At 47.7% G+C, this 144,179-nt stretch overlaps 1 protein-coding gene across 2 annotated transcripts; it reads left to right on the top strand.

The window, feature by feature from the left end:
• Nucleotides 1–52,344: 52,344 nt before the first annotated feature.
• LOC119968041 (transmembrane protein 35B-like) lies at nt 52,345–142,331 on the top strand. Of its 2 annotated transcripts, none has more exons than XM_038801141.1 (3): nt 52,345–52,546; nt 83,729–83,909; nt 140,493–142,331. In XM_038801141.1, the coding sequence occupies exons 1-3, from the start codon at nt 52,439–52,441 to the stop codon at nt 140,621–140,623; spliced, it is 420 nt and encodes a 139-aa protein (XP_038657069.1). In that variant the 5' UTR covers nt 52,345–52,438; the 3' UTR covers nt 140,624–142,331. The 2 variants fall into 2 exon arrangements, with proteins under 2 accessions (XP_038657069.1, XP_038657077.1); XM_038801149.1 differs by lacking the exon at nt 140,493–142,331 and adding an exon at nt 135,179–135,482.
• Nucleotides 142,332–144,179: the final 1,848 nt, after the last annotated feature.

The raw sequence follows: 144,179 nt of genomic DNA, 5'->3' as shown, positions 1-144,179 counted from the left end.
ATTGTAACTACATATGTCCCAGCGTATGACCCCTCCACTCCTTCAGGGAGAGCCAGAATCTGAAGATTCTTCCTCCTCGACCTGTTTTCCAGGTCCTCAAACTTCTCCTGCCACTTGTTGTGTAGCGCCTTGTGCTTCACCGCCAGGCCCAAAATCTCATCCTCGTTCTGAGGCCTTCTGCCACCTCTCGAATCGCCGCCCCTTGGGCCTTCTGGGTCTCCACCAGCTTTTCTATCGACGCCTTCATTGGCGCCAGCATTTCTGCTCTCGGCTCTGCAAAGCAGTTTTTGAGGAACTCCTGCTGCTTCCGCGCCCACTGCCCCCACGCTGCTTGATCTCCACCCGCCGCCATCTTGCTTTTCCTCCCCCGCTCTCTTCGCTGCTCCAGAACCTTTTTTTGATCGCTCCACTCCTGGTCCACTCCATACAGTACTGGGGGAACCTTACTATCACCTTCCCACACTGGGAACCGTTGTACAAGTGCCGCTGGGGCTCCTCAAAAGGGCCCAAAAGTCCGTTCTTGGCGGGAGCTGCCGAACGTGCGACCTAGCTAAGCATGGTCGCAACCGGAAGTCCCTCATCTTGAAATTTACCTTCTCCAGGATCAAAAAAACCCTGCCACGCCGAGGCACGGTGGATAAGTTTACCTCCACCCCAACAAGACCCGCAGCACTGACACCCCAAATATGGCTTCTAGGAGACTCCACATCCACATGCAAGACCCCTGAGATTGTGCTGAACATCACCCTCCAAAACCTTTCCAACTATGATGTGGAGATGCCAGTGTTGGAGTGGGGTCGGCACAGTGAGAAGCCTTATGACGCCAGGTTAAAGTCCAATAGGTTTGTTTCGCATCGATTGCTTTCGGGACGCAGCTCCTTGAGGGTTCACCTGAGGAAGAAACTGCTCCGAAAGCTAGCGATTCAAAACAAACCTGTTGGACTTTAATCTGGTGTTGTAAGGTTTCCAACTATGGGCAATACAGTGGTGCAGGGGTGAGCACTGCTGTCTCACGGCACCAAGGTCCCTGACTCAATCCCGGCTCTGGGTCACTGTCCATGTGGAGTTTGCGCATTCTCCCTGTGTTTGCGTGTTTCGCCCCCACAACCCAAAAGATGTGCAGCGTAGGTGGATTGGCCATGATAAATTGCCCCTTAATTGAAAAAAATTAATTGGGTACTCTAAATTTAAAATAAATTTATAAAAAAAAAACCTTTCCAGCTTCGGGCAGGACCAAACAGATGAATGTGGTTTGTGGGACCCTTCCCACATTGCTCACCTTCCACCCCCTTGAACAGCTGGCTCAGCCTTGATTATGTGAGGTGTGCCATTTGTAGTACCTTCAGCTGTATCAGCCCCAACCTCTCACACAAGGGGGAGGCATTTGCCCTTGGCAGCAACTCACACCACAGTTCCTCTTCGAACACCCCCCCCCCAAGCTCCTCCCACTTTGCCCTAATTCCATCCATGTGCACCCTAATCGTCCAGGATCCTCCCGTCAATCGCTGAAACAAACCCCCTCCAGCTCTCCGGCTGACAGCATAGCGCCAGCCCTCCCCCTGAGCCCCTTAGTGCAATGGCCAGGGGCTCTAAACAACAAAACAGCTGGGAGACATGGGGCACCCCGGTCTCTGGCCCTGGGGCAGTGCAAAGTACCCTGAGTTCATGTTGTTAGTGTGAGCACTCGCCCTCGGTGTCTTATACAGCAGCTGTGCCCACGCCACGAATGTCAGTCCAATTCCAAATCTCTCCAATACTGCCAACAAGTAACCCCACTCTGCCCAATCAAACTCCTTCTGAGTCCATTGGCACTCCCACCTGTGCCTCCTTTCCCTCTGCTGGAGACAGGATCACATTCAGCAATCTCATGTTCAAGGTCACCTACCTTTTCTTCACAAACTGAATCTGACCCTCCCCAATCACCTTAGGGAGACATCCCTCCAATCTTGACACCAGTACCTTTGTCAATATCTTGGCATCTACATTCAGTAGAGATTTGGGCCTCTACGATCCACACTACACTGGATCCTTAACCTTTCGCAACATTGAAATAGATGTTTGCCCGATCATTTGCAGTAAGATACCCCGGTTTATTGTATCCTCTAACTTTCCCACCATCATCGGCACCAACATCCTTAAATTTCTTATAAAGTTCAACTGGGAACCCGTCAGGCCCCTCCACTCTCCCTGCCTCCTCCCAATTGCCTCCTTCACCTCCTGCTCCCCCACTGGCCCCTCCAACCCTGGCCTATCCTCAGATACTCCACCTTGTTCAGGAACTCCCTCATTTCCCCTCCGCTTCTCTCCCGGTGGTTCTGACCTATATAGATCCTGATAAAACTCCTTGAATACTTTATTGATCTGCTCCGGGGCCACCACTAGCTTCTCCATCATGTCGTGTACCCAAACTTTCTCCCTCGCTGTCACTTCCCTCTGGCGCTGGTCGGCCAGCATACGCCCTGCTTTCTCCCTGTGCTCGTCGACCCCCCCACCCCCCCCATCCTTCTCAATTGCAACTCCTCAGTAGCTTCATTGTCTCATCCATCATGGAGACTGGGTCTGTGATATAAAGAAGATCATCTGCGTACAGGGACACCCTGTGCTCTCTCCTTCCCCTCTATTCCCTTCCATTCTTTGGAAGACCTCAACGCAATAGCCAGTGGCTCGACTGCCAAGCCAAGCAGAAGTGGAGACTGTGGGCAATCCTGCCTTGAACCCCAGGCTGAAAGTAGCCTGAGCTCAACCATTTGTACAGACACTAGAGTGGGAGCCCTATACAACAAATGGCTCCAAGATTTGTTGAAAACTGAACCTCTCCAAAATTTCAAATAGGTACTCCCACTTCATCCTATCAAACACTTTCTCGGCTTCCAATGAGGCAATCACCTCCGGATTGGTCACTCGAGAGGGGGACAGGGTGATATTTAATAGACAACATTTGGCCGACAGTTGCCGACCCTTAACAAAACCTGTCTGCTGCTCCGAAATCACCCCGGAAGCCCGGCTCCGACCTCCCTGCCAACACTTTAGTCAACATAAAGTTAACAATGCATAAAGTTAACAAAGTATTGGAAACTTTTTATAAGAACCTTTTATAGATCAGATGGTTCTGTTATGGGTAGGGATGTCTGAAGATTCTGTAGCATAGGGCTCTCTCCTGCGACGCTGCTACAGGCATCTATTTCCTTTCTACTGATAAAAGACAAGGACCCTGTGGACTGCGAGTCGTACCATCCTACACCATTACTTAACGTGGACACCAAGATATTGGCTGGTGGCGAGGTTGGAACCCTGTCTTCCAAAGGTGATTGGGGACGATCAGATGGGATTTGTTAAGGGCGGCAATTGTCGTGAAATGTGCTGCAATTGCTAAATGTGGTTCGTTCACTGTCAGACAGGCCCAATCCAAAGGTAATCAGCTCGTTAAGATGCTGAAAAGGCACTTGGCAGGGTAGAATAGGGGTATTCTTTAGCGGTTTTGGAGAGGTTCGGCTTGGGGCCCAAGTTTATGTCATGGATATGCCTGTTGTATAAAACTCCCTCAGCTAGTGTTAGCACCAACACAACAAGCTTTGAGGGCTTCCGGTAAGTGGTGAGGAATAATTAGGGGAGGGGTGGAGCATAGGGCAGTGTTTGTCAAAGTGGGGGTCACGACCCATGGGTGGGTCGTGGGATGATGTAAAATTGGTCGTCAAAAAGTCTTCAAAAATGATCCCCGGAGATCGCCTGACCTTTTCCCATTTTCTCCCTGGGTGAATTCTGGCTACAATGCAGTATGTGGCCACATGAGGCTGATGCAGAGGTTGGTGCCGTGGACTTTCTGCCTCCTTGGGTCACTCTTATTATACCCTCCGTCAACCGACACAGCCTCCAGCAGCCACTCCCATTTCTGCAGCAGCTGATCAGCCAGGTTAGTCAGCACCTGCACCTGAAGAGTTTAAAAGAAAAAAAATAATTATCTTTACATTTATTTCCTGCAGATACTCCTTGGCCTTTGACAAGGTCCCTCATGGTAGACTGGTACAGAAGGTGAAGTCTCACGGGATCGGGGTGAGCTGACAAGGTGGATACGGAACTGGCTCTGTCATAGAAGGCAGAGAGTAGTAGTGGTAGGGTGCTTTTCTAATTGGAGAGCTGTGACTAGTGGTGTACCACAGTTTCCATGCTGGGACCTTTGCTGTTCGTAGTATATATAAATGATTTGGAGGAAAATGTAACTGGTCTGACTGGACGACACAAAGGTTGGTGGAATTACAGATGGCGATGAGGACTGTCAGAGGATACAGCAGGATTTAGATCATTTGGAGACTTGGGCGGAGAGATGGCAGATGGAGTTTAATCCGGACAAATGTGAGGTAATGCATTTTGGAAGGTCTAATGCAGGTCGGGAATATACAGTGAATGGTAGAACCCTCAAGAGTATTGAAAGTCAGAGAGATATAGGTGTACAGGCCCACAGGTCATTGAAAGGGGCAACACAGGTGGAGAAGGTAGTCAAGAAGGCATACGGCGACTTCTGGTAGCGGCCATGTCCGAATAGGTCGCGCACACGGCAGCTCCCGCCGGGATCGGAGTTTCGGGCCTTTAAACGGAGCGGCAACGGCACTTTGGCGGTGATTCCCAGCGTGGCAAAGGACCCTGGAGAGGTTCCCACCCAGTGCTGCATGGAGGGAACCAGGAGTGGGGCCGTTAAAAGAGCGATTGCGGAAAAGCGAGCGGAGTGGGTCCCGGAGGACAAAATGGCGGCCGGCGCGGACCAAGCAGCGTGGGCCCAGTGGTCAAGAGAGCAGCAAGAAAATTTTGAGCAGCTGCTTCGCAGAGCTGAAGACAGATGCTGGCCTCTATGAAGGCCTCCATGGAAAAGATGGTGGAGACTCAGAAGGTCCAGGAGAAGGTGATTAAAGAGGTGGAGAGGAAGGTATCTGATAATGAGGATGAGATCCTAGGCCTGGCAGTCAGAGTGGAGGTGCACGAGGCCCCACACAAGAGATGGCAGGAGAGACTGGAAGACCTCCAGTATAGGTCCAGGAGTCATAACCTGTGGATTTTGGGCCTCACTGAAGGTGCGGAGGGGGCGGACACGAGCACGTATGTGACTACAATGCTGGGGATGCTGATAGGCGCGGGGGCCTTCCCGCGGCCTTGGAACTGGATGGGGCGCAAAGAGTCCTCGTGAGGAAGCCTAGGGCGAACGAATCACCGAGGTTGATGGTGATAAGGTTCCACCGCTTCACAGACAGGGAGCGTGTCTTGCTTTGGGCAAAGAAGGAGCGGAGCAGTAAGTGGGAGAACGGCAAGATTCACATATACCAGGACTTGGGAGCTGAACTGGCTAAGAGGCGTGCAAGATTCAACTGGGCTAAGGTGGTCCTCTACAGCAAGGGGGTGAAGTTCGGTGAGGCTTTGGGTAACGTACCAGAACAGGCACCATTACTTTGATACGTCGGACGAGGCGTGGACATTTATTAAACATGAAAAGCTGGACTCGAACAAAGGGGCAGCTGCAAGTGGGAGAAACACTCTGGCGGGGATGTGTAACCGGTTGTTGGCCTGATGTAAGATTAGCAGTGAATTTAAGTTGTTCGCTTTTCTTCTTCTGGGGTTTTTCTCTTTTTTCTTCTGTGTTTCTCTGAGGGTGAGGGGTGATGCCCGGGTTGTGTTTTTCATTGCACGGGAAGAATCTGGATGGCTATTGCCCTCTTACCCTGTGGGGGAGGGGGGGTTGGTGGCCCGAAGGAGGAGACAATAGTAAGTTTGGAGATAGAGGCGGGAGCGGCCGGGGTCAGGATGGGTCAGCTGACTTACGGAAGCGTAATGGAGGGGAAATCAGTGCTAAGCGGGTGCTTGGCACGGGGAGTTGGCACTGGGGGCGTGGGGCGCTGCCTTGCTGACTGACAGGGAGCCAACTGTTGGGGACGGATGGAGAGTTGGGTTGAGGGGCCTCCGGCGGGAGGGCTGGAGCGAGCAGGGGGCGCGGGCACGTGGCTGGCCAAAAAAAAGGAGATGGCTAGTCGGCAGGGAGGGGCCGGTCAAAAGGGCCCGCGTGTTCTCTCATTTAAAGGGATTAAAGGTGGGCGTGGCCATGCCACAGGAGACGCACTTAACCTCGTTTGGTCAGCGAGTTTTAAGGAGGAGATGGGTGGGCCAGGTGTTCCATTCGGGGCTAGACTCTAAGACCAGAAGGATGGTAATTCTGGTTATTAAACAGGTGGCATTCGAAGCAGGGAGTATTGTGGCAAACAAGGGGGGGGGCAGGTACATAATGGTGAGTGGCAAGCTGCATGGTGGGGGGGGGAATTTCAACACTGTCCAGGATCCGGTCTAAGTCCAGGTCGGGAAAGAGACCGGAGGCTGCCAGAGCCCTGTGAGAATTCATAGATCGGATGGGGGGTGTGGACCCCTGGAGATTTGCGCGGCCAAAGGCGAAGGACTTCTCCTTTTTCTCCCACATCCACAAAGTCTACTCGTGGATTGACTTTTTTGTGTTGAGCAGGGCGTTAATCCCGAGGGTAGAGGGGGTCGAGTATTCGGCCATTGCGGTCTCGGACCATCTCCCGCACTGGGTGAACTTGTGACTGGGGGCGGAGCGAGAGCAGCGCCCTCTCTGGAGACTGGATGTGGGACTGCCAGTGGATGAAGAGGTGTGTGGGCGGATAAGGAGGAGCATCCAAAACTATGTGACAACAAATGACAGGGGACGTAACAGTAAGAATGGTTTGGGAGGCAATGAAGGCGGTTATTAGAGGGGAGTTCATTTCTATTAGGTCCCACAGAGAGAAGAGGGAGAGGTTTGGTGGGAGAGATACTTCGAGTAGACAGGAAGTATGCGGAGACCCCCGAGGAAGGGGTGCTAAAGGACCGCGGAGATTGCAGGCGGAGTTTGATTGGCTGACCACTGGGAATGCGGAGGCACAGCTGAGGAAGGTGAAGGGGGCAGTCCACGAGCATGGGGAGAAAGCAAGTAGGATGCTGGCGCACCAACTTCGCAGGAGAGAAGCGGCCAGGGAGATCGGGGGAGTGAGGGATAAGGAAGGCAATGCGGTCTTGGACCCAGAGAAGATCAATGAAGTATTCAAGAAGTTTTATTGTAAACTGTACGAGTCAGAACCCCTGAGGGGAGGGGAAGGGATGACGCAATTTATGGATCAGTTGAGGTTCCCAAGGGTGAATGAAGATCTGGTGGAGGGACTGGGGGCCCCGATTGTGTTGGAGGAGATAGTTAAGGGCCTAGCAAGTATGCAGTCGGGCAAGGCCCCGGGTCTGGACGGCTTCCCTGTAGAATTTTACAAGAAATTTTCAGAGCTACTAAGCCCACTCCTTTAACAAGGCAAAGGAGAGAGGAACCCTCCCACCGACAATGTCGCAGGCATTGATCTCGCTCATTTTGAAGAGGGAGGAGGAACCGCTTCACTGTGGGTCCTACAGACCGATATTGCTCCTGAATGTGGATGCCAAACTGCTGGCAAAAATTTTGGCTACCAGAATAGAGGACTACGTCCCAGGAGTGATTTGAGGAGGACCAGACGGGTTTCATCAAGGGCAGGCAATTGAACACAAATGTGAGGAGGCTCCTGAATATCACGATGATGCCCTCAGAAGGAGGGGACGCAGAGGTAGTGGCTGCAATGGATGCGGAGAAAGCCTTTGACAGGGTGGAATGGGAGTACCTGTGGGAAGTGTTAGGTAGGTTTGGATTTGGTGAGGGATTCATAGGGTGGGTCAAGCTACTGTATCAGGCCCCCATTGCAAGTGTATCCACGAACCAGCTGAGGTTGGAGCATCGAGGGACGAGGCAGGGGTGCCCCCTATCCCCGCTACTATTTGCCCTGGCAATTGAGCCGTTGGCCATAGCGCTGAGGACTTCAAGGAACTGGAGGGGGCTGGTCCGTGGGGGGTGGTGGTGCTAGGAGCACCGGGTTTCCCTCTACGCAGACAACCTGCTATTGTAGATTTCGGACCCAATAGAGGGGATGGGGGAGGTCATGCAGATGCTAAGGGACTTTGGGAGCTTCTCGGGATACAAGTTGAACATGGGGAAAAGTGAGCTGTTTGTAATCCACACTAGGGGTCAGGAAGAGAGACTGGGGGAGCTCCCGCTCAAGATGGTGGAGAGAAGTTTTCGTTACCTAGGTGGCTAGGAACTGGGATGCCCTACCCAGACTCAATCTATCTCGGCTTGTAGAGCAGATGGAGGGGGCCTTTAAAAGGTGGGACATGCTCCCGCTTTCCCTGTGGGAAGGGTGCAGACTGTGAAGATGACCGTTCTCCCCATATTCCTGCTTGTTTTTCAGTGCCTTCCCATCTTCATCCCTGATGCACTACTAATTGACCACAGAAGCGAAGTTGTAGTCCGAAACTGAAGGCTTTAATAGACAAGATGTTTCCCCAGCAGCTCAGGTACAGAAAGGAAGCTGTGGGGAACACATGGGCTCTTATACCCCGCCTTAGAGGGCGGAGCTACCTTACAGCTCTAACCAATGGGTGGCTAGTGTTACATACCATTGGGCCAATGAGCAGCAAGCCTTCTCCACCAATGGTGTCTCAGCATTGCTAGTTACCGTAATACCTCTAGTCATACTACCACAATCCAGAAGTCCTCCTTCAAGCGGGTGAACAGGATTATCACGGGATTTGTGTGGGCAAAAAAGACCCCGCGAGTTAAAAGGCTGTTTTTGGAGCGCAGTCGGTGTGGGTGGGGGGGGGGGGGGGGGGTTGGCATTGCCAATCTTCTGTAGTTACTATTGGGCGGATAATGTGGCCATGATAAGGAAATGGGTAATGGAGGAGGGGGGCGGCTAGAGGTGGCGTTATGCAAAGGCACGAGCCTAGGGGCACTAGTAATGGCACCGCTGCCGTTCTCACCGGCACGATACACCACAAGCCCGGTTGTGACGGCGGCACTGAGGATCTGGGGTCAGTGGAGAAGGCACAGGTAGGAGGAGGGGGCCTCAGTTTGGACCCCGATACGGAACAACCATAGATTTCCTCTGGGCAAAATAGACGGGGGATTTCATGGCAGGCATTAGAAGGATGGGTGACCTGTTTATAGATGGGACATTCCCTAGCTTGAAGGTGCTAGAGAATTTCAGCCTACCCACGGGAAATGCCTTCAGATACCCCCAAATCCGTGACTTTCTCAAAAAACAGGTCGGGACATTTCCGTTGCTTCCCCCTCAAAGGATACAGGACAGGGTGGTGTCTGGCATCTGGGTCGGAGAGGGGAAGGTGTCGGACATCTACCAAGAGCTGCAGGACGTGGAGGATGCCTCAGTGGAGGAACTGAAGGGCAAGTGGGAGGAGGAGCTGGGTGAGGAGCTAGATGAGGGCCTGATGCCCTGCGCAGGGTGAATTCTTCCTCATCATGTGCCAGGCTCAGCTTAATTCAGTTTAAGGTGGTACATTGGGCTCACATGACGACGGCGTGAATGAACAAGTTCTTTGGGGTGGAGGACAGGTGTGTGAGGTGTTCATGGAGTCCGCCGAACCATGTCCATACGTTCTGGGCATGCCCGGCTCTTAAAGAATTCTGGCAGGGCTTTGCAAGGGCTATGTCAAAGATTTTGGACACGCGGGTGAAGCCGAGTCTAACAATAACGATCTTTGGGGTGTCAGAGGATCCGGGGGTGCAGGAAGCGAAAGAGGCCGAGGTGTTGGCCTTTGCTTTCCTGGTAGCCCAGAGGCGGATCTTGTTAATGTGGAGAGACTTGAAACCTCCGAGTGTGGAGACCTGGGTTAGTGACATGGCTGGGTTCCTCAGCATGGAGCAAATAAAGTTTGCCTTGAGAGGGTCCGTGCTGGGGTTCTCCTGGCGGTGGCAACCTTTCCTTGACTTTCTAGGGGAGAGGTAAAATGGCGGCAGCAATCGGGCTCAGATGGGGGAACTGTTTATTTAATGTATATTTTCTTTTTGTATGACAACAGTCACCTAGTTTTGTTAAATATTTTTTGTTTATTTTTCTGTTATTAGTTGTGTAAAAATTCTGTTTGAAAAAGCTTTAATAAAAACAATTTTTTAAAAAGGCATACGGCATGCTTGCCTTCATTGGCCGGGGCATTGAGTATAAGAATTGACAAGTCATGTTGCAGCTGTATAGAACCTTAGTTAGGCCACACTTGGAGTATAGTGTTCAATTCTGGTTGCATACTACCAGAAGGATGTGGAGGCTTTAGAGAGGGTACAGAAGAGATTTACCAGGATGTTGCCTGGTATGGAGGGCATTAGCTACGAGGAGCGGTTGAATAAACTCGGTTTGTTCTCACTGGAACGACGGAGGTTGAGGGGCGACCTGATAGAGGTCTACAAAATTATTAGGGGCACAGACAGGGTGGATAGTCAGAGGCTTTTCCCCATGGTAGAGGGGTCAATTACTAGGGGGCATAGGTTTAAGGTGCGAGGGGCAAGGTTTAGAGGAGATGTACAAGGCAAGTGTTTTTACACAGAGGGCAGTGGGTGCCTGGAACTCATTGCCGGAGGAGGTGGTGGCAGCAGGGACGATAGTGACATTTAAGGGGCATCTTAACAAATACATGGATAGGATGGGAATAGAGGGATACGGACCCAGGAAGTGTAGAAAATTTAGTTTAGACGGGCAGCATAGTCGGTGTGGTAGTATGACTAGAGGTACTACGGTACCTGGGAGTGTGAGCTGCTATTGGTTTAGAAGGCTCGCTGCCCATTGGCCCAAGTGTTGTTCCACCAAGCTTGAGAGGGTTGTTAAGAAGGCGTACGGTGTGTTAGCTTTTATTGGTAGAGGAATTGAGTTTCGGAGCCATGAGGTCATGTTGCAGTTGTACAAAACTCTGGTGCGGCCGCATTTGGAGTATTGTGTGCAGTTCTGGTCACCACATTATAGGAAGGATGTGGAAGCATTGGAAAGGGTACAGAGGAGATTTACAAGAATGTTGCCTGGTATGGAGGGAAGATCCTATGAGGAAAGGTTGAAGGACTTGAGGCTGTTTTTGTTAGAGAGAAGAAGGTTAAGAGGGGACTTAATTGAGGCATACACGATGATCAGAGGATTAGACAGGGTGGACATCGAGAGCCTTTTTCCTCGGATGGTGATGTCCAGCACAAGGGGACATAGCTTTAAATTGAGGGGAGATAGATATAGAACAGATGTCAGAGGTAGGTTCTTTACTCAGAGAGTAGTAAGGGCGTGGAATGCCCTGCCTGCAACAGTAGTGGACTCGCCAATACTAAACGCATTCAAATGGTCATTGGATAGACATATGGACGATAAGGGAATAGTGTAGAGGGACTTTAGAAGGGTTTCACAGGACGGTGCAACATCGTGGGTCGAAGGGCCTGTACTGCACTGTTATGTTCTATGAGAGGAAGGTAGCTCCACCTATGAGGCGGAGTATAAGAACCCGTGTTACCCAGCAGCCATCGTTCTTTCTGTACTCAAGCTGCTGGGCACACTTGTAGATTAAAGTCTCTGATTCGGACTACTCCTTCGTTTCTGTGTTCATTGATCGCGCATCAGTCGGCACGGGCTTGGAGGGCTGAAGAGCCTGTTCCTGTGCTGTACTTTTCTTTGTTCTTTGTTCTTCTGCACAAAGTTAGTTTCCAGCAGTGCTTTGCAATAAAAAAAAAGTCTGCATCTCCCACCCAAAACCAAGAGACTGCTGACTGGAATATGTTTCCACAAGTACATCAGTCAATAACTCGTAGTCGGAATACTTCCTTATACAAGATCTAGCTGGAGCAGATAATTTCTGTGTATCCTATGGGATCTCCCACAATATTAGTCTATTATCACAAAGCTGATTCATGTTTGCCCCATCCTGAACTCGACTCTAAGGCGACTGGTGTGGGCTTGGGAACTCCAGCTGTCCCAGTCAGGGAGGAAATGCATCTGTTCAAGTACAGCTCATAGGAAGCATCGAGTCACTAGTCACACAAAGAGACTGAATTCAGGGTTAACGTTCTGAATCGGATGCATTATTAATGTCTGCCACTGTTACCATTGTCAATTAATCTTGAATTCTTGTTACCATTAACATTCAGTGTTGGTTCAATTTCAGGACAGGTAATCTTGTTGATGTCTGTTGAGTTTCAGTTACCTTGTCAATCAGATCTATGTTTAAAGTTGTGCTGTGTGTGCATAAGAGGTTTAATGTATATTTAAAATGGAGAGCCATTCTGCTCACTTTTTGAGATCAGTCGCTCTCTCTGTGAGACTGACTTTGCGATCAATGGTGAGTCTCCATCCTTCCCCATCAGCCCAAAATCCAGTCTTGTTTCCAAGAATTGTCTCATTCCGCCTTAAAACACCTCAGGAATCTGCGATTAAAAGTCTTGCTCACTGATCTGCGCAGATATTTTTATTACAAGTTATTAGATCTCCAAATAACAACAAAAATAGAAAATATATTTTAATTTACAATTTTTTTACATTTAATAGTACAGAAGTGCCAACAATGAATGTGATGTTTTAAAAAGTAATGTGGAGAATCTATTGTCTATTGAATCTATAACATGGCGTGGGTTGTGAGAGGCGGTCATTTTGCAAACATGGGTTGCCGGGAAAAAGTTTGAAAAACACTGGCCCAGGGTGCCCCTGTATCCTGATGACTTTTTACTTTACATGATGGCCCAGTCCCCACTGCGGATGATATTATGGAACTACTGAGGTGTTTTGGCTTCTTTTCCAGACATAAATTAAATCTGGAAAAGTGTTTTTCGGTTAAACCCCCCCCCCCCCCCCCCCCCCCCCCCCCCGAGGAGGGGAGCCAACCGGGGGTGCTTCCATTTTGCTTGACCGGATCCAGTTTTCTGTACCTGGGGGCCTGACTTCGTAAACTAAATTATACTAATCTGGTATAATCAGGGCCTAGTTTAAGGCTGATTAAATTGGATATCTTAAATTAAAGAATTGGGCATTTTAAAATCATACTGCAGTCAAACCTCAGGCAGGCTGTTGGAATTCAGACTTGACCAAAGTCAAATACACAACCTACAGATAAGCTCCCAGAACATGTCTGGGCCTGTCTCATTCAATCACCCATCAAAGATCATCGCACTCTACTGAGATTGAGCAGGAAATCATCGTACCCCATTGAAATGCACAGGTCTACTGTCTGTAGCCCAGATTGAGCCAGAGTTTCTACTGTTACCTTACATGGGAACAGATCATGTGCAGCCCACACCACCAGAGATGGGACACCTGGGGTGGGCTCAGGTGGCCTGTCAAATGATCCCATTGGCTGCTGGGATCCCCACCGGAAACCTCATTGGCTGGAAGCCAGAGAAGTTTCTGGAAAGGCAGGGAGAGAGAGGGATAAAAGTATGCCCCTCACGACACACCAGCAGCAAAGTGTGTGGCGACCTTGACCAGACCAGAAGGAAGGAAGAGACCGGAGGAATTCCAGCGATCAGACCCACAGCCTATCAAGCTATCTTTGCGGATGGTATACTTGAATTTGGGGTATCCTTTTGTTTTATGTGGGTAATATAAAAGGTTAATTGTGTTAATAAATATTGTTGAATTTTGAACTTGTGTTTGTGGTTTGTTTCCTTGTAAATAAAGACATCCTAGGTAAAACCTTTGAATAAGTAAACTGGTCGAAAGACCTAAGGTTTTACAGGTACAACATTTGGCACATACCTGATAAGTAGCTTGATAAGTAGAGTCAAGACCAACCTGCAACTTGGCGGGCAGGGTCCAGTTGATCAAGATGGGCATTCTGCCACGATTTTTGTTCTTTTCCTAATGTCTACTGGTTTTCGTTACTAAATCGTTTTTGGGAGGGTTGAGAAGTTGGTATCATCCTTTATGTGGGCAGGTAAAACTTCAAGGACTTGTAGGACAGTCCTTCAAAGGGAATAGACAGTGGCGAGGGGGGTTGGGGGAGGGGGTCTGGCATTCCCGAGCCTGATATTTTATTACTGGGCAGCTAATGCAGAGAAGGTGTTGGGTTGGTGTAGTGATCCAGGGGATACGTGGCTGCAGATAGAATTGAGGTCATGCAGGGGGTTTGGTCTGGGGACATCACTGACGGCCTCACTCAGATTCTCACCGACAAAGTAATCGTCAAATCCAGTGGTTGTTTCCACTTTGAAGATATGGAGCCATTTCCGACAACATTTTAAACTGGGGTCATTGTCAAAGCTGGCTCTCATCTGTGCGAAACATCTGTTCAAGCGTGTGAGATTAGATGGCATATTTCAGGGGCAGGAAGGGAAGGGTTGGAGAGAATGGATGATTTGTTCTCAGAGGGGTAGTTTGCCAGTCTAAAGGAATTGAGGAAAAGTTTGGGCTCTCGGGTTCAAATTCATAAAGATATCTCTGATTTTCCCGACATTCCTCGTGCGCAACCAACATCCCTAATGGAGAGGGTCCTTTCACTCATGGGATCGAGGAAGGGCGCACTTCCGATATTTAGGGACAGGTTTTGATGGAAGATTCAGTGTCAATGGAGAGGGGTTAATGCTAGATGGGAGAAGGATTTGATGCCAATATTAGATGAAGTGTGGGGTGAGGCCCTTCACAGAGTGAATCCCACATCCTCGTGTGCGAGACTTGGTTTGATCCAACTCAAGGTCGTTTTTAGGGTGCAACAGGCCAAATCCAGAATGAATCAGTTCTTTTTAGGGTCGAAGGACAGGTGAGCGCTGTTCAGGTCATGCTAACCACACGCACATGTTCTGGTCTTGCCACAAGCTTGTAGGTTTGTGGGTCTCATTCTTTCACACCATGTTAGCGATTATGAGGACTGAGTTGGAGCCCTGCCCTTTAGTGGCCATATTTGGGTTGTCAGACTCGCTGGAGCTGCAGACAGGCACAAGGGCTGATGTCCTGGCCTTCGCCTCGCTAATTGCCCGGAAGCAAGTACTGCTGGTCTCCATCTCCACCTAGTGCCCCGGTGTGGCAGGGGGATCTGATGGAGTTCTTATACCTCGAAAAAGTTTTTTTAAAAACAAACAATTTTATTGAGGTATTTCAGGCATATAGAAAAAGTGACAATGTACAGTACAAAAACAAAATGTCAAGACACAAATTACAAATTAAACATAGTGCAAACCACAGCTCTGTTCAAGCACGGAGCTGCCTCAATATCCCCCACTCTGCTCTACCAAAGGCCCCCCCCCCCCCGACACTTATTCCTCTGCGAAGAAGTCAATAAATGGCTGCCACCTTCGGGCGAACCCTAGTAGCGAACCTCTCAAGGCGAACTTGACTTTCTCTCGGTCAAGAAAGCTCACCATGTCCGATAGCCATACCTCAGCCCTCGGGGGCTTCGAGTCCCTCCATGCTAACAGTATTCGTCGCCGGGCTACCAGGGAAGCAAAGGCCAGAACGTCGGCCTCCCTCTCTTCCTGGACTCCCGGGTCCTCCGAAACCCCAAAGATTGCCACCTCCGGGCTCATTACCACCCCAGTTTTCAATACCAGGGATTTGCAGATGTCATGTCCCGGGTATTGAAAACTGGGGTGGTAATGAGCCAATACTCACTGAGTTTAGGGCCCACCGGCGCATCTAGCACACTTTTCCTCCAGCCCGAAGAATCTGCTCAACCGGGCCACCGTAATGTGGGCCCGGTGGACGATCTTAAACTGGATCAGGCTGAGCCTGGCGCATGTTGCGGTTGTGTTTACTCTGCTCAGGGCTTCTGCCCAAATACCGTCCTCCAGCTCCCCCCCCCCCCCCCCCCCCCCCGGCCACCCCGAGCTCCTCCTCCCACTTAAGCTTCAGGTCCTCGGTCTGCATATCCTCAGCTCCTTGTAGACATCTGAAACTCTACCCTCTCCCACCTCTCCCCGAGAAACTACCCTGTCCTGCCTCCCATGCGACGGGAGACGTGGGAAGGATGGCACAAGTCTGGGTGCAAAATCCCTCACCTGCAAGTATCTAAAGTCGTTCCCTCTCACCAGCCCAAACTTCTCCTCCAGTGCCCTCATGCTCGGAAAGCTCCCTTCCAGGAACAGATCCCCAATCCTCACAATCCCCGCCCTCCTCCACAGTCGATACCCCCCGTCCATGTTCCCCGGGGCAAACCGGCGGTTGCCGCAGATTGGGGTCCATACTGATGCTCTTACCTCCACTGGCCCCAGATCCGAAGAGCCGCCACCACTATCGGGCTGGTGGAGTACCGTGCCGGCGAAAGCGGCAGAGGCACCGTGACCAGGGCTGCCAAGTTAGTGCCCCTGCATGAAGCAGCCTCCATCCACTCCCAAACCGACCCCGCACCCACCATCTATTTCCTTATCATCGCTATGTTGGCCGCCCAGTAATAGTTGTTGAAAATCCGCAATGCCAGCCCCCCCCTTCTCCTCTGTTCCTTTCAAGCATCACCCTCTTCACCTGCGGGGACTTCCCTGCCCATACAAATCCCAGAATCATTTTATTCAGCCTCTTAAAGAAGGACCGCGGGATAAAGATGGGGAGACACTGAAAAACAAACAAGAACCGCGGGAGAATCGTCATCTTAACAGTCTGCTCCCTCCCCGCCAATGACAGTGGGAGCGCATCCCACCACCGGACCTCCTCCCTCACTCGTTCCACCAGTCGGGACAGGTTGAGCTTATGCAAACTGCCCCAGTCCCGTGCCACCTGAATCCCCAAATATCGGAAACTCTCCCCCACTAGCCTGAACGGCAACCCCTTCAGCCTACTCTCCTGCCCCCTCGCCTGAATAACAAACAACTCGCTCTTAGCCATGTTCAGTTTGTATCTGGAGAACCGGCCAAATTCCCTCAGGGTTGCCATAATACCGTCCATCCCCACCATTGGGTCCGATACATATAACAGCAGATCATCCGCGTATAATGAGCCTCTATGTTCCACTCCCCCCCGGACCAGCCCCTAGACGCTATCAGTGCAATTGCCAGCGGCTCTATGGCCAGCGCAAACAGCAGTGGGGAGAGAGGGCAGCCCTGTCTTGTCCTACGGTGCAGTCTAAAGTAGTCCAATGTCGTCCTGTTCATCCTTACACTCGCTTCCGGGGCTGGTACAATAGCCTAACCCAGTCGATGAACCCCGCCCCGAACCGTCCTAGTACCTCCCACAGATAATCCCACTTGACCCGGTGAAAAGCCTTTTCAGCATCCATGGCTACCACCATCTCCACCTGCCTACTCTCCGGGGGCATCATAATCACGTTCAGCAGCCTCATGTTGGCCACCAGCTGCCTCCCCTTTACAAACCCGGTTTGGTCCTCCACAATTATATCCGGTACACAGTCCTCAATTCTGGTCACCAAAATTTTGGCCAGTGACTTGGCATCTACGTTAATCAAAGAGATCGGCCTGTATGACCCACAGGCCTCCGGGTCCTTATCCCGTTTCAGAATGAGCGAGATGGTGGCCTGCGACATCGTCGGGGATAAACTTACTCTGTCTCTTGCCTCATTAAAGACTCTGACCAGCACCGGCCCCACTATCCTGGCAAATTTTTTGTAAAACTCCACCGGATACCCATCCGGCCCCGTGGCTTTACCCGACTGCATGACCTTCAGGCCCCCAATACCTCTTCGATCCTGACCAGGGCCCCAGTCCGTCCACCAACCCCCTCCCCATGCTTGGGAAGGTCAGTCCCTCCAAGAATCACCTCATCCCCCCCAGTCGGTTCCGAAGTGTACAGCTTTCTATAAAAGTCCCTAAGACCTTGTTCTGCCCTGCTGGATCACCCACTAGATTACCTTCCCCATCCCTATCCTCCCTATTTCCCTAGCCGCTTCCCTCATCTTCAGTTGCTGCGCAAGATTTCTACTGGCCTTCTCCCCATGCTCATAAATCAGACCTTTTACCTTTCTGAGCTGCTCTACAGCCTTGCCTGTAGTCAGCATCCCAAATTCAGCCTGCAGCCTCTGTCGTTTCCTGAGTAACCCTGGCCTCCGGGATTCCGCGTAACTCCTGTCTGTCCGTAGAATTTCCTTAATCAGTCGGTCCGTCTCTGACCTATCTGTCCTGTCCCTGTACGCCCGGATTGAAATCAGCTCCCCTCTCACCACTGCCTTCAGCGCCTCCCAGAGCACCGCTGCCGAGACTTCTCCAGTATCGTTCACCTGCAGGTAATTCTGCATGCATTTCCTCAGCCTCTCACACAACACCTCGTCCGTGAGTAGTCGAACCTCCAGCCTTCATGGTGGGTGCTGAAAGCTGTCTTTACAAAACTGCAGGTCTACCAAGTGCGGAGCATGGTCCGATATGGCAATTGCCAAATATTCTGCCCCCACCATTCCGGCCAACAGGTCCCTACTCACAACAAAGTAGTCAATTTGGGAATACACCTTGTGGACGTGGGAGTAGTACGAGAACTCCCTCGCCGTCGGCCGGCTAAATCTCCATGGATCTGCTCTCCCCATTTGCTTCATGAACCCTCTCAGTTCCTTTGCCATCGCTGGCAACCTGCCCTTTCTTGAACATGACCGGTCCAGGCTCGGGTTCAGGATTGTATTAAAGTCCCTGCCCATGATCAACTTCCGTGAGTCCAAGTCGGGGGTCTTCCCTAGCATCCTCCTAATAAAATCCACATAGTCCCAATTAGGGGCATACACACTGACCAGGACTACTCTCACCCCTTCGAGCTTACCCCTCACCATAACGAAGCTGCCACCCCCATCCACGACTGTGCCCTCCGCCTCAAATTGCACCCTTTTATTAATCAGAATCGCAATCCCCCTTGTTTAGAATCAAGCTCCAAATGAAAGACCTGACTGACCCAGCCCTTCCTTACCCTAACCTGGTCTGCCACTTTCAGGTGCGTCTCCTGCAACAAGACTATATCCGCCTTCATGAAATGAAAATCGCTTATTGTCACGAGTAGGCTTCAATGAAGTTACTGTGAAAAGCCCCTAGTCGCCACATTCCGGCGCCTGTCCGGGGAGGCTGGTACGGGAATCGAACCGTGCTGCTGGCCTGCTTGGTCTGCTTTATAAGCCAGCGATTTAGCCTTGTGAGCTAAACCAGCTAAATCAGAACCCACAGATGCGCAAACACACGCGCCCTCTTCACTGGCCCGTTTAACCGTCTAACGTTCCAGGTGATCAGCCTGGTTGGGGGGCATTTCGCCCTCCCCCTTTGCCGATCAGCCATCCCCTTTCCTTGGCCATCCCCCCAGCCATGTGTCGTGCTTCCTCTGGCCTGCCTCCACCCATGACCTCCTCACTGTTACCATGCCCAGTTTCCATCCCTGTCAGCAGAACTCTCCCCCCCTCCCCCCCCTCCATCACCCACCACCCCCTAGCAACACCATCCAATCACCTAACCCCTGCTTTAATCTAACTATATGGACACCCCCCACCTCGGCTCCCGTTGACTAGCTGCACTCACCAACCTCGGCACCAGCCCGTCTCCCACCCATTGTTATACCTCGAAAAAAGTTAAGTACAACATGAGGCGAGCAATCGGAGATGGCAGCCTTTTATTGTTTATTTCAAGGAATTGGTCATCTTTAGTGATTAAGGGGGATGGGGGGAATTTAGGTTTTGAGAGAGATTGTTCTACTTTTGGTTTTATAGTTTAAAATTTTTTTTAGAGTGCCCAATTCATTTTTTCAATTAAAGGGCAAAGAGATTGATGCCTGCATCAATGTAGCTGGCAAAGCCCCCAGGCCAAGGAATTGATATATAAGTCCAATATCAGTGGGGCCAACTGCCCCGTAAATTGATAAAATTCAATAGGAAGTCCATCCGGGCCTGGGGCTTTACCCGGCTGCATTGAACCAATACACCCGCAAATGGGTCTTCTGCAAACACACATCAGCATTCAAACTCTTTAGATGAGCGAATATCCTCGCCCTCTTCACTGGGCCATTCAAATCCCTCACGTTCCTTTTTTATAAATAATTTTTATTGACATTTTTTACAGAAAATATAACAACAAACAATGAAAAGCAACAATAAAACACCTGAATAACTGTAACACCCCCAAGACCGTATCAACGCATGTATCACACACCCCCCCCCCACCACCCCCCCCAAACCCAGTAAACAGCCAGAGAATTCAAAAATAAATTAAATTAAAATTAAATAAAATAAGTAAACATAGTCAACACCCCCCCCCCCCCCCCCCCCCCCCCCGGGTTGCTGCTGCTGCTGACCCAGTACCCTATCGCTGAGCCAGAAAGTCGAGGAAAGGTTGCCACCATCTAAAGAACCCTTGTACCGATCCTTTCAGGGCAAATTTGACCTTCTCCAGTTTGATAAATCCCGCCATGTCATTGATCCAGGTCTCCACGCTTGGGGGTCTCGCATCCTTCCATTGTAGCAAGATCCTCCGCCGGACTACTAGGGAAGCAAAGGCCAGCACACCGGCCTCTTTCGCCTCCTGCACTCCCGGCTCCACCCCAACCTCAAAAATCGCGATTCCCCAGCCTGGCTTGGCCCTGGATCCTACCACCCTCGACAGCGTCCTCGCCACCCCCTTCCAGAACTCCCCCAGTGCCGGGCATGCCCAGAACATATGGGCATGGTTCACTGGACTCCCCGAACACCTGACACACCTGTCTTCGCCCCCAAAGAACCTGCTCATCCTAGACCCGGACATGTGGGCCCGATGCAGCACCTTGAATTGGATGAGGCTAAGCTGTGCACATGAGGAGGAAGAGTTAACCCTTTCCAGGGCATCAGCCCATGTCCCATCTTCGATCTGTTCCCCCAGTTCCCCCTCCCACTTAGCCTTTAGCTCCTCTACTGACGCCTCCTCCACCTCCTGCATTACCATGTAGATATCAGATATCTTACCAGCCCCGGCCCAGACTCACGAAAGCACCCTGTCACTCACCCCCCCTCGCGGGAAGCAAAGGGAATCCCTCCACCTGCCGCCGAGCAAACGCCTTTACCTGCAGGTACCTGAACATGTTCCCCGAGGGGAGCTCAAATTTCTCCTCCAACTCCCCCAGGCTCGCAAACCTCCCATCAATTAACAGGTCCCTCAGCTTTCTGATGCCCGCTCTGTGCCAATCCTGGAACCCCCCATCAATGTTCCCCAGGACGAACCGATGGTTCCCCCTTATCGGAGCCTCCATCGAGCCCCCCACTTCCCCCCTATGTCGCCTCCACTGCCCCCAAATCTTGAGGGAAGCCGCCACCACCGGACACGTGGTATACCTCGTAGGAGGGAGTGGCCACGGCGCCGTTACCAGGGCCCCCAGGCTTGTGCCACCACAAGACGCCATCTCCAACCGTTTCCATGCTGCCCCCTCCCCCTCCATCACCCACTTGCGCACCATCGACACATTGGCTGCCCAATAATACCCCGAGAGATTGGGTAATGCCAGCCCCCCACCATCTCTACCCCGCTCCAAGAAGACCCTCTTCACCCTCGGGGTCCCATGCGCCCAAACAAAGCTCATGATACTGCTAGTCACCTTCCTAAAAAAGGCCCTAGGGATAAAGATGGGCAAACACTGAAAGGAACAAGAACCTCGGGAGAACCGTCATTTTGACGGACTGCACTCTACCCGCCAGCGATAGCGGCACCATGTCCCACCTTTTAAATTCCTCCTCCATCTGCTCCTCCAGCCTGGTAAAATTAAGCTTATGGAGAGTCCCCCAACTCCTGGCCACCTGCACCCCCAGGTATCTGAAACTCTTCACTGCCCTCTTAAATGGGAGCCTCCCAATTTCCTCCTCCTGATCACCCGGGTGTACTACAAATACCTCACTCTTGCCCAGATTTAACTTATAGCCCGAGAAGCTCCCAAACTCAGCCAACAGCTCCATCACCCCCGGCATACCCTCTGGGTCCGCCACATACAACGGCAGGTCGTCCACATACAGCGATACCCTATGTTCTTCCCCACCCTGCACCAGGCCCCTCCACCTCCCCGACACCCTCAGCGCCAAAGCTAAAGGTTCTATCGACAGTGCAAAAAGCAAAGGGGACAGGGGGCACCCCTGCCTGGTCCCACGGTAGAGCCTGAAGTACTCTGATCTCCTTCCATTGGTAACTACACTCGCCATCGGGGCCTCATAGAGCAACCTCACCCATTTGATGAACCCCTCCCCGAATCCGAACCGCTCCAGCACCTCCCACAGGTACCCCCACTCAACTCTATCAAACGCCTTCTCCGCATCCAGCGCCACCACTATCTCCGCCTCCCCCTCCACCGCCGGCATCATAATAACATTTAACAATCTCCGCACATTCGTGTTAAGCTATCTACCCTTGACAAATCCTGTCTGATCCTCGTGTATCACCCCTGGCACACAGTCCTCTATCCTGGTGGCCAGGATCTTCGCCAGCAACTTAGCATCAACATTGAGGAGCGAGATAGGCCTGAATGATCCACACTGCAAGGGGTCCTTATCCCGCTTTAGGATCAGAGAGATCAGTGCCCGCGACATCGTCGGGGGCAAAGCCCCCCCCCCCTCCCATGCCTCATTGAAGGCTCGCACCAACAGGAGCCCACCTGATCCGCATACTTTTTACCGAATTCCACCGGGAACCCATCTGGCCCCGGGGCCTTACCTGATTGCATTTGACCAATCCCCCTGATTAGCTCCTCCAACTCTATTGGCGCCCCTAGCCCCTCCACCAGCTCCTCTTGCACCTTTGGGAAACGTAGCCTGTTCATGAAGCTCTCCATCCCCCCCACCCCCCACCCCACCGGTGGCTCCGACCGGTACAGTTCCTCGTAAAAGTCCCTAAAGACCCCATTCACCTCTGCCCCCTTCTGCACCGCATTCCCACCTTTATCTGTCACTCCACCAATTTCACTAGCCGCATCTCGCCTGTGGAGCTGATGCGCCAACACCCTGCTCGCATTCTCCCCATACTCACATTCTGCGCCCTCCTCCACTGTGTCTCTGCCTTTCTGGTGGTCAAAAAGTCGAACGTGGCCTGCAAACTACGCCGTTCCCCCAGCAGCCCCTCCTCCGGGGCCTCCGCGTACCTCCTATCCATATCTAGGAGCTCCCCCACCAGTCTCTCCCTCTCCTTCCTCTCCCTCCTTTCCCTATGGGCCCGGATGGAAATCAGCTCCCCCTGGATCACTGCTTTCAGAGCCTCCCAGACCATCCCCACCCGGACCTCCCCCGTGTCGTTGGTCTCAAGATATCCCTCAATACTTCCCCGGACCCTCCTACACACCTCCTCATCAGCCAGCATCCCCACATCCAGGCGCCACAGCAGGCGCTGGTCCCGCGCCTCTCCCATCTCCAGATCGACCCAGTGCGGAGCATGGTCTGAAATCGCTATGGCCGAGTACTCGGCATCCTGCACCTTCGGGATCAATCCCCTGCTCAGGATGAAAAAATCTATTCGGGAATAAACCCTATGGGCATGAGAGAAAAAGGAATACTCCCGCGCCCTCGGCCTCCCAAACCTCCAGGGATCCACCCCTTCCATCTGGTCCATAAACCCCCTCAGCACCTTGGCCGCTGCCGGCCTCCTACCCGTCCTTGAACTGGACCGGTCCAGTGGGGGATCCAGCACTGTGTTAAAGTGTCCCCCCATGATCAGGCCCCCTGCCTCCAGGTCCGGAATGCGGCCCAACATGCGTCTTCTAAAGCCAGCATCATCCCAATTCGGGGCATACACATTAACCAGCACCACCTTCTCTCCCTGCAGCCTACCCTTCACCATAATATATCTGCCCTCCTTGTCCGCCACCACCTCAGACGCCTCGAACGCCACCCTCTTCCCCACCAGAATCGCCACCCCCCGGTTCTTTGCGTCTAATCCTGAGTGGAAAACCTGCCCCACCCATCCCTTCCTCAGACGAACCTGGTCCGCCACCTTCAAGTGGGTCTCCTGAAGCATAGCCATGTCCGCCTTCAGCCCCTTCAAAGGAGAGAATACCCTAGTTCTCTTAACCGGCCCATTCAGTCCCCTCACGTTCCAGGTGATCAGCCGGAGCAGAGGGCACCCCGCCCCCCTCCCCCTCCGACTAGCCATAGCTCATCGACTGCTCGCCCCAGGCCAGCACAGCCTGCCCGACACGTCCCCCATTACGAAACCGCCTCCCCTCTACCCCCCCCCCCGGCCCACACCAGCTCTCTCCCGGCCCTTCCACCAGCCACCCCACCCTTCTGACGCAGCTCCCTGAATTGCAGCTTCACCCCATCCCCGTACAGAAGAGAAAATAAAAACCAAACCCCCAACATTCCCCACATAACTCAATACCATACCCAACAGACCCCCCCGAAAACAGAGCAAAAACCAGCATAGAAAACACATGTCAAAATTACCAAAACAGCAACAGCAAAAACAGCAACATCCGTAGTGCACCGGACCCCGCAGCCCCCAGACCCTAGTTCGAGTCCAGCTTTTCCGCCTGTACAAAGGCCCACGCCTCCTCCGGGGACTCGAAGTAGTGGTGCCGGTCCTTGTATGTCACCCACAGACGCGCAGGCTGCAGCATTCCAAATTTGACGTGCTTGGCATGCAGCACCGCCTTCGTCCGGTTAAACCCGCCCCGCCGCTTAGCCACCTCCGCACTCCAGTCCTGGTTGATTCGCACTACCGAATTCTCCCACTTGCTGCTCCTCTCTTTCTTGGTCCAATGCAGCACACAATCCCGTTCACTGAATCGATGGAACCCCACCAGCACCGCCCGCGGGGGTTCATTCGTCTTGGGCCTCCCGGCCAGCACTCTGTGGGCTCCCTCAAGCTCCAGGGGCAAGTGGAAGGACCCCGCCCCCATCAACGAGCTCAGCATCGTGGTCACATAAGACGGAAGGTCCGACCCCTCCAGCCCCTCCGCCAGGCCCAGGATCCTCAAATGCTTTCGCCTCGTGCGAAAGTCCAGCTCCTCCAAGCGGTCTTGCCACTTTTTGTGAAGTGCCTCGTGCAACTCCACCTTCTCCACGGCCTCCTCCTCCCACTCAGCGGCCTGCCACTGCAACTCCTGAACGGCCACCCCCTGGGCTGTCTGGGTCTCAAGCAGTTTATTGGTACAGTTTGTAGTCGCATTCAGGGAGTCCAGCAACTCAGCCTTCAGCTCCGCAAAACAGCGCAGAAGAGCAGCTTGCTGTTCCTGCGCCCACTTCCACCAGTCCTCAGGTGCTCCGCCAGCCGCCATTTTGTCCTCCTTCCCCCGCTTTTCCTGGGGAGCTGCTGCCGCCTTTTCCTTTGCCCCACTCCGGCTAAGCACCATAAACTTCAGGGGAATGCTCCTCCAGACACCTTCCCCCACCGGGAATCGTCGAAACAGTGCCATTTGGGGCCCTAAGATAGGCCCGAAAGTCCTTTAATAGCGGGAGCTGCCGAAAGTGCGGCTTAGCTCCGCATCACCGCAACCGGAAGTCTCCAAATCCCTCACATTCCTAGTGGTCAGACGAATTGGGGGCCGTGCATCCCTCCCCCCATTTACCCGAGTCAGCCATTTCCACAAAAGAGCTAGTCCCACAACTACTTAAAAGGTACAGACATTGAGTCCACCCAAGATGGCCATCAAACCCTCCATCAAGATAGAACAAAGAACAAGGTGTCGTCACCGTCAATAAAACTCCAAATCCCCACTTCCACCACATTCAAAGGACCAAACTGTCAGAAGACGAATAACAACTCCTACCTCAACAATCTCAAAATCCAAACAAAACCAAACTCCTAAGCTCATTATCTAAAACCTATATTAAGATAATGAGCTGTGGTTACCCAATCTCTTCACCCCCAATAGCCAACTTCTTCAGCGAGCAGGGCAACACCCGCTCAGGACATATAAAAATAAGTAACCATATCAACCAGCCCCCAGTCCACATCCAACTTTACTGAACAAGAAGAATCAACCATTTTATACAAGTATAAAACCAGGGGCTGGTTTAGCTCACTAGGGGCTGGTTTAGCTCACTCGGCTAAATCGCTGGCTTTTAAAGAAGATCAAGCAGGCCAGCAGCACGGTTCGATTCCCGTACCAGCCTCCCCGGACAGGCGCCGGAATGTGGCGACTAGGGGCTTTTCACAGTAACTTCATTGAAGCCTACTCGTGACAATAAGCGATTTTCATTTCATGAAGGCGGACATAGTCTTGTTGCAGGAGACGCACCTGAAAGTGGCAGACCAGGTTAGGGTAAGGAAGGGCTGGGTCAGTCAGGTCTTTCATTTGGAGCTTGATTCTAAGACAAGGGGGATTGCGATTCTGAATAATAAAAGGGTGCAATTTGAGGCGGAGGGCACAGTCGTGGATGGGGGTGGCAGCTTCGTTATGGTGAGGGGTAAGCTCGAAGGGGTGAGAGTAGTCCTGGTCAGTGTGTATGCCCCTAATTGGGACTATGTGGATTTTATTAGGAGGATGCTAGGGAAGACCCCCGACTTGGACTCACGGAAGTTGATCATGGGCAGGGACTTTAATACAATCCTGAACCCGAGCCTGGACCGGTCATGTTCAAGAAAGGGCAGGTTGCCAGCGATGGCAAAGGAACTGAGAGGGTTCATGAAGCAAATGGAGGGAGCAGATCCATGGAGATTTAGCCGGCCGACGGCGAGGGAGTTCTCGTACTACTCCCACGTCCACAAGGTGTATTCCCAAATTGACTACTTTGTTGTGAGTAGGGACCTGCTGGCCGGAATGGTGGGGGCAGAATATTTGGCAATTGCCATATCGGACCATGCTCCGCACTGGGTAGACCTGCAGTTTTGTAAAGACAGCTTTCAGCGCCTACCATGAAGGCTGGAGGTTCGACTACTCGCGGACGAGGTGTTGTGTGAGAGGCTGAGGAAATGCATGCAGAATTACCTGCAGGTGAACGATACTGGAGAAGTCTCGGCAGCGGTGCTCTGTGAGGCACTGAAGGCAGTGGTGAGAGGGGAGCTGATTTCAATCCGGGCGTACAGGGACAGGACAGATAGGTCAGAGACGGACTGACTGATTAAGGAAATTCTACGGACGGACAGGAATTACGCGGAATCCCAGAGGCCAGAGTTACTCAGGAAACGACAGAGGCTGCAGGCTGAATTTGGGATGCTGACTACAGGCAAGGCTGTAGAGCAGCTCAGAAAGGTAAAAGGTCTGATTTATGAGCATGGGGAGAAGGCCAGTAGAAATCTTGCGCAGCAACTGAAGATGAGGGAAGCGGCTAGGGAAATAGGGAGGATAGGGATGGGGAAGGTAATCTAGTGGGTGATCCAGCAGGGCAGACAATAAGCGATTTTCATTTCATTTCATTTTCAAATACAAACTTATATAAAAGACCCCAACAAGACCCCAGAACTACAAGCCTTCTCCAATAAAAACATAATACAGAACACAATTAAATTGCCCCCAGCCCATGCTTCCTCAAAAAAAGCATCGGCCTCCTCCGGCACCTCAAAATAATAGTCTTTTGAGTTATAAGTCACTCGGAGGCGTGCAGGGTAAACCACCCAAAACCGAACACCACTTTTGGATATCGCTGCCGTGGCCTTGTTGAATGCCTTTCTCCTTTTAGCAAGCTCTGCTCCCACATGCTGATAGAGCCTTATGATGATTGCCCGTGGTGACTCTCCCAGGTGAGACTTCCGCCGGGCCTTGAGAAGTTTCTTAATCGGACAATGATTCTTTGCTTGCTGGCTTCTTCAACCTTGATCTCCCTGGCATTTCCACATTAAGGTGGCCTTATCCCATCAAATGATTTAAATGATCACCCTGACACCCTTCAAAAACTGGGTGGCGGGAGCTGCCTTACGTGCAGTCGCTCTCTACATTCCACCATCGGAAGTAAGTAACCATTCTTTATATGTTGGCCTGGGCTATTGGTTCATTTAAATAGGGGGGAGCTCAGTTAAGGCCAATCCTGATATGCCGGTGAGATGCGCTGTCCAAAAGGAATCGCTGTCTGATGCAACAACCAAATTGTTTTCTTCCCCCTTTTTAATCAAGGGGTATCGATAGTGGCGGACTGGGTCTAAAAATATTGGTTGCCAGGAGACAAAGGGGGCCCACCCACAACTACAATGCTATCATTTAATTTTCATAACGAATAAATAAAATTTTCAAAAAATACATATGGAAAAAAGGGTACAATTAAAAGTTTTGTGGAAAAAATGTGTATTTCTTAGTAATTACAGTGTACATGTACTGTACATATTACTGGCAGTAGATACCAAATGTAAATACAGAATGTTATAATTGAATTATTTATTTATTTTTTAAAATTTTAAGTAATTGGTTGATATTTTTAAATAGTTTACTGCACAATTTACACATTAACAGATAGTTCAAAAGCACAATAGAGCATTGCATGCAGTCCACTATATTAAGAGCAATCGTTTGTGTTCGCTAGATGATTGTGCGAATCAGCCAATAATTGCTTCTGCATCCAATTCATCTAACAATTCCTTTTCAATGGATAGCAACATGTATGATTCCAAATTCTCCTCAGACAGCGAATTTCTTAACCTTGTCTTTCTGATCTTTAGCTTTGAAAATGTCCTCTCACATTGGACTTGAGTAACTGATAGTGTGCAGATGACTTTATAAAGTTCATAAAGGTTATCATATACCTTGTCATGACGTCTGTTGGATGCCAGAATTTTTAGTACACACGATGGGCAAGTGCTGCAAATTTTACAATTGTTGCAACTGGAATCCATATTCTCACCATCATTAAGCAATAGCTTTAATACATCAAAGTTTGAAGCAAAAGAAAACAATTCCAATATTACTTGATCTTTGCTGATTTGTGGAAACAGCTTAATAATACCTTCCAATGCTTCATCTTCAAGGCCCTGCTCTGCAATAGTTTTAAACTTTGCTGGGTCCAAGCAGGACAAATCTTTATACAACTGTTTGTGTTGTACAAAGCGTTATTCTAGTGACTGGACAATGCGATCCATTATTAGGTTAAACACATTTACTCGAAAATCGGCTAGAGAATCTGAGGAATTTCTTTCATCATCAATAAGCTCATCTGCCATTCTTTTCTTCTTCCTCTGCCTCTTAACTGGCAATGCTGTTTCCAACGCAACAATTTCCAATGTTTGAGTTTCATCCATATTCATCTGTGAAATCCTGTCATTACATTTATTTACAAATTCCAAAGCCTTGCTGTGAACCTTATCAAATGTTCTTGTCTGTTCCTTCAACTTTGTTGTAGCTGAATCTACCAAACTCCATGCAGCAAACATATCTAAACCACTTGTCTGTAGATAACTTGATAACGGGTTTGTAGTTTCAAATATATGCAAGTAAGTAAATGCTGTCAATATGGTTTCAAACTTTAGAAGACTTTGAAGTAAAACATTTGCTTCATGTTTTGTTTTTGCATCAAACTTTTCTGAATCTTGTATCATTGATAAGCATGTCAATAGATTTACGAAAGTACTGGCAGGGGCATCATCAAAACGTCCAAATATAGTTGTTGCTGCATTGGATTTTCTTGACCATCTGGTCTCACCAATTAGCTTTAATCGTTTCATTTTTTCTTGTCCTAGATGTTTTCCAACAACTTCTGTCCATACAGCCATTCTCTTGTATGATTCTTTCACAAAAGTTGCTATATTCTGGAGCAAATTGAAAAAAGAAACTGCAGGCACACAACATTTTGTTGTTTCAGTTATCACCAAATTCAAGACATGGGCATAGCACCATATATGAACATGTTGATCAGCCACATCAGCAATTTTACTTTGTAAACCATTATACTGGCCATGGTAGCTTGCAGCGCCATCTGTGCTACCAGATAAACATTTTTTGGGGTCAATTTTAAGATGCTGTAATGTTTCAATCAATAGATCAAAAAGTCCCTGTCCTGTACCATCATTACTTGGCACAACTGAAAGTAGTCGCTCACAGATAATACCTTTAAGCACATACCGAATAATAATGCTAAACTGATCGATGGATGAATGATCTTATGTTGAATCAACCTGAATAGAATAATATTTTGCTTGAGAAACTTCATGACTAATTCTTTCTTGTATCATAGTCTTCATAATTTTGATTAACATGTTTATAGTTGTTTTACTCAGGTATGTAACAAGTCCACCACGGCCTTTACTTTGAGCCTTTCCTTGTTGCTCTAATCGTTTGATTCTTTGTTTAGACTTGTTTTGCACTGCAGAAACGTGAGCTGCCATAATGGGGTCATATTTTGCCATCAACTGCACTGTAGCTAAAACATTGCCATGATTCAGAACCTCATTATCTAGAGTGTAGGCCGATTCATTTCTGTGACCTTGAAAAGGAAGTGCTTGCTTGCCTAACATCTTTATGATGTCTATAATCCTCATGACAATACTTCTCTGCTTCAATACTTCTTCTTTCCTTTTAATTAGTGATGCTGCAAAAAATTTATCTAAGGTGCCATCATTAACCACACTGATATATTGCTGAGCATTTCTGACATGTGTTGTTGTCGATTCATGTAAAGTCAAGCTCTGGCTAATACGCCTGTACTCACTAAAGCCACGTTCAAAGGGTTATGGATTACAAGTGTTGGGAAACTCAAAGGCAAAGCAGTATGAACAATGTAAGCATCTATTTTCTTTGTTATATGTTAGCCATTTTCTTGGGACTGAGTTATTCATAATTTTCCTCTCATACAAACGAGCATCAAATGGCAGATCATCAAGTGGCTGAAGTGGATGTTCACCAAAAAGCTGTTTTAGCTTTGCTCGTGATAGATATTGGAAGATTCCAGTAATTGATCTTTCATTTTCTTGCGTAGGTTCATTTACTGGATGTGCTTCAGAAACCAAGTCATTTATGCTTGAAGGAATATCTGATTCCCTGTCACTAGTTGAAGCTATGTGTTCAGATGTTGCAACTACAGGCAGTACAGATACCGGAACAAGGAAGCCAGAAGAAATATTGGGCCTGGGTTGATTAGTAATGGATGCACTTGTATTTGTCTCTACATTCAAAGTAGATCCTCTCTGTTCTTGTAACTCGCATGTCATTGCATCATCACCATGAGCATTGTTTCTTGCTTCTTGATTATTTGTTGCAGAACTGGATATTGATGTGGATTGTGCTTGTGGTATTATAAACTCTGTAATAGGCCTGCATCGCTTGGCTGATTCCTTCCTTTCTGCTTCTTTTTGTCTTTGCGTTTTAGTGACCCAGATTTATGCTTTTTCTTTTCCATGCTGGTAGGGGTAATATTCCTGAAATAAAAACTTAATTAAAAATAGCCCACATTGGGAAAAATGAATATTGATGATTGCAAGAATAACTTGAAGGAACGCCAGATAAACCCCTTCTTACTTTTTTTTAAAATTTAGATTAGCCAATTATTTTTTCCAATTAAGGGGCAATTTAGCGTGGCCAACCCACCTACTCTGCACATTTATGGGTTGTGGGGGCGAAACCCACGCAGACACGGGGAGAACGTACAAACTCCACACGGACAGTGACCCAGAACTGGGATTGAACCTGGGACCTCAGCGCCGTGAGGCGGGTGTGCTAACCACTAGGCCACCGTGCTGCCCTGATAAACCCCTACTTGATAAAAAATATAAAATAACTTACTTACACTTCAATAGGCTATGTTGATTAGTCAATATTACTGTGGCCTATGCAGCTTCAGAAGAGGAGACAATCCACTGTCCAGTGTTCACACCAGCAAGCAACTGAGACAACTGTTGAAACTTAGAAGTTTGGTCCGACTATAGTAAGACATTAAGAATGGTCCCACGACCAAAGTTAACATGTCCAGTTTGATACCAGTGTAGTGTTACAAGTCGCAACCCTTTGAGTTTACCGATCATGGCTTATCACTTCAATATCTTTGACCTCATGATTCACGGTCAAAGGTACCGCTTCTCCTTTTCGGTGACCTCACGACCCTATGTACTGCTTGATATCCTTTCAAGTTGCCGACCATCTCAAATCACGAACTGTAACTTTATCTTTAAATTCACACACTCTTGCTGAAAACGTGGATTTCCAACTATGTCCGACCCGGGTGAACCAAACCCCCCCCCCCCCCCCCCCACTCCTTTTCACATCCGTTTAACACTGCTTTGTTTCCTTCATACACTGAGTGATTATTTGTTTGTTTCTTTATTGCATTTTTATTTGGTATTGCTCTTTTTAAAAACAATTATATTTTATTAAGTTAGAATACAAATCTCAGGAAAGAAGTTGGAGATTTATTTATCTAATGAATTATAATTTCAGAGTTTCATGGGCCCCTTCTTGGCTCTCCGGGCCCCGGACCGATGTACCGGCTGAACCAAGACTACTGCTTGATATCCTTTGAAGTTGCTGACCATCTCAAATCATGAATTGTAACTTTATCTTTAAATTCACACACTCCTGCTGAAAACATGGAATTTCCTTAATAATGCCCGACCCGGGCCCCCCTATTCCACATCCTTCCACTACCTCCCCTGCTACGTTCCTTTTCATGCACTGCTTATTTGTGTCCTATTCTCTTTTTTTTCTTATTCCTTTTTATTACTAAAACAGTTGACTGTGTTTGTTTCTTTATTGCATTTTTATTTGATATGGGGGCCCACTTCATCAGGGGCCCCTTGCCATTGGGCAAGCTGACACCCTGGCCAGTCCGCCAATGGGTATCGAGGCCAATTATAGTCTCCCTAACACTGTCTAGATGCGATCAGCAAGGACGAGTGATTCAACATTTTATTTATTCTTGGGATGTAGGTCACTCTTTTAGGGCTGCACTTATCACCTATTTTTAGTTGGTCTGAGCAAGGGGCGGAGCAAGGGCCTTCAGCAGATGCTTGTACTGATGGAGCTCCCACAATGATATTAGGTGAGGGTGGATATTGACTCCACAACATGAAAGAAATAATGATGCATGTCTGTCAAGTTGGTGCATGGCTTGGAAAAAATTATCAGATGATGGTGTTCCTACAACAATGCTGCATTTGTCCCTCTTGATGGTAGAGTTAAGAGGGGATTGAGGTGCTATTAAACTAATCTTTGTGAATTGATGTAATGACCCTCCAGATTGTATATTATGCGTGATTGATTAGATGGAGATTTCTTTGTTCTAATTGCTCCATCAGCACGGTAGCATTGTGGGCAGCAAGATAGCATTGTGGATAGCACAATGGCTTCACAGCTCCAGGGTCCCAGGTTCGATTCCGGCTTGGGTCACTGTCTGTGCGGAGTCTGCACATCCTCCCCGTGTGTGCGTGGGTTTCCTCCGGGTGCTCCGGTTTCCTCCCACAGTCCAAAGATGTGCAGGTTAGGTGGATTGGCCATGCTAAATTGCCCTTAGTGTCCAAAATTGCCCTTAGTGTTGGGTGGGGTTACTGGGTTATGGGGATAGGGTGGAGGTGTTGACCTTGGGTAGGGTGCTCTTTCCAGGAGCCGGTGCAGACCCGATGGGCTGAATGGCCTCCTTCTGCACTGTAAATTCTATGAACCTCTATGAACCATTGGTGGCTGTGCCTTCTGTTCGTGAGGCTCCAAACTCTGGAATTCTCTCCCTGCACATTTCCACCTCACCTTCCTCCATTCAAACACTTTTAAAACCTTTTTGACCAAGCTTTTGGTCATCCAACCTAATATGTCCTTTGTGGCTGGGCATTGTTTATTTTGAAAAATATTTTTATTCTCCATTTTCACATTTTCTTCAGAATTTACCCCTCACCAACAAACAGTAAATGGTAATGAATACAATGTCAATCACCCTACCACCAACAACGATCCCATCCTCCCACCACACCCCAAATAACGGCCCACCTGACAATATAAGCATCAAATAAAACTAAACCTCCCAAGGAGGCAAAAAGGAATCGCGAATCGCCCCTGATCACCGTTGACACATATAGTCCACCCCCCCAATCCCTCCCCTAATATTCAATGCCATCCAATCCCCGAAGGAGTACCGTGAATGGCACCCATGAATAGTTGACACCCCCCTACCACCCCTCCCAGACTCCTCCCCTCCACTTCCTCTTGTAAACTCCTCCCCCCAACCTCGGTTCCTTCCCCCAACTTTTCTCCCTGGCTAGACTCACCAAAACCTGTTCTACCAGGCTCTGATGGCCGCAGCCCTTCCCCCACCTCACTCACATTCACTGGCCGGTTGAGGCCCCTGCCCGGGTCTCCTTCTCCTTTGCCCGGTCCCAGGAAATCCAAAAAATCCGCTTTAGATTGGATTGGATTGGATTGGATTTGTTTATTGTCACGTGTACCGAGGTACAGTGAAAAGTATTTTTCTGCAAGCAGCTCAACAGATCATTCAGTACATTGGAAGAAAGGGAATTGAACAGAATTCAAGAAAGTACATGAGAACACACAACCCCAGCATACACACCCAAGACCTAAAGAACCATCATTGCAAATGAAAGTCCGAACGCTTGTCCAAATATACAGCGTCGACTCATTTAGTCGACCCCAACACACAGTGAAAAAATAAAGTTACATGAGGCTACATCAGTACACGACCCGCTCTCAGTCCCATTTCTCAATTCTGCCACAGACCTTCTGCCTTCGCAAACCCCTCCCCTGGCCACACCGGTCCCTTGGGGGGTCACCCCGACACCATCAGCCGGCACCATCAGGAGAGTGGGGACTTGTATTACACATTAAACACCCTTCTGCACAACCAGTATGATGCCTCTGTCACTTTCTTCAGCAATGCGGGACGACCTCCGAACCCTTGGCCCATCTCTATAGGCATCGCCTCCTCCTTGTGGCATCCATTAGCACTTCGGCCGTGGACATGTCCCCGAGGTTGTGGCCCACTCCCTGGATGTTCGAATGTTGGCCTCTGCGTGTGTATGTTGCCTCTTGCAGTGTTCACGCGCAGTGTCCAGGCATCAAGATGTGATTGGGATGCTAGGCAATGACTCCCACATGCTACATGGCCCGCCCACCCATGGGAATCCACATGGGTTGTGTGAAATGCTCACTTAACCATGATTGCCAATTCCTATTAGCAATAGCCTTGAGCCACACAGCCAGAGGCCTCGGCAGTCGGCAGGGGTTATGGGTAGTTGTTGGGGCAGATGGGGAGGGACAAGGGTTTCCCCAGGAACGGGTACACACAATCCAGAGTTTGGCATGGTGGTGCCGCGAGTGGTTGCCCCTCATTTGTTCCCCCAGTGCCTCCACCCCCACCCTCCTATGGGATGGTCCCCCACCCCCAGCCAAGGATCTCCTATACCCACCGAGAACAGGGGCCCCAATCCCAGCACCTCTGGGTTCTTTGTCTTTGACCAAAGATGGCTACTCACCTCCCTGACTCCCCACCGAAGCCCTTCCGCCAGGGTCACATTTTTCAAAAGGAGTACTAATCAGCGTTAGTGTGACAACTTGCTGGGGAGGCCGCTGAATGACAGGAGACCATTGGATATGGTGTGGCTCTCGTTAATTGTACGAAAATAGAACATAGAACATTACAGCGCAGTACAGTACCTTCGGCCCTCAATGTTGCCCCGATCTGTGAAACCACTCTAAAGCCCATCTACACTATTCCCTTATCATCCATATGTTTATCCAATGACCATTTAAATGCCCTTAATGTTGGCGAGTCCACTACTGTTTCTGGCAGGGCATTCCACGCCCTTACTACTCTCTGAGTAAAGAACCTACCTCTGACATCTGTCCTATATCTATCTCCCCTCAATTTAAAGCTATGTCCCCTCGTGCTGGACATCACCATCTGAGGAAAAAGGCTCTCACTGTCCACCCTATTTAATCCTCTGATCATCTTGTATGCCTCAATTAAGTCACCTCTTAACCTTCTCTATAACAAAAACAGCCTTAAGTCCCTCAGCCTTTCCTCATAAGATCTTCTCTCCATACCAGGCACATCCTGGTAAATCTCCTCTGTACCCTTTCCAATGCTTCCACATCCTTCCTATAATGCAGCGCCCAGAACTGCACGCAATACTCCAAATGCGGCCGCACCAGAGTTTTGTACAGCTGCAACATGACCTCATGGCTCCGAAACGCAATCCCTCTACCAATAAAAGCGAACACACCATACGCCTGCTTAACAACCCTATCAACCTGGGTGGCAACTTTCAGGGATCTATGTACATGGACACCGAGATCTCTCTGTTCATCCACACTACCAAGAATCTTACCATGAGCCCAGTACTCTGTATTCCTGTTACTCCTTCCAAAATGAATCACCTCACACTTTTCTGCATTAAAATCCATTTGCCACCTCTCAGTCCAGCTCTGCAGCTTATCTATGTCCCTCTGTAACCTGCAACATTCTTCCGCCCTGTCCACAACTCCACCGACTTTAGTGTCATCTGCAAATTTACTCAACCATCCTTCTACACCCTCCTCCAGGTCATTTATAAAAATGACAAACAGCAGTGGCCCCAACACAGATCCTTGTGGTACACCACTAGTAACTGAACTCCAAGCTGAACATTTCCCATCAACAACCACCCTCTGTCTTCTTACAGCTAGCCAATTTCTGATCCAAACTGCTAAATCACCCTGAATCCCATGCCTCCGTTTTTTCTGCAGTAGCCTACCGTGGGGAACCTTATCAAACACTTTACTGAAATCCATATACACCACATCAACTGCTTTACCCTCGTCCACCTGTTTGGTTTAAGGTTTGTGAGGCACAAAACCGTGTTGACTATCCCTAATCAAATTATTCCTTTCTAGATTATTATAAATCCTATCTCTAATAAACCTTTCCAAGACTTTGCCCACAACAGAAGTAAGGCTCACTGGTCTATAGTTACCAGGGTTGTCTCTACTCCCCTTCTTGAACAAATGGGACTTAAGTGGTGATAATTGGTTCATCGCCAAGCTGTGGCGAGATCCCGATTTCACCTGTGGGAGTGGGCCGGTTGCATCACAAACTATTTGGTGCCTGGCGCGGTTCTCCTTTTTGGCCTCTCCCGCTATTTACCGGCCTGGTTTCACTTGAACGAGAGTGTAACGAGGCCGGAGAATCGTGCCCAGTGCATTTCAATGATTCTTTTGCAACCAACAGTTGACCAAAAGTATGACTAACTGGAACTTTTATTTTTTCTGTGTCTTTGTTGATTTTTATTTTTTCCTCCAGTGTTTGTGTTTAAGCAGAGACTACTGATGATTGTACTGAGGTTGGGAGTGGTCAATATTACAAATAGCCCAAATAACCTCCAGAGCAGTACAGCGTGGTATTCTCCCTATTCATGGTCACTAGTTAAATATGTGGCTGAGCCACTGCGACTTTTATCCGTTTCCCTTCTTCGCTTCATTAATCACTGACTCATACTGAGGTATGACCCTGCAAGCTCTCCAGTATTTTGGCCGAGAGTTCATCCTTCGTCTGTGTCTAGACAAAATGTCAAGAACAACTTGCATTTAAAAAGTGACTTGACATGTGGAAAATGTCCCAAGGACACTTCAGACAGAGGGGAAGAAAAAAAATGGTTCATTATTGGTTTATGGTTTTGGAGCTATGCTTCCTTGTGTCATTACCACAGCTCCCCTGTCCCGTAATTTATTTGCAGAGGTTAGTTATACCTTTTCCACTGTCATGACAGCCATAGAACATAGAACATAGAACATAGAACGATACAGCGCAGTACAGGCCCTTCGGCCCTCGATGTTGCACCGACATGGAAAAAATCTAAAGGCCATCTAACCTACACTATGCCCTTATCACCCATATGCTTATCCAATAAATTTTTAAATGCCCTCAATGTTGGCGTGTTCACTACTGTTGTAGGTAGGGCATTCCACGGCCTCACCACTCTTTGCGTAAAAAACCCACCTCTGACCTCTGTCCTATATCTATTACCCCTCAATTTAAGGCTATGTCCCCTCGTGCTAGCCACCTCCATCCGCGGGAGAAGGCTCTCGCTGTCCACCCTATCTAACCCTCTGATCATTTTGTATGCCTCTATTAAGTCACCTCTTAACCTTCTTCTCTTTAACGAAAACAACCTCAAGTCCATCAGCCTTTCCTCATAAGATTTTCCCTCCATACCAGGCAACATCCTGGTAAATCTCCTCTGCACCCGTTCCAAAGCTTCCACGTCCTTCCTATAATGAGGCGACCAGAACTGTACGCAATACTCCAAATGCGGCCATACTAGAGTTTTGTACAATTGCAACATGACTTCATGGCTCCGGAACTCAATCCCTCTACCAATAAAGGCCAACACACCATAGGCCTTCTTCACAATCCTATCAACCTGGGTGGCAACTTTCAGGGATCTATGTACATGGACACCGAGATCCCTCTGCTCATCCACACTACCAAGAATTTTACCATTAGCCAAATATTCCGCATTTCTGTTATTCTTTCCAAAGTGAATCACCTCACACTTCTCCACATTAAACTCCATTTGCCACCTCTCAGCCCAGCTCTGCAGCTTATCTATGTCCCTCTGTAACCTGCAACATCCTTCCGCACTGTCTACAACTCCACCGACTTTAGTGTCGTCTGCAAATTTACTCACCCATCCTTCTGCGCCCTCCTCTAGGTCATTTATAAAAATGACAAACAGCAACGGCCCAGAACAGATCCTTGTGGTACGCCACTCGTAACTGAACTCCATTCTGAACATTTCCCATCAACTACCACTCTCTGTCTTCTTTCAACTAGCCAATTTCTGATCCACATCTCTAAATCACCCTCAATCCCCAGCCTCCGTATTTTCTGCAATAGCCGACCGTGGGGAACCTTATCAAACGCTTTACTGAAATCAATATACACCACATCAACTGCTCTACCCTCGTCTACCTGTTCAGTCACCTTCTCAAAGAACTCGATAAGGTTTGTGAGGCATGACCTACCCTTCACAAAACCATGCTGACTGTCCCTAATCATATTATTCCTATCTAGATGATTATAAATCGTATCTTTTATAATCCTCTCCAAGACTTTACCCACCACAGATGTTAGGCTCACCGGCCTATAGTTACCGGGGTTATCTCTACTCCCCTTCTTGAACAAAGGGACCACATTTGCTATCCTCCAGCACTATTCCTGTAGCCAATGATGACCTAAAAATCAAAGCCAAAGGCTCAGCAATCTCTTCCCTGGCTTCCCAGAGAATCCTAGGATAAATCCCATCCGGCCCCGGGGACTTATCTATTTTCACCTTGCCCAGAATTGCCAACACTTCTTCCCTACGCACCTCAATGCCATCTATTCTAATAGCCTGGGTCTCAGCATTCTCCTCCACAATATTATCTTTTTCTTGAGTGAATACTGACGAAAAGTATTCATTTAGTATCTCGCTTATCTCCTCAGCCTCCACACACAACTTCCCACCACTGTCCTTGACTGGCCCTACTCTTACCCTAGCCATTCTTTTATTCCTGACATACCTATAGAACAGTACAGCACAGAACAGGCCCTTCGGCCCTCGATGTTGTGCCGAACAATGATCACCCCACTTAAACCCACGTAACCCGTATACCCGTAACCCAACAATCCCCCCATTAACCTTACACTACGGGCAATTTAGCATGGCCAATCCACCTAACCCGCACATCTTTGGACTGTGGGAGGAAACCGGAGCACCCGGAGGAAACCCACGCGCACACGGGGAGGACGTGCAGACTCCACACAGACAGTGACCCAGCCGGGAATCGAACCTGGGACCCTGGAGCTGTGAAGCATTGATGCTAACCACCATGCTACCGTGAGGCCCCCTATAGAAAGCTTTTGGGTTTTCCTTGATCCTACCTGCCAAAGACTTCTCATGTCCCCTCCTTGCTCGTCTCAGCTCTCTCTTTAGATCCTTCCTCGCTTCCTTGTAACTATCAAGCGCCCCAACTGAAACTTCATGCCTCATCTTCACATAGGCCTCCTTCTTCCTCTTAACAAGAGATTCCACTTCTTTGGTAAACCACGGTTCCCTCGCTCGACCCCTTCCTCCCTGCCTGACTGGTACGTACTTATCAAGAACATGCAATAGCTGTTCCTTGAACAAGCTCCACATATCCAGTGTGCCCAACCCTTGCAGCCTACTTCTCCAACCAACACATCCTAAGTCATGTCTAATGGCATCATAATTGCCCTTCCCCCAGCTATAACTCTTGCCCTGCGGGGTATACTTATCCCTTTCCATCACTAACGTAAAGGTCACCGAATTGTGGTCACTGTTTCCAAAGTGCTCACCTACCACCTACCTCCAGATCTAACACCTGGCCTGGTTCATTACCCATCAGTTAATTCTGGCATGTTGTCATTGCTGAACCACTAAAGGAGTGAAACATCTTCCATCAAATTTGAACTAACATATTGTACATTTACATTGCTCTGCCATGCCAGAGCCGTCATCCCAGGGGCTGGATTCTCCGATTCTGGGGCTATGTCATCACGCCGGAGTGGGAACGGTGGTGTTTTACGCCAGAGTAAATGGCGCAAAATGGCCACCTATTCCCCATTTTGCTGGGGGCTAGCATGCCGGCAGCATAGAGCACCCGGCTCTAGCTGCCGATATGCCCCAGAGAATTGCTTTGTCCGTGACCGTGCATGCGCACAGCGGTAGCCTGCAGCAGCCGCCCCGTGCTACATGGCGGTGGCCGCTCGCGGACACTGCCTGCAAAATAGTCCCCCACCCCTTCAGCTGGCTCGCACGCCACAGACCACCCCCCCCCCCCCTCCACAGTGCCCCCAGCTGTGAATAAGGCCCCCCCCTGCCCGGGGATTGGCCCTCCCTCGACTGTGGCAGCGCTAGACTGAGTCAGCAGCCGCCACGCCGAGTTCCCGACAGGTGAGACCATGAGAGACCCACACCGTAGGGAACTCGGCCGGTCGGGGACGGAGCATCTGAGCGGCAATGTCCTGAGGCTGTCGATACATGGTGCGGCGTACTCAGAGCACGTCGTTTTGGAGGGGGTGGAGCATTGCGAAAGCGGCGCCACCCCTGATTTGGTTGGGAACTCGGATTGTTCGGTCATTCGAGAATCCAGCCCCAGGTCGCATAAAGCAAACATGTTATTTCCAAAGAAGTCTGAGGATTCAGGGTAAACCATTTCGGACAGATATAAGGAGACATTTGTTCACCCAAAGAATGGTGAGCCTGTGGAATTCATTACCACAGGAAGTAGTTGATGCTAAGCATTAAATATATTCAAGAGGCGGCTAGATATAGCACTTGGGGAGAATGGGATCAAAGGCTATGGGGAGAAAGCAGGATTAGGCTATGGGGAGAAAGCAGGATTAGGCTATTGAGTTGGATGATCAGCCATTTTTTTGTTTACAAATTTAGGGTATCCAATTATTTTTTTCCAATTAAGGGGCAATTTAGCGTGACCAATCTACCTAGCCTGCACATCTTTGGGTTGTGGGGGCGAAACCCACGCAAACACGGGGAGAATATGCAAATTTCACACGGACAGTGACCCAGGGCCGGGATCGAACCTGGGGCCTCGGCGCCGTGAGGCAGCAGTCCTAATCACTGCGTCACTGCCCAGATGATCAGCCATGATCGTGATGAATGGCGGAGTACGCTCAAAGGCCCAAAAAGCCTCTCCCTGCTCCTATCTTCTATGTAGATATGTATCTATGTATGTGAGCCCATTTCCATCTTGTTTTGGTTTGATCTGAACTGTTTTGCATGCACCTCTGCATCCACAGGATGTTATTGTCTCATTGAAAGGGGGGGCTCAGTGGCACAGTGATTAGCACTGGTGTCTCACAGTGCCAGGGACTCGGGTTCAATTCCAGCCTTGGGTCACTGTCTGTGTGGAGTTTGCACTTTCTCCTTTTGTCTGCGTAGGTTTCCTCCGGGTACTCCAGTTTCCTCTCACAGTCCAAAGATGTGCCAGTTAGATGGATTGGCATGCTAAATTGCCTCTTAGTGTCCAAAAAGTTAGGCGGGGTTACTGGGTTACGGAGATAGGGTGGAGGCGTGGGCTTAATTAGGATGCTCTTTCCAAGGGCCAGTGCAGACTCGATGGCCCGAATGGCCTCCTTGTGCACTGTAAATTTGATGATTCTGTGAAAACAAGCTCTCTTTTAGGTACTGGCCACACTGAAAACTCTGCGGCGGCATTGCCACTCTGACCTTAACTGACAGAGTCAAAGATCACCTCTCCGAAGCATCCAAAAACGGACAGTGTGTGAAATTGAATATAAATGTTGCTCTTTCTCTCGGACAAAGCCTGATTGTACTTCAAAATGCAACCAAGGACAGGAACAGGGTTGAAGCAAAAACAGAAAGCAATGGGAACACTCAGCAATTTCTATACTTGGAACAGGGACTTGCACTTTCTCCAGAGTGTTACCACGCCTGTTGAATGCTTCCAGGATTTTCCGGTTTTGTTTCAGATTTCCAGTATCCACGGTATTTTGCTGTGTTCTCGGAACACACTTTTACCAGATTCCTGAAACCGGTGACTTGACTGGAGCAGTTCCAGAGCTGCACATGGCCTCTCATCTACATGCCAAATACTTGATGGGATGAGCATTGGTACCATGGTTGACCATAGGGATCATCACAGTTAAGGAAAATCCTGTCCTCAGTCTCAGGCAGGAGGGGCGAGTGGGCAGGAAGGCACTCATGGCTGATGTTATATTTTCTGATGACTAAAGTGGCAGTCTTCGAGGAGAATCATAACCTCCACCACAGCCCCAGCTTTTTTGCAATCCAACTCAAGGTGGATTAAGGATGGGTTACACTGAGACTTTCCCGGTCTGTTTGCCTCAGTACTACCCCACGTGTTGCACAATGCACTCGGGAAGCTCCACAGTAAACTTGCTTAAGTTTACGAAAGTGAAGCTGAAGGTAAAGGATAAAAATTTCAATCGGCAAACTTGGTCGGCAGCACAATACCTCCCTTACTTAGTTTCTTTCCTTCCCTTACATTTTTATAAAATCATGAAACATTTCACAATTTTTATAAAATCATGCAACATTTCACTTTAGCAATACAACACTTTGAAAATAAAAGCATCATTGAGGAAATGGTTGCATGCAGTTCTGAAGCTGCATTAATAGTGTGCTCTTTAAGGTTATGGAACTAGAATTAAGGTTTTTATTTGTGCACTGCATGACACTGAACTTTAACAAAAAAAGTCTGCTGTCTTGAATTAAACTGTGGGGGTTCTTCCCATAGCAAGCTGAAGGCTGTGACCGTCTACTTGTAATGGATTCTGAATTGCTGTGGGCTGCACTCATGTGCGAGAGTCGAGCCTGACTGATTGTGTTCCACAGCAGATGGGGAGAGATCCAGCGCTAGTTCTTTATCTCAGAGAACATCTTCATGACATATTGTGGTTCCCATGGAAACATTCAATTTGAAAGCAAATGAACTGAAATGACCAGGGATTGGACGGTGGTGCGCCTGGAAAGTGATGACACTAGCCTTGTAATAATTAATTCAGGATCAACTTGGAGGATGTGGTGTCAAGGCTGCTGGGAAACTAAAACATCGAATCTTACAATGCTGTAGGATGCCATTCAGCTTATAGTGCCGGTGTTGGTTCTTTGAAAGAATTGTCAAATATAGTCCCCAAACCCTAGTTTTTTTCTCCCATGACCCTCGTCATCCTGTACTTCCCTGGAGTGGAGAAACTACGACATCTTCTTCGCAGCCTTCAACACGTCATAGATGAAGACCAACATTTTGCCAAGACCATCCCCACACCCCCACTACTTGCCTTCAAACAACCGCGCAACCTCAAACAGACCACTGTTTGCAGCAAACTACCCAGCCTTCAGGAGAACAGGGACCACGACACCACACAACCCTGCATGGCAATGTATGCAAGATGTGCCAGATCATCGACATGGATACCACTATTACACGTGAGAACACCACTCACCAGGTGCGCGGTGAGTACTCGCGTGATCGGCCAACGTTGTCTACCTCATACGCTACAGGAAAGGATGTCCCGAAGCGTGGTACATTGTTGAGACCACGCAGATGCCGCAACATCGATTAACAGACATCATGCGACAACCACCAGACCGGAATGTTCCCTTCCAGTCGGGGAACACTTCAGCAGTCAAGGGCATTCATCCTCTGATCTTTGGGTCAGAGTTCTCCAAGGCGGCCTTCAGGACGTGCGACAACACAGAATCGCCAAGCAGAAACTGATTGCCAAGTTCCGCACACATGCGTACGACTTCAATCGAGACCTTGGATTCATGGCGCACTACATTCACACATACCATCTGGCCTGGGCTTGCGAAATCCTACCAACTATCCTGGGTGAGACAATTCACACCTCTTGAACCTGTGCTTATCCCTCTGTCCAGTTGCACTATCTGGACCTGTAAAGACTTAATTACTTGCAAAGAGTCGCATTCAAAGTATCATCTTGCATCATTGACTTTGTCTATATATGTGTTTGTGGAACCTACCTCTTCACTCACCTGTTGAAGGAGCTGCGCTCTGAAAGCTAGTGATTCCAAATAAACCTGTTGGACTTTAACCTGGTGCTGTAAGACTTCTTATTGTGCTCTCCCCAGTCCAACGCCGGCATCTCCACATCATGTCCTGACACTTGAAACACTTACCTTCTGCTCTAAGGAGAACAACCCCAGGTTCTTCAATTTCTCCACATAGCTGAGGTCCCTCATCCGTGGTGGGATCTGCACTGGCTTTGACATCTCCCTACTATGTGATACTCAGAACTGTCCATTCTTGCTCTACCCTGCATTCTCCTCGTTGTATGAGAACTGGTGTCCATCCTCCTCCTCCAGCACGTCGCTGCTCTGCTTCGCGATGTTGTGGAGGACGCAGCAGGACACCACAATGTGGGCAACCCTCCCAGCGCCGTACAGGAGGGCCCCTCCAGAGTGGTCCTGGCACCTTAACCACACCTTCATGATGCTGAAGTACTGTCGTTGAATTGGATCTCTGCGTCTGTCTGTTGTCTCCAGATAGTTGTCATCAGCCACGACCGCAGCAGATAACCCCTGTTGCCCAGGAGCCAACCCCCCAGCCAGGAGTACGCCTTGAAGAGGTTGGGAATCGTCGAGTGTGCCAGGATGAAGGCGTCATGCACATTGCCCGGGTATCGGGCGCAGACGTGCATGATGCACGTCTGATGAACTTAAGATCATTAGAACTAGGAGGAGGAGTAGGCCGCCTGGCACCTCAAGCCTGCTCCGCAATTCAATAAGATCATCGCTGATCTATTTGTGGACTCAGCTCCACTTACTTGCCTGCTCTCCATAACCGTTTATTTCATTATTGTTCAAAAATCTATCTATCTTTGCCTTAAAAACATTTAATGAGGTAGCCTCAACCGCTTCACTGGGCAGAGAATTCCACAGATTCACAACTCTTTGGGGGAAGTAGTTCCTCCTCAACTCAGTCTTAAACCTGCTCCCTCTTATTTTGGGGCTATGCCCCCTAGTTCTAGTTTCACCCACCAGTGGAAACAACCTCCCTGCTTCTATCCTATCTATTCCCTTCAGAGTTTTATATGTTTCTATATGTTTTATATGTTTCCCAGTCTACTTAGTATATCCTCATAAACTAATCCTCTCAACTCCGGAATTAATCTAGTGAATCTCCTCTGCATACCCTCAAGTGCCTGCACATCCTTTCTCAAGTAAGGAGATCAAAACTATACACAGTACTTCAGGTGTGGCCTCACCAGTACCATATACAGCTGCAACATAACCTCTCTGGTTTTAAACTCCATCCCTCCAGCAATGAAGGACAAAATTCCATTTGCCTTCTTAATTACTTGCTGCACCTGTAAACCAACCTTTTGCAATTCATGCACTAGGACACCCTCTGCATAGCAGCATTTTTTTATCATTTAAATAATAGTCCATCAACTCCAGATCATTATGTAAATTGTAAACAATTGCGGACCCAACACTGATCCCTGAGGTGCACCACTAGCCACTGATCGTCAACCAGAAAAAAACATTTATCCCCACTCTTTGTTTATCCTCTAACTGTGCTAAAACATTACCCGTATTTTATGCAGCACCCTTTTGTGTGGTACCTTCTTGGATGCCTTCTTGAAATCCAGATACACCACTACCACCGGTTCCCCGTTGTCCACCGTGCTCCCCGTTGTCCACCGTGCTCCCCGTTGTCCACCGTGCTCGTAATATCCTCAAAGAATTCCAATAAATTAGTGCAACATGACCTGCCTGTCATGAACCTCTGCTGCAACTGCCCAATAGGACAATTTCTATCCAAATGTCTCACTATTTTTTCCTTAACGACAGATTCAAGCATTTTCCCACTACAGAAGTTAAGCTAACTGGCATATAATTATCCGCCTATTGTCTACCTCCTCTTTTAAACAGTGGCGTCACATTTGCTGTTTTCCAATTTGCTGGAACTGCAAACTTTGGTAAATTACTACGAGGGCATTTGCTATTTCCCCTGCCACCACTTTTAGTACCCTGGGATGCATTCCATTAGGGCCAGGAGATTTGTCTACCTTTAGTCCCATTAGCCTGCCCAACACTACCTCCTTAGTGATAATGATCGTTCCTAGGTCCTCACCTGCCGTAGCTTCCTTGCCAACAATTATAAGCATGTCATTTGTGTCTTCCACTGTGAAGTCTGACACAAAATACCTGTTCAATGTCTCAGCCATTTCTTCGTTTCCCATTATTAAATCCCACTTCTCATCCTCTAAAGGATCAATGTTTACCTTAACTAATCTTATTTGTTTAATAAATTCATAGAAACCTTTGCTATCATTATCTATCTTACTTTTTTTCTAGCTTTTCTCGTGGCTTTCTGTTGACCTTTAAAGATTTCCCAATCCTCTAGTTACCCACTAATCTTTGCCACTTCGTATGCATTTTCTTTCAATTTGATACACTCTTTTGTTTCCTTAGATATCCATGGCTGATTATCCCTTTTCCGACAGTCCTCCCTTTTCACTGGTAAATACCAGTGGTCACACCTCAGCTGCACGTTCATCGAGTGGAACCCCTTTCGGTTTGTGTAGATCGGCCTATCATCTGCAGGTGCTCGTAGAGTGACATGCATCCCATCGATCACTCCCTGTTTCCGGGGCACCTCCCCGATAGCAGCGAACTCTGCTGCCCGGGCATCCTGGTGAGCTCGGTCCACATTGAAACGGATGTATTTTGCCAGCTGGGCATACAGGGCCTCCATGATGATGCGGATGCACCTGTGCACCGAGATCTGTGAGATCTAAGACAGGCCCTCTGGATCCCGTGGTGTAGATGTTCAAGGCGACCTCAACTGGATGGCCACCATGTGGGTCTCACCGTAATAGCCCAAAATGATCTGCAGGGTAGGTGAATTGGCCATGCTAAATTGTGTCTTAGTTGGGGAAAAAACCTTAATGGCCACCAGGATCGGTGTCCTCCCCCATTCCCCCGCAGTACGAGATGTGCCATGATTTGGCAGATATGTCGCACTGTCCCCTGCTCAGCCAGAGTTTTCGACGGCATGCCCAGTCCCATAGGTCTACGAATGACAGGCTCTGCCGGCACACATCAGGCCTCATGCAGCGCATGCTTTGCACCTCCTCCTCCTGGACCTGTTGGGCGGCCGGCTCTCCATCCTCACTGACTGCCTCCTGTTCCTCCGAGGCAGTTTGCGCTGCTGCAGCTTCTTCCTCCTCGAGCAACTCCAGCTCGTACAGACGCAGTGCATCTCCCAGGGTTGCAGCAAGTAGGAAGGCCGCCATTGCTGATTGAATTCCTATATCCATTGTCTGCAAGGGGTGGCCGACACGATGGCCCTGGTTGGCACTGCAGACTGTGCCCCCATCTCACCCCACCAATCCCTATCCCCTCACCCATGGCCTGGTGGGGGGCTCTGGCCCGGCGCCCATCCCTGCTGTCAGGGATACCATTGGCTGGCACTGCCCATGCCAGCGGTATTCTCTGTGACCCCTGTCCGGTACCCCCCTGTAGGGCTATTGCCCTTGGGTGGGCCGCGCGATGACCTGCTGGCGGATGGTGGCTGGTTGGGGGTGTGGTATGGCGGAGGATGGGGGATGGAGTATGGGGGTGGAGAGCGGGTGGTGGGGTGCGGGCATGGTGGGGTGGCGGCACCCATATGGTCGGTGTCACTCTGCAGAATCAGGTGCCAAGCTGGATGGTCAGTGGGTGCACAGCAAAGTAGCTGCCTTGCGTGCCGCGGCAATGGCGGTCCGTGCCTGGACACCGCCGCAGTCCCATGGGGGGTCACCCTGGCCACATGCATCTCTCCCAACCAGCCCGGACAGTGTGAGGACGCGCAGCCCATGTTCGCGCCTCTCCGGGTCCTACCTCCTCTCACTCATCAGCCACGGGGCCTGTTTCTCGATTTTTAAAAGCACAAGTGAACCTCGCCATCGGGAATAACCCCCCCAGTGAGGGCGGCGAATTATGGAGGCCCTGGAGAATACCGGTCCAGGCCCGCAAATAATATGCCAGTGGCGTTTACTGTACATGTGGAATGGAACGCATTGACGCCGTGTTGAGGCACCGGAGAATTGCAATATGGTGTGAAAGCAGCGCCCGCTACAATTACGGCCTCAGAATCGATTCTCTGCCCAATTGCGTTTCCCGTTTCCGGCATCAGCAATGGAGAATCCTGCCATTTGCTCTGACATTAAGGCAGCTATTACTTAATGTGATCACTGACTGTAATCAATCTTTGCAATGAACATTTAAAGACTGCTGAAGGAACACAAGATTTTCAGATGAACACAATTAAGTGCTTGCACTTTAAGATTACATATTAGGTGCAATGTAACGGGAGAAGAACTAAGTAAGCGAGAATTGCTTTCCGACGGCTGACTTGGTAAGACCACAACCGGTATCTAATGCCAATTAGGACCAGTAATAATGCCCCATGGGGTTCACAATGGATATGGCTGTCCCACCAGCTGATTCGCCTGGACACCGTGTCCGCTAGCTCCCCGCTAACGAGCAGGAGCAGCGCTTAAACTGTTCCCTCCGAGCAAACCCCAGACAATACACAGCGCTACCACCAAGGAGACCTGCACCATGATTCGGAGATGCTGACATGGCCAGACTGCTGGACGCAATGGAGTCATGATGGGACACTCTGTTCCCCTGAGGGCAATGGAGGATCAGCCACAGGTCAGCTGATGCTGTCTGGGAGGCAGCAGCAAACAGCTCGGTAAGTGTCACCAGGAGGACTGCTACCCAGTCCTGTTCAATCTATACCTCACAAAACTGTAAAGCTTAATAACCTCCACCGGGCTGCGTGGGTGCGTTGGCATCAGCCCTGTGGCACCAGAGCCACCTGTCACCCCCCCCCCCCCCCCCAACATCCCGGTGATGGGGCACCGCACACCCCCCCCAGCACAATACTGCGGCTGTATCCCGGCATACCCTGGCACCCACCAGCGCACCCTGCCCTGCCATTGGCAGTGTCCACTCCTATCCTCTGCCATAATCTTCCCAGCAATGCATGGAGCATGCGGCTCACTGAGCCCCCACTTTGTCCCCGCAGGAGAAGTCGGCACACAATTGACGGGAAAGGGCCCGGATAGGCAACGGGGTGTCGGACATCAAAGTCCTCACCCCCGACGAGGAACGGGACCTGGAGGTCACGGGAGTGACTGAGGACAGAGCGGTTACCGACGTTGAGCTTGGCCTGCACCGCAGAGCTGAGGATCCACCGGCCCCCCACCCAAATGACCTGTCACAAATGAGTTGTTTATGCCAGACATAATGATCCTTCCCTCCCACTGACCACATGTCCAGCCTCCTGCAGGATCTCCATCCGATGGTGACATCGCACGCCTTCCAAGAGAACTCCTCGGAGAGCTCTGAGGATGCCATCACTGAGGCATCACAGCTGTCATCCGACCTTCCACCAGTGCAGAGACACACACTCACTGGCTGCCTCCTGTTCCTCGGTGGGCAAAAGTAGTGGGCAGGTTTCTGGGGCACAGTCTGGTGAGCACCACACACTTGCTGATGCAGGGGGGGACAGCAGTCGGCGGCCTGCTGGATCACAGGATCCAACTGGGTCCCAGCCCGATACTGAGCTTCTGGACCAGGTTATCCCAGAGCTGATGCAGATGCTAGGATGTGGCCGTTAGATTCAGAAGGGGACGTCAGTGACACTGTAGCGGGTCCATAGCCGATTGGAGAAGTCATAAAGGGTAGGGGTTTTGCAGGAGATGGCGCCAGCAATGTGTGGCACCGAGGCCAACATTGCTAGGATGGCGACCACAGTGCAAAGCCTGGAGCACGACATCAACACCATGAGTGGTGATGTCCAAGACGTTGCTCTGACAGTGATGGCCATGGCTGAGCACCTCCACAGCATGTCCCAATCGCTGGGACACGTGTCCCTGGTGCAGGTGGACGTTGCCGAAATGCTGCGGAGCATGTCCCATTCTCAGGTGGGCATTACCGAGGCACTCCAGAGCATGTCCCAGTCACTGAGGAATGTGTCTCAGACACAGATGAACATTGCCGAGGCACTCCAGAGTGTGGCCCAGTCAGAGGGACATCGTTGAGACCGTCAACACCATGGTGCAGACAAAGGGGAGCAGCCAAGGCTGGCAGAGCCAGATGATTCAGAGGCCACTGGAGCTCACTTCAGCAACCCTTCCATTCCAAGGTGACATCCAGGTCCTACGGGCACCCGGAGCCTCCCTACAGAGAAACAATGGTGGTCACCAGCTCTCTACTCCTGACAACGGCACATCTCGGAGTCAGCGGGAGGAACAGGATGGCACAGTGAGGCATGTGTCACCTGCAAGGTGGCTGGGGCCCCCTGCCCCAGGACCTCTAGATGATGCACGCTAGGGGCATCAAAGGGCACAGGATGTGGTAAGCAGCTGGCTGCCTGCACCTCTGATGTGGAGACACCTAGATATAGCGGCAGAGCACAGAGGCCGAAGCAGTTTGAGGATCACTGAGAGGGCACTGAGGGGCAGTACCATCCAGGGGCAGGTAGGATCACGATTGTACACCATTAAAACCCGTTACACCAGAGACATGAAAAGCCTCTGTCACGTTATACCGCAGTATGGCCTGGCCTGCACCTGCACCCTGGTGCCCTCCACCCTCCCCGGACATCAATCCCCTGAGCACTGTGGTCCTAGATCTGGGCATCCCTCCCGAGGCAGACTACATGCAGGTGACGAGTGTGAGAATCCTGTCAGCAGACACACAGGAATCAGACTATGGTATGGATTGATGAGCACAGAGCTCGCCTCACAGCAGGTTATCATCACCCTCCTGCCTTGTATATTGATCTGCTGACAATGCCAACACATACCCATCACCCTGGAGTGATGTTACACAGACCCTGGGAGGGTGGAACAGGGTGATTGGGGTGGGAGAGGTTGGCGAGAATGGGTGGGTGGGGGGGTGGGGAAGAGGCCGGTCCGGGGGGGGGGGGGGCGTGTGGAAGGTGGGTGGAAAGGGGGTAGGGGCGCGATGACAGAAGATGACACATGCTATGGGAAGCGGGCAAGGATAAGGGCCTCCCTGGTCCCCCGGCATGTCGGACGCTCGGCATTGCCTGTCCTGCATCCACACCATTATGGTTCGGTTCCTCCTTGTCCTCCTCCTCAGACGAGGCTGTGTGTCCCTCCTCCTCCACCTCCAGCATGTCACCCCGCTGCTGTGCCAGATTGTGGAGGGCTCAACAGATCACCACAAACGGGCGACCCTGTGGGGGGTGTTCTCCAGTGCACCACCAGAGCGGTCAAGGTAACGGAACTGCGTTTTCAGCCGTCCGACGCACCGCTCAATGACAGCCCAGCTGGCCACGTGGGTCTCATTATATTGGCTCTCCACATTGGTCGCTGTGCTGGCGTCATTAGCCAGGACCTCAGAAGATACCCCTTATCCCTCAAGTGCCAACCCGTCATCCTGGGGTGTCCCTTGAGATGCCAGGTTCTCTGACTGTCCCAGGATGTAGCTATTGTGCACACTCCCTGGGAAGCGTGCACACACGTGCATAATCATGTACACGAGTTGGACGTTCAAGGAGTGGAATCCCTTCCTGGTGATGGAGCAGAGTCCTGATGCCCAGTCATCTTAATGGCTTGGTCCAGGTCAAAGTTTATATAGTCAGCGGCCTGGGCAAATCGCGGATCCGTGACTTGTGGGCTGGAGGTTGTAAATGCCACACACGTCCCTGTTTGAGTCCTGGGATGAACCCGAAGTGTAAACGTTCAGGTCTGCGGTGACCTTCACGGCCACCGGGAGCGGGTATCCTCCTCCTTCACATGGTGTCAAATCTGCGGAAGGAGAAGTGCTCCAAAAGCTCGTGTTTGAAACAAACTTGTTGGACTTTAACCTGGTGTTTTAAGACTTCTTACTGTGCTCACCCCAGTCCAACGCGGGCATCTCCACATCATGTATATGGCGAGACAGTTTTATGTGGAGCCTTGTCCCAAACCTGTGCTGGATATTGTTGGTAGTCTTGACCATGTATTAAAGATTTGCCGAACAGCCTCACCTCCAGCAGTACCTGTAAATCCTGACCCATGGGCAAACTAAGCCAACACCCACAACAATGACAACAGAGGAGTGAGCGTGGCATAAAAGTGTAACACCATTTAATAAAAAACATTTAAACAAGGAAAATGAGACCCGTTAAAAGGTAAGTCACATTTTAAACCAACAGCAAAAAAAGAAGCACAGGAATTATTCAAAGTGTGACAGGGGCTGAGCAGGTGCCATGAGCCGCTTGGCAGAGAGAGAGGGAGAGTGTGTGTGTCCCTTTAAGAACCTTCCCGTCTTGTTGCGAGTTGCATTTGGTGAAAACAGACGATAATGGCGATCGTGTTCGTGGCTGTCCGGGTCGTCCTGGGATTTTTCTTCATGTTGGTCGGAGCCACGAAGCTAACGGATCGTATCTCCCCCAAGCTGTACGCAGAGGCGGTGGGTATGAGAGCGAGGAGCAGCGCTGGAGGACAGCAGGCGTCCCGGGGCTTCAAAGTGTCTTGTTGCTGCTTTAGACACACATCTAACTAGTTTGGCGCTAAATTAACCGGGGGGGGGGGTAGGTGTATATTGGTGAATAACTGTTCAGTTCTGGTCTAATGTCTTTAACAAATATATAGAAACCATGAACTGCTGCAAAGCAGAATAAGGAATAAAATGGACTGGAGGTGCAGACTTGTGCAACACTTCAAACAAATGCACCGATCCGTCTGATTGTGCAACATTCCTGTTGTTTTAACGAGGTGGATTTTGCATTCACTTTAACTCAATATTTGCCATCTCCAGTGCCACACAGTTTGCTGCTTATTGCAGTCCACAGTTTGCACCAAGAGTTTCACATTTTGTTTACAAATTGGTTTCCAATTGACTTGAGATGAAGTAAGGTAAAAAGCAAATTCCTGATAAAATGGATAAAGTAAGAGTGTTTTTTAAAAAAAAAGCTTTTTTTAAGGAACTGCAAAGCAATGACAACGCACTGAAAGTCGTGGGTAACGAACCTCTCTAACCAGCGTCACTGAGAAGTTGAACTCACATTTTAAAATTTAAAAATAAACCCCCCCCCCAGGGAAAAATTATTTAAAAAGGGAAATTGCATTCGTGGGCGTTGAGGGGAAGTGAACTAAGGCGGCTGTCTTAGTTCACTAAGGGGCGGAGCATCTACAACAACAACTTGCATTTGTGTGTCTCCACTTTAAAGGAGATCAACAGAAGGGTGATCAGATAAAAATAGGACATCAAGGTAAAGATGGTGAGATTAGAAGGGGGTGGGGCGACCAAACGTTTGGTGGATCAATGCGTTTTAAGGACCCCCTTAAAAGAGAGGGAGCCTTAGGCAAAGAGCTTCCTAGGAGAATAATTAAAAAAATGAAATGAAAATAGCTTATTGTCACAAGTAGGCTTCAATGAAGTTACTATGAAAAGCCCCTAGTCACCAGGCGCCTGTTCGGGGAGGCTGGAACGGGAATTGAACCCCCGCTGCTGGTCTTGTTCTGCATTACAAGCCAGCTGTCTTAGCCCACTATGCTAAACCAGCCCCGATGGGTGTAATAATAATCACTTATTGTCACAAGTAGGCTTCAATGAAGTTACTGTGAAAAATCCCTAGTCGCCACATTCTGGCGCCTGTTCGGGGAGGCCGGTACGGGAATTGAACCTGTGCTGCTGGCATTGTTCAGTATTACAAGCTGCTGTTTAGCCCACTGTGCTAAACCAGCCCTTATTCAGTCAGCACTGGTAATAGGTAGACAGAATAGGTAAAGCATCAGGAGCATTCTTTTGTTTTATTCATTTACGGGATATGGTCATCGCTGGTTAGGCCAGCATTTATTGCCCATCCCTAGTTGCCCTTCAGTTGGTGGTGGTGTGCTGCCTTCTTGAATTGCTGCAGTCCCCGAGGTATAGGTACACCCACAGTGCTGTTAGGGAAGGAGTTGCAGGATTTTGACCCAGGGACAGTGAAGGAACAGCAATATACTTCTACGTCAGGATGGTAAGTGACTTGGAGGGGAACATTCAGGTGGTGTTGTTCCCAGGTATTTGCTGTCCTTGTCCTAGTAGTGGTTGTGGGTGTTGGAGTTGCTGCTGAAAGAACCTTGGTGAGTTCCTGCAGTGCATCTTGTAGATGGTACAGACTGTTGCCACTGTTCATCAGTGGTGGAGGGTTTGAATGTTTATGCAAGAGGTACAAATCCAGTGGGGCTCTTGTCATGGATTCTGTGGAGCTTCTTGAGAGCTTGTTGTTGGAGCTGCACTCAGCCAGGCAAGTGGAGAGAATTCCATTACACTTATACCTTGTAGGTGCTGGACAGGCTTTGGAGAGTCAGGAATTGAGTTACTCGCCACAGGATTCCTAACCTCTGACTTGCTTTTGTAGCTACAGCATTTATATGGCGAGTCCAGTTCAGTTTCTGGTCAATGGTATCACTTCAGGATGTTGATGGTGGGAGACTCAGAGATGGTAATGCCATTGACTGTCAAGGGACGATGATTACACTTCTCTTGTTGGAGTTGTCATTGCCCGGCACAACCAACTGAAAGAAAATTTGGAACAGTAAAAAACTTTCCATGTAATGAAGCTTGGGTTCCACAGTGTAAATGTGCTCTTCACTTTTCATGCACAAAACATGGAACCTGCAAAACTGCCCAAGAAAGGAAACCAGAAGATTTGATATCAGATGTTTTTGAAGGATTTTAGGGATATACTCAAGGGACTGTAGGCTGAACACTGAAGTAAGAAAATGCTCAGTACAAACTCCTGTTCGATCCATCATCAGCAAAAGATGCTTCACCTTGCTTGGACATGCTGGCCTCCCCACTCCCACTGACTTCCGCATTGCAGCTTGCCCATCAGGTCATGGATGCAGAAGAAGAGGGTGAACCAAGATGAACAGGTGCCAATCAATCAAGATCTCTAGCTGGTCAGCAGACACAGGAGCGCTGCCGGAATGCTGCCTGTGGACGGGAGAGAATGGAATGCTTCGTGTTCCGAGATTGGGGAAGCTGCAAATTCTAAATTGGAAGAGGTAAGGGAGGTGGTGAGGTAAAGTGATTAGGGATGGAATCACAGAGTGAGGGCTGGGATGGTTAAAGATATGGACTCCAGTGCTGGGATGGGAGCTGCACAAGGGACTAGAGTCAGGTGGACAGAAAGTTCTGTGGTGTGTTAAGATCCCAGACCAGACCCCAACACTTGTTAGGATACCGGACAAGAATCCCAAACACTTAAAAAAAAAAATTTGTAAAACTGTGAGAAAAGGATACTTTGCTCCAGGTGTGATTCCACTGACAAATCGGGATACGGTAAACAAACTTTATTATTTTTTTAAATTTAGAGTACCCAATTAATTTTTTTTCCAATTAAGGGGCAATTTAGGGAGCCAATCCACCTAGCTTGTACATTTTTGGGTTGTGGGGGCGAAACCCACGCAAACACAGGGAGAATGTGCAAACTCCACACGGACAGTGACAGAGCCGGGATCGAACCTGGGACCTCGGCGCCGTGAGGCCACAGTGCTAACCCACTGCTCCACCGTGCTGCCCTTACAAACTTTATTCTTAACACAGGGTTTTTTTTGGAAATAATTTTTATTGAAAAATTTTGAATTTATACAACAATAACACACCATAGTAAAATACCAAAAATACCAATAATATTAACAATCAGAAACATTCGCCCCACCTCCATGAACAACACAGCATTTTAACAACAACGCAAATTAACACAATATAAAGTTAGAGAATAGACACTACAATAAGGAACACCCCCCCTCCCCGGGTTGCTGCTGCTATTGACCAAGTTACCTATCTTTGAGCCAGGAAGTCCAGAAAAGGCTGCCATCGTTTATAGAACCCTTGTATTGATCCTCTCAGGGCAAATTTGACCCTTTCCAATTTTATAAATCCCGCCATGTCACTGATCCAGGTCTCCACACTTGGGGGCCTTGCATCCTTCCACTGTAGCAGAATCCTTCGTCGGGCTACTAGGGACGCAAAGGCCAGGATACCGGCCTCTTTCGCCTCCTGCACTCCCGGCTCTACCGCAACTCCAGAAATCGCGAGTCCCCACCCTGGTTTGACCCTGGATCCAACCACCCTCGACACCGTCCCCGCCACCCCCTTCCAGAATTCTTCCAGTGCTGGGCATGCCCAGAACATATGGGCGTGGTTCGCTGGACTCCCCGAACATCTGGTGAACCTGTCCTCACCCCCAAAGAACCTACTCATCCTAGTCCCGGACATGTGGGCCCGGTGCAGCACCTTAAACTGGATGAGACTAAGCCTCGCACATGACGAGGAAGAGTTGACTCTCTCCAAGGCATCCGCCCAAGTCCCGTCCTCTATCTGCTCCCCAAGTTCCTCCTCCCATTTAGCCTTCAGCTCCTCCACTGACGACTCCTCCACCTCTTGCATTACCTTATAGATGTCAGACACCTTCCCCTCTCCGACCCACACCCCCGAAAGCACTCTGTCCATCGTCCCCCGCGACGGCAGCAGAAGGAATCCCTCTACCTGTTGCCTAGCAAACGCCTTTACCTGCAAGTATCTGAACATGTTCCCTTGGGGAAGGCCAAATTTATCTTCCAGTTCCCCCAGGCCCGCAAACCTCCCGCCAATAAACAGGTCCCTCAATTTGCTGATGCCCGCCCTTTGCCACCCCCTAAATCCCCCATCCTTGTTCCCCGGGATGAACAGATGGTTGCCACCCAGTGGAGCCTCCATCGAGCCCCCTGTTTCCCCCCGATGCCGTCTCCACTGTCCCCAGATTCTTAGGGTCGCCGCCACCACCGGGCTCGTGGTAAACCTCTTAGGGGAGAGCGGCAACGGTGCTGTTACCATGGCACCCAGGCTCGTACCTCTACATGACGCCATCTCCATTCTTTTCCACGCCGCCCCTCCCCCCTCCATCACCCATTTACGCACCATTGACACATTGGCTGCCCAATAGTGCCCCAGAAGGTTGGGCAGCGCCATCCCGCCTCTATCCCTCCCTCGCTCCAGGAACACCCTCTTCACTCTCGGAGTCCCATGTGCCCACACAAAGCTCAAAATACTGCTAGTCACTTTCCTAAAGAAGGCCCTGGGGATAAAGATGGGCAGGCACTGAAAGAGGAACAAGAACCTCGGAAGCACCGTCATTTTGACGGACTGTACCCTCCCCGCCAACGATAATGGCAGCATGTCCCACCTCTTGAACTCCTCCTCCATCTGATCTACAAGTCTGGTGAAGTTATGCTTGTGAAGAGTCCCCCAGTCCCTGGCCACCTGCACCCCCAGGTACCTAAAGCTCTCCCCTGCCCGCCTAAGCGGGACTTAACACAGGATTAAGTTACATTAGCATCCCAGAAAATAGCTTCCAATTAATAGTTAAACAATTCTTAGAAGGAAACACTTTAACTATTAACGATACCTTCTCTATCTCCAATCAAGCAAAACCCATTACAGGTCAAAAAGCCACTTATAAATTATTGCTTGTTATGCTCTCCTTAATTACTCTGTTTTAGTTATGCTAGCTCAAGAGTCGCCAGGTATCCTTTTGATACCGCCACAAGGTTGAAAACCGAATACTGATCAAAGACTCAATACACCAGTTAGTAAGTTTGAAATCAATGCACATTTATTTACACACACAGTCAATTATACTCGTGCACAAACTCTACTCACTAAACTACAACTACTACGAAAAGCCTATACTTAGCTTCGGGTGCCCACTCAGTCAGAGGAACAATGGCCGTTGTCCGGTTCTGAGGCTGCTGGCATCGAACTTTTATAGAATAGTAGCTAGGAGCGCCTATCTCGTAGTGTGCGTTGACTTTAGACTTATTTGTCTGGTGCATGGCGGGTCTCTCGTCGCTGAGAGCCAAGGCCAAGATGATGAAGATGAAGAAGAGCGATCTGTCTTGGGGGCTCCTTTTTATACCCCAAAGAGGCTTCGCGCTCTTTTGGGCAGTCCTTGAACTTGGCTCCAATTAATTGGACCATGGCCTAATCATCTGTATTGATTTTCTCCAATAAAGGGCTGGTTGCTTGATCGCTGGGCGGGCCCTAGGTGACCGTTGGCCTGCCTTTGTTTTAGTCTCCACTGGCGCCGGGGAGTCTGCTCTGGTATCGTTTGCTTAAATGTTTCTCTTTTGTCCCCGGAGATAGCTCATTACTATGCTAATGGCTTGTAGTATTGGTCTTGTCAGGGAGCTGGAAACTCCAATCCACAGACAAACCTTGCATCTGCTTGTTTTCTTAGCATTGTCCAATTTTCCCTTTACTCTCTGCAAGTGTCCATTTTGAAATCGGGAAGTGGCCACCCCAGGTGGCTACAAAATGCAGTTAGCAAAAACAGGGATATTTGTTGCCTGTACACTTGAATATTGAGTCCTTGGGAAAACTGCTTGGCGAGAGAGAGAAACCCTTTCAGACACTGGCTGCAAGTTTTGCTGTCTTTGGGAGATTACTGCTTAACCTGACAGCCTTTGGCAAAGGTCCCTGCTCAGGCTCAAGCTCGTAGCAAAACTGAAAACTAAACTGCGTGCTACAGACCTAGCTCTTCACATTAATTACATAATGTCTTTCCCACTAACTGGGTTATGGCCATCTTACTAAGGCTAACCACAACCCTCAATTATTTGAACCCCAAGGGAAGCTTCCTTCTATAGATAAAATTCCATTATCCCTATATTGGTAAACATTATGCGTGGTTGAATGAATGATGATCACACTTTTACAACATCTTAATTGCCCCTTTTGAGGACACAGTCTGCCTGTATGTTAAACCAGGAATTTAAAGGAAAATACTGCAACAGTCGTATATATCTTAACTCAGGCTTTTAATAACATTATTGCAGCATATTTATATAATACAGTACACTCAATATAAAACATTCTCACATTTATCACGGGGGTTATAAAGTCGGAGGATATTCCAGAGTAAGCGAGGGATGAGATCAGCGAGTTCAGGGCAGGGGGACTATGGGTGTGTGGTCAATAGTTGAAGCAAAGAAGGACAATAGACTTACCTGGCTTATGTGGAGAAGATTGATGAACAATAATACATCGCCAACATTGAGGGCATTTAAAAGTTTATTGGATAAACATATGGATGATAAGGGCATAGTGTAGGTTAGATGGCCTTTAGTCTTTTTCCATGTCGGTGCAACATCGAGGGCCGAAGGGCCTGTACTGCGCTGTATCGTTCTATGTTCTATGTTCTATTACAGTCACTGAGGAAGTCGCTGATGACTTTGACAAGGGCCATTTCAGTGCTGTGGCAAGGACAGAATCTTGATTGGAGAGATGCAGTTGGGAGACAATGTCCCATTCAAGAATCTTTGAGAGGAAAGGAATATCAGAGACAGGTTGGTAGTTTGCAAGGACTGGAGTTAAGAATGGTCTTTGTGTTGGGGGTGGGATGATGATCATCATTTTGAAAGGACAGATGAGAAAAGGGAAGAGTTTTTCATGTCAATTAGTATTGGGGTGTGAGGGGGCAGTGGTCTGATTGACAGGAAAAGATGTTGGGTGATCAGCAATTTAATGTGAATGCGGTCAAAGAACCAAAGGTGGATCTCTTCCCGATTAGATGGTCGACCTTGGGATTTAAGTGTCTGGGCGTTTCAATTACTACTTTCTTCAGGGAGTGATAAAGAGCCAATTCCCCTCACTTGATTGCCAAAGCTTTGACAAAGAGTCATTCATACACAAAATGATAGCTCTGTTCTCTCCACAGATGCTTTCATACCTGATGAGATTGTCCAGCCTTTTTGTTTTTGTTTTGGATTCCAGCATCCACAGTCATTTGCTTTTAGCACAGAATATACTCCTGGCTGGCGGACTTCAATGCTCATCATCAAAAATGGCTTGGTAGCACCACTACTGACCGAGTCCTAAAGAATACAAGAGTGGGCAGCGCGGCAGCACAGTGGTTAGCACAGTTGCTTTAGAGCTCCAGTGTCCCAGGTTCGATTCCCAGCTTGGGTCACTGCGGAGTCTGCACGTTCTCCCCGTGTCTGTGTGGGTTTCTTCCGGGTGCTCCGATTTCCTCCCACAGGCCAAAGATGTACGGGTTAAGTGGATTGGCCATGCTAAATTACCACTTGGTGTTCAAAAGGTTAGATGGGGTTACGGGGTTAGGATGGTGGCATGGGCCTAGGTAGGGTGCTCGCGAGAAGTGGTGGCGCAGACTTGATGGGAGGAAGTCGGAGCACCCGGAAGAAACCCACGCAGACCGGGATAGGGTGTAGGCGTGGGATTGAGTAGGGAGCTCTTTCCAAGGGCCGGTGCAGACCCAATGGGTAGAATGGCCTCCTGCACTGTAAATACTATGATTCTATGATAATATAGCTGGCAGACTGGGTCGGTGGCAGCTGGTGAGGAAACCAGCAAGAGGGAAAAACGTACTTTATCTCATCCTCACCAATCTGCTGCCACACTGCCACAGATGCATATGTCCATGACTGTATCAGTAGGTGTGACCACCGGCCAGCATTTCTGGAGTCAAAACCCTGCCTTCACATTGAGGACACTCTCCATTGTATTGTGTGGCATTACCACGGTGCTAGATGGGATAGATTTTGAACAACCCTAGCAACTCAAAACTGAGCATCCAGGAGATGCTATGGGCTATTGGCAGTAGCAGAATTGTACTTGATCACAATCTGTCACGTCATGGCCGGCATATTCCCCACCCTACCATGACCATCCAGCTGAGGGATCAACAACGGCTCAATGAAGAGTGCAGGAGGCCACGCCAGGAAACAGGTGGTATATCTAAAAATGAGTTGACAACCTGGTGCAGCTACAATGAGGGCTACTTGCATGTCAAACAGCAGAAGCAGCAAGCGATAGACCGAGCTAAGTGATACCACAGCCAATGCATCAGATTTAAGCTCTGTAACCCTGTCATATCCTGTCGTGAATAATGATGGATAACAACTAACAGGAGGAGGCGGTTCCACAAATATCCACATCGTCAATGATGGGGAGCCCAGCACGTCAGTGCAAAAGATAAGTATGAAGCATTTGCAGCCATCTTCGGCTAGAAATATCAGTTGGAAGATCCATCTCTGCCTCTTCCTGAACTCCCCAGCATCACAGATGCCAGTCCTCAGCCAATTCCGTTCACCCCCACATGATATCAAGAAATGGCTGAAGGCACTGGATACTGCAAAAGCTATGGGTCGGACAATATTCTGGCAATAGTACTGAAGACCTATGCTCGAGAACTTGCCATGCCCTTGGCAAATCTTTCCATTGCCACTACAACATCATCTACCCAGCAACATGGAAAATTGCCCAGGAATGAACTGTCCACAAAAAGCAGGACCAATCCAACACTGCCAATTACTGCCCCATCACTCTATGCTCAACAAAGTAATGAAGATGTTGTCAACAAAGCTGCCACGTAACACTCAACAATAACCTGCTCACTGATGCTCAGTTTGGATTTTGTCATGGCCACTCAGTTCCTGAACTTGGTCCAAACATGGACAAAGAAGCTGAACTTGAGATGAGGTGAGAGTGACTACTCTCGACATCAAGGCAACGTTTGAGTTTGGCATCAAGGAGCCCTAACAAAACTGAAATCTATGGGAATTTGGGAAAACTCCTCTAGTTGGAGTCACACCTAACACAAAAATTACGATTATCTCAGTCACAGGGTGTTGCTGCAGGAGTTCCTCAGGGTAATGTCCCTGGACCCAACTACCTTCAGCTAATTCATCAACGACCTCCCTCAATTATAAGGTCTGAAGTAGGGATGTTCGCTCATGTTCAGCGCTATTAGCGTCTCAGATACTGAAGCAGTCCGTGACCATACTTGCCTGGATGAGTGCAGCTCCAAAAACACACAAGAAGTTCAGCACCATTTGGACAAAGCAACCTGCTTGATTGATACCCTTTCACCACCTTAAACATTCACTCGCTCCACCATTAGTAAGCAAGGGAGATAAGAGAGGAAGATACTATATCGATGGGGTGGGAGTTAAAAAGAGTTAAGGCATTTAGGTAACTATACTTCAAGTGGCAGTGTGCACTGGAGATGAGAAATTCCAAGTCCCTCCTTTTCTCCCTCTTCGCCACCCTCCAGATGACTGACCTTGAATTCAGAGTGATGTTTTTTGTCTTATTGATGAGTAGTTCTAATATCATCATTGGCACTCCTCAAAGCAAATAACCTACCCTCTAGTGTAGGGAGCAGTGCAGATTTATCATTTTCATGGATCTCGCTGCCTCTTCCTGTGGCCCACTGAACATTTTGAGCTGTTCAGTGCATCAGTGTAGCAGGAAAAAGAAGCAGGTATATAGAAACAACTTGGTAACTTGAACATCAGTGATCAAATCATCTTTGATATTCTTTAATTGAATGATTTGTACAGCGGTCTATACATTCGTGCCATTGCAGGTTGTCTTAATGCAGCATTTATGGGAATGTACATTGAAGATACAGTTGTGTATATTTGTACTGTAGATTTACACATTAGAGGGTTTGGGCAGCTATTTTGCGGAAGGAGTCATGGACATGGCTGTACTACACCGGGCGACAATGTAAATTAGGGTTTTCTAACTGACAATGTTAGACCTGTTCGACTTGGGCTATTGTCTTTTGTGAATGCATTGTAATATTTAGTGATTCAGGTTAATGGCTGCCTATTTTAGAGGCTGACAGTGTAATTGTCACTTATTTTGAATTTAGAATACGTTGCATTTTGAGAATTTTTGATTCTTATGGACTCTACACTGTGTAATGGATCAATTCTGTACTTTCAGTTTGTAGGTTTCCTGATCTTAATTAATTCAGTTTACCAACAAAAAGGAAGGACGGTAGAAAGAGGGAAAATCGACCGTGGATATCTAAGGAAATAAGGGAGAGTATCAAATTGAAGGAAAAAGCATACAAAGTGGCAAAGATTAGTGGGAGACGAGAGGACTGGGAAATCTTTAGGGGGCAACAGAAAGCTACTAAAAAAAAGCTATAAAGAACAGTAAGATAGATTATGAGAGTAAACTTGCTCAGAATATAAAAACAGATAGTAAAAGTTTCTACAAATATATAAAACAACAAAGAGTGGCTAAGGTCCTTTAGAGGATGAGAAGGGATATTTAATAATGGGAGATGAGGAAATGGCTGAGGAACTGAACAAGTTTTTTGAGTCAGTCTTCACAGTGGAAGACACAAATAACATGCCAGTGACTGATGGAAATGAGGCTATGACAGGTGAGGATCTTGAGATGATTGTTATCACTAAGGAGGTAGTGATGGGCAAGCTAATGGGGCTAAAGGTAGACAAGTCTCCTGGCCCTGATGGAATGCATCCCAGAGTGCTAAAAGAGATGGCTAGGGAAATTGCAAATGCACTAGTGATAATTTACTAAAATTCACCGGACTCTGGGGTGGTCCCGGCGAATTGGAAATTAGCAAACGTGACACCACTGTTTAAAAAAGGAGGTAGGCAGAAAGCGTGTAATTATGGGCCAGTTAGCTTAACATCGGTAGTAGGGGAGATGCTGGAATCTATCATCAAGGAAGAAATAGTGAGGCATCTGGATGGAAATTGTCCCATTGGGCAGACACAGCATGGGTTCATAAAGGGCAGGTCGTGCCTAAATAATTTAGTGGAATTTTTTGAGGACATTACCAGTGCGGTAGATAATGGGGAGCCAATGGATGTGGTATATCTGGCTTTCCAGAAAGCTTTTGACAAGGTGCCACACATAAGGTTGCTGCATAAGATAAAGATGCATGGCATTAAGGGTAAAGTCGTAGCATGGAAAGAGGATTGGTTAATTAATAGAAAGCAAAGAGTGGGGGTTAATGGGTGTTTCTCTGGTTGGCAATCAGTAGCTAGTGGTGTCCCTCAGGGATCAGTGTTGAGCTCACAATTGTTCACAATTTACAGGGATGATTTTGAGTTGTGGACCAAGTGCAACGTGTCCAAGTTTGCAGACGACAAGAAGATGAGTGGTAAAGCAAAAAGTGTAGAGCATACCGGAAATCTGCAGTGGGATTTGGATAGGTTAAGTGAATGGGCTAGGGTCTGGCAGATGGAATATAATATTGACAAATGTGAGGTTATCCATTTTGGTCGGAATAACAGCAAAAGGGATCATTATTTAAATGATAAAATATTAAAACATGCTGCTGTGCCCGAGAGACCTGGGTGTGCTGGTGCATGAGTCGCAAAAAGTTGGTTTATAGGTGCAACAGGTGATTAAAAAGGAAAATGGAGTTTTGTCCTTCATTGCTAGAGGGATGGAGTTTAAGACCAGGGAGGTTATGTTGCAATTGTATAAGGTGTTAGTGAGGCCACACCTGGAGTATTGTGTTCAGTTTTGGTCTCCTTACTTGAGAAAGGACGTACTGGCACTGGAGGGTGTGCAGAGGAGATTCACTAGGTTAATCTCAGAGGTGAAGGCGTTAGATTACGAGGAGAGGTTGAGTAGACTGGGACTGTACTCGTTGGAATTTAGAAGGATGCGGGGGAATCTTATAGAAACATATAAAATTATGAAGGGAATAGATAGGATAGATGCAGGCAGGTTGTTTCCACTGGCGGGTGAAAGCAGAATTAGGGGGCACAGCCTCAAAATAAGGGGAAGTAGAGTAGGACTGAGTTTAGGAGGAACTTCTTCACCCAAAGGGTTATGAATCTATGGAATTCCTTGCCCAGTGAAGCAGTTGAGGCTCCTTCATTAAATTTTTTAAAGATAAAGATAGATAGTTTTTTGAAGAATAAAGGGATTACGTTATAGTGTTCGGGCCGGAAAGTGGAGCTGAGTCCACAAAAGATCAGCCATGATCTCATTGAATGGCGGAGCAGGCTCGAGGGGCCAGATGGCCTACTCCTCCTAGTTCTTATGTTCTTGTATCACTCCTCCCTTTAAGGTGTCTTTACCTCCAAACCCCAGTATTAGAATTCGTTTGGAGGATTTCTCATTGGATAAGACATTTTATAGAATTAACATCACAATCTGTACATTCAGATACATTTCTATTCGTACAGCACTCGAGTTGATTCTTATCCAATAAATTCTGCAATCTTTAAAGCAAAAGCTAAATTTTAAGTATCATTATGTCTTATCTGCTTTTATCCGTAAGCTTTGGCAGCAACTCTCATCTGCCGTGAACTTTATGTTGCTCCTGAAATGCTGGCTCCTACAAATTGAAACTTCACTCTCAGTCACTGATCTTAGCAGACTGTTTGGCTGGTGAGCAGCCCCTGGGCCGCTTGTATTATTTCTCATGCTTTAGTAGAAATGCTTCTTACGCACTTCAGCTGCGATGCATCCTGATAGTTTGGGGGAGGCGGTGGTGTAGTGGTATTGTCACTGGGCTACGAATCCAAAGACCTAGGGCAAGATCAGGGGACTCCGGTTCAAATCCCACCATGGCACATTCAATACAAAATTCAATTAAGAAGTAACCTGGGATTAAAAGTCTAACGATGACCATGCAACCATTGTCAATTGTTGTAAATAACCATGTGATTCACTAATATCCTTTCGGGAAGGAAATCTGCCATCCTTCTTTGATCTGGCCTACACATGACTCGAGACTAACAGCAGTGGAGGGTAGTTAGGGTTGTGCAATAAATGCTGGTCCAGCCAGCGATGCCCACATCCCGAAATTTTAAAAATGAAATATTCGCAAGCAGGTTTAACTATCAAAGTTAGCATAACCTGATTTTACATGTTCGAGGTTTCTGTATGTACCTACAAAGTGACGCTAAAAGTCTTTTGATTCTCGGCCTGTTTACTGACATTTGGTTCCATTTATAAACTACCAATGGGCCATAGTCACCATTTCTACTGAGACCTGCTATCGTTTCCTGCAAACATTAATAATCTAAGAAGTGCTTGACTCGAATAAACCCTGGCCAGGAATCTCCGAGCCGCAATCCCGCTCGGTGCGGGGGCGGAGAATGAGGCGTCAGACCCATGATCGGGTCCGACGCCTTCGCGCGATTCTCCGGGGACTGGAGAATAGCCACCAATCACGGCGCATGGTCGACACGGCGCCGGTCAGGGGCCATTGAAAGAGGCCCCCGCGGCGATCCTCCGCTGACAACTGGCCGAGTTCCCGCCGGCGTGGTTCGCTCATGGTTCCACCCGGCGGGCACTCGGAGTGGCGGCTGCAGACACAGTCCGCGGCCGCCCTGGTGGAGGTGGGGGGATCCGTCACCGGGGAGGGGGGTGGGGGGTCGACTGGGTCAACCACGTTGTGCCGGGCCACGCGGACCCGCAGTCGGAAGTGCAGGGTCCCATATCAGCAGCCGGAGCCGCGTGGAGTACTCCGGGGCCCTGCAAGCCCCCTTCAAAACGGGGAATCACTCTGGATTTTCTCCAGGTAAGTCCAGAGTGATTTGCTCCCGTTATCCCGTGGGCGTGGGGACATAGTCCCATTCACAGAGAATTCCACCACCTGATCTGGCCTGAATTCCACTGTTCTAAAACCTGGTCAAATTTATTTTCCCATAACACAAAATTAAAACCGGATCAGTGCTTGTGACTTCAGCAAGAAAAGAAAGATAATAGATAACTTATTTGATCTATTGATCTCTCACAGGGGGTTTCCTTTTTTAAATTTAGAGTACCCTTTTTTTTTCCAATTAAGGGGTAATTTAGCGTGACCAATCCACCTACCCTGCACATCTTTGGGTTGGGGTGAGACCCACGCAGACATGGGGAGAATGTGCAAATTCCACACGGACAGTGATCCAGGGTCGGGATCAAACCTGGCTCCTCAGCCCCGTTAAGCAGCAGTGCTAACCACTGAGTCACCGTGCAGCCCCTTCTCACAGATTTCCTCATGTTCATTAGATGTTCACTGCTGTGCACCTGAAGGAAATTTTAGTCCATCTGTTTTCAGTTTCCTTACTTGTTCTCCTTTGTTTTCCAGTACAGGCTGGCTGCTATTTGCTGCGTTCCATATGGTCGACAGTCTCTTCTCATCTTGTGCCATCTATTTGCCCTTTGCCCTCACTCCACCCTTGGGTTCACCATCTATATCTTGAGTAGGGAATTATTTATCTGGCTATACCACCAGGTTTTCTAGAACATTGCGCACGGTTGCAATCTGCACTGATTTACGGACACAGGTTTGAAACTATTATCAGTGTGGCCACTGAACAAGTATGTTGCATTCATTGTTCCAGTTTCCACAAGCTGCATATGGTGGGCCATTATAACTTTGATTCTGTGCTCTGCTATTGTTGGAACGAGAAAGAGGAGCAAGCCTGAGTGAGCAGGGAAAGCCTTTTATTTTGGAACTCTCTGGAAAAGCAAATTTGACAAATGGTTAAACAGAAGAGTTCATGTTTTTGTGCATGTTAATGATTATATCTCGCTCTGTGCTGGAAGTGAACAAATGTTTCAGCAGCTTGAAGTGATATTGTCTGGTAGTCTAAGATGGCCATTGTGGCATTTTCTCCATTGCATTAAGTAGCTGCTAAAGCTTGGCTTGTAGGGAGGAAACAAAACAACTAGACTTTGGGGGAATGTTTCATCTGTCAAAGCTACTTACTGTGCAGAGTTTCCCTATTAATTGAAAATTTGGTTCACCTCACCGGGTCTTAACCCAAATTCAGGCAGCTGATTCTGAAACAATCCCTTTATTGTGCAATTAAGGGAGGTGTGAGATTATGATAGAAGAGAACAGACTAATTATTCATGAGCTATGGCCCCTGCATGTGTGGCAGTAAATGTGGATGAATCCAAAAATGATGAAAGCAGCCTCTATGCTGACAGTTGTTTATTAAAAGTAAGGCCATAATTATTAGTGTCCAAATATTTACCTTGATTGAATAACATTTCTTCATTCATTAAAAGAGAAGGCAAATGCTTCATGTGCATGTGCTAAGTATTGATCTTCTAATATATTCTTCTGGCATCGTTTCGCACTTGAGTCTTGGTTAATGACCAGTGAAAGTAAGTCTCACTTTGGTGGGTTCAGACTTTGACTGTTCATGGATTTGTTTGTCAGCAATTCTAATGCTAAGAGTGCTGATGGAGCTTTTGGCAGCCTCTCACTTAACTGAGATAGAACTATTGATTACGGCTTTGCTATTTGAACTTCATTTCGGACAGATTGACAGTTAGTTGGCCCGATACCAAGGAGACTCGAGGGCATTGCTTATTGCTCAGTTAGAGTGGGCGAAGGAACTTCTTTGATGTAAATGATTTCCATCAATACTGCATTCATTATGTTGTTTGTTTAAAAAAAACTCTCTTAAGTGATTATTCACCAGAAACGGGCTTCATTAGTGCACCCTGCACTATGAGGTATTCTGGCCAGATTTATGTCTGTCTGTAGTGAGATTACCCAATTTTAGCCAGTGCAACTGTTTTTAAAAATAAATTTAGAGGACCCAATTTTTTCCAATTAAGGGATTGCGTTGTCGGGGGGGGGGGGGGGGGGGGGGGGGGGGGGGGGGGGGGGGGGGGACGGACCCGCACAAACACACACGGGGAGAATGTGCAAACTCCAAACGGACAGTGACCCAGAGCCAGGATCGAACCTGGGACCTTGGCGCCGTGCGACTGCAGTGCTAACCACTGCGCCACCATGCTGCCCTGTCAGTTCAACTGTTGAGGTGCTACAGTTAGTGAGGGGTGTCGAGAAGAAAACCTCCTGGCACCTGTGCACGCTGTAGCGAAGCAGTACAGGTGTGAATTCAGCAGGTATCAGAGTGGCCTGGAGCACTGAGAATTTAGTTGCAAGCCATGAGTAAGTCTTGTTAAGCTTTCAGGCTTGTTTAGAAGACCACATATCATTATAATAGTGTTGGTGCCAGCTTTGCTCATTTTCCTTTCTTTGGACTGGGATCAGTAGAAGCTTTATACCCACAGGAAGTCTTCAAAGTGGCAAAAGCTTTTCAATTTTTCCCCAATTATTTTTTTTAGTTGGGGGCTGCTGATGTTATGGACTTCAGATTATTTTTGATATTAAAATCGTAAACTGTTAGAAAATGATTTTAGGCAGCCAATTATGGGTAGATGTTTGTGCTAAATTTGCTATTTGAAGTGTTTGTATGGTGCAAGATTAAAAAGGAGGAATCGACAGGCCTCCAAACATACATGCAGGCCTTGGATCAGCTACTGGCCAATGATTGAGAATACTGGCTCCACCTCGTGTAGTCCAGCAGGATGTCAGTTGCAAGATACTGTTGCCATTTGGAGCAAACTTGCCTGCAGGCAAATTGTAACTCGGGGATGGTTGTGCTGAGCTGTGCCTTGTAACAGCAAACTCTGCAAAATCAGTCAATGTGCTGCTCACCACTGACTCAGACAGATGCCTGATGCCTCCCAGTCTCTCTTCACAATGAACAACAGAGCACAACTGGCCTTTTTCTTTTAGCGTGTGCAGTAATCATCAAGCCAGGCAATATTTTCTGTAGCGACTAAATGGAGCCCTCCGCTGAATTTTGTCAGGGGACCGTTTTCAGTGATGTGAGTCATTGATTGGGGTGCACCACGACTGCAGCCCAGGTTCACTGCGAGGCCCCACTTGTGCCCATTTGCTGCACAAGGGCCTTAGCCAGTGCAGAAATAGTTGAGGAGTGCCCAATGTTGGCGCGACAGGTTGAAGCCGGGTGGGTGGGCTGTGGGATCTGTGATTAGAAAGCTGTGTTTTTTAATAAATTGCCAATTAATTTTTTCCAATTAAGGGGCAATTTGGCATAGCCAATCCACCTACCCTGACCATCTTTGGGTTGTGGGAGGCGAAACCCACGCAAACACGGGGAGAATGTGCAAATTCCGCACGGCCAGTGACCCAGAGCCGGGATAGAATCTCTGACCGTGGCGGTGTGAGGCAGCAGTGCTAACCACTGCCCCACCGTGCTGTCCCGAGGAAGCTGTTTTTAACGGTGGTGTGTTGGTTCCATTCCTGCCTCCAGAGGGCCTTTGCTGTTATTCCTTGGCATGATGGTCTTAGTCATACAGACTTGCATGATGGGAGGCGAGCAGCGGGTGGATTGATAAGGTCCTTGTGTAGCGGCAGGTTTGGGTTGATGTAAACCTTCTCGAGGAGCTTTCATGTTGCACCATCCCTCATTCTGTGAGGGAGTGGGATGTTGGTCAGGACTGGGAGCTGGGAGAGTTGAGTTGATCGAAGGGTACCCGCGATGATACACGTTGTTGTGTTGAGCTGGGTATCTACAAGACTGGTGTGGGATGAATTGTACCAAACTCGTGCACAGTCAAGTAGACAATGACCAGAGCTGAGGTCCTTAACGTTTGAGCATCTGCACCCCATGGAGAGCCAGCAGGTTTGTTGAGGAGGTTGTTTTGCATTGTCTGATGCATTTCACAAAATGTGAAAGGTCGTTGATGGCTGCTTAGTGCCCACCCTGGGTGTTAGTAGGTGACCATGTTTCTGCGCAGTGGTATGCCTGAAATTCCTGGGAGACGTGAACATGGCAATTTATGTGGAGGGTGGGAGGAATGTGAAAGCTGTGGGGGAGGAATGCAGGCAAGGTGGGGTGGGGGTGGGGGAGGGGGGGGGCAACATTTCTGTTAATTGTTGCAAGAGGACCTCATTGTCGTTTTTTTTCTTCTGATCTCAGCTTGTCACGTCCTTTTATAATCTGTCACCTTCTCCCTTGTTCACTCCCTATTTGTAGACCGCATACAGCTAGCCTTCCACCTTCTGTTGGGCATGGTAAACAGCCAGCTTGTATGAGGTGCCCTCTATGCAACCCTGTCTGTAGCACCTTGTACACGACAGTTCCAGCCAGCAATTAGAGTTGGAGCCAGCGTTGTGCCATCGCTCGCCTACAGCCTCTGTCTCACACCTCAGCATTATATATTTTGAAAAGGCAAAAAAGGTTTTAGAATATTGAAGAGGAAACACACTCTTGCAAAATGCCTGTTCGTGTGGCCATTGCATCTTTAAATGCTGCCAACGTTTCCCAGTGGGTTTTCTTCCTTTAATTTGTCTGTTGCCACAGCAAGTTCAAAGTGGGTTTGAGTGCTGGGAGCAGATTGATTTCAATATGCTCTCTCCAAGTTATAGAACAGTGTCATGTGAGAGTACCTTTAAGAAATGGGTGTTTATTACTGCAGTGATGTCAGAGAGGGGATGGTGCTGGGCTGTCTGTCAGCTTTTTACTTTTGTTTCAGGCTGTTTGCTGAAGGGTGTGTTTTAGTTTCATTTTCAGAGCTGGATAGCTGCAGTCACAGCCAGAAGGTGTATTAGAGTCTCTCTCTGTAATCTAAAGACTGTAAATCGATCTTGGTGATTTAAAACTGATAACAGTCGTGTCTTTAACATAATGTGTTTCTGGTAAAAGGTGTTTTAAGTCTCATGGATGTTAAAAGGAAAGCTTAAAGGATTACTTAGTGTTGTATTCTTTGGGGGTTGTATTTGAATTAATGGTTGCTAAGATGTTCACTGTATGTTTTAAAAAGGTTAACTTGAGTTCATAGAATAAACATTGTTTTGGGGGTAGAGACGGTCACACGCAGTACCTTACGGACAGAGACTAAAGCAGACTGTTAGATTTGGCAAAAACATTGCAGTTAACATTACCCGACAAAATGTGAAATGATGAGGTCATTATGGCGGTGGCTAAGCATTTAAAGTTGCCTGAGATACAGTTTGACTCATTGGAAATGTCAAAAATTCAGTTACAATTTAACAAATGGAACATGAGAAAGAATTAAAACAGCTTGAATATGAAAGAGAGAGAGAAAAAAGAGAGAGAAAGAGAGAGGAAAAAGAGAGAGAAGAAAAGAAAACAGAAAGAACAGCCCTAGCAGAACAAAAAGAAAGAGAGAGGAAAAAGAAAGAGAGAAGAAAAAGAGAGAAGAAAGGAGAAAATAAAGAATAGCCCTCACAGAAGAAAGAGAAAGGGAGATATAAATCAGGGAAAAAGGATAAAGAGAGAGTTTGAACTTCAGAAAATGGCCATGAAACATGACAGTCAGTTAAAATTGGCAGAGGTAAAGGAAAACGTACAGTTGGTGGATAATGATGAGGATAGTGAGAAAAAGCGTCACGGTCAAAGGCTTGATGGGAATCTCTTTAAATATGTCCAAGCATTGCCAAGGTTTGATGAGAAGGAGGGAGAAGCCTTTTTCATTTTATTTGAGAAGGTAGCTAAACAAATGAAATGGCCACAGGACATGTGGCTGATTCAAACAAAGCTGGTAGGTAGGGCCATTGAAGTGTTTGCATCACTACCGGAGGAGGTATCTGAGACGTATGAGGAGGTGAAAAAATCCATCTCAGGTGCATATGAACTAGTGTCTGAAGCCTACAGACAAAGGTTTAGAAATTTAAGAAATAATTTGGTCAAACGTACATGGAGTTTGAAAGGCTCAAACAGAGTAAATTTGACAATGGATAAGGGCTTTGAAAATAGACCAAACGTATGAAGTTCTCAGAGAAATTATACTTTTGGAGGAGTTTAAAAATTCAATTCCTGATGTAATGAGAATTCATGTGGAAGAGCAGAGGGTTAAAACTGCGAGATTAGCAGCAGAAATGGCAGATGATTGAGAATTAGTTCATAAATCAAAGCTTGGTTTCCGATATCAGTTTCAGCCTGTGAGGGATAGAAACTGGGGACATGAGAAATACTCAAGTGGTAAAGTAAAGATGATCTGATGGGAGATAATAAGGAGAGTGTACCTCAGATTGAAAAAGAAATCCAGGAGGGTGGAAAAGAAATGAAAAGTTTCAAATGTTTTCACTAATAAACTAGACCATGTAAATTCAGTGTTGGTGGTTGAAGAAAAGTACTGGGAAGGCTGATGTGGTAAAACAGGATAAGACAGTAGGGTTTGTTAAAGTGGTAAAGGAAAGCCCAAGTGAAGCGAAGGAGGTGCAAAATATTGTACAACTTTATCAAGAGGTGATTGATGAGAAGGTGCCAGATCTCTTTAAAGAATTTCCTTGTGTGGGTAAAGTTTACTGATGTATATCAGGAGGAGCAGGTAAAGAAGTCACAATTTTAAGAGATACGGGAGCTAGTCAATCTTTAATGGTAAGAGATGAGGAGTTATGCAGTTTGGGAAGAATGTTGCCAGAAAAGGTGATAATATGTGGAATTCAGGGTGAGAGGAGTTGTGTTCCATTATATAAGGGAAGGTTGGAAAGACCAGAGAAGAGTGGTGAAGTGGTAGTAGGAGTAACAGAGAAACTATCTTGTCCAGGAATACAGTTTATCTTGGGTAATGATATAGCTGGATCGCAGGTGAGAGTGATGCCTACTGTGGTGGATAAGCCAGTGGAAAATCAGACAACGAAAGCGTTGAAGGACGAATATACTGGGATTTTTTCCGGATAGTGCTGTAACAAGGTCACAGTTTAAGACAATGGGAGAAATCAAAGAGTGAAGATGAGATTGAAGTGCAATTATCAGAAACGATTTTTGATCAGATGGTTGAAAAAGAACAAGAACAGGTGGAGGCTGAGGCGGATATTTTTAGCTAAGGAAAATTGGCGGAGTTACAACAGAAAGATGTAGAAATAAAACGGATGTATCAGAAAGCATAAACGGAAGAGGAATCTGAGTGTATACCAGAGTGTTATTACTGTAAAAGTGATGTCTTGATGAGTAATTGGAGACCTTTACATATGCAGGCGGATGAAAAGTGGGCAGAAGTTCATCAAGTAGTATTGCCGGTAGGGTATAGAAAGGAGGTGTTGTGAGTTGCACATGAGGTACCAGTTGGAGGTCATTTGGGAATAAGGAAAACTCAAGCTAAAATCCAGAAACATTTTATTGGCCTGGACTACATAAAGATGTAGTTAAATTTTGTCAATCATGTCACACATGTCAAGTGATAGGGAAACCTCAATCAGTGATAAAACCAACGCCCTTAATACTCATTCCAGCATTTGAGGAACCTTTTACAAGGGTCCTAATTGATTGCGTGGGACCGTTCCTAAAACAAATAGTGGGAATCAATATCTTTTGACGATAGTGGATGTGTCTACTAGGTTTCCAGAGGCCATTCCAGTACGTAATATTACAGCTAAAAAGATTGTGGAGGAGTTACTTAAATTCTTTACTAGATATGGACTACCCACAGAAATACAATCGGATCAAGGATCAAATTTTACCTTAATGTTATTCAAAGATGTTATGAATAGCTTAGGAATAAAACAATTTAAATCAACTGCGTACCATCCAGAATTGCAGGGAGCGTTAGAAAGGTGGCATCAGACATTAAAGACAATGTTGAGGGCTTATTGTCACGATTATCCAGTGGATTGGGATAAAGGAATCCCATTCGCATTGTTTGCAATTAGGGATGCACCTAATGAGTCAACCAAATTTAGTCCGTTTGAACTATTTTTTGGTCATGAGGTAAGAAGACCACTTAAATTGATTGAGGAAAAATTGGTGAGTGAGAAATCGGAAATTACGTTATTGGATTACATGTCAAATTTTAGGGAACAATTAAACAGAGCAGGTGAATTGGCTAGACAGCATTTGAAAGTTGCACAAAATGTGATGAAACGGGTAGCGGACAAGAAATCCAAAGTTCGTAGTTTTGCCAGTGGAGATAAAGTTTTAGCGTTGTTCCCGGTGAACCTTTTAAAAGGTGAACCTTTAAAAGCAAGGTTTTGTGGACCTTATCAAATTGAAAGGAAATTAAGTGAGGTGAATTATATGGTAAAAACACCAGCTAGAAGGAAAATTCACCAAGTGTGTCATGTGAATATGCTTAAAAGGTACTTTGAAAGGGAAGGAGAGAAAAAGGAGGAGGTTTTAATGATTCGAACTCAAAGTGATGAACCAAATCCAGATGTCTGTGAATTTGACACGTCAAATTAAATTGGAAAACGAGGATGTTCTTAAAAATTGGGATAAATTGTTGAGTTACCTTCCAGAGGAAAAATGGACTGACCTGAAAGAGTTATTGATATCACATGGGCAAGTTTGTAGAGATAAATTGGGAAGTACTAAAATGGCTATACATGATGTAGATGTGGGAAATGCTGTTCCAATTAAACAACATCCATACAGACTTAACCCTTTAAAATTGGCACAGGTTAACAAAGCGATTGAGAGTATGCTTAAAAATGGCATAATTGAAGTGGGTTGCAGCCAATGGAGCTCACCCATAGTGATGGTACCTAAACCAGACAGTACCCAACGGTTGTGTGTGGACTATAGAAATGTTAATGCAGTTACAAGGATGGACTCTTATCCTATCCCACGTTTGGAGGATTGCATTGAGAAAGTGGGACAATCAGTTTTTAATTTCCAAACTGGATTTACTTAAAGGTTACTGGCAGGTACCTTTATCCGAAAGGGCGAAGGAGATTTAAGTTGTTGTGACTCCACATGGTGTATGCCAATTCAAAATTATGCCATTTGGCATGAAAAACACCCCAGCCACATTTCAATGGTTAACTAACAAAGTTGTTTCAGGATTACCCAATTGTGCGGTATACATCGACGATCTGGTAATTTTCAGCCAGACATGGAAAGAACATTTAAAATATCTGATGGAGTTATTCGATTGACTTCAGGAGGCGGGTTTGGTGGTAAACCTAGCCAAAAGTGAATTTGGAAAAGCCCAAGTCACTTTTCTTGGCCATATAATCGGACAGGGTCGAATGGTCCCACGGGATGTGAAAAAAAAAGTTATTGGGGAGTTTCCGATACCCTCTACTCGACGGGAAATAATGCGATTTCTTGGTAAGAGTGGTTTTTACCACACATTTGTGCTGAATTTCAGCAGTGTGGTCGCTCCACTGACGGACTTGCTCAAGAAGCGTAACAAATTTCAGTGGACAGCGGAGTGTCAACAAGCATTTGACGGCCTGAAGGCTGTGTTTTTTTTTTCTTTTTATAAATTTAGATTACCCAATTATTTTTTCCAATTAAGGGGCAATTTAGTGTGGCCAATCCACCTACTCTGCACATTTTTGGGTTGTGGGGGCGAAACCCACGCAGACACGGGGAGAATGTGCAAACTCCACACGGACAGTGACCCAGAGCCGGGATCGAACCTGGGACCTCAGCGCCATGAGGCGGTTGTGCTAACCACTAGGCCACCGTGCTGCCCCCTGAAGGCTGTGTTAACCACTGCTCCTGTCTTAGCCGTCTCAAATTATACAAAACCATTCAAAGTGGCGGTTGATGTGAGTGATGTGGGTGTAGGTGCGGTGCTTCTACAAGACGACGACGAAGGGCAAGAGTGGCCTATTGGCTATTTTTCAAAGAAATTGAATTCCCATCAGAAAAAGTATTCAACGATTGAGAAGGAGACGTTGAGTTTGGTGCTAGCTTTGCAACATTTTCACATTTATGTGACTTGCAATCCGTCTGACACCATTATATATACTGATCATAATTCTTTGACGTTTTTGGAGCGATTCCAGAATAACAATGCAAGGCTGTTTCACTGGAGTTTATTGTTACAGCCATTTCATTTAAAAATAGTACATGTAGCAGGATGAGAAAACGTTATAGCCGATGCTTTGCCACAAATGTGATGAACAAAAGCAATTTCAATTGGAGGAAGAAGAAAAAAAATGAAATAAATATTATACCTGTTTCCGTGTGTTTTTTGAAACAAAAAGGTATATTTACTGCATGCATTTCTTAAAGGATAGTGAAAAGGTGAAAAATGAAACCCATCTTGAAGTTGATAGTTTATTTTTTTTTCTTGTGGGGGAGGTGTCATGTGAGAGTACCTTTAAGAAATGGGTGTTTATAAATGGGTGTGTATATATATATATCTGTAGTGAGAGTACCTTTAAGAAATGGGTGTTTATTACTGCAGTGATGTCAGAGGGGGTGAAGTTGAGCTGTCTCAGCTTTTTACTTTTGCTTTTGCTGCAGGGTGTGTTTTAGTTTCGTTTTCAGAGCTGGATTACTGCAGGCACAGCCAGCAGTTGTATTAGAGTCTCTCTCTGTAATCTAAAGACTATAAATAGATCCAGGTGATTTAAAACTGATAACAGTAGTGTCTTTAACCTGATGTGATTCTGGTAAAAGGTGTTTTAAGTCTTATGGATGTTAAAAGGAAAGCTTAAAGGATTACTTAGTGTTGTATTCTTTGGGGGTTGAATTTGAATTAATGGTTGCTAAGATGTTCACTATGTTTTAAAAAGGTTAACTTGAGTTCATAGAATAAACAATGTTTTGCTTTAAAAAATACTTTTCCACTTCTGCTGTAGAGTGGGCCGTCTGCTCCCCATACCACAACCTGAAAAGTTGTGGGTCAGGTGAACCCCATGATACACTTTGGGATTCTCTAAACCCTGGCCCACAGGGTGTGGCCTGCTCTCAAAATGCCGGCATCTCAATGTCCTGCAACGTGGATTGCATCATTGGCCCTCCATTCCTCTTCAGCAACCCATGTTGGGTGTGTGTAGCTGTGATCACCCTCATCATTGTGGCACAACACTTCAACCCTAAACCGTCCATATAATGCAGAGGAAAAGATTTAATTTGGCAGAGAGGACCCCAGGAGAGTCCGTAACCGAGGTACAGACAAGGCTACGAAAACTAGACGAATATTGTGAATACGGAACTACACTTTCCTAAGTGCTATGCGACCGTTTGGTCTACGGCATAAATAACATGGTCACTCAGAAGAAGCTACCAGCAGGCTGTGCAAATGTTGCTTTCCCGCAGAAGCGCTGAGAGAGGAGAGCAAGAGATCCAGGAGATGGAGATAAACACCATAGCATGTGCCCTCACCCGGTGAGCGGCTGCCCAAGACTGAAACCCTGTCCTGGACAGAGTACTGTAGGGGTCAGGTCGGTTAGTCAAGGTCCAAAACAACCTAACGGGATACCTCCCCGGAGCCTGTAGAGCGAATGCCCAGGCATTGCGGGGCATGTGGATGCAGGAGCTGCAGGGAGCACAAGGCACAAGTCAGCCAGCAACCCCTGCGCCCCGTTTGAGGCCGGCACCAACCAAGGGCTCGCACTTTTCCACCTGTATCTGCCAGGGGAAGAGGGTACGCAGCTGAATTGATTTGTGGCGGCTTGAGTGACCCCCATCAAGATAACTGTGCAAGTTAATGGTCATCCATTAGACATGGAACTAGTGTCATGTGAGAGTACCTTTAAGAAATGGGTCTTTATCAAATAGCTGCAGTGATGTCAGAGTGTGGGTGGAGCTGGGTTTTGGTCTGTTGCTTTTTACTTTCGCTTTGAGCAAAAAGCTGATGTGTGTCTGTGTTTTAGTTTCATTTTCAGAGTGGAGCTGCATCCAGCCGAACAAGGTGTAATTTTGGTCTCTCTCTTCATGAAAAAGAATGTCTTCAGATCACTTGCTAATTTAAAATTGATAACTGCTCTCAGTAGAGAATTTAAACCAGTTGTCTTTGTTAAAGAGGGTATTTGTCTCATGGGTGTTGCGAGGAAAGATTAAGGGTTACTTATAGAGTACTTATAGAGTACTGTATTCTTTGGGGGAACTATTTGGGTTGATTGTTGCTAATATGTTTACTGTGTGTTTATAAAATATTAACTGGATTCATAGAATAAACAATGGGCGGGATTTTTCCAGCCCTGAGCCAGGCCGGAGAATCTCCTCCACACCGGGCCACGCCGCCCTGACGCCGGAACACGATTCTCTGCAGAGCGGAGAATCGGCACCATTGGCGCTGGCGTGGTTAGCACGGCGCCGGTCTCAGGCCGCTCTATGCGGCCCCCCCCGCGATTCTCTGGCACGGATCGGCCAAACGGCCGTAAGAAAAAAAACGAGTACCGTCGGCGCCATTCTAACCTGCTCTGAGCCGGCAGGACCTCGGCGTTGAAGGGTCGGGTGGCGCGGCCTGTGGTGGGGGGGGACTCCAACCCGGGGGGGGGGGGGGGGGCCCTCTGATGTGGCCTGGCCCGCGATCGGGGCCTTCTTTCCTATGCGCCGGCCCCTGTAGCCCTGCGCCATGTTGCGTCGGGGCTGGCGCATTGAAGGAGGTCACTGTGCATGCGCGGACCCCACGGCGCAAAGTTCGCACCGGGATGGGCAGCTGGAGCGGCGCGAACCTCTCCAGCGCCGTGCTGGCCCCTTGTAGGGGCCAGAATTAGTCATGGTAGCGGCCCGTTCACGCTGTCGTAAAACATGACTTTACGATGGCGTGGACACTCTGCCGCGGGATTAGAGAATCCCGGCAATTGTTTTGTTTTAAAAGTACTTTAGATCTCTGTTGCATCACACCTGTAGAGTGGGCCTTTATGCTCCCCATAACCAAAATCTCTTTAAAGTTGTGGGTCAGGTGAACTCCATGATATACTTTGGGGTTCTCTAAACCCTGGCCATAACACTAGACATGAGCTGTGGTTTCAGTTATTGGGAAGCGGACCTTCAACAGGATAAGGACGGGGATGTGGCATTCGATATCCGGGACACGGAGGCAAGATTAGCAACGTACACCAGCGAACCATTAGCCATTGCAGGAACTAGGTGCATAGTAAAGGGACACGGCCCCAGCCTGCTACGCTGCGATTGGCTGAAATGTCTACCACTGGACTGGCAGCATATTTTCCAATTGGGATGCGGGGGTGGATACGAAGTGCTAGGGAAATACCCCAAGGTTTTCCAACCAGGACCTGGGAAAATAAAAGGGGCCATGGCAAAAATTCAGGTAGATTCGGACGCACAGCCAAGGTACTTCAGGCCTCACCAGTCCCTTATGCTTTCTTAGCAAAAGCTGAGGCCAAACTCAGCCGGCTGAAAGGCCTTGGGATCATTAGACCAGTACGTTTTGCCGATTGGATGGTGCTCAAACTAGTTTTAAGATGATCAGACTATGTGGGGACTATAAGTTGATAGTCAACAGGACCTCCTGCTGGATCGTTAACTGATGCCCCGTATCAAGGACATACACGCAAAACTGGCCGATGAATACTCATTTACGAAGCTCGATTAAAAAGCCATGTGTATTTGCAGTTAGAATTGGACCCTGCCGTACATAAACACATCACTATAAACACCCATAGAGGCCTATACAAGTACACAAGACTACCGTTTGGAATGTCGTTGGCCTGTGCCACATTCCAAAGCGTAATGTAAAACATACTGGGATGATTGCCTTGCACAAGTGGTGGTGTATATGGACGATGTGTTAGTCACGGGCAACTGAACAGGAACATTTAAGTAATTTGGGCGAGGATTTCCGTCATTTCTAGAGATGGGTGTCCAAAATCAAAATACTCTTCTGCATCTCCGTTTGGTGGCTGGGCTTGGAAGCAGGTACAGAATGGGTAGATTAGCAGTCCGGTGTCTATCAAGAACAACAGAAGCTTCCACTAGCTGTGCCCCTTCACCCGTGGGAATAGCTGGGATGACCGTGGGTGCGGTTACACACTGATGTTGCCTGCCCCTTTCAAGGCTCGATATTCTTACTTCTGATAGATGCCCACTCTAAGTGGTTAGAAGTCCACAGAATGTCGTCAAGCACCTCAAAGGTGTGGGTGGCACAGTGACACAGTGGTTAGCACTGCTGTCTCATGACGCTGAGGACCCGGTTTCGATTCTGGCCCCAGGTTACTGTCTGTGTGGAGTTTTCACATTCTCCCTGTGACTGCGTGGGTCCCACCTCCACAAACCCAAAGATTGGCCTCGCTAAATTGCTGCTTAATTGGAAAAAAATGCACCTCGAAGGTGACCATTGAGAAATTGCATCTGTCTTTCAGCACGGTCTCCCGGAGGTGTTAGTTACAGCCTTTCACAAGTGAGGAATTCTCAGGATTCCTGAAGATAAATGGGGCATGGCACACCCATACGGCCCCGGACCACCCAGCTTTAAGTGGGCTGGTGGAAAGGGCGGTACAGATGTTTAAACGAGGGCTGAGAAAGCAGCCTTCGGGATTGATGGACACAGGACTGGCCAGATTTTTGTTCTGCTATCAGACCACTCCGCATGCCGCGACCGGGGCGAGTCCTGGCTGAATTGCTAATGGGCCGGAGGCTTCAAACCTGCCTTAGTCTGATTTTCCCTGATAATGGTGGGAAGATACGCCATAGCCAGGAGCAGAAAGGACTGCCTTGTTAGACGAAAGCCACCCAGACTGTGCCAGGTGGCGCAATCTATGTTCAGAACTTTGCAGATGGTGTTCAGTGGATCTCAGGGACAATCATCCACCGGACAGGGCCGGTATCTTATCACGTTCAGGCACAAGGTCGCAGCATGAAAAAGCATTCTATCACATTTGGCCCATTGGACGAGTCTTACGATAAATTCCTCTGGAGGGGAAATTTACAGTCCAATCAAATCCGATGCTAGTCGAGGCTAGAACATGACCCCAAGCGGGTCAAGAAACCAAAGGTTGTATATATGGATTCTGAAATGGAGACCCAGGCAGTGGAGGTCTCCGGGATTCAAGTAGTGCGGCAGCCCCCATGCATCCACCATGGCATTTCGAACAGAAATGGCATTCGCCTCCCAAATATACACCACCAAATCCAGCCCTGCAGGTGCAGGGAGCACAGACAGGGGAGAAGAGAGTCCGGCGCCCTCCTACTCGGCAGTCGTCGGAAGAGTCGTCAGACCTTGGGGGAGAGGCATGTTATAACCAGCACGCGACCCACAGGATTGGAGCAGTCAGTCTCCCTGTGAGTCTCACGGATTACAAACTCCTCCGTTAAGGGGGCGGGGAGCCCGAGGACATTCATGATTGAGCTCTATATAAAGTTGGCCAGGTATGGAACTGAAAGAATAGACCCGGCTGGGGTCTGATGCATATTGTAAATATAGGGCGGGATTCTCCCCTACCCGGCGGGGCGGGGGGTCCTGGCGTATTGGAGTGGCATCAACCACTCCAGCGTCGGGCCTCCCCAAAGGTGCGGAATTCTCCGCACCTTTAGGGGCCAAGCCCTCACATTGAGGGGCTAGGCGCCCCAGCGCCCGCCCGCGCCGCCAGTACCAGAGGTGGTTCAATCCATGCCGGCGGGAGAGGATTGTCAGTCGCGGGACTTCAGCCCATCGTGGGCCTGCCGACCGGCGCGGCGCGATTCCCGCCCCCGCCGATTCTCGGGTGGCGGAGAATTTGGTACACGGCGGGGGCGGGATTGACGCTGGCCCCGGGCGATTCTCCGACCCGGCGGGGGGGGGGGGGGTCGGAGAATCCCGCCCATAATTGCTTTGCAGTAAACCAAGTTTTCTTTTTACCAACTCAATTCGGCCCCGTTTGTGGTCTACTAAATGCTTGAAGTGATAGAGAGGATGGGGAGGCAGTTACCAGCCACCAGCAAAGTGCCCTTCATTTGGCTGTAAGGAGGGGGGAACAGCAATGGTCAAGTGATCATTTTCTTTTGATCTCCTTCTTGTTTATGTGATAATTCACGTGAATTTTTTTAAAGCAAAGAGTAAGCAAAATTGGTCAAACCCCATCAGGGGGTTTGGGAAGAGTTGATCCAGGCAAATTGGTCACTTTGGGCAGGATTTTCTGCACTGCGGCATGCTTTATAGCAGCAGAGGCAGCCTGCCATTGACCCGCAGCGGGATCTTCCAGTCCTGCTGCTATCAGCGGGGTTTCCCGTTTTTCGTATCCTCCGCTGTCGGGGAATCTGCGGCAGGGGGTCACTGCTGGCGTGACCGCAAGATCCTGCCGGTGGGTATGGCCGCAAAATCCCAGACAGTGTCTAAACTTCCAGGGGGCACAAATTTAAAACAAGGATGCGAGGGTGTATTGTGGAGTAAAACTTATTACGAAAAGAAAGACTTGCATTTACCCAATGCCATTCATGACCTCAGGTTGTTTCAGAGCACCGTTCAGCCAGCATTTCAAGTGCTGTAATGTAGGAAATGTCACGGCCATTTTGCGCACAGTAAACTCCCACAAACAGCAATGTGATAATGACCAGACAATCTGTTTTTGCATGTTGAATGAGGGATGAATATTAGCTAGTGTTTTGTATCCGACAATACATCCCTGCTGGTGGAATGAAAAAAAAATGAAAATGAAAATCGCTTATTGTCACGAGTAGGCTACAATGAAGTTACTGTGAAAAGCCCCTAGTTGCCACATTCCGGCGCCTGTTCGGGGAGGCTGCTTCGGGAATTGAACCGTGCTACTGGCCTGCCTTGGTCTGCTTTAAAAGCCAGCGATTTAGCCCAGTGTGCTAAACCAGCCCCTGGAATGTCACATGATCTGTTGTGACGTCAGCAGAGTGTTTTGCTTGGTCTTTCAGTTCACCATCTTGGATTGCATGAGCAATAAACCTTGTGTTTCTCCGAAATCCAAGAGTGTTGCAACTCCATAACTTTTCTTCTTGCAGCACTCCGAGAATATAACAACCAGGACACGGGGGAAAGCTCCCCTGCTCTTCCTTGAAATAATACCATGGGATCTTTTCCATCCACCTGTTGGGGCCGATGAGGGCTCTGTTTAACATCTTATCCAAAAGATTGCATCTGACAGTGCAGCATCCTCTCCTATTATTTCACCGCAGCATCAGCTTATGTTTTGTCTCAAGTGTAATATAGTAATTATGGAATAACTTAATAGTTCAGGCCAATTAAGAAAACAATATAAATAGGCTCATGTGTGTGTTTCTAGAAAAAGAGATGATTGAGGGGTGCTTTCAGAAGGTGGGTAGTTTGATCTAGGGAAACAGGAAAGATTGTGTGCTCACTTAGCCTCATCCTGTTCTTTGTTTCTTGCTGTACAATGCAGTTGATTTTCTTTCCCTTTCTGTGCTTCTCCAACAGGTGGACGAGTTTGTGAAGTTTGCCGATGTGTTCCCATTAAACGATGTGGGTGTCAAGTTAGACCCCATGGATTACCAACTTGTGGTGGGCTGGATTGAGTTGATTGGAGGCTTGTTGCTTGCGTTTGGGAATAAGGCCCTCCAGGAAATCAGTAATATTTTCCTTTCAATCCTCATGATGGGTAAGAACTGACAATAATCCAGTAGAATACACTTTGGCCAGACCCAATGAGGTCTGGTGTGAGCACACCCATTAATCAAATCTATGTGATTTCCTCCATTTTGGAACCCCCCTATGCCACCCATGTTGTATTAGATGAATTAGGTTCAAAGTTTGGCCAGGATTTTCCAACCTCGGCCGCTGCCGGCATCTTCTGGTCATTGGACATTTCGCTTGTACACAGCGGGTCCATAGCGGTGCCCCCACAGATGGGCATGAAAATCTCAGCCTTCGTTTTATCTGTTGGTAGCTTTAACAACCTTTAACCATGAATTTCTATGCTTTTTGTCTCCCCTCATGTCAGTAGTATATCAGTTCTAAATCTTAGCGCTCAATTTAATGGAAATGAAATAGAGTCCCGTGTCTAGTGTGATTAGCCAACAAAGACCCCGCCAGCTAATGGGACTCATTTCGGGGCCTCAGGGGAAACACCCCACCAAGGCCACACTTAGTCCCATTTCGCGTTCTGAGGAACTCAACTCGCCAGTGCAAAATGGCGTCCCGATCTTGAGACTCCGAAACATGATCTCCGGACTCCTCCCCCCAGTGCCCCAACTCATCAATAAGGGGGTCATTGAGCCCCCCACATCCCAGCTAATAAGGGCAGGCATCCATGGGCCCGATCCTCGCCATAGGCAAAATGTAACCCGGGCACCAAGTCACTGCCAGCCTGCCAGTGCCCCCGCCAGCACGGCAGTACCACCTGGGCATCCTGGCAGTGCCAGGATAGCGGTGCCAGAGTGTCCAGGTAGCATCGGGGATACAAGGGTACCACCCTGCTCAGAGCCTAGCCATCCAGGGGCCCCAATTCCCTGGGAGTCGCCCCCACTTCCCCCCCAAGTGCCGATACGTCTGGCCCCCATTTGTGAAGACGAGTATCAACTGGCACTCGCTCGGTGACTCTGAGGCATGGGAGTTAGATCCTGCGCCTTGGGTAACTCATGCGAGTCCATATCAAAGTCCTGCTAACACTAATGGCCAGGATCCAGATCACGACGTCTCCCAAGATCCTGTTAGATCTCATGAGGCTTGGAGAGCGGGGTAAATTGCACAAGAAATCGCTGCTAAAAAGGGTGTGGCTGTTGTGGAGTAGCAAGAAGGGAGGTGGCAGTGGACATCTGAGGGCGGTCCGGGAAGGTTGCGTGACATGGGCTGAGGCCTGGTCGAAGAAGGGGTATGGTTGATCGTCAGGAGAGGGGGCTGGGTGCCCCTGACCAGGTTGGTCACATGGAATGTGAGAGGGCTGAATGAGCCAGTCAAACAATCACACATGTTCGCGCATCTGAGGAGCTTGAAGGTGGATATGGCCTTTTTGCAAGAAACGCACTTGATAGTTTGGGGCCAGACTAGGTTAAGGAAAGGGTGAGATGGGCAAGGCTTTCATTCAAGATCAGATATGAAAATGTGAGGGGGTGTGACGGTGCTGATAACAGATGCGTGGCGTTTGAGGTGGGGAATACAGTGGCAGATTTGAGAGGTATGTTCGTGATCGTGAGTGGGAAGCTGGAGGCAATGCCAGTAGTCTTGGTGAATGTTTATGCCTCAAACTGGGACGATGTTGAGTTCATGAGGCGGGTGCTGGGAAAGACCCCAGAGCTGGACTCGGACCGGTTGATTATGGGGTTGGGGGGGGGGGGGGGGACTTTAACGGTCATTGAACCAGGTTTGGACCGGTCGAGACCATGGTTGGGGAGGGTGTCAGCGGTGGCGAAGGAGTTGTAGAACTTCATGGAGTGCATTGGCGGGGGGTCGTGGGGGAGACCCGTAGAGGTTTGGGAGGTCGAGGGTGAAGAAATATTTGTTATTGTGGTCTCAGACATGCAGGTGGACTCTGGGGGGGAGGTGCCAAGCACCCGCAGTGGAGGTTGGATGTCGGGTTTCTAGCGGATGAGGAGGTGTGTGAGCGGGTGAGGGTCACCTTCCGGGGGTATGTGGAACTGAATGATACGGGTGAGGTGTCAGCCGCCACACTATGGGAGGCGCTTAAAGCAGTGGTTAGGGAGGGTTTATATTGATCCGGGAGCATAGGGACAAGGTGGAACAAGCAGAGATGGCAAGGCTGGTAGACGAGATTCCGCGGGTGGATAGGAGATACTTGGAGGCCCCACATGCAGGGCTGTTGAAAGAGCGGCAGAACTCCAGATGGAGTTTGGGTTGGTGTCCACGGGGAAGGCAGTGGGGCAGTTGCAGAGGGGCAGTGTATGAATATGGGGAGAAGACGATTAGGATGCTGGCTAACCAACTTAGGATGCAGGAAGCAGTGTGGGATATCGGAAATGTGAAGGACGTGAGGGGAAGAGTGGTACTGGATCCAGTGGGGGTGGATGGGGTTTTTGAAGAACTTTATAAGAGGCTCTATGAATCAGAGCCCCCGAGCGGGCAGGGGGGAGGGAATGTGGCATTTCCTAGATGGGTTGGAGTTCCCCAAGGTGGAGAAGGACTTGGTGGAGGGGCTGGGGGCCCCCATTGGACTGATGATGAAGGAGATGGGTCGATGCAGGCAGGGAAGGCCCTGGGCCCGGATAGGTTCCCTGTAGAATTTTATTAGACGTTTTCTGGGGATCTGGGGCCCCTACCAGAAAGGGCATATAATGAGGCGAGGGATAAGAGGAAACTCCCCCTTACATTATCACAGGCTTCCATATCCTTAATATTAAAGAAGGATAAAGATCTGGAGCAGTCTGGGTCCTATTGCCCGATATTTTGTTAAATGCGGAGTCCAAACTACTAGCAAAGGCCTTGTGCTCGCGGATTGAGGACGGTGTGCCGGGGGTGTTGGGGAAGACCAGGTGAGGTTTGTAAAGGGGAGGCGTCTGTCGGCAAAGTCAGGAGATTACTGAATGTAATAATGGTGCACCCGGATGTGGACATGGCAGTCGCAATGGATGCGGAGAAGGCATTCGATCGGGTGGAGTAGGAGTATTTGTGCAAAGTGTTGTGTCAGGTTCAGGTTCGAGTAGGAGTTTGTTGACTGGGTCCGTTTGTTGTATAGTCTGTAGCGAGTGTACGTACAAATTGGGTAAGCTCGGGGGAACTTTGGGCTACACCGTGGGACAAGGCAGGTGTGCCCACACTTCCCGTTGTTCTTTGCCTTGGCAATAGAGCCACTGGCAATGGCGTTTAGAGCATCAAGGTGGTGGAGAGGGATAGTGCAGGGGGGTGGGTGGAGCACAGTGTCTCGCTACATGCTTTATATCTCGGACCCATTGGGAGGCTTTGGGCGAATTATGAATATTCTGGAGGGGGTTTGGCCGGTTTTCAGATTCAGTTAAACATGGGGAACAGTGAGGACTTGCCGATCGAGGCCAGGGGGCAGGAGAGGAGGTTGGGCGAGCTGCCGTTCAGGGTGGTGGGGGTAAGCTTTAGATATTTGGACATGCAGGTGGCGCGGGGATGGGAACAACTGAATAAATTGAATTTGGTGGTTGGTGGAAAGGATGAGTGGGAATTTCATGAAGAGAGATGTGCTCATTGGCCGGGCGGGTGCAGACAGTGAAAACTGTACCCCCAGGGCTCTTATTTGTATTTCAGAACGTCCCGATCATCATTCCAAAATCGTTATTCTGAAAGGTTAATGCTTTGATTTTGGGATTTGTGTGGGCGGGGAAATCCCCACGGGTAAAGAAGGTGCTGTTGGAGCAGGGTCGCAGGTTGGGGATGGGGGGGGGGGGGGGGGGGGCTGACCTTACCAAGTATGATGAACTATTACTGGGCAGCGAATATAGCCATGGTTAGGAAGTGGGTAGTGGGGGAGGGGTCAGTGTGGGAGCTGATGGAGGCAGCCTCCTGCAGGAGCACGAGTTTAAGGGCATTGTTGGCGACGTATCTGCCATACTCGCTGGCCGAGCACTCCATGAGTCGGGCGGGTATGGGGGGGGGGACATTGGAGACAGCATTCGAGGTTGATTTGGGTAATCATAGACTTGCACCAGTGGTGGGGTGGTGGGGAGGGGCGTTTAGATGCCGTGTTTCGGGGGTGGCGACGGGCAAAGATCGAGCGGTTTGGGGACCTGTTGGGGGAAGGGAGGGGTAGCTATTCAGGTTTGGAGGAACTGGAGGGGACGTATGAGCTACCCAGTGGGAACGGGTTCCGGTACTTACATGTACGGGATTATGTGGGGAAGCAGGTGCAGTCCTTTCCCAAGCTGCTGCCCCTGGAGCTACAGGATAAGGTGATATCGAAAGCAGAAGTAGGTGAGGGTAAGGTGTCTGAGATTTACAAGGATCTAATGGACTTGGAGGGAACCCTGATAGGGTAAGTCAAACAGAAGTGGGAGGAAGAACTGGGGCTTGGGGTAATGGAGGCTGGGTTATGGGAGGGAGGCTCTGAGGAGGGTGAATGCACCTTCGTCATGTGCCAGGCTTAGCCTTATTCAGTTTAAGGTAGTCCACAGGCCACATATGACGGTGGGCAGGATGAGTCGGTTCTTTGAGGGGGTGGAGGACAGGTGTGGGTGGTGCGCGGGGAGGCTTGCGAACCATGTTCATGTTTTGGGCATGTCCGAGGTGAAAGGGGTTCTGGCAGGGGTTCGTGGACGTAACGTCCAAGGTGCTGAAGGTGGTCCCAAGTCCACAAGTGGTGATTGTTGGTGTGTCGGGGCGTTAGTTATTTATTTGTTATGAGGTTTCTATTTGTTCTTAATCTTTAAAAAATTTTTTAATTTATTTTTTAAAATTTAGAGAGCCCAATTAATTTTTTCCAATTAAGGGGCAATTTAGCGTGGCCAATCCATCTATCCTGCACATCTTTGGGTTGTGGGGGTCAGACCCATGCCGACATGGGGCGAATGTGCAAAATCAAAACGGACAGTGACCCGGGATTGAACCTGGGACCTTGGTACCGTGAGGCAGCAGTGCTAACCACTGCACCGCTGTGCTGCCCGTTTGTTCTTACCCTTGTGTTGGTTTGTGTTTAATTTATATACAAATGCCTTAATAAAAATATATTTTTAAAAGTTGTCACCGATAGCTCTTTCCTGTGCCCCACCTACAGCTCTCCTGTTGAACCTCTCATTCATTCGACATCACCAAAGTCAGGCACCTTATCCATTAGGCCACACGGCCAACTGAACCTCTCATTCATGGCACTGATTGATTTCCTTTGATACTCATCAACTTTCTCAGGCCATTCCTCACAACCTCTGTATCAGCCAGAGGACCACAGCCTAAGTCATTATTCCTCCAGTCAAACAAAGGCTTATCATCTAACCCAAATGGTGGGGGGGATGATGGTAAGTCACTGAACCAGTAATCCAGTGACCCAGGCTAATGCTGTGGGGACACGGGTTCAATCCCACTGTGGCAGCTGGGGGGGGAGAATTTAAATCCAGTCATAATCTGGAATATGAAGCTAGTTTCAGTAATGTTGACCATGAACTTTACCATCGATTGTAAAATGCACCTGGTTCACCAATGTCCTTTCGGGAAGGAAATCTGCCATCCTTACCTGGTCTGACCTACATGTGACTCCAGATCCACAGCAATCTGGTTGACTCTCAACTGTTCTCTGAAATGGGTTAATATGCCACTTAGTTCAAGGGCAATTAGGAACGAGCAACAAATGCTGCCCTCGTCAGTGACACCGCATCTTATGAAAGGACTAAAAAAATGTCAAAACACTGTTTTTCTTTTTGCACGTTGCAGCCGTCCATTTAGAAAGAGCTTTGCAGGACACTGGTGGATACTTTTCAAGGTTGGGGATCAGAATGTGAACTAGTCAGCCTGCAGATGGGACAGAATGTTCTCTACATCAAAAGCAAAGTACTGTGGGTGCTGGAAATCTGAACCAAAACCAGAAAATACTGGAAATACTCAGCGGGTCCAGCAACACCTCTGGAGAGAGGAATGGAGTTAATGTTTCAGACGGGTTTAAGGGAGGGTAGGAGGAATGGAGCGGGAACGTTGACGTGTACTGAAATCAGTACTTGTGCACTGCTGAAGGAACACCGAGATTGTAACCTCAGGCTGCCCCCAGGCTTTCACCTTTGTTTTCTATCTACCTCCTGGTGGGGTGTGAATAAATCAGAATTCCCACTTTTGGTCATTATCTAGCAATCCTTGCCATAAAGCGCATGAGTATTTAAAAATCTCCCCAATTCTAGGTAAAATCACAGTGGTCACGGCCGGTTATGAAAATCAGAAGATGGCATGCTACGGCAGCATATAACCATCCCCGACTAATATGCACGCACTCTGAGTGCGACAGTGCAAAAAGGCAAGGTGACAATTCCATATCAGTTATCATCTTTGCACTTAACCAACCAGTTAGTTTGTTGTATGAAATATTCTGGTTGGTGTGCTGTGTATTTAAGAGGTGCTCCACGTACAGAGTATTGAACAGTTGAGTTGAATAATGGATACGTGCCATTAAAGTACGTAGCCAGAATTAAAGGCTGCAATCTTTCCTGAATGAAAGGTGACAGCGTGTGCTGAAGTGTAGGTCTGTGGGAGGTGATAGCTTCCTGCTAGTTGTCATTCTAAATGTATCTTCACTGGAGGACTGCAAATCAATGTGGATCAATGAATTCAATCTGAAGTCTCACCATTGCCGTTCTACACTCGATCTCTGCCTCCACCCTAAGTACCTATGGACCGCGCCAACCCTGAGTCTCTTTGTATCTAATTCTCCTTTCCTTTTCCCATGCTGGGACTTGCTCTCTGGAATTCTCCCCCACACCCCTTTACCTTACTGTCGCTTTCTTCTCCCCAACTCAATTGTTTAAGGACCCTCTTGAGTCCGATCTCTCCAACTTCAGCTTTCAGTCCACCTTCTGAACCGCTCTCATTCTGACATAATGGGGGTGATTCTCCGGGGCTGCTAGCCCTAGCCGGGATTCCTGCTAGCCCGTTGAATCTGGCGTGCTGCCCAAAGCAGGATTCGTGCTGGGTGTCAAACCTGTTGCAAGTCTCCCGGCCTGCTCCCCCGGTAAGATCAGGTTTTCATTGTTTCATTAGCATCCATTTCAATCTCATTAACAAGATTGTAATGGAATTCTGCAGCCTTCTGGTATTCCTCTGCGCCCCCACCCCCTCCCAGTTTGAAGACCTGCAGGCGCAGATCACTACTGGCCCCTAAAAGCGGGGACTAGGTGCCAGGGACACCAAGGGGGCGAATACCTTCTCTACACTTGCCTCCCAGGGGAGGGGGGACCTTAAGGGAAGGGGGAGGGCGTTCGGTGGGCAGGGAGGAGATTGGACCGGGCTGTAGGGGCTCAGTTTGGGGGTCCTTCCTGGGATGGGAGTCACGTGGCAAGCCTTGAAAACCTTTAAATTCTCTTTCAACATGTCAATTTCAATGATTTGTCAGATGAAGGTAAAGTCTTCTCTTTAATGTGTTGCAAACCGTCAAATTTCTTTTTTCATATTCAATTTCATTCCCCTTAAACGTTTTCAAGCCTCTGGACTTTCTGAGACGCCTAAAAGCTTTGAATTCCATTGTTTACATTCAATTTCACGGTCTATTACCTTTTACAAGCCTCTTTATCATATAAGCCAAATGCTCCAAATTTGAAAGAAAAATAGAAATTGCTGGAAACACTGGGAGCATCTGTAGAGAGAAACCAAATTAATCAATGACCTTTCATCAGAATTGGAAGATGTTAGACGGACACTTTTAAGCAAGAGCTGTTGGGATTATTTTTATATTCATCGATGGGATGTGGGCATCGGTGGCATTATTGCCCATCCCTGATTGTCCTTGAACAGAGTGGCTTTCTAGGCCATTTCAAAGGGCAGTTAAATGTCAACCACATTGCTGTGGGTCTGGAGTCACAGTCACATGTAGGGCAAGCCAGGTATGGATAACAGATTCCCTTCCTTGAAGGCCATTAGTGAACAAGGTAGGTTTTTATGACAGTTGACAATGGTTTAATGGTCATCATTAACCTTTTAACTGCAGATATTTTGAATTCAAATCTCGTGGTGGTTTTGAGCCTGGGTCCCCAGAGTATTACCCAGATCTTTGGCTGGTATAACTTCTCTCATGTTTGCCTCTCTCTGTAATTTCCTTGCCGATTTGTTCTTCTACATCCTTCTCATTAGCTGGTTGGCTGTAGACTACACCGAGCAATGTCATTGCACCCTTTTTATTTCTTAGCTCGAGCCAAATTGATTCTGTCCGTGAACCCACTAGGCCATCTCCTTTCTCCAGCACTGCAATTCTCTCCTTAACCAGCACTGCCACCACCTACTTTCCTTCCATTCCTATTTTTTCTGAACACCTTGCAACCAGAAATATTTGTAAGTTCAATGTGGAAAAGTGTGAGGTAATGCATTTTGGTCAGAAGAACATGGAGAGACAATATAAAATAAGGGGTAAAATTCTGAAGGGGGTGCAAGAGTAGGGGGACCTGGATCTATATGTGCACAGGCCATTAAAGTGGAAAACAGGTTGTGAGAACAGTTAAGCACAAAGTATCCTGGGCTTTATTAAAAGGGGAATAGAATACAAGAGCAAGGAGGTTATAAGACCAAAAGACATAGGATCAGAATTCGGCCACTCGGCTCATCGAGTCTGCTCCGCCATTGAATCATGGCTGATATTTTCTGATCCCTATTCTACTGCCTTCTCCCCATAATCCCTGATCCCCTTATTAATCAAGAATCTACCTATCTCTGTCTTAAAGACACTCAATGATTTGGCCTCCACAGCCTTCTGCGGCAGAGTTTCACAGATTCACCACCATCTGGCTGAAGAAATTCCTCCTCATCTCTGTTTTAAAGGATCGTCCCTTTAGTCTGAGATGGTGTCCTCTGGTTCTAGTTTTTCCTTGGCAAGTGGAAACATCCTCTCCACGTCCACTCTATCCAGGCCTCGTAGTGTCCTGTAAGTTTCAATAAGATCCCCTTCATCCTTCTAAATGCCAACGAATACAGACCCAGAGCCCGCAACCGTATGTTGACCTCAGCTTGAGTATTGTGAATAGTTCTGGATGCTGCACTGTAGGAAGGATGTGAACACATTGAAGAGAGTGCAGAAGAGGTTCACAAGAATGATTTCAGGGATGAGATGCCTCCGTTATGAAGAGAGACTGGAGAGGTATGGGCTGTCTCTTTTGAGGGAAGGCTAAAAGGAGATTTGGTAGAGGTGTTGAAAATCAAGAGAGGGCTGAACAGAGTAGATCGGGAGAAACAGTTGCTGTTTGTAAAAGGATCAAGGAAGAGAGGGCACAGATTTGAAGTGATTTGCAAACAAAAGCACATGCGATGTGAGAAAAAACTACACACAGCGAGCGGTTCAGGTCTGGATTGCACTGCCTGGAAGTGTGGTGAAGGCAGGTTCAATGGAGGAATTCAAGGGAGCATTAGATGAGCGGTAAAGACACCCCTGCTAACCATGTACAGTTTTGGAGATCCTCATCTCAAGCAACAACATAAGTCTTCTCCATTATAATAATAATCTTTATTGTCACAAGTAGTCTTACATTAACACTCCAATGACGATACCGTGAAAAGTCCCACCCCATACTTTGGTACAGCACGGTAGCATTGTGGATAGCACAATTGCTTCACAGCTCCAGGGTCCCAGGTTCGATTCCGGCTTGGGTCACTGTCTGTGCGGAGTCTGCACATCCTCCCCGTGTGTGTGTGGGTTTCCTCCGGGTGCTCCGGTTTCCTCCCACAGTCCAAAGATGTGCAGGTTAGGTGGATTGGCCACGCTAAATTGCCCTTAATGTCCAAAATTGCCCTTAGTGTTGGGTGGAGTTACTGGGTTATGGGGATAAGGTGGAGGTATGGACCGTGGGTGCGGTGCTCTTTCCAAGAGCCGGTGCAGACTCGAAGGGCCGAATGGCCTCCTTCTGCACTGTAAATTCTATGTCTATTCTATGTCTATCACCAGGACCTCCTGTCACACTAGGGTTGCCTATCTTCGCTGAATGGCTGGGAGACTCCCAGAATCGCTCTCAATATTCTGGTGGTTTTTAAAAGCAGTCTGGGAGATTTTAGAATAATAGGATTCCCTTTAGTCGATAGAGTACTGTCTTGGTCCCACAGATTCTATTTCACTGAACGACATTTTGCAGGCAGGCTGGGCAGCACCTGTGCCCAGGCAGAGCTGGCATGATGACATCGCACATTACAGCATGGCCAAGCATGCGTACTCGTTTCATGGATGTGCTGCCCTACCTGTTCCTTCCTCCCCGCCTGCACCGAGGTGAGTGTGGTGTGAGCCAGCAGGGGTATTGGCACTGCTGCATGGAGCTGGGCCCAGGGATGGAGCACTCCGGTCTGCTGATGTAAACATCAGGAGGGAGCAGATCAGCGCCACAGCCAGCCAGTGATCAGAACCCGAGGTAGCCGTTTGCCAGCACCCAGTGTGTCTGTGCTCGATGGATCATCCTTCAGGAGCCCCACGGTGAATCGGAGGCTGGGATGGCAAGCAGAAAGATGAGTCTGAGCTGCAGGGAGCGAGGATTCAGCAGTGGCTACTTTCACAGGCACCTGATTGCAGTTCCAGCAGGGTGTCCGAACCAGCCCATTCCAAACAAGGAAACAAAATTATTTTGTTTCTTTATGTGGGCCAAAGAAACACATCCCCTCCTACTCGTGTTTGGGGATTTGGACCTTGGATCCCCAGGTGGACTCGCACACTCTATCCACGTTGTCTGGATCCTGTGTTGCCACCTCTGCCATCGCTTCTGGGAATATACCCGGCTGGAGTTGGCATCTGAGAACATGGTAGGTTACGATTTTAAAGTTTTCTTCATCCTGCCAAACTCAAGATTAGATTACGGATTTAACGGGCTGGATTCTCCATTATTGGGACTATGTCCCCACGCCGGTGTCAAAACCGTGGAGTTTTACTCCTGAAAATCCTGGATTAAAGGGACATGAATTCCCAGGCCTGCAGGGGGCTAGCAGGGACCTGGAGTAAATGTGGCAACTTTTGCTGCAGATATGGGACCCCCGCACGTTCGGGTCAGAGGCCGTGTAGGCGCACGGCGGCGGCCTCCAGAGGCTGCGCCGTACTTCATGGCAGACTTGGATTGTGGAGGTAGACTCACAAAGGAGACCCCCTGATCGGCCGCGGGCCCGACCCTCAACCTCCGCACGAACCTCCTCCGGCCGCCTATAAAGCCTCTCCTGCCCTCCGATTGGCCCGCCCCCGGGTCCACAGCCACCACGCGACTATCCCGACCAGCTGGAGTGGGCTGCTGGCAAAGGCCCCAGGTGGCGCGGCGTACTCCCTGGTTGCACCGCTTTTTGGTGCGCAGGAAACCAGTGCTGGCCACGCTTTCGGCATCAAACTGGATTCTCCGCGCCGGCCAAGGTATTTGGAAAAGGGAATAAATCTATGTTAGCTCGTGTTGTGTGGGCTCGTGACAGTATGATTAATGGAAATCCATTGAGAAATAATCTTGAAACTGGGACTTGCTGCCATTCCAGAGTGGAACACTAGATGGCTCCAAAAGCAAAAGTAAATGAAAAGCATCGCTGACTCAATACTGGAAATAAATTCTAGTTTGAAGACTAAAACATAATTACACATCAATACTAATCGAGAGTTGGGGGGCGGGCGGGAAACAAAGTCAAAATCTTTCCTTCCCTTTTGCTATCAAATGTTTTTGCAGAGTCTGTAAAGTATATCTGAGGTTTGAAGTGCACGCAACTATGCAGCTGCACAGTATGGCGGATTCTGAAAGCCTAACAATTAGCTCTAAAAAAGCCAATAAGTGTGACCGGTGAGTGTTGGGGGAGAACAGCAGCTGACCAGGGCAGGTACCGAGCTGGTGGCAGCAATAGGCAGGACCATCTCCTGACCATGCAGAAATGGGACATCCCATTTGGGATAAACTGAAATGACATTTTGAAGAAATGAATGGTAAACTCCCCACCCTCGCACCATGGGCCTGTATTGAGGATCAAAGCTTGAGGAAGAGGCACACTTGTGGGAGGATGGAATCAAACTCTAATTTCTCACCATAATTTTATGTACAGAAGGAATGTGTGAATTTTGCCGATGGGAGACCCATATAGATGGTAGTAAGACAACATGTTATTTCGGGCCCAGTATACTACAGTCAAGATTTTTTGACCGACCGCCTTTAAGAGCGAGTCTTAGTTGTGGCTCCTTGATGTTTAAACCCCACAGTCTGTGCATAACTTCATCCATCTCCCATTTTTCCACCTACACTCTGCTTTTTTCCTCCTCCCTCTTGGGAGGTAAACCTGGTAGGTGTGTCTCTTGTCCTAAATGCAACAATTCTTCTGTCCAGGTGTTGAAGTAGTGAAGTATCCCCCCCCACCCCCCCTTCCCCCAGCAGATGCATATCACCCGTGACACTATTTTGGGGTGGTAGTGTAGGGCTCCTCCTACATGGAAAGGAAAGGAATGATTCGGATATAGTAAATCACGAGGAGCAGTGTGAAATATTGGACAAAATAATCGTAATGAGAGAGGAAGTATTAGAGGTGTTGGCATCATTGAAAGTGATAAGTCGCCAGGGCTGGATGGATTATTTCCGAGGATGTTGAAGGAGGTCAGAGAGGAGATAGCAGATGCTCTGGGGATTATTTTCCAATCTTCTCCAGACATGCAGGAGGTGCCGGAGGATTGAAGGAATGCAAATGTGGTCCCGTTGTTTAAGAAGGTTATGAAGAAAATGCCAAACAATTATAGGCCAGTTAGTCTTACTTTTGTGGTGGGCAAATTGTTAGAAGTAATCCTGAGAGATCGGATAAACTGTCACTAGAAAAGCACAGACTAGTCAGCGACAGTCAGCATGACTTTATTAAAGGAAGGTCATGCATGATAAATTTAGAACATAGAACAGTACAGCACAGAACAGGCCCTTCGGCCCTCGATGTTGTGCCGAGCAATGATCACCCTACTCAATCCCACGTATCCACCCTATACCCATAACCCAACAACCCCCCCCCCAACCTTACTGTTTAGGACACTACGGGCACTTTAGCATGGCCAATCCACCTAACCCGCACATCTTTGGACTGTGGGAGGAAACCGGAGCACCCGGAGGAAACCCACGCACACACGGGGAGGACGTGCAGACTCCGCACAGACAGTGACCCAGCCGGGAATCGAACCTGGGACCCTGTAGCTGTGAAGCATTTATGCTAACCACCATGCTACCGTGCTGCCCCTGGGTTGCCTAAAGCTGCCCAATCAAAATAAATTTGATTGCATTCTTTGAGGAAGCGACGAGGAGGATTGATGAGGGTAGTGCAGTGGATGTTGTCTACCTGCATTTTAGCCAAGCATTTGACAAGGTCCCACATGGGAGACTGGTCGAAAAAGTAAAAGGCCATGGGATACAGGGTAATGTGGCAAATTGGATCCAAAATTGGCTTACTAACAGGAAACAAAGCCCATGCAAATGAAAAATTGTTTCAAGTGGTGTTCTGCAGGCCTTAGTGTTGGGACCCCTTATATTTTTTATATATTTTATTGCCGAAGGCTGGAATAAGGAAGGCTATGAGGAAGCAAGAGGAAAGGATGGCAGGCTGTGCTAAAACAAAGAGTAAAAATTGTTCTTCAAACATATTAATAGTAAACGATTAGTGAAGGATAGAATAGAACATAGAACAGTACAGCACAGAACAGGCCCTTCGGCCCTCGATGTTGTGCCGAGCAATGATCACCCTACTCAAACCCACATAACCACCCTATACCCGTAACCCAACAACTCCCCCCTTAACTTTACTATTAGGACACTACGGGCAATTTAGCATGGCCAATCCACCTAACCCGCACATCTTTGGACTGTGGGAGGAAACTGGAGCACCCGGAGGAAACCCACGCACACACGGGGAGGATGTTCAGACTCCACACAGACAGTGACCCAGCCGGGAATCGAACCTGGGACCCTGGAGCTGTGAAGCATTTATGCTAACCACCATGCTACCGTGCTGCCCCAAGAGTGGGGCCCATAAGGGCAAGCAGGGTAAGCTGCTCATGGAAGTGGAGGGCATGGCAGTGATACTAAATTAGTACTTTGCTTCTGTCTTTACCAAATTAGAAGATGGTGACAATGGACCAATTGAAAATGTGGGTGGTGAGTAGCTGAGCAGCATAGTGATAGGTAAAGAAGAGGTGGTTAAAAGGTGGGCAGCACCCAGGTAGAGAAGTTGCCAGGCCCGGATGGGATGCATCCTGGATTGATAAGAGAGGGAAGGGAGCATATTGCGGAGCTGTTGACAGAAAATATTCAGACTTCTCTGAACACAGGATTAGTCCTGGGGGTCTGGAGGATTTCAAATGTGACACAGTTGTTTCAGAAAGGGGCAATGGATAACCCAGAAAACTACAACTCTGTCAACTTGACATTAATAGTGGGAAAACTGATGGAGGTCATAATATGGGATGAAAGAAATATACACTTAGAGAAAAATAAATTAATACTAGACAGTCAACATGGCTTTGTCAAGGGCAGGTCATGTCTGACAAATTTATTTGCGTTCTTTGATGAGGTGACATAGGCAGTGGATGAGGGTTGTGCCGTGGATGTTGTATATTTGGAGTTCTAGAAAGCATTTGATACGGTGCCACAGGGCAGGTTGGTTAGCAAATTAAAATTGTTTTGGGATTGATGGGTCCTTGGCAGCAGGGATTAGAAGTTGGCTTAGAGATAGGAAACAGAGGGTAGGTCTTGATGGACATTTCTCAGACTGGAGACGAGTTGAAAGTGATGTTCCCCAGAGCTCAGTATTGGGGCTGTTTTTGTGATTTATATAAAAGATTCAGAGATGGGTCTTGAGGGCAAAATCTCTAAATCTGCAGATGATACTATACTAGTGAATTGCGAGGATGACACTGGGTGACTTCTGAGGGACATTGACAAGTTGGACAAATGGGCAGACGCCTGGCAGATAAACCTCAATGTAGTGAAATGTGAGGTAATGCATTTTGGTAGAAGAAACATGGGGACACAATACAGGCTCAATGGTACAACTTAGAAGGGAGTACAGGAGCAGAGGGACCCTGAGGTTCAAGTGCATAATTCTCTGAAGGTAGCCAGGTAGTTGAAAAAGTTGTTAAGAAGGTTTCTAGGATCCTTGGGTTTATAAATAGAGGCATAGATTGTAAAAGCGAGGAAGTGATGCTGGATCTCTGTTCAGTTCTGGGCACCTTATTTAAGGAAGGATGCTAAATCCCTAGAGAGAGTGCAGGGGAAATGAAAATCGCTTATTGTCGCAAGTAGGCTTCAAATGAAGTTACTGTGAAAAGTCCCTAGTTGCCACATTCCGGCACCTGTTCAGAGAAGCTGGTACGGGAATTGAACCGTGCTGCTGGCTTGCCTTGGTCTGCTTTATACGCCAGTGATTTAGCCCTGTGCTAAACAGATTTACTGGATCGATACAAAGTATGAGGAATTTTAGATACAAGGAAAGATTGGAGAAATTGGGCTTGTTTTCCATGGAACAGAGAAGTAGAAGAGGTGACCTTATTGAGGTGTTCAAAATTCTGAACAATTTTGGCAGGGTAAAGAAGGATATTCTGTTTCCATAAGTTGGTATGTCAGTGACTCGGGGTCACAGTTTCAAGATGGTCAGCAAGAGCTAGGAGTGAGATGCGGAGAAACTTCTTTACTCAGAGAGTTGTTGGGGTTTATAATGTGCTGCCTGGGAGAGCCCTGGAGGTGGATTCCATAGGAGGTTTGAAAAGAGAGCTGGATATATATTTGAGAGTGATTAATTTAGAGAGCTACGGAGCTAGGGCTGGAGAATTGGATGAGCTGGGTAGCTCTTTTGGGAGCCAGTGTGGACACGATGGGTCAAATGGCCTCCTTCTTCGCTGTAAATAACATACAAAAAAAAAAGATTTGGACTTGAAAGTGGGTGGCCCGTTTGGGAAATTTGCAGACAACACAAAAATTGGCCGTGCAATGGATAGTGTAGAGGATAGCTTTAAGCTTCAAAATGTTATGGATGGGTTGCTGAAGAGTTCAGGAAAGTAACAGATGGAGTTCAACTCTGATAAGTGTGAGGTAATGCATTTAGGGAGGTCAAACAGTAAAAGGGAACGCCCAATAAGTGGGAATAAACTGAAAGAGGCAGACAAAGTGAGAGATCTTGGCATGCAAGTGACAGGTCCCAAAGGTAGCAATGCAGGTTGTAGAGAAGGCAAATGGAATGCTCTCCTTCATTGGCAGAAGTATACAATACAAAGTAGGGATATAATGATGGAATTGTATACGACACTGGTGAGGCCATAACTGGAGTATTGTGTGCAGTTTTGGTCACCATATTACAGGAAGGATGTAATTACTCTGGAGAGAGTGCAGAGAAGATTTACTAGAATGTTGCCAGGCCTGGAGAATTGGCTGGAGCCAATTTACGCCCAGCAAGCATCCACAAAGAGCACTGAGGTAATGATTGGGTAATCTGGCCGTTTAAAAAAAAATCACACCAGAATAAATAGTAGCAAAAGTAGGCTGTACCTGTACAACTTCCCGAGCTTGCTCCATCAATCAGTAAGATCATAGCTGAACTTCTCCATCAATGCCACTTCCTCACTTCATGCCTGCATCCTATCATTCCCACCAGTGCCAACAAATAATCAATCTCAGTCTTGAATATACCCAAGTAAGCATCCACAGCCCATTGGATTAATGAATTTCATAGATTCTCACTCCTAGGGGTGAAGAACTCTTTCCCTCCTTAGTCCTGACCCCGAAACTAAAACTGTTAGTTTTAGATATTCCAGTCAAGGGAAACAGCCACTCAGTTTTTATCCTGCTAAGCCCTGTTAGAATTTTATGTCTTTAAATGAGATCACATCTCGTTCTTCTAAACCTCAGAGAATATAAATCCATCCTCCTCAAACTCTTCTCATCGGACATCCATCTCATCCCATGAATCAGTCTAGTGAGCCTTGGATGCATCGTCACTGAGGTAAATATATCTTTCCTTGGGTAAGGAGGTCAAAAGCACACATTATTCCAGATGTGGTTTTACCAAAGCCTTTTATAATTGCAGCAAAACTTCCTTTTGCTTATGTTCCAAAGGGGAGGCAGTGGCGTAGTGGTATTGTCACTGGACTAGTAATCCAGAGACCCAGGGTTATGGTCTGGCGACCCGGGTTCGAATTTCATGACGGCAGATGGTGAAACTTGAATTCAATACAAATCTGGAATTTAAAAGAGCAACACGGTGGCACAGTGGTTAACTCTGCTACCTCACAGCACTCGGGACCCAGGTTCGATTTAGACCTCGGAAGACTATTTGTGTGGGGTTTGTACTTCCTTCTCCTGTCTGCGTGAGTTTCCTCCGGGTTCTCTGGTTTCTTCCCGCAGGTTAGGAAGATTGGCCATACTAAATTGCCACTTATGGTGGGGTTTCAGAAATAGGAGGGGAGATTGGGCCTAGATAATTCAAAGGGTTGGTGCAGTCTCGATGGTCCAAATGGCCGCCTTCTGCACTGTAGGGATTCTACGAATTCTATGAAACTCCCTTGCAACAAAGGATAACATGCAATTTACCTTCCTAATTGCTTGATGTACCTGCATGTTAACTTTCTAGGATTAATGTACACAGACTTCCAAGTCGCTCCTGAGAAACAATGTTTCCCAGTCTGTTACCCTTCTTAAAAAAAAAATTCCAGTTCTCCATTCGACCTAACACAGGGGATAATTTCATACATCCCCACATTATCCTTCCATCTGTCACCTTCTTGCCAGGTTACAGTAAGTCTTCACTTTATGTTCCTCTGTTTGAAGTCATTTTTATTTAATGTGATGGTTTTAATGGGGCCAGTATTAGTGTTTGGCGTCATCGATTTGCATTTCCATTATTTTGTGCCATGTGCGTCACAGGGTCGTGATTCCCAAGCAACGGCATTTCGACCCCCTCGGTTGACGCCAACCCTCTTGCTTGCTGCCTCTCCAGCTTTTGGCTTATCCCTGTAGACCTACAATGCAAAGCTGCTTTGACAGCTTTGACAAAGAGTCAGAGGACTCGAAACGTTAGCTCTTTTCTCTCCCTACAGATGCTGCCAGACCTGCTGAGATTTTCCAGCATTTTCTCTTTTGATGCAAATCTGCTCTTGCTCCACGTCCTGTCATTTGCCACTCATCTCCTCAGTTCACATTCACAGTGAGTGTTTGGCAGAGGGAAACGGTCAGTGAGAAGCTTGGTGAGTGGGAGAGGGTCAACGGGCCGGAGAGGTAGCCAGTGAGCGGTTCAGGAGAGGGAGGATTGGTGAACTTGAGAAATGACTACCAGGAAAAAAAAAAGTGAAAGTGAAAATCGCTTATTGTCACAAGTAGGCTTCAATGAAGTTACTGTGAAAAGGAAGGAGGAAAGATTGAGGGTGCTCGGCCTTTTCTCATTAGAATGGAGAAGGATGAGGGGCGACTTGATAGAGATTTATAAGATGATCAGGGGAATAGATAGAGTAGACAGTCAGAGACTTTTTCCCTGGGTGGAACAAACCATTACAAGGGGACATAAATTTAAGGTGAATGGTGGAAGATATAGGGGTATGTCAGATGTAGGTTCTTTACCCAGAGAGTAGCGGGGGCATGGAATGCACTGCCTGTGGAAGTAGTTGAGTTGGAAACATTAGGGACCTTCAAGCGGCTGTTGGATAGGTACATGGATGACAGTAGAATGATGGGGTGTAGATTAATTTGTTCTTAATCTAGGACAAAAGTTCGGCACAACATTATGGGCCGAAGGGCCTGTTCTGTGCTGTATTTTTCTATGTTCAAAGGTTGGGGAACAGGAGTGGGGGAAGGGGTTTGCAGAGGAGATGGTGAGCAAGTAAGTAGAAAAAGCTAGCATATTTATTTTAAAATTCATTTTAAAGTTTTTTTTTCCGTACATATTTTAGCAAACAGTATTTAACCTTACAGGGTATAATTTTGAAATGTTTTGATCTGATGGGAAACATAGAACATACAGTGCAGAAGGCGGCCATTCGGCCCATCATGTCTGCACCGACCCATTTAAGCCCTCACTTCTACCCTAGCCACGTAACCCAATAACCCCTCCTAGTCTTTTCGGTCACTAAGGGTAATTTATCATGGCCAATCCACCTAACCTGCACATCTTTGGAGTGTGGGAGGAAACCAGAGCACCTGGAGGAAACCCACGCAGACATGGGAGAATGTGCAGACTCTGCACAGACAGTGACCCAGCGGGGAATCAAACCTGGGACCCTGGAGCTGTAAAGCCACTTGTTCTACCGTGCTGTCCATGGAAAAGTCCTATAGAACCTAATCAAAGCTTTTACATTAGTTGTCGTGAGAAAATCTGATTTTCTTTCTGTTGTCTCGTTCAAAGTTGTACTTTTCAGGAATGTAACTTTTAAAAAATAAATTTAGAGTATCCAGTTCTTTTTTTCCAATTAAGGGGCAATTTAGCGTGGCCAACCCACCTACCCTGCACATCTTTGGGTTGTGAGGGTGAGACCCACGTAGACACGGGGAGAATATACAAACTCGACATGGACAGTGACCCGGGGCCGGGATTGAACCCGGGCGTTCGGCGCCGTGAGGCAGCAGTGTCAGGAATGTAACTTAACGTTAAGTGAGAAATTACTTTACTTTGAAGCCACTTTGTGTCCACCTCACAGCTTCCTCGCCCACCTAGCTCTGTGTTGTTTCAATGATGTTGACTGAGGGATAAATATCGGTTAGGACACCAACAAGAACTCCTCTGCCGTTTTCCCAAATAATGCCATGGGATCTTTTACGCCCACATGAGGGGGTAGTTGGGTCCTCTATTTAATGTCTCCTCTAAAACTCAGCAGCCGTGACAGCGCAGCACTCCCCTGGCACTACACGGATTGGTCCTGGCAACCATAGCTTCAGTGAATTGCTTAATGCACTGGTACACAGATCTCTGCTCTGGCAAAATGATCAGTGGAGGCTTGAACTGTGCCAGTGGTATCATGTGTTGTTGAGCCGACTCACAGTCTGCAGGATTGTTCTTGTGTTAGATCTAATCTGCAAGTCAGACTCCAGCAGATGGCATAAAGCAGTAATTGCCTCTCTATTGATGGTGAGGGCGGGACTCTTTTGACTTGTCCAGGTAATTGTGTCTGAATCATCTCACATGTTAGGCTGCATAAAGATGAGCTCCAGTCACCTGAGGTGCACCTGCCTTTTCTGTCTCTTCAATAGTGTTCCTTTACCCATGACCGTCAATGGTAGGTTCAATCAAATTAGCAGGCGAGGGAAATGTGCCCAATACTCAGTGTGGTAACTGATGGCAAGAATGCACATGTTGAGCCATAAACTTAGCTGGCTTGCAATGCTGAACACCAGCTGCAGCCACAGGCAAAGAGAATGCACTCCCAGCAAACAGTGAGCTGTACTGCAACATGGAGCAGATAATTTGTTGTACAACCTATCAAACTAATTTGGCATAATGTTACAAATTCAAGTGAGGTCAGTGTGCACATGTAGTGCTGCCTCAAAGTGGGAAAAACATTTTCTTCCGCAGAATTGAGAATTCAGTGCCAACTTCACCAGGTCCCACTTGTGTGCTTTGTAGGTTGGCCAGGAGAAATCCCTGAATGTTCACAGTGAGGAATAAAGTTCTATCGAGTACTGGGATGAAACTGCAGTGAGTGCACTGTTTCATCCTAGTACTCGATAGAACTTTATTCCTTAGATAGCTAGAATAGAATAGAATTTACAGTGCAGAAGGAGGCCATTCGGCCCATCGAGTCTGCACCGGCTCTTGGAAAGAGCCCCCTACCCAAGGTCAACACCTCCACCCTATCCCCATAACCCAGTAACCCCACCTAACACTAAGGGCAATTTAGCATGACCAATCCACCTAACCTGCACATCTTTGGACTGTGGGAGGAAACCGGAGCACCCGGAGGAAACCCACGCACACACGGGGAGGATGTGCAGACTCCGCACAGACAGTGACCCAAGCCGGAATCGAACCTGGGACCCTGGAGCTGTGAAGCAGTTGTGCTATCCACAATGCTACCGTGCAGCCCCACTAGTTGCGTCAAATTTCCTTGACATGCAGTAAGTTGGTTGATGTTTGACAAGGGGAATAATATGGCATATATTGCAGAATGTAATATTAACATTACTAATTGCTAGACAAACATTAGGCAGGTTAATTGTTGACGGGCTAATTGACATAAACATTCATGGAATAGTGGCATGGCCTCACTGACAATTAATTATTTATAAAAACAAAACTAGATTAGATTTCACGGTTCAAATTGGTCTGGCTGCTTTGTTCAATCATTGCTTATTACTCTCTCTCCACAAGACCACAGCTTTTGAAGGTGCTGGAGTCAGCCAACTGAGCTGAGAACAGGTTTCAAACCTCTGATCTTCCTCATCCAGACAACGCAGTGCCACACTATTGAAGTGTTGTAAAACAAAATCCTGTCCCCTTTAATCTTTCACCACTCAGAGTGCAAGCATAATCTCCTGTTGTTGCCCTTGACGCATTAGAAATCAATGGTGTGATCTGGTGTAACACCCTGCATATGTGTACTTAACCTGGTGAGGTAATAATAATTATGGTAATTAATTTCCTGCTGGATATATAATAGTAATTCCAATAATAGTAATTAATTTCCTGCTGGATATATGAAGGTACATGAGAGATAATTAGCAGATGATCTTCTGTACCAGTAAATTAGGTGGAACAGTAAATTGCAATGAGGAAATTGATAGGTTTTGGTGACTGGGCCAAAATATGGCAGATGGAGTTTAACGTGGATAACTGTGAGGTCATTCATTTTGTTTGGAAAAATGGAAAGGCAAATTATTTTCTAAATGAGGAGAGACTTTGGGGTGCTACGGTGCAGAGGGATCTGGGTGTCCTGCATGAATCACAGAAAACTAGCATGCTGGTACAGCAGGTAATAAAGGAAGTGAATGGAATGTCGGCGTTTATAGCTAAAGGAATAGAGTATAAAGGTAAGGAAGTGTTGTTGCAACTGTACAAGGCATTGGTGAGACTGCACCTGGACTACTGTGCACAATTTTGTCACCCTTATTTGAGGAATGATGTAGTGGCATTGGAGACAGTTCAGAGGAGGTTCACTAGATCAGTGTTTTTCAAACTTTTGTCTGGACCCATTTTTACTAACTGGTCATCCTTCCGATGCCAGTCGACCTTTGCGACCCATGCCGACCGACCTTTGCGACCCATGCCGACCACTCTTGGCGACCCATGCCGTCTGACCTTCACAACCCATGCCACATGAGCTTCATCACCTACCATTTTTGCTTAGCTTTTATGTGACTGGTGAGCCTGTTTGGTCCTCACGATCTCACTTGCTTTGTCATTCAATGTTACATTCCTGCTAAGGACTTTAGCTGATTATTTAAGTTCTCACTGCATCCGTTAAAAAAATCGAGAGGTTTGTCCTCGAACTTACCATGCTTAGTCTTCAAAAGCCTTTGAAGATTTGAGGGATTTAATCTTTCGTTTGCCTGTACTTCCCTGTATATAACACACATGAGCTTTGCATCCTGATCTGCAATGGCACAATTAATAAATCCATACCTCAAGAAATCATCTTTCTCCTGCTTTGTTCCCGATTTCAGCTTCTTCTTAAAGCTGGGAGCTACAAAATGGAAGAATCTCTCGAACCCAGAGCACGTGACGTCAGTGTACAGTGACCTGCTCTCTGCTGCCGCTTCTGGAGAGAAGACTCCATCGATTTTTAAAAAGAATCTGCTCCTGGGTCAGCATATGAATGTCAGGAGGAGACGGTCTGCATCTCCGCGTCCCGGGCCTGCGCACTGCTGAGGAGGCACGCATGCGCGGGACGGCCGACATTCTGAAAGCTGACCGTGGACGGCATTTTTAAAAGCTGCTCGCGGCCGTTGGCCCGGCGATTGGGAATGCCGCAACCGATGGCCCCTTAACCCTTCCGACACCTGCCGCGACCCTCCTGCGGGACGCAATCCTGGGTTTGAAAATCACTGCACAAATGACTAGATTGATTCCAGAGATGAGGGGGCTTATCTTATGAAGAGAGATTGAGCAGTTTAGGCCTATACTCTCGAGAGTTTAGAAGAATGAGGGGGAAATCAAATTGAGTTATATAAGATGATAAAACGTATGAGGGTGGCACGTGGCGCAGTGGTTAACATTGGGACTGCGGCGCTGAGGACCCGGGTTCGAATCCCCGCCCTGGGTCACTGTCCGTGTGGAGTTTGAGCATTCTCCCCGTGTCTGTGTGGGTTTCACCCCCACAACCCAAAGATGTGCAGGTTAGGTGGATTGGACCACGCTAAATTGCCCCTTAACTGAAAAAAATAATAATTGGGCGCTCTAAAATTTATCTATTAAAAAAATGATAAAACGTATGGATAAAGGAGACATGTTTCCGCTTGTGGGACATTTAAGAGATCATAGTCTCAGGATAAGAGGTAGCAAATTTAAAACAGATGAGGACAAACTACTTCTCCCAAAGGGAAGTGAATTTGGGGGATGCTGGGACAAGGAGTAAATTTAAGGAGGAGTTAGTCAGATTAATTAGTTGAAGGATTATGGAGAACGGGCAGGACGGTGGAGTCGAGGCTATGATGAGATCAGCCATGATTGTATTGAACGATGGATCAGGCTCAAGAGGTTAAATTGCTTACTGTTGCTCCTGGTTCTTATGTTCTTATGTTCTAAGAAATAATTATTATGTCTAATTCCACCTTCTTGGTGTGGAATGGCAGAGCAGAGCAGACTGGATGTGCTGAATGACCTAATTCCGTTCCTATATCTTATGGTCTTATGGCCTGGTTACCATCCAGGCAGTGATACTTAAAGTTACCTCCAGTGGATTGAATATGTTCAGAGGTTCTGCTAATTACAGGATTCACATGTCCACTGTCCATGAAGAACATGGAATACGTGCTTGGGGTCCACAGATATGTCATGAAAAGCATTCATTTGGCTTCAGTGCACCAGCCAGATTCACTACCATTAACCCTCTTCTCGAAGCAGGTGCGATATTGAATTGCAGGGAAAATTTCTCTTCACAAAGTACTTAATGTTGATGGATTGCTCATCAAAGAGTTATTTTTCACTTGGCATAGGATTCATAAAGCTGCTCGAGTGCACTTCTAAATGCAGTACACTCCTGAATCTAAGAATACTTTTTAACCTGTAGCTACTGTGGAGTCGGACACAAGTCATTTTTACTGGCTGGCCTAGATTGGTTTGATACATTAGCCCACATGTCAGAGGGCACAAACCATTCGATTCAGTTACAAGCAACGTGTGGGCTTTGTTTGAATATCTTTTGACAGCACTCTCTGAGCTTGAATTTCCTTTGTCCCATTTTTATTTTGTTGAAAATGTTTTTCTTAGCCTGTCTTGTTCAACTCGTTTGAGACAATCAGAGAAATAGAGAGGCCAGAGGGAAAATCCTTGGGGGTCATAAATAAACCATCAGATGGATAATATTCACAAACATTCCAATTTTAATGTGGTGTGTGAAGGGAGGGGGGAGTTGGAAGCATTGAAAGGCGATGCAACCGTTAAAACTGATGACATGGAGATAAAGGGGATAGCCATACTGGCTGGACCTCTCATGAATAAATCTGTGAAGTGTGCTGCCTGGCAGCCAAATTGAAGCCTCACCAGTGAGCAGAGCCCAAATTTTAAAAATTATACATTCATGAAATGTGGGCGTGGCTGGCTAGGCCATAATTAATTGTCCATCTCTAATTGCCCTCAAGCAGCTGGTGATGTTCTGCCTTCTTGAACTGTTGCAGTGCATGAGGTGTAGGTACCCCCATGGTGCTGTTAGGAAGTGTAAAGATGCACTTTCACAGACCTCATTAGTGAAAAGAAAAAGGTATTTATTAATAAGAACCGTACAGCAGTCTCATGGCTGTAGATAACTCCCAAAAGTCTTTGCCTAGGAGATTGTCTCACCATGGCGTGATTCCATACTCTTAGTTCCGATTGGCCACATAGGCCATGTGACCCTTACCCTGCTGTTTCCCTTAAAGGGACAATCCGATTGGCTACATAGGCCATGTGACCCTTACCCTGCTGTGTTTCCCTTAAAGGGACAATCACCTCATTCCTCCCCTTTAAGTCTGGATTACGGGCATGGGTGGGGGAATGGGCCTAGACAGGGTGCTCTTTTGGAATGTTAGTGCAGACTTGATGAGGCGAAGGGCCGTCTGCACTGCAGTGATTGATTGTGGGTCAGACAATTATTAGTCGAGTCTTTGAGGGAGTTTTTTGTTGCTTGTAGAGAGCCATAATTCTGTACTCTGAGATGCTTATACACAATCAAATTAAATAGGAACTGCAAGAATGGGTACCTCTTCTGGCACAGGCAATTCATCACTATTTGTTTCTATGGAGACATCAGTTATGGTGATAGCAGGTCGATCATGTACTACGATGCTTACAGTTTAAAAACATTTAAAAAAAATAAATTTAGAGTACCCAATCCATTTTTTTCCAATTAAGGGGCAATTTAGTGCGGCCAATCCACCTACCCTACACATCTTTGGATTGTGGGGGAGAAACCCACGCAAACATGGGGAAAATGTGCAAACTCCACACGAACAGTGACCCAGAGCCAGGAACTAACCTGGGAGCTCAGCATCGTGAACGGTGCCAACCACTGCGCCATTAAAAACATTTCTTTTAAAAAATATTTTTATTCTCCTTTTTCACATTTTCTTCAGATTTTACATCCCACCAACAAACGGTAAATGGTAACGAATACAGTGTCAATCCCCTTATTAACAACAACGATCCCATCCTCCCACCAACCCCCAAACAACGGCCCGCCTGACAATATAAGCATCAAATAAAAAGAAACCTCCCCCCAAAAAAAGAATCAGGAATCGCCCATGGTCACCATTAACATATATAGTCCATCCCATCAACCCCCCCACCTAATATTCAGAGCCATCCGAAAGTATACTGTGAATGACACCCATGAATTGTAGACCCTCCCACACACAGACTCCTCTCCTCCAATTCCTCTTGTAAATTCCTCCCCCCAGAATCGGTTCCTTCCCCCAACTTTTCACCCCGGGTAAACTCACCGAAACCTGTTCTACCAGGCTCCGATGGCCTCAGCCTCTCCCTTCACCTCACTACCGTTCACTGGCCAGCTTAAATCGGCCAGCATGGAGGCCCCCGCCCAGGTCTCCTTCCCCCTTGCACGGTCCCAGGAAAACAAAGAAATCCCCTTCAGCACACAACCCCAGCATACACACCCAGGCTCCAAAGAACCATCATTGCAAATGAAAGTCCCAACTCTTCCCTTGTCCAAATATACTGTGTGGACTCATTCAGTACATACACCAACACGCAGTGAAAAAATAAAGTTACATAAGGCGACATCAGTACTAGACCAGCTCTCAGTCCCATTTCTCAATTCTGCCACAGTCCTTCTGCCTTCGCAAACCCCTCCCAAAATAAAAGTCCTTAGATTTGTACGTCACCCTCAACTTAGTTGGACACACTATGTTGCACGACACCTTGCTATTGTACAGTGCCTTCTTCACCCGACCGAAGGCTGTCCGCCTCCTCGCCAACTCCACTGTAAAGTCCTGGTATATGCATATACCAGAGCCAGCCCACTGCACCACCCGCTTCTGCTTTGCCCACCACAGGAAACAAGCAGTTACTACTCTTGGCGGCTCACTCGCCTTTGGTATAGGCCTCCACGACCTATGAGCCTGATCCAGTTCATATCAAGAGGGATCGTCCCCCTCCCCCAATAGCTCCGCCAACATCGTGGCAAAATACTCCGTCGGCCTCGGGCCTTCCACCCTTTCGGGCAGACCCACGATCCTCAGATTCTGTCGCCTGGATCTGTTTTCCAGGTTTTCCAGTTTGGCTCGCAGACCCTTGTTGGTCTCTATCGCCCTCAACAGCTCCTCCCCCGTCGAGGTGAGTTGATCACTGTGCTGCGATAATACTTCTTCCACTTCCTTCAGTGTCTCACCTTGCTCCCGCACCTCCGCTGCTGCGCTCGATACCGCCGCCCTCACCGCGGCAATCGCCTCCTCCACCATCACTTTCAATACTGCCCCCATCTCCTTCATCGCTTCCATGTGCATTGTGAACTGTTTATCAGGTTCCATGGCCATCACCTTGGTCGTTCCTTCTGCCATGAGCAATACGGCCTCCCCTGGTGCTCCAGCCTCCGCTTTCCTTACAGTTCCTGCGCCGACTTTCCCACTCACCGACGGACTTTCATTAATCCCCTTTTTCACAGCCGTTAAAAAAAAACTTGGACATTTCTCCTCCCTGTGTCTTCCTGCAACATTTTCAGCATCCGTTGCCCCTGGGACTGGGCATTAAAACCCCGAAAAATTTATTTCCAAGCGGGGGCCCTCCAACGTGCTGCTGCCTTCCCCCTCTCCCGCCATCACCGGAAGTCCCCCGAATGAAAAACATTTCTTGACGATAGCACTGACTGCTGGAATATCTCTACTGCTCAAGCGGTCCATCTGAACGATTCGTCCCTCCACATCCACTTTGATATGAAAGGGGTTTGTCTGCTTGTAGAGACAGTAATTGCGCAAATCCAATTTGGTCCGTTGCCGAAGATTCTCACGTATACAGCTTATTTACCAGAAATGATGGTACTGTACTATGTGAATCAGGGCTTGCTTTCTGATTGCTTTGGCTGGCTGCTAGACCACCTGGCAAATTTGAAAACACGAGGCTCAGTCTTGTTTCAGACAATTTTCATAGAATTTACAGTGCAGAAGGAGGCCATTCGGCCCATTGAATCTACACCGAAAGAACACCCTACCTAAGCCCACTCCTCCGCCCTATCCCTGTAACCCAGCAACCTCACCGAACTTTTGGACAGTACGTGGTAATTTAGCGTAACCAATCCACCTAACCCGCACATATTCGGACTGTGGGAGGAAACCGGTGCACCCAGAGGAAACCACGCAGACACGGGGAGAACATGCAGACTCCACACAGACTGATCCAAGCCGGGAATCAAACCTGGTGCTGTGAAGCAATAGCGCTAACCACTGTTCTACCGTGCCGCCCAATTAGAAGGAGGTCATTTGGCCCATTGAGTCTGAACTGGCCCTGTGAAAGCCCCGCCCTTCCCCATGACCTCACCTAACCTTTTTGACATTACGGGGCAATAGGGTGGCACGGTAGCACAGTAGTTAGTACTATTGCTTCACAGCTCCAGGGTCCCAGGTTTAATTCTCAGCTTGGGTCACTGTCTGTGTGGAGTCTGCACATTCTCCCCGTGCCTGCGTGGGTTTCCTCCGGGTGCTCTGGTTTCCTCCCACAAGTCTGAAAGATGTGGGGCGGGATTCTCCGATTGCCACCGCCGAAATAGCGTTTGGCGATTGGCCTGGAGAATCCGTTTTCACGCCGGAATCGAGGGGGGCAATGCTGCTTTTTGGATGCTCCGCCCCTCAAAAACAGCGTACTCGAGGAGTACGGCCCACGCTGTTGGGACGGCCTCAGGACGTCATCTGAGGCCCGTCCCCGATGGACCGAATTCCTGATGATGTCCGTTGCATGTCCTCTCATCTTTCGTGAACCTGGCGTGACGGCTGCGGACTGTGTCCAGTGCCGTTCCACTGACAGGGGTGGAGGCTTCGGCAGGGGCTGGGGGGACTGGTGGGGGATGGTCCGGGGATAGCGAGGGGGCACAATCTGGCAAGCTAGGTCTGTGCGTGGCTGGCGCCATGTATGGCGTCGCCGCCACTGGCCTTGCGCATGTGCGGCCATGGACCCGGCCATTCTGCGCCCGCAACTGCTGGTAAAGACGGGGAGCTTCACGGGGCGCGGCTGCTAGCCCTCCCACCGGGTGGAGCATCGGTGAGGGGAGGCGCCGACCTTTTGGTTGTAAGACCAGACTCTTTCTCCGGACATAGCCTCAAAATGGGAGAATCCACCTGTGACGTTGGGTAAATTGAGCATTCTGAATTCTCCTCTGTGTACCCGAACAGGCACCGGAGTGCGGCGGCTAGGGACTTTTTACAGTAACGTCATTGCAGTGTTAATGTCTGTCTACTTGTGACAATAATGAAGGTTATTATTATTAAGCCTAACCAGCACATCTTTGGACTGTGTGAATAAACCGGAGCACCCGGAGGAAACCCACGCAGCCTCGGGGAAAACGTGCAGACTCGGCACAGTCACCTGAGGTCGGAATCGAATCCGGCCCCTGCCGCTATGAGGCAGCAGTGCTAACCACTGTGGGCAGCACGGTAGCATAGTGGTTTGCACGGTTGCTTCACAGCGCCAGGGTCCCAGGTTTGATTCTTGGCTTGGGTCACTGTGCGGAGTCTGCACATTCTCCCCGTGTCTGCGTGGGGTTTCCTCCGGGTGTTCTGGTTTCCTCCGACAGTCCAAAGATGTGATGGGTAGGTGGATGGGCCATGCTAAATTGCCCTTTGTGTCCAAAAAAGGTTAGGTGGGGTTACTGGGTTACGGGGTAGGGTGAAAGTGGGAGGCTTAAGTGGGATGCTCTTTGCAAGAGCCGGTGCAGTCTCCATAGGCCGAATGGCCTCCTTCTGCAATGTAAATACTATGTTCTAAAATGATGTTTCTTCAGCAGTTCTGCTGGTGGAACTCACGTTGTGTGTAGTGGTACAGTAGCTAAGGAGGAATCGTGAGATTTTGGTCTCAAGGGGAAGCCTTCCAAGACCGATGACAGTGTTTCTTCAGCAGAATATACAAGGGGGCCAATACTGTCAATATGTTTGGTTAAAAAATATCCATAGTAGTTTACCATCCCTCAAAACAATTGGAGTTCAATTGTATTTATGGGGGAAGGCGCATCCTTTATCGCCTTGACTTCCACAGGGTGTTATCCTTGTATATCTACACACTGTCCCAGATAGATCACCTCAGTGGCTTCAGAGGTGCATTTTTCTTTCTTAGGGCGAACTCCAGTCTCAGGAAATCTCTTTAGCACCTCCTCTAAGTTTCCTAAATGTTCAGCCTCTGTCAATCCAGTTATAAGGACATCATCAAGGTATAATACAACCCACGGTAGCCCCTGTAGCAGATTCCCCATTGTACTTTGGAATATTGCACATGCTGAAGATGCGCCAAAAGGCAGGCATGTAAACTGGAATAGGCCTTCCCAGGGGTCATCCAATGGGAAGTGTCATCTAATTTGAGTTGCTTGTACGTGTGACTCATATCCAGCTTTGTGTAAGATTGACCGCCTGCCAGCTTTGCATAGAGGTCTTGAATTCTCAGGATTGGATATTTATCCAGCGTGGCAGCCTGATTAATCATAGCAAATGACGATGGTCTCGCCCAGTTTTAAATGCGGGGACTATAGGTGCTGCCCATTCCGGCTGGCTGGATAATGCCCACTGGCTGGATAATGCCTCGCTCTTCCAAGCTGTTTAACTCAGTGCCACTTTCTTTCGTAAGGTTTCTGATACCGGTCGTGCCCTAAAAAATGATGAAGCCGGGTCTGGATTTCACAGAAATCTTAGCCCTTTGATTTTACCTCATTCATCACCGAATACATGCTTGTATTCTCTTATCAGTTCAGACAGTCCCTCTTCCCGCACTTGAAAAATCTTGGCCCAATTCAACTTGATATCTTTAAGCCAATCGAGGCTGAGAAAGCTTGGTTCTTCATCCATCACTATTATCACTGGGAGCTGGGTAGACTGTTGCCTAGAGGTTACAGAGATCATTGTGGTGCCTTTTCTTTTTATCGCTTCCCCTGTATAAGTCTCCAACTTGGCAGAAGTGCTCTTCAAGTTCAGTGGTTGGACTCCCTCTCTTAGTTACTGAATATATGCTCGCCGATCACAGTGGCTGATGTCCCTGTAATCTCTTCGATCTTAAGAGGCTTCCCTTTACCCAGAGCATTACTCTATGAGGGTTTATCTGGCCTGTTTTTAGAGTGAACAGAGAGGGAATACCAGAATCGCTGGTATACTTGTAACATCTTGATTGACCAATTACCGAATGATCTTGAATTAGCTCTGCACTGTTCTATCAAATGTCCTTTTGTGACAATGAAAACACTCAGCCTCCTTAAACTGACATGATTCAGGAGTGTGGTTACCTCCACATCGGCAGCATTCTGCTTTGAGCATTACTGACTGATTGCCTATTTTGTTCCCAATTATTTTTTTCCAATTAAGGGGCAATTTGGCGTGGTCAATCGACCTAACTTGCACATCTTTGGGTTGTGGGGGCGAAACCCACGCAGACACGGGAAGAATATGCTAACTCCACACGGACAGTGACCCAGGGCCAGGATTCGAACCCGGGTCCTCAGCGCCGCAGTCCCAGTGCTAACCACTGCGCCACATGTCGCCCCAGTTCCTGTTTGTTTTGTTTTGGTTGAAATTGTTTCCCGTTTCACGGCTGCTTTGGTGGTTTTGGTGTCTCGGCTGACTAAGTTCCTGCCCTAACTGGTGAACATCACCATTCTGTGCACTCTGCAGCTCTTGTACACCTTTTTCTGTGCTTTCCACGGCCACGCTATCTCTATCACTCATTTAATATTTATGCTGACCTCTGCAAGCAATCTGCATTGAAAGGCTTCATTGTTCACGGCACAGTCTAACCTGTCCCCTACCGTGCCACTTCGGGTGACTGCAAAATCACAATGTCCTGATAATTGCTTCAGTTTAGCGATGTAAGCCGCGATCGATCCTCTTGGGGCTCTCAGCCTCGAATTATGTTTGAATTTCTGAAGTGCGACTGATTGCAATTGAACCTTCACTAAATCCACGAGCTCAATAAATGATTGGAGTCGGGCGCACTTGGGGTTGTAAGGCTGCGAATAAGGTTATAGATCTGAGTTCCACAAACACTGAGGAGGGTTGATTTCTGTTTCGCCTTCTCTCCTATTTTATTTGCTTGGAAATAATACCCAAAGCATTCGACATATTATGTCCAGGCCTCCAAGGAGGAGTCAAATGGGTTTATTCGCCCAAAGAGAGGCATTTTGGCAAGTACATTTTATTTCCGGACTCAGTAAAACAGGATACATACAGATGTCAGGTCAGAGGCAGTGTCAGGCTGATTTGGCCTCCTCGTCAGATGTAAAGATGCACCTTCACAGGCTTCTTAATGAACACAAAAGGTATTTATTCATGAGAATTGTAAAGCAGCCACATGGCTCTAGTTAACTCCCAGAATGTCTCTGCAAAGGACACTCTCTCGCCAAGGGGTTATTCAGATTGGTCCCTATTGGCAGCGTAGGCCATGGACCCTTACTTTGCTGTGAGACAGGGACTACCCCCTGTGCTGAAATCGTAAGTAAGTTATGGCGTCAAGGACATTTTGAACATATTAAGCAGGCCCGGAACAGAGGGGTGATGTGCTGGAGGAGGTGGAGAAACGGCAGTCCTCGTCTGGCGAGGAGGATGCGGCGGAGATGGAGGATGGGCAGGACATGCTCAGGCAAGGCAAAGGAGGTTGCACAATGTGTGCACCAGGGCCAATGTGCACCGGATGCTCTGATGGCCTCCAGGTTCACCAACTAGTGTAGGGGACTGCCCAGCAGGGGCACAGACACCGGAACACACCCACACACATTCTCCCCCACCCCGCCGTGCCACCCCCTCGCCGCCTGCAACACTCTCTCCCACCCCCCTCCCCCTCTGTGACACACATGCCGCACTACGGTGTGTGGGCCCTAGATTGGTAGTAACACCGAGTCTGGTCCATGAGATGGATGATGATAACCGGTCTGTGATGAGCTTTGGTGCTCCATATCATTTGACAACGCCTGACTCCTGCCCACAGTAGCACCTTCCACTGTCCACATTGGTAATCCTTGCGAGCTGGCCATTCCATCGAATCCCTGGGGTGATACTGGTGTGGTCGGTTGGGGGGAGCTGGGGAAGCCCTTGCCACCCACAATAGCCGCCCATTCTTTCCCCTCCCCTCAGGCCAGTCCACTCCACACCCATCTAACAGAACACCCAGGCAGGTTGTAGCAGTGTGACAGGTGTTCAATGCGACAATGTATATACAATGCCCTAACTCCTGTAACTGAACCTGTGCCAACTTAACAAGTGTCTAACTTTCTGGCCATACGGCCCTAAGGCTTCATCTTGGTGGATCCCCAGACAGTACAGCAGGAGTGGAGGCGGCCTGCTGTGATGCCCGCCCTGCAACCTAGGGCGACTGGGCCTGGATGGGCCAAGCTGCTGCTCGGTACCCCAGGTGACGTGGTGCCACCCTGTTCTGCCCGTGCCCACCAGATGCAGCAGGGACCGGGGGGGGGGGGGGGGGGGGGGGAGGTGAAGTCTGAGGTCCTGCGGTGTTCCGGGACCTCACTGGCGGGAGTCACTGGCACGGGTCCCGGCACCTCCTCTCTCAGGGTGCCCGATGACCCACGGGCTCCTCCATGGGACATGGGTGCGAGCGGACGTAACCCCTGAGGCTCCCCCACCACCTGGCGCTACCAAGCCTGGAGGCCCGCTCTGGTCTCAACCAAGGTCTACATGTTTGTGGTCATGGAGCACAGGGAGCGGACCATCTCCGTCTGGAACTGTGCAACATCAACCAGTGACTGCACCATCTCCCTCTGGGACTGTGCCACATTGGCCAGGCTGTTTCTTGGTGTCCCATGTGGCATGGTGACGCCCTGTTCTGCCCGCTGCCCACCAGATGCAGCACAGAGGCAATGCCGCCGACGTTCCCAGCCATGGCCTGCTATGACTGGGTCACACCAGAAGGCTGCTGCGATTTCCAGGTGGCTCTGGCACATGGCTGCCTGTGAGGCACCAACCCTGTCCTAGGCCTCGGCCAACACCTGCACAGAATGCACCAGGCCTTGAACATGCTGATCCATAGCCAAACGCACCCCCCCCCCCCCCCCCCAATGCCTCCACCGCAGACGCTACCTATGCGGTGTTGGCCTGGGTGGCACGTATGGTCGGCACCACCTGCTCCTGCTCGCGGTTGGACTCCTCCAACTGCATCTGTATTAGTATTAGAACATACAGTAAGAAGGAGACCATTTGGCCCATCAAGTCTGCACTGACCCATTTGGGGGGAGCGCCACCCCCGATTCGGTCATAAACAGGGATTCTCCGCCCAATTGCCGATTACGATATCGGCGTCAGGCAACGGAGAATCCCGCCCTCAGTCTCAGAAATGGAGAATCCAGCCCACTGTCTGCTGCAGCACATGCTGTCCACCAGCTTATGGAAGGACCAACAGCTCCACTACACCTTGGCACGTCGCTGTCCTCCCCTTCTGGCCCCCTCCTCAGCCTGGTGGACAACCCGTTCTTTAGTGTGTGAAAGATGTGCTATTAGGTAATTTGGACCAACATACGGAGGCCATGGATACGCTGCTTTTCATGAAAGCGGCAGCACACCCGATTTTGCCGTCATCGGGGATTCGCCGCCCCATCACTAAATGTGATTTCGGCATCGGGGATTGAGAATCCAGCCCTTTGTCTTTAGCTGCAAGAGGATCCTCAGTGGTGAAGTTCTACTCTTTAGTGTTTGATTGTTGGCAGCTGCCTCTTTGGTGCTGACTGACACTCCTAGAGTACAGACACACTGTTCAGGAATCAAAGATTGCAGCACATCCAATCCACTAATCATTCTCAGGCATGGGCAGCATGGTAGCATAGTGGTTAGCACAGTTGCTCCATAACTCCAGGGTCCCAGGTTCGATTCTTGGCTGGGTCACTATTTGTGCGGAGTCTGCACAGTCTTCCCGTTTCTGCGTGGGTTTCCTCCCACAGTCCAAATATGTGCAGGTTCGGTGGATTGGCTATGCTAAATTGCCCTTAATGTCAAAAAAAAGGTTAGTTGAGGTTACGGGGATAGGGTGGAGGTGTGGCTTTGGGTAGGGTGCTCTTTCCAAGAGCCGGTGCTGACTCAATGGGCCAAATGGCCTCCTTCTGCAGTGTAAATTCTATGGCACCTGTTTCTTCCAGGGCGCACGTTAGAGCTCAGGAGTGTGAAGTACAACTCGCAAAGCTAATTCCTTATTTAAAATAGTCTTTCGCTGTGCAGCTGGAGGCTAGTTAGTCAAAGGGAGTGAAATTGATTTTCATGAGAGAAGCTGCAGCAGGGCTCTGTCCTGGAGAGTTTGGGAGGACAGACAGGCTGCAACTGCAGTTGCCCCTGTTACTCGTCTCCACAATATTTAAAGATGGCTTGAAGGCATCACAAACGCAAAACCCCACACTCCCCAGGCCCAGTGGTGACCCCTGACCTAGACTCATCCAGCCCCCGAACAACACTAACGTCTCTGAATGCGCCCCCTCCCCCACCCCGAGCACTAGGGGAGCAACTCCAGTGCCTTTGAGCTGCATGCCGGTAAATGAAGAAGGCTGCTCACCTCCTCACTTCCCCTCGATGGCCATTGCAGCAGCTTCCTGTTTTTGTAAAGAAGTATTAAACAACGCCCATGTGACTTGTTGTTGATGACCTCCGTTGTTGGTGACTTCAATCTCGCGAATGAGAATGAAATTAATGTTTATTAGGCTTAATGACCTCGCCATTTTTGGGCGGGATCTGGAACTGGCCAGCAGGCCAGGAGAATTGCAAAATGGTTCGTGCCTGTGTGAGTCTCGATTTTGGCCTTTCATGCTATTCACTCCAGTGCGCCCAACCGGGGCCGAGCAAAACACCTTGGTGTTTTCGGTGGGGGCGGGCGCGAGCCTCTATGAATGCACCAAGCCAATGAAACTAAATAGTCACTGCAAACAAATCTCCAAAATGAAACATTGAAAAATAATGTGGGCAAGTGGTGCTTTTCCCTTTAATGGATTCTTACTTGTAGCAGAGGAGGTCTTGTGGTGTAGTGGGTAGCGTCCCTGCCTCTGAGCAGCACATTTGCATTGATCATGGAATTTACAGTGCAGAAGGAGGCCAGTCGGCCCATCGAGTCTGCACCGGCTCTTGGAAAGAGCACCCTACCCAAGGGCAACACCTCCACCCTATCCCCTTAACCCAGTAACCCCACCCAACACTAAGGGCAATTTTGGACACAAAGGGCAATTTATCATGGCCAATCCACCTAACCTGCACATCTTTGGACTGTGGAAGGAAACCGGAGCACCCGGAGGAAACCCACGCACACATGGGAAGGATGTGCAGACTCCGCACAAACAGTGACCCAAGCCGGAATCGAACCTGGGACCCTGGAGCAGTGAAGCAATTGTGCTCTCCACAATGCTACCGTGCTGCCCTTAAAGTTTGAGCCTCACTCCAGGACTTAGTGACCAAGGAAGGTGTGTTCATAATGCAGCCAAACAGGTTCAGTATCAACCTGCAAAATCCTTCCAACAGATGCCAATTGCAGGCAGTAAGAGTGGGAGAGACTCATGGTCAGCCACACAACAGAAGGAACACTGGAGCTTCTACCGTGACTATCCATAGCTCCAGAATATGGCATGCATGTTAAAAACAAAGGTGGAAGTTCCCACAGCAACCCGGACTCTGAATGAACTGTAGCGCTTCATCACTTGCAGAGGAGTGCAAAAGAATTATCCCCTCGCACTCGAAGAGTAAACCGTGTTGACTGTCTAAACAGGGGCTATGGACGGTTCGTGCAAGTATTTGATGTCAACGTATGTGACGGTTTTCAGTTGGACCACAGGATAACAGTTAGCCCAGTTCGCTCTGTACTGTGCTTCCTGTGAGAAATGATCATATAGTCTGAGTGGCTTCTGATGATGCTGCAGTTGTATACCACACTCTTAAATCCTGAAAGCACATATAGACACCTACCCACACTCACTGTACTGCCTTTAACTTGCAGTGCCCCATGATTGACCTGTAGCAACAATAGTTCTTAAATACCTTGTGGGTTTGAGAACCCACCAACCTGGCCAGGCCTGTTGGGTGCTGTCTGGTATGAAAATAACCTGTCTGCTGGAACGGAGATAGACTTCCGTACTGCACAGTTGCTATTTCTCTACTTTGTTGTCTCCTCTCTGTTTCTATAGTGTCAGCCATGCCTCTCATGGTAACACTCCCATCTCTGAGCCAGGAACCCCTGGTTCAAGACCTACTCCAGAGGATTGAGTTTGACATCTCGGCTGACATTTTAATGCAGTACTATGGTAGTGCTGCACTGTTGCCGGCGCAGTCTTCAATATAAACCAAGCTCTTCCCTCTTGAGAGGACAGAAATGATATCACGGAGGTTTGGAAAAATAGAAGGGTAATTCTCCACACTCCTGTCCAATATTTATCCGTCAACCGACATCAACTTAAAGAAAAACAAAGCTACTTTTCCCTATCATCAGCAAAGACTTTAATGATTGGCAACAATGCCACACTCATCTCCTTGGTATTAAATCTTTAATCTAATCCCACTCCCTGAGTCGCACTGATGTACGATTCCATGCAGCCCTCTGAGACTTGTCCCGAGGGACATTCTTCATTTGTAAGGCTGGAGGATATCAATAGGGACGGGCGCCCTGGCAACAATGAGGGCATTTGTCGAGCTCTGTCTGAGATCAGAAAATTAAACCCAGTTTTAGATTAAGCCAGGAATATTTCTACATCCACACTCAGGCATTGCATTAATCAACAGAGCCATCAAGGGAGCTAAATTGCAAAGCATTAATTTCATGTTAACAGATGGTGCCCAAAGGAAAACATTCTAGCTGGCTAGCTTTTCAGGCTCCTGAATGTCGGAAAAATCCATTTCTGGAGTCATTGCTAATTTGACACAGTCAAATCTGCCCTGTGTATCTTTTATGCAGCAATATTTTCCATCTCTGCCTTTACAGCTGCGGATGACCTATTTAAACCTTCAACTACCAGAATAAAAACCTCTTTCATTCAATGTCCTCAAAACATCTGTGAATTTTCCGCGAGCGTTAAGAAAGTAAATATTTTACAAATCAAACACGGGGTTATCTTCATTTTAGATTGAATATGCAAATATTTCTGCTGTGACCTGAATCAAATTCAGCAAGAAATTGATGGAAATCTCAGTTTGGTTTTGGTTGGAATGCTCTGGCCGTTTGCTGGGGGTGGGATTCTCTGATCCCACCGGCAGTGTGGGAATGCTTTCAGTGGGAACTCCCATTGACAAGTGGCGGGCGTGAGAATACTGCCACCAGCGAACAGCGTGCCAAATCTCCATCCGCGCTAGCAGTGGCAGCGGGGCGGACTCGCAACTGCGAATCCTGGCCTTTATTTCAATTGCAATTGATTTTTTTTTGTCATTCTAAAAGGATTTACTGCCATGTTGATCCACGGTCACAGCTCTGTTTGTCCAAGGTCACAGGCCATATCTATCAAGGGTCACGGTTTGTGTTTATCCAGGGTCATGGGTCACATTTATCCATGCTCATGGGCTGCATGTATCCAGGCTCACAGGCTGCGTTTATCTAGGGTCATGGGCGGCGTTTATCTGGGGTTACAGGCCATGTTTACCCGAGCTCACGGACCACGTTTACCCAGACTTATGGGCCTCATTTACCCAGGCTCCTGGCTGTGTTTATTCAGGGCTCTCTTACCCGGGCTCACAGGCCACACTTACCCAGGCTCCTGGCTGTGTTTATTCAGGGCTCTCTTACCCGGGCTCACAGGCCACACTTACCCAGGCTCCTGGCTGTGTTTATTCAGGGCTCTCTTACCCGGGCTCACAGGCCACACTTACCCAGGCTCCTGGCTGTGTTTATCCAGGGCTCTCTTACCCGGGCTCACAGGCCACACTTACCCAGGCTCCTGGCTGTGTTTATCCAGGGCTCTCTTACCCGGGCTCACAGGCCACACTTACCCAGGCTCCTGGCTGTGTTTATCCAGGGCTCTATTATCCAGGCTCTCAGGGACGCATTTTACCCGGGCTCATGGGCCACGTTTATCCAGGATTACGGCCGTGTTTAACCATGGTCATGATACATGATGGAGCCCTCTGGTTGCTGGCGTGTCATACATACTCACAAAGATACATGGAAGATAGGAGCAGGAGTAGGCTTTTTGGCGCTTCGAGCCTGCTCCGCTATTCATCACGATCATGGCTGATCATCCAACTCAATAGCCTAATCCTGCTTTCTCCCCTTAGCCTTTGATCCCATTTTCCCCAAATGCTATATTCTAACTGCCCCTTGAATATATTCAAAGTTTTAGCATCAACTACTTTCTGTGGTAATGAATTCCACAGGCTCACCACTCTTTGTGTGAAGAAATGTCTCCTTATGTCTGTCCGAAATGGTTTACCCTGAATCCTCAGGCTGTGACCCCTGGTTCTGGACACACCCATCATTCGTAACATCTTCCCTGCATCTACCCTGTCTAGTTCCGTTAAACTTTTCTAAGTCTCTATGTGATTCCCCTCATTCGTCTGAACTCCAGCTAAAACAATCCCAGCCTAGTCAATCTCTCCTTATATGACAGTCCCGCCATCCCTGGAATCAGTCTGGTAAACCTTCGCTGCACTCCTTCGAGAGCAAGAACATCCTTCCTCAGAGAAGGAGACCACAACTGCACACAATACCCCAGGTGTGGCCTCACCAAGGCCCTGTATAATTGCAGCAACACATCCCTGCTTCTATACTCGAAACCTCTCGCAATGAAGGCCAACATACCATCAGCCTTCTTTGCCGCCTGCTCTACCTGCATGCTTACCTTCAGCGACTGGTGCACAAGGACACCCAAGTCCCGCTGCTCATTCCCCTCTCCAAATTTACAGCCATTCAGGTAGTAATCTGCCTTCCTGTTTTTGCTTCCAACGTGAATAACCTCACACTTATCCAAATTATACTGCATCTGCCATTGATTTGCTCACTCGCCCAACCTGTCCAGATCTTGCTGTAGGATCCCTGCATCCTCATCACAATTCACCCTCCCAGCTAACTTGGTATCATCTGTAAACTTTAAGATGTTTCATTTTGTTCCCTCATCCAAATCATTAATATACATTGTGAATAGCTGGGGTCCCAGCACCGATCCCTGTGGTACTCCACTAGTTACTGCCTGCCAATTTGAAAAGGACCCATTAATTCCTACTCTTTGTTTCCTCTCTGTCAGCCAGTTTTCTATCCACCTCAAAACATTTCCCCCAACCCCATGTGCTTTAATTTTGCACAATAATCTCTTATGTGGGACTTTGTCAAACACTTTCTGAAAGTCCAAATATACCACATCTACTGGCTCCCCCTTGTCAACTGTACTGGTTACATCTACAAAGAATTCCCAGATTTGTCAAGCATGATTTTCCCTTCTTAAATCCATGCTGAATCTGGCTGATCCTGCCACTGCTTTCTAAATGTTCTGCTACAAAGTCCTTGATAATGGATTCAAGCATTTTCCCCACTACCGTTGTTAGGCTTACTGGTCTATAATTCCCTGCTTTCGCTTTGCCTCCCTTTTTGAATATCTGAGTGATGCGAGCTACCCTCCAATCTGTAGGGACAGTTCCAGAGTCTATAGAATCCTGGAAGATGACCGCCAATGCGTCCACTATTTCCAGAACCACCTCCTTAAGCACTCTGGGATGCACATTCTCAGGCCCTGGGGATTTATCCGCCTTCAATCCCATCAATTTTCCCAGTACCATTTCTCTACTCATGTTGGTCTCCCTCAGTTCTCCCCTCTCACTAAACCTTTCATTCTCCAGCATTTTTGGTATCGATTTGTGTCCTCATTTGTGAAGACAGAACCAAAGTATGTATTCAATTGTTCAGCCATTTCTTTGCCCTTTATTATGCATTCCCCTGTTTCTGTCTGTAGGGGGCCTACATTTGACTTTACCAATCTCTTTCTCTTCACATATCTATAGAAACTCTTAGTGTCAGTCTCTATGTTCCCTGCAACATTCTTTTTGTACTGTACTTTCCCCTTATTAATCAATCCCTTTGTCCTTCTTTGATGGATTCTAAACTGCTCCCAATCCTCAGACCTACTATTTTTCTTGGCCAATCTGTTTGCTTCTTCCTTGGATCGGATACCAATTCTAATTTCCTTTGTAAGCCGTGGATTGGCCCTCTTACCCCTTTGCTTTTCTGCATGTTGGATTGATATGTGGAGTTTTAATGCAACTCATGTTTGAACACTAAACTGCCTTATTTGATTGCTTGCTGGCTGCATGATAATATGTGGAGAGGGCTCAACTCTGGCTGCCCAGTGACTCGGTCTCTTTGTGGTTACAAAATCCTCCTCTCCCCCGGACCTGGCCAATGCCTATGGTGCCTTGTGGGCTGGTTCTGTAACTGTGGTCAATCAGGCTAGAGCAATTGAATAGGTCAGGCACAAACTGTAGAGAGAAACTGAATTATGCTGCGGGTTAATCACCTTTCATCGGAACCAAAAGATCAATGACTAGAAATCTCTCTTCACAAATGTTGCCAAATCTGCAGAGTGTTTCCAGCATTTCCTGTTTTTCTTTCAGATTTCCAGCATCTGCAGTATTTTTCTTTTGTGTTGTTGGGCAATTAATCAGCTAATGTGAGCTGCTGCACAGGCACTGATCCATATAAACTCATCCAAGCCCATTCACCCAATGGACCAAAGCAGCCCGCGTTTTCTCCCATGTTATGGAATTGTAATGGACCAAACTCAGCCAATTGATTCACAGGGGTTTTTCTGTGAAAGTACAGAATAATGGCAAATGTGTGAATATTTTCATGAGCTTCACTGAAGGTGTTTGCAAGTTTAGTGGGCGGGATACTTTGTTCTTCGACCCCGCGCCGGGGCGGAGAATCGCCAGGGGGCCACGCGATTCTCCGACCCGGATGGGCTGAACGGCCGTGGTAAAAAACCTGAGTCCCGCCAGCAGCGTTCTAACATGCTCTGAGCCGGCGGGACCTTCACCGGGGTCCGGGGGCGACTTGTGGGGGGGGGGGGGGGGGGGGGGGGGGGTCCAACCCCGCAAGGGGGCCTCCATTGTGGCCTGGCCCGCGATCGGGGCCCACCGAGCGGCGGGCCGGCCTCTCGGGTTGGGGGCTTCCTTTCTTCCGCGCCAGCCCCTGTAGCCCTACGCCATTTGGCGTCGGGGCCGGCACGTAGAAGGGAGCCACTGTGCATGCGCGCGTTGGCGCGGGTGCCATTCCGCATGCGCGGACCCTGCGCCGCTCAGTTGATGCCAGGATCAGCAGCTGGAGCGGCATGAACCGCTCCAGCGCCGTGCTGGTCCTCTGTGGCCCGGAGAATTGGGCGCCAAAAGGCCTGTTGACGCCGGCGTAAAATACTCCCGTTTTTACGCCGCCGTCAACATTTAGCCATGCGATGGGAGAATCCCGCCCAGTATTCCAAAATTTAATGTTATCACAGGTCGCTTACTGGTAGGGTTAGTGCCATCCCCGTGTCTGCGTGGGTTTCCTCCGGGTGCTCCGGTTTCCTCCCACAAGTCCAATGATGTGCTGGTTAGGTGGATTGGTCTCGCTAAATTGCCCCTTAGTTTCCAAAGATGTGCAGGTTATGTGGGGCTATGGGGATAGGGTGGGGCAGGGAGCCTAGGTAGGGTGCTCTTTCAGAGGGATGATGTAGACTAAATGAGCTGAATGATCTCCTTCTGCACTGTAGGTGTTCTGTGGTGCTATACTATGATTTTAAGTATGATTTTCTTACATGATATCAGTTTCAATAATAAGACCAGTGGACAAAACTGGATAAGATTCATGATTCCAGACGTACAATCAATTGGCATAAATTGAGCAATTTTCCATCCATTATACATTTTCGGTGGGAATTGATTTGACATTTGTAAAATCACAGGGGAAGCTGATGAGGTGATGGGAGAATTTCAACATGATGCTTATCATTGATTTTTTAAAAATAAAATTTATGCTTCTGTTTTATTTACTGCGTATAGGAAACTGCTGTTTACTTTGCCGATTCCATGCATTCTCGTAACCAGCCAGTCCCAGAGGCTTGGTAAACGAAAGTATTTTTTAATTGTGGTTTTCATTATTGAAAAGATCTGCAAGTTTTTAACCAGCTCTCGTCATTAAAGTAAAAACCCAGCTCAAACGGAAAGTACACGAGGGAAGTAACTTGTAACATGTGTTACTTGCCTCGCCAAAATTGCATATGTAATTGGATCATTTTGGAAAAGCCCTGCCGGTCCGTGCTGAAAAATGCCCAAAGGTTGAGCAAGGAGAGTATCTGCACATAAAAGGTGGGGAGGTGATCCATCAGGACTGATGGCCCAGGGAGGCCCAGGCCACACGAACCATCCGGAATACTGAAGAATAAAGAAAAACATTCCCCAGATTGTCTCATCGAGTGGGAATGTTGATGGGATCATGGGCCAAGGGCCTAGACAAGCACCATCTCCTCGCAGTCCGCAGAGTGTTAAGCAGCCAGCGGTTAAAGGTGCGCCTGCCTGACTCACACATACGAGGTGCCCTCTCACATGACTCCACAAACTCCGGGCCGGAGAGCAATGACTGGTATGATACTGAGGAGTTTCAAAACAACTCTGTTTTACACCTTGCCATTACTCTGAGACAATAAAAGCGAAACACTTCTACACCACCATCAGGCAAGGCCATTTGCAACACTGCCTTATGCTCCTCATCAACCAGCTCCTTCCATTGTCACTTCCTACCGTGTCAGCCCTTGACCCTACCGTGTCAGCCCTTGAAAATAAACTCTCGTCCAAATTACTTTCAATTCCTTTTGCAAACTCCTGACTTTACCATGATAATATCACAACTGCCAATGTGCTCAATCAAACTCTGCCTACATCTTCTCATTAAAACCCTTACTTTGAGTCTCACTGTTCACCTTGATATGGGCTCCTTTCTTTACTCTCTCAATTCAAGGGGCTTAAAGGAGCCTCCCTCGTGCATAACAGATTCAACCATCCATAGCAAGATCTGACTAGACCACATCAAGAACTACTTGACCTTTCTGCCACTCCAAAACCATCCTGGAAAGCAAAGATATTGTAATGCCCAGCTCCTTTTCAGTATCAGCAGCCTAATCCTTAACCGCCTTGCATTTCCCAACCTTACTTTCAAAACTAGAAGCTTATGGGATTCCTTGTCACCAACATTCATCTGACCATCCCATTCAGCTTCCTTTGCTGTGTTGCTTTCTTTAGATAAGTTACTCTGTTTCAAGGTTCCCTCTGCCCTGCCCTGAACCGGCATTGTTTTCTCATTTCTCTCCTATCTCCCCTCGGCCCTTGCTGAGCTTCTCTTGTCCGTGAAACCTCACGACTCCACTCCCGCTGAACTGTTGATCACCCAGTTTTCCTTCCCGGCTCCAGACCACTTTGATTCCTGATCCTCCAATGTCTCAAGTCTAAGATTCACTTTCCAATTCCTTCATGACCTCGCATTTCACTATCACCGGCTTACTCACTTTTCCAACTTCTTCCATCGGGCAGGAGATCCAGAAGTCTGAGAACACGCACGAACAGACTCAAAAACAGCTTCTTCCCCACTGTCACCAGACTCCTAACTGACCCTCTTATTGACTGACCTCATTAACACTACACCCTGTATGCTTCAACCGATGCCAATGCTTATGTAGTTACATTGTATATCTTGTGTTGCCCTATTATGTATTCTCATGTATTTTCTTGAATCCCCTTTTCTAATGATCTGTTGAGCTGCTTGCAGAAAAATACTTTTCACTGCACCTCGGTACACGTGACAATAAACAAATCCAATCCAATCCAATCTTACCGTTCGAAGACACTTTTTCTCCAACTCTAACCTCTTGGGATATGGAAACATAGAAACCAGGAGCAGGAGAAGGCCATTCGGCCCTTCGAGCCTGCTGTGAAGCACAATCGCTTCACAGCTCCAGGGTCCCAGGTTCGATTCCGGCTTGGGTCACTGTCTGTGCGGAGTCTGCACATCCTCCCCGTGTGTGCGTGGGTTTCCCCCGGGTGCTCCGGTTTCCTCCCACAGTCCAAAGATGTGCAGGTTAGGGTGGATTGGCCATGATAAATTGCCCTTAGTATCCAAAATTGCCCTTAGTGTTGGGTGGGGTTACTGCGTTATGGGGATAGGGTGGAGTTGTTGACCTTGGGTAGGGTGCTCTTTCCAAGGGCGGTCCAGACTCGATGGGCTGAATGGCCTCCTTCTGCACTGTAAATTCTATGATCTATGATCTTCACCATTCAATGTGACCATTGCTGATCCTCGATCTGAATGCCATATTCTTGCTTACTCTTCATACCCCTTGAAGCCATTAAAATCTAAAAAAAATGGCCTATCTCTTTCTTCAGTACATTCAGTGGCTTGGCTCCACAGCCTTTTGTGGTAGAGAATTCCACGGGTTCACTACTATTTGAGTGAAGATATTTTTCCTCAGATCGGTCCTAAATGGTCTATCCTGAGACTGTGTCCCCTGGATCTAGATTCCCCAACCAGGGAAAACATCCTTTCTGCATATAGTCAGTATCCCTTCACCATTGGCAACTATGTCTTCAATGTCTGGGCCTTAAGTTCTGGAACTCTGTGCCTCTCAATCTCCAGCTTATTCCATCTGACTCTTCTGAAAACCAGTTGACTAAACCTTTAGTCGCCACAAAGCTTGTTTCAAGTATCCTTTTACTGTTGACTACTTTTTTAAAATTGCAATGAAGAACTAAACAAGATCTATACCCTTAAATATTATTATGTGACGGAGGAACGGTGGCGCAGTGGTTAGCATTGCTGCCTCACGACGCCAAGGACCTGGGTCGCTGTCAGTGTGGAGTTTGTACATTCTCCCCATGTCTGCGTGGGTCTCACCCACAGAAAGATGTAAAGGATAGGTGGATTGGCCACACTAATTTGCCCTTAACTGGAAAAAAAGAATTCGATACTTCAAATTAAAAATATATATCATTATGTGATGTATTGTATTTAACAATTACAGCTACATCCAAGGACTTGTGGATATATTATGGGGGCGATTCTCCGATATGGAGCTCAAGTGTTTGCGCCGTCGTGCACACCGTCGCGTTTCACGACGTCGTGAACTGTGCCCTGGCATGACCGATTCTGGCCCCCATAGGGAGCCAGCACGGCATTTGAGCGGTTCACACGCCGCAACAACACGCGGATGCGCAGTTGGGCTGCGCCAACCTGCGCATGTGCGGGGGACTTCTTTAGCGTGCCGGCCCCGACCAACATGGCGTCAGTATTCAGGGGCCGGCTGCGCCATAAAGTAGGCCTGGGGGGGAGAGGCATGCCCTCCGATCGGTGGGTACCGATCGCGGGCCAGACCCCATCGGAGGGCCCCCGCGTTGAGGGAGCCGCCACCCCCCCACAGGCCACCCCCTGACCGTTCCCGCAGAGTTCTTGCCGGCAGCGACCAGAGGTGAACGGCGCCGGCGGGACTCTGTCGTATTGGCGCGGCCGCTCAGCCCATCCGGGCCGGAGAATTGGTGGCCCCGCCAATTCCAGCGGCCGACGCCGCGCCAAATGCGCCAGCGTAAATGGCACCGTTTCTCCGCACCTCGGAGAATCGCGCGCCGGAGTGGCACAATACTCGGAGTATCGCCCTCTATATATCTCAATTTTTCAGCACATTAGACATTAGTTAGGGGCTGGTTTAGCTCAGTGTGCTAGACAGTAAGTTTGTGATACTGAGCAAGACCAACAGTACGGGTTCCATTCCCGTACTGGCTGAGATTATTCATGAAGCCCCCGCCTTCTCAACCTTGCCCCTCGCTTGGTTGTGATGATCCTCAGGCGATTCTGGGAGTTCTAGAGTGATGGAGGGAAGTTATGGGGCAGATGGTGGTGTGAGTCTCAAAGTTAATATGCATCATTTTGGGGTGGCATGATGGCACAGTGGTTAGCACTGCTGGCTCACAGCACCAGGGACCCAGATTCGGATTCTCACCTTGGGTGACCTGTGTGGAGTTTGTATGTTCTTCCCGTGTCTGTGTGGGTTTCCTCTGGGTTCTCCAGTTTCCTCCAACAGTCCAAATATGTGCAGGTTTGGTGGATTGCCCATGCTATTTGTCCCTTGGGTGGGGTTGCAGGAATTGGGCGGGGGAATTTGGCCTATGTGGGATGGTCTTTCGATGGGTCTAATTGCCTCCTTCTGCACTGTAGGGATTCTATGATTCTATGAGCTCAGATTTCACAGTCAGCGATGAACAGGGAACAAGTGGGTGTCCTTAACCAAGCAATTTAAAGAATCTATAGTGAGACCCATAGTCTAAACCACGTGATACCATTTAGAATAGTAAATTTAGTGCCAAATCATGTACAGCTTTCAAAATAAAGAGAAAGGAAGAAAGCTGAGATTGAGAGAGAGATACAAAAGACAGAAAGAAACAGTAAATATGAGACTTTACACTTTTAAATATTAATTTTCAACTAGAGAGGTAATTTGAGCGTGATCGTGAATTACTTTTCTGATTAAAAATTCACTTACTCTGGAATGAACAAGCTCTAACTTTCTCTGGTGTATGTTCTGGATATCTATTACATAAATACTGCAAATTCATACCCTCCCATACATGTGGGGCGGGTTTCTCCATATTGCCGGCAACCCGGGGGTTTCCCGACGGCATGGGGCTGCCCCACAATGGGAAGCCCCATTGACCGGCCGGCGTAATGGAGCATCCCGCCGGCAGGTTGAGGCAGAAATGTGGCGAGGCGGGACAGAGCATCCCGCCAGTGATTGAGCACTGTTGCGCTCTACGTTACTTCAACTGCAAACATTTGGCCAATTAAGCACCACAGCTAAAATCAGAAACATTTGATCATTTATAACAATTAAGGAGGTGTATGGAAATAGAAATAGCTTAAGTACTTTACATTTGTCTTTCTTTTGTTTTAATTTTTTTTTCCAATTAAGGGGCAATTTAGGTGGCCAATTCACCTGCATATTTTTGAGTTATGGGGGTGAGACCCACGCAGACACAGGAAGAGTGTGTAAACTCCTTTGGACAGTGACCCGGGGTAGGGATCGATCCCGGGTCCTCGCCGCCGTGAAGCAGCAGTGCTAACCACTGCACCACCTTGCTACCCGTAATTTAAATTTGTATTGCATGAGTTAGAAGTAAGGTACAAGTTGAAGTTTATTTTTTGTGTTTTTGCATTTGTGTGCTAAGGATTAAAACGTCAGTTGAGCTTCATTTAAACAAAGGTTTACAAAAATCTACAGGTTGTAGCTCCACTTTAAACTTTGCCTGCTTTGTAATGGAAGTTTTACGATGTAAAAGCAATTATAGGGCTGAAAAGAATAAGCTGCTGCTTAGCAACCAGAGGTCCACACTGAAAAGCAGAAACTATTGAGTCAGTTTGAACCAGGCAACTTAGAGGCAAGAAGCTTTCCTCAGAAATTGCGAGTATAGACGGGACAACACAAAGGACAGAAGGCTAAGGGACAGAAAGTTCCAGAAACTAGGGAATGGGACAGAGGACGGTTCCAGGAGGCCTGTGAAGTAAAAGAAACAAAGTTCTGTCCGTGAAGTTAAAGCAAAGAGAAGAGAAAGGGCTCTGAATTAAAAGGACAGCTGCAGGAATCAGATTTAAAGTTGGTAAAGTGAGAAACTGTGCTTCCATGGTGATCCTGTGGCTGGTGACACTGTAACATAGCCTGTGAAGCAGTGGTGTTCTGTTGGCATGGCTGGGTACCTGAAAGAGTGCGTGGAAACTTGAACGAACATGATGATCCAGGGCAGAGGAATACTAAAAGGGGAGGGTGAAACCATGGATGTGAATTGTTGGTGAAAGTATCCGAGATAAAACATTGTGTGGAAGAAGATTTCAAAGTGTGGCCTTCGAGAGTGAAGTTTGGAAACCCACATGTGGAAGTCAGAGATCTAGTGAGGCGAGTTGTCTCCTAGTGGGACAAGCACCTGGGAGGAATTTGATGAGAAGTCCACAGGCGTTGTTTTGGGGGGCATCTGTCACTTGGTTTCAGAGCGCAGTGTGTCTGACCACAATTCACGTATGGCCTTACATGGACTGTGAACTTTCTGAAAACATTAGCGTATTAGATAGATTTTGTAACTTGTGTTATCTGCAAAGGTTTAGCTGGGATGAAGGAGTAGTCTATTGCAGTTAATCTTTTCCTTTTGTTGAAAGTGAATTGACAATTCTGTGACTATGTTCATTCATGTCTCTTAAACAAAAAATAAAACGTAGGATCTATTGAGCCGGGTTCTACTCTGGGCCCTGGCTGTCCAGTAACAACATCAGCTGAGATCGTAACAAAAGCAAGATCCTGCATTTATATAGCACCTTTCATTTTTGAAAAGACCTTCATGACCAATAAGGTACATTTAAAATGTATTCACAGTTATGTGAGCAAAGGCAGACAAATGTGAGCCAAGAAAAGTCTTGTAAACAGCAGTGAGATGAATGACCAATCTGTCTGGTGGTGTTGGTTGAGGTTGAGTAACTTGTTAGCTGTTTGCAAAGTTTTGCTGGGTTATTATTACAGTCATGGCAAGATAGGCTTGTTGTTTATTGTTGCCATTCTGAATAACAGAATCATATTGCATAAAATTGTTTCTTCCATAACTCCTTGCACAGTTATTTTGTTAGTGGGTTATAAATAAATATTTAATAAGTAGGTTGTTTGTTACTTTATTGAACAAAGCTGATGATCCAGTTCAAAGTAGTCCATTCATATAATTGCCTGCTAACACCCAGCAGAATAGATCAAAAGGTAGACGGGATGTTGTTGGTATGATTTATGGAGTTGGGATTAGCTTTTCAAGCTGTACAACAGCAGCTTGTGACAAGGTTTCAGAATCCAAACTAAATCCCTCTTCGGCTCGAAATTTACTTCAGATTCTCAAGCTGCAGAATCAAGTCTCCCAAGGTCCCACTATCGTAATCATCCAACGCTAGCACTTCACCCTAAATGGCGTTCCACTGTCCTGAGATGGTTACTGGCTTCTGTCTGCTGGCCGTCTCATTGCTGAATCTCCCCCCTGATTTTAATTAATTATTGCCTCTCCACATTCTCACACTTCTCTTTTGCTGCTTTATCAATAAAATTCAACCTTTCACCATTTTCATAAATCTATCTGCTTTTCTGCTGCCAACTGCCGGTTTCTTATATTTAGCTGCTTATACAATGAAAGAATAGAAGAATTGTGAAATATTTTATGCGCAGGATGCAATCTGATTCTCGAAGGGGAACTCCAGACTCTATGCGGATTCAATTTAACACAGCAAGCGGTGGTCCGATACTTTTGAAGCATTGATTCATTAGTTCTCTATAATTTAATCTACACAGGAAAAGCAAATGTCAGAATGACTCAGTTACTGATGACTCTGGAGCAAAGGCTGGATGCCTTGTTTGTCACTAGAATGCGATCTTACTCTGCCTGCTGCTCTTTTAGGGTACCCCATACCTGTATTCTTGCCATGGGTTCAGAAGCAGCATGCAGGGCGGCCATTAGGTGACATAAGTCTTTTTAAAATTAAATTCCCATTAAAATAACATTTTGTGACTTTCCTTTTCTCCTAACACTTTTAAAAACACAGATTGAAAAGGGCTGCTCACAATCTGCTAAATGGCTGCTTTTAATCCAGAAGAAACCACTCCCGATCAAAGAACCTTTGCTGAAGTGATTGTGGTGAATTAATTAGCCCTTGAAATTTGACAGCAATATTTGACTGGTTTAGCACTGAACCAGATAAAAAAAATGAAAGTCGCCACAGTCCCGAGGACCGTAAGCTGCTCTCCCCTTTTGCGAGAGAGCTGACTGGTGGTGATTTAACTTGAGGGTCACCTTGCCTCAGGCGAGGGGCGAGGTTGAGAAGGCGCTGCCTTCATGAATAATCTCAGCCGGTACGGGGATTGAGTCCGCGCTGTTGGCTTTGCTCCGCATCACGAACCAGACGTCCAGCCAAGTGAACTAGCTGACTCGTCCCCCGCTGAACCATGTGCACTAGGAATGTCCCATGTTCAGTGTGTTCCAAAAGCCATCTTTTCAGTAATGCTTTAAGTCAGCTCCACCTAATCTCTCCTTATACTTGGGTTTGATGCCCAACTCTGAAGCTCTGTTGAGCCTGCTGCACGAGCCTAGGCCGTTTTGCAGTAATCAGCTTATCTCAGCCAGGGCTGTATAAATTAGTCAGGGTTCCCACCCCTGATCACTATCCAGTGAATGTTACAGGAAAATACACGTGTTGAACATCTGCTGGTGATGCAGTTGGGCTCTGCTGTGTCATCCTCTTCGTGCTCCTGCCAACATCTAGCCTTGCCTTAGCACGAAGAATGAGCAAGGCAACAAGAAAGTTGTTAGGCTTGTGGCTCAACAGCCTAACATGAGACAGAGAAAGAAAGAAAACCTTTAAACTAAATGAAGCGTTGTTTTAAGATGTTGGAGTTTACTTTCAATGAGTGGTCCCCCCATTGACACAGCCTATCAAATAGTTTCTGCGCTTAAAACCAGGAGTACTGTTCAGGTAAAAGCTATGAGCTTTTTAAAAGGTGGCCGATAGTGTATTTAATTATCTTTATTTATGACTCTGCAGGTGAGCTGTATTCCTTCCTGATTCTAAAAGAAGAACCTCTTTTGTGCTTACCGTCTGCCTGCACTCTTGGCTTACTGCTACTGCTGCTATATATCTGGGAAAGAGACAGAAAGAAACAGAAGACAGAATAACCAACACTGCTAGTTCCAGCCGTGAGGGACCAATTTGGATCATGAATAGTGTCTGACCATCATAGAGACAAAAGTAAAAGCAGAGTATGTACAACATGCCTACTGAAGGGGATTAATAGATTGAGTTCAGAAGGTCAGCTGGGAATAAGCAGCTAATAATGCAGGAATAGATAAGGTGGGGGGGGGGGGGGGGGGGGGGGGTTGAAAGAGGCAGGGACATTCAGGTACTGAATATCCCAGCTTACAGTTTGACAGGCAGGATTGAAATAACCAGATGTAGGCACCTTTGGTCTACATTAAATCCACCTTTCAGTAGGTATACTATTGTTTTTGAGTCAAACATTTGCGAACAATTTCCCATGAGTTATTTAATGCGGGATGAACTTGGTAAGAATTTGAAAACTGGGGGCATTTCGAGGTGTTACAGGGTTCTTGGTTATGATCAGTTTTTTTGCTTTTGTGTCATTTTTCTAGTACTGGCATCAACCATGGCTCAGTGGGTAGACTTTTGTGCTTCTGAGCCAGATGGTTGCATGCTCATTGTCCTCCATCAGAGGTCTGTGCACAAGGTTGATATTTCATTGCTGTACTGAGGGCATGCTGCACTGTCAGACAAGAGGCTGAACTAATAGTCTGGTGGACATCGTAGATCCCATGAAAGTTTTTAAGAAGAGCAGGGGAGGTCTCCACTGTCCTGCTCAATATTGCTCACTCAACTTGAATTGATTTAATAAACTCACTTTGATAGATTTTTCTGGTCACTATCATAATGCCGATTGTGGGAGCTTTCTGCACACAAATTGGCAACTGCATTTCCTATGTTTCAACAGTAATTAACCGTCCAAAAATACTTCAATAGCTGTGAAACGCCTTGGGATAGCCTGAGATCAGGAAAGGCGCTATATAATCACAAGCTTTTTTGTGCGTTGAAATGCCATTGGATTTGTAAGACAGTTGATTACATGGCCAATGGGGAGGGGGGGGGTTCATGGGTGAAGGCATTTGAAATGTTAAGGGAAGTAAACATACGGTTAGCTGCACTTATTTGAAATTTTTTAACCTATGATGAAAAATCCTTGGGAGATGTCGGGGAGGAGTGAACATGTGCTTTCCCTGTTCCATCTTACTTTGTGCAGTGGTGGGATTGTAAATGATGTTAATTTCAATACAGTTGTAATAACGGTGATGGTTAGTGTGTTAAAACCATAGTCTTCTTTTTTTGTTTAGAGTTCACTATTGAGTTGGAAATGTCTTACTGATTTTCCTGGCACCTTGAGCCATGTTTACAGCACCTGTTTCTTTTCCACTCCGAGATGGAATACCTTCCTCATAATGTTCAAATACTCTCATTTTACAGAGACTAGCACGTCCCTCTCTACCATGATGTGTTTTACTGATTTGTAGACTGACGTACGTTGAATCGCCTGTTTTATTCTTTTATTCTGTAAAGGTCGCTGCATGCTGTGCTCACTGTATCATCCTGAATTTTGAAAAGCAAATAAAAAGGTTCCATTAAAGAAGAAATACATTGTAAACCTCTGAATGGAATTAATTCCCAGGAAAATTATAGTAATTTGGTTCTAATTTGTCCCTTTTGCCCATTCCTAATTATGACATTGTATTTCATAAAACTATTACACAGATGAAGGTTTTCTGGAAGTTGTGCATTAAAGGAGTAGCCTGGGAGGGTTGGGATGCATTCTGGAAAAGCTTTTTATGTGGTTTCTGTATTAGTGAGGAATCAGCAGTGCGTGAGGCAATGATGATCCTGTTATGGAGGTGGTTCCTGTATTGGCAGGGAAACCAATGCTGATGCAGATAAACTCCGCGTGCTCTAGTAACTGAGTGCTGTGCCCGCACACTTCAGATGAATGGCAAGTGCTTGTCTCTCCATTGTACTATGGGAGAAGAAGCCTTGAAACTTATTCATCAACGTCGCATTTCAGGAGGACGGCACATCAGGTAGAAATTTCCATCTCCTGTGTTTATCAGCAAGGAATTTTCTGCCTTTTTACTTGCATACAGTGGGGCTGATCCAGTGCTGAGGCAGAATTTATACTGATTTTGATTACTGGGACATGAATACTTAAACAGTCTGATTAGTTCTGAAAATTGTGGATTCTGTCTGAAAAACACTGTATTAGGTGGCAGTTCCAGCTGCCTTTATTATGTTCCTCTGTGTGCTAATTGTTGCAATGAATGACAACATGAGGTCTTGAAAAATGACCAATTGAACAAAATACCACTCGGCTTTTTTAAGCCTGTGACAGCCACAATTTTTATTTAATTTCAGGAGAACTATAAAATGGTGGCAGAAGGGTTCGGCTTGGTTTTGAAGCTCTTTTTATTGACAGGAAAAGATATCCTCATCAACTGCTACATAAACTTGATGGCTTGGCTGAGACTAAAGTTAGCACAAGTAAACCATCAGCACAATCCTACTTAACACCAATATCTAATCATAGACAGCATTTTTGAAAAGGCTACGGCTGATGAGGTTTTGTCTTGCAGGATTATTGCGTCGTTTTTGGAATTTGATCATCTGTCTTTACCCTTTTGATTAGCGTGCAACCCCTCCCCTATCCAAACAACCCGCAAATCCTTTCAACACACCAACAGGTCCTGGGGTGGGACTCAAATCCCAGAGCTTCTGGCTCCGAGGTAAGTGCCACTAGACCTTTCCAGACATCCAGGATGAGTTGGGGACTAAAATTAAAGCCACCAGACTTAATTATTACAAACTTTCAAGGAGAAGTTGATGAAGAGCGTTAAGATGCCGGAGCCTCAGCTGGTTTCCAAGTTCTGCTCCTTGCAAACTTGTCCCAGAGCACTACCTGTTCTGAGATATACCAACCCATCACAAAGTAGGGATTGGAAGTTGGGCACTTACTGTTTTAATGTATAGCACTGGACGGACAGTTGTACTGTCTGGAATCGTGTCTGCAGGTTTGCTCTATTTTTATTCCATAATGAAAGTTTATAAACAATTTACAATTTAAAAATGATGTGTTTCTTTGGCCGCTGTTTATGAGAACTCCTCCACTAACCTACGTATTCCAACTCAAAAGATATTGATCTGTGTAAAATTTAGTTGCAAGTCAATGATTTGGCTTCAAACAATTTGGTCGATTTGGCTTCAATGGGGTGGCACGGTAGCACAGTGGTTAACACTGTTGCTTCACAGTGCCAGGGTCTCAGGTTCGATTCCCGGCTTGGGTCACTGTCTGTGAGGAGTCTGTACGTTTTCCTGTACCTGTGTGGGTTTCCTTAGGGTGCTCCGAAAATGTCCTGTTAAGTAATTTGGATGTTTTGAATTTTCCCTCTGTGTACCCGAACAGGCGCCAGAATGTAGCGACTAAGGGCTTTTCACAGTAACTTCATTGCATTGTTAATGTAAGCCTACTTGTGACAATAAAGATTATTATTACGTCAACCGCATTTTCAGGGTTTCGTTACTTAGAGGAAGTAGGGGCAGAATTCTCAACTGGCATTTAGGGGGTGTAACTAATTAATAGGCTCTCCCAAAGTAGGTGCAAAGAAATATGGGCAAGGTGCATCTTCCCGACTTAACTCTTTGCACCTCCAACTTTACCTCTGTTTCAGACTTTTATTGCCTGAGTTGAAGTTCATTGCATGTGTATGGCGAGTCAGTATGAAGACTTCATGACCTTAGCCCTTTGCCAGTTTGAATTTGTGCCCTAGTGTCCTGCTATCAAGGTTTAGCCCAAAATGCTCTTCCCCTCTTTTCATGATTCAGTTTTCCAACACGAGGACCACAACCGTTGCTAGTTCTGAGCATAACTCCAGAGATCAGATGAAGAATTCTTCGGCGATTCACCATCAACCCAGTCTCCTTGCCATTGCCAATTAGTTTGGGCTGGAAGTGACAGGTTAGATTTACCCAAATATGATGAGCATCAAAGGAAATGTAAGTTGGGAATATATAACATTCTTGATGATATGCATCGTGTCATAAGCCCTGGGTGCTTCAATTCATTTTTGAGCCTCAGGTTAATATGGTGCATGAAAGTGGAATTTACATTTCAAAGGCCTAGTAGGGAGTTGAATCAAATGTAGCACCCAACTGACAATTTGAAAGAAAATACACTCCTCTTCATAGGACAGCTGGCCCCAGTACATTATGGCTGACGTGCTGCAGTGATTTTACTTTTTCCCTCAGTTGGGCTTCCCTGGCCGATTTAGGAACCCAACCAGGAAAGGCTAGCATTATTGAAATGACCCTGACCCTGGATAATTGGTCAGTTTGAGTTGGTCCACCAGGGGGGGAAACCTGGCCCATCCCCAGATTCATCAGGATTCGCCTGAGTTGAAACTCCCAGTCAAGCGCTGCTCCAGGTCCCCAGTATGAACCTTCCCCATGTATATTATTGACCAAACTAAACATGGCCAGACCACTTAATCATTTCAACAGGACACCCTTCAATTTATACTCCGTGGACATGCCTTTTATTTGGAAATCTCTGGATGGTGTGTTTACTGATCGAGAATGACTTGGAATGAAGTCCCAAAAATTCAATTCAAGGAATGCAATTTTTCAAAAAGTATTTTTAAGGTCATGTTTAGTGACATAAAAATTCATGCACTAAAAGAAAAATCTAAATAATAGTGAATTTTATACAGCAAACTTCCAGATATTTGGGGGAACCTGTTTACAGTGCTTTGGACTGTTTGGCCTAATTCTCACTCGACACATTGGGACTGTTAACCCAACTATCATGCTGTGTTGGTGCTTCCCAAATCAAAGTTGTTTTGCTGTACTTGACGTATCTCAGCTAGGGTGCTATTTGACTTCAGTACCTCTGGCCTAAAGAGGTAAAAATCAACCAGGGCTCCCACTCCACTTGAATCTCACTGTAAAGTGCATGTGTTGAGTTGTCTTTCACACTTTTGTATAGTCTGCCAACACTTACAGTTTGGTCATAGGCCTGAAGGGTAACAGAGAGGTAACAAGTAAATCAGGCATATGAGTCAACACCCTCAAAATGGAAGGAAAAAAAACTAAAAGCAAAATTATGCATGTTTTGTATGTTGGTATTTTCCTTGGACAAGCAACCATCCCTTGACTGGTCTATTGGAATAGTTTCTGTCTGTTCAGGAGAGTGCTGTCAACATTGTAAAAGACAGAGACTATAGCATTTAACCGTCTATGTTTATGACTGCAGGTGCCATCTGGTTCCTACTGGTGCTGAAGAAACCCCTTTACGCATGCATTCCAGCGAGTGTCTGCCTTGGCTTACTGCTGCTACTTCTCTACGTGTGGCGAAGAGACAAAGAGAAACAGAAGGAAGAGTAACCAACTTACTGTTCAGAGTTGGATGCCTTGGACCAGTTTGGACCTTGCGCAGTATCTGATTTTTTTAAAGCGAAAGGAAAGTCTGACCAACATTGCAACAGAAGGGGATTAATATGATGCTTTGATCAAAATTTAGTCAGTTTGCTGGGAATAAGCAGGGAATATAGTCTATTGAAAATTTAGTGGAATCATAAAGAGCTAAATAGCTTTCTTGTAATGCATGTGGCTGAGGGCTTAGGATCGGAAAGACAAAGGGACAAGCAGTCACTGAAAGTCTAAGTTTGCAGTTTGGATTGGTGACAACAGGTGTAGGCATCTCTGGTCTGTGCTTTTTGTTACCAGATTTCACGAGGTAGATTAATTTGATTGTAGGAAACAAAATTTTTTGGGAATATTTTAAAGTGGAATGATAATGGTAAGAATTTGGAAACAAAGCATTCAGAAGTATTTCTAAATGGCATAATATTGAATAATGGCTTCATTCCGATTTGATTTAATTGTGTTCAAATGCCATTACATTTATCAAACTATTAATTATATGACCAGTCTGATAGTAGGGAACATTTCACATTTGGAGGTGTTAATGGACTAAAACATATAGGGTGGAATTTAATGTTTACGACGGAGGTCTAGCCTGCCAGCTGGAGAACTGGCAGGAGCTCCATAAGGCCTCTGCTGGGGAAGGCCCATGGTATTTAGTACTCATCCGGCACTTCAGATGCTAGGGTCGGGCCTTTCCTAGGATTAAGGGCCTTGGGTGGAAGTCCCGTACCCCGAGAGCTACTGGCCAATCAGAGGCTGGAGCCCCTCCATTGCCATCAGTGCCACTGGGAGTGGTGGCATCTGCCAGTAATGCACCCACTGGAGGCTGAGGGTCCCTAGGCCAATGGTGAGTGGAGGTGGGAATGGGGCTATGGGGCGGGCATCATGGGGGGACGGTGTAAGGGGTTAGGAGACAAGGAGGAAGCTCACCCTTCCCGCTTCTGGGTTCTTTGATCTGGCAATGAGTGCCTTTAAACAAGGGACCCCCCACCGCAAATGGAGCCAGCAACCAAAGCCGTTCATCCCGGATTCAATTGCGTGGAGGTGGGGCGGTATCGAGGTCCCCACCCTCCCCCTTCCTGCTTGATTAAATACTCCGTGCCTCCAAACTCACCACTGGGGAGTGATATTAAGTTCCGCCTATAATTCGCTGTATATTCTTCAACTTTTGAAATTTGTTAACCTGTGATAAGAAAGTATGGAGGAGGATTGAACATGTGCTCAACTGCAAATATCCTGCTCTATGCACTGGTGGGATTGTAAACTCGGCCAATACAGTTATAGTAATAATGGCGATAGTTCATTATGTTTAAACCAAAGACTTCATTGTTATTGAGTTTTCATTGCCTTGCTGATGTTCCTGGCACTTTGATCCGAGCTTCTCGCACTTTTATTCACTAAGAGATGGAATGCATTGTTAAATTTGAAATATTCTCATTTTAAAAGGGAAACCGCACCTCCCTTTCTATCATCTTGTGTTCTATTGATGCATGTTTGTGTTTAATCACTTATCACCTCATCATGTCTCTGTAATGTTCCTCAGTTCTATGTAGCCCTCGACCTGCTGAGCTATGCTGACTGTATTGTTTAGCATTTTGAGAATCAAGTAAAACGATTGCTTTAATGTAATTAATTCCCAACAAACTTAAAATGATTCTGTTCTAAATAATTGTCTTAGCCACCCTTGGTGGCACAGTGGTTAGCACTGCTGCCTCACAGCACCAGGAAACTGTGTTCCATTCCGGTCTTAGGTGACTCTTCTGTGGAGTTTACAAGTTCTACCCGTGTTTGTGTGGTTTCCTCCGGGTGCTCCGGTTTCCACCCACAGTCCAAAGATATGCCGGTTAGATGGATAGGCCATTCTAAATTGCCCTTTGGTGTCCAAAGGCTAGATGGGTTTATGGGGATAGGGTGGAGGCTAGGTAGGGTGTTCCTTCCGAGGGTTGGTGTTGATGGGCCAAATGGCTTCCTGCACTGTTGGGATTGTATGATTTTTATGAATCGAGAGGATGGCCTCCTTCTGCACTGTAGGGATTGTATGAATCTATTATGCTTCCATTTGCCGAATGTCCATCGGCTGGATTCTCCATTGTTGGGACTATGTCCCCACGCCGGCGTCAAAACGGTGGAGTTTCACTCCTGAAAATCCTGGAATAAAGGGATACAAATTCCCAACCCTGCAGGAGGCTCGCAGGGACCCAGAGTAAATGTTGCAGCTTTTGCTGCAGATACGGGACCCCGTACCTCCAGGGGCCGCGCCATACTCCATGGCGGACTCGGATCGCAGAGGTAGACCCACAAAGGACCCCCCCCCCCCGGATCGGCCGTGCGCCCGACCCTCAAACCCTGCACAATCATTCCCCGGCCGCCAATAATACCCGCCTGGCCTCTGATATGCCCACCCCCGACCAGGCGGGCGATGACTGAGTCCGCAGCCCCCACGCAAGTATCCCGAGCGGCTAGCCCGGGTTAGTTTCACGGCGCCGGGACTTTGGCCGGTCAGGGTGCGGAAGATATCGTTATGGGCTTCTGGTAATGGCCTCTGGCGGTGCGGTTACCCCCCCCCCCCCCCCGTGACACCACTTTTTGGTGCCCGGAGAATTGGCGAACCGGCGCTAATCCCGATATCCGCGTCAAACTGAATGCTCTCCCCCTCCCCCCCCCCCCCCCCCCGGCGCCAGCCGCGATTTTGGCATCGGGGTGCGGAGAATCCAGCCCCATATTTAGAGGCCGTAAATATAAGATCAGTAGGCCATTCAGTCCTTCAAGCATGTACCACCTTTCACCTAGGCTTTGATTGATTTGTATCTTAATATCCCGTCTATGATTCCGTAACCCATCCACCTCAACTTCAGTCTTAATAGCTCATTGGGATATATCATCAGAAGTTGCGAGACTTTGTTCGAAACTAAGGATTATTTCGAATGAATTGCCATAAGTCAAAATCAAAGGATGGAAATTTTTCAGAATTTTTCTTTTGAACCGGTAAGGTGATCTTCAAAGATAACATTTCTTACTGAAAAAGACCAATTTTAAGAATAGTGAATTCTTGTAACCCCACCCCTCCCAAACTCCACCCCATTGTTTAGTTTTTTTTCTGTGCTTCAGGAAACCATGATTCTCTGAAAGCTGACCCAATATGTAGCCTTAGCTGGTACTGACGTTGCTCATCCTGTACTTGACGTGGCTTCATTTCTTTGGGTTGCTATGATTGGCTCTTTTTAACATCTTGTTACTGGAAGGTTAGCATCATAATTATCTAGGGCCGTGAGAGCAGGAAGTTAATGTCAAAGGGGATTTCCTCCACTAGCTAAGTCATTCACAAGCATGTTTTATGACCCAGATAATGTCAATTTGGATCAGGCTTGGTAAAAGAAATTCATAACTTTATGCTCTTTTCCTTGCTGCATATTAGCATTGTCACTGGATTGGATCAGACAGTATTCATCAGTGGTGGAAGTTTTTGAGGTATTAGCAGTATATTTTAGGGCAATTATGTAAAAACATATTAAAG

Source organism: Scyliorhinus canicula, chromosome 1 (genome assembly GCF_902713615.1).
Source record: "Scyliorhinus canicula chromosome 1, sScyCan1.1, whole genome shotgun sequence".
Classification (NCBI taxonomy): domain Eukaryota; kingdom Metazoa; phylum Chordata; class Chondrichthyes; order Carcharhiniformes; family Scyliorhinidae; genus Scyliorhinus; species Scyliorhinus canicula.
This window is presented reverse-complemented; position numbering and strand designations above follow the sequence as displayed.

What these genes read in the sequence shown, in the direction of transcription:
- LOC119968041 (XM_038801141.1), top strand. Translation starts at nt 52,439, where the DNA reads ATGGCGATCGTGTTCGTGGCTGTCCGGGTCGTCCTGGGATTTTTCTTC. An exon ending in CCAAGCTGTACGCAGAGGCG is followed by an intron (nt 52,547 to 83,728) that starts GTGGGTATGAGA and finishes CTTCTCCAACAG; the next exon opens with GTGGACGAGTTTGTGAAGTT. An exon ending in CCTTTCAATCCTCATGATGG is followed by an intron (nt 83,910 to 140,492) that starts GTAAGAACTGAC and finishes TTATGACTGCAG; the next exon opens with GTGCCATCTGGTTCCTACTG.